Source organism: Microcaecilia unicolor, chromosome 7 (assembly GCF_901765095.1).
Source record: "Microcaecilia unicolor chromosome 7, aMicUni1.1, whole genome shotgun sequence".
In the NCBI taxonomy this organism is placed as follows: domain Eukaryota; kingdom Metazoa; phylum Chordata; class Amphibia; order Gymnophiona; family Siphonopidae; genus Microcaecilia; species Microcaecilia unicolor.
Window position 1 is genome coordinate 43529219 of NC_044037.1, and position 121896 is coordinate 43651114.

General features: G+C 41.9%; 2 protein-coding genes across 2 annotated transcripts; one reads left to right on the forward strand and one right to left on the reverse strand.

Moving 5' to 3' along the window:
* Window positions 1-26099: 26099 nt before the first annotated feature.
* SLC9A6 (solute carrier family 9 member A6) lies at window positions 26100-103829 on the reverse strand. Its single transcript, XM_030209137.1, is given in 18 exon segments — window positions 26100-30611; window positions 31180-31285; window positions 31648-31727; window positions 37108-37138; window positions 45331-45484; window positions 47101-47212; window positions 48530-48643; window positions 52548-52636; window positions 57442-57547; window positions 57716-57857; window positions 62736-62841; window positions 70245-70357; window positions 74878-74929; window positions 74932-74953; window positions 78473-78552; window positions 78857-78955; window positions 78958-79053; window positions 103499-103829. Coding segments are annotated over 18 exon segments (2058 nt in total). The 5' UTR covers window positions 103782-103829; the 3' UTR covers window positions 26100-30338.
* An 8024-nt stretch (window positions 103830-111853) lies between these two features.
* Window positions 111854-120840, forward strand: MMGT1 (membrane magnesium transporter 1). Its single transcript, XM_030209089.1, has 4 exons — window positions 111854-112110; window positions 118007-118059; window positions 118745-118848; window positions 120423-120840. Exons 1-4 carry the CDS (start codon window positions 112032-112034, stop codon window positions 120583-120585), a joined length of 399 nt encoding a protein of 132 aa, XP_030064949.1. The 5' UTR covers window positions 111854-112031; the 3' UTR covers window positions 120586-120840.
* The last annotated feature ends 1056 nt before the right edge of the window (window positions 120841-121896 follow it).

A 121896-nucleotide genomic window follows, 5' to 3' on the forward strand; every position in this document is an offset into this window, starting at 1 on the left:
GGCTCATTTTCAAAAGAGAAAAATGTTTAAATAGTGGCAGAAATCAGCATTTGGACGTTTTGCTTGCCAAAATGTTCAAATTGCTTTTTTCAATAACTAGTTTGCAGATGTTTTTCTATGCAGTTCATCTGTAATGTTTCCAAATCACAAGGGGGCATGTCGGGGGCGGGATTAGAGCATTCCTAACATTTTTCTGCCATAATGGAACAAAACCAAAATGTCCAGGACTAAAACTACGATGTTTTGAGCTAGACCTGTATGAATAATGACTAAGCCACAAAAAGTGCCCTAAATGACCACTGTAGGAATAAAGGAATGACCACCCTTTACTCCCCCTGTGATCACTGACCCCCTCCAATCCTCCAAATATGTGAAAGAAACAGTACCAACCTCTATGACAGCACTAGGGGTCAAACTACCAAACAAGAAAAGCACAAACGATTCTGATTGTATTTGTTGGTACTTGAGGATCTTCTTTTGCTCCACGCACTTAGTACAGATTACAGAATACTTGCGTGGTACTAATACTATTCTTGCGTTCTCCTTTACTATTATGTCTGATTTTCTTGCTTCAGGTGTAATATATCCAGCTGCAAGCTGTGCTAAAACATTTCACAGGACCCCACAGTCATTCACAAAGGAAAAATATTCAACATAAAGGAATTTTTCACATGCTCATCTTCCAATGTGGTATATATCATTCAGTGTAAAAAATGTAACGAAGGATGCTATATTGGAGAAACAGGCCAGATGCTTAAGACAAGATTTAATTTACTTAGACATAACATGAAGAAAGCTGGTGCCAGTCAGGTTCCCACCCCTGTGGGCCAGCACTTTACAAGACCAGAACACTGCACCAGTGATTTCACAGTAAGAATCCTGAAAGGTAACTTTAAAACAATACAGGAACGTAAGACCTTTGAAGTCAGAATGATTGAATATTTTGACACCCAACAGACAGGACTTAACAAGGATCTGGATTTTCTAGCCCATTATAAACCATAAAGTTGTATTTCTCTGTTTATCACCCTCCTTTCACCTACCCACACCCATCCTGTTAGACTATCAATGAAATGCTTTGATGTCCCCATGCATACCTCCTACTCACCCCCACCCTGCTAGACTGTCAATGAAATGCTTGGATGTTTCACTTATATATACTATCTGCTACCACATTTGCTTATTTCTGATCTGACGAAGAAGGGCAATCTTCGAAAGCTAATCAAGAAATGTATTAAGTTATGTCCAATAAAAAAGGTATCATCTTATTTTCTTTTCCATGTTTTATTTTGTTTGATTTCTATTGATAACCTTTAAGAGTGAACTAACACGGCTACCACACCTCTCTACTTGCTTCACGTGGAAACGGGAATGTCCTAGATGATGACGACTTCCTTATTTTTCCACAGTTCTCATAGGATCATATTCACAGTGTTTTTGTGGTACAGCAATAGTTTCCAGTAGATGAGCTAACTGCTTTACTGTGCCTGCTGACATCAGCACATATGTAGCCATACCCAGCTCCCCCTCTGTGATAGTGAGGTTGTTTTCACACAGATCAAGTTGTTGTAGGCCCCAACCTTTTTCTAAGGCAGCAGAGACTTTTCAACAATAGCAGACGGGCTAATGTACTGCAGCTGCTTTTGGGAGCAGAGCAGGGAAGGCTAGGAAGACACAAATAGGTGAGAAGCAAAGTCCCAGTTAGAAGGCTTTGAAACTGAGCTGTTGAAATCTATCTTGTTTGATGCATGTGGCTCCATCTGACAAGGAAGCTTTGAATGCTAACCAGGGCGAAGAGACTGTCTACAATAAGTCATAATGTATTGTAATATATTGTAAAGTCAATGAAGGTGAACCGAAGTGCTAGTTCTGTAATTAACTTGTGACATTTGCAGCCCTGCCTCTTCCTGTTAATATCAGCACTACCAACAATGCAATCTAAAACTCATTAGGAAATGGATCATGGGGGCAAGTTACAGAGAAAAGGAATTTGGTACAAATTCTAGTCTCTAACGGGGTGTAGAATAGTTTTTATGGGATGGGGATAATGACAGCAGGTTTAAGGTAGATGACAAAATGGCCAGTCTTCAAGAAGAATGATTTTATTATGGGGAAAATGGAAGAAGGGGAAGTAAAACATAATTCAGAAATGTGGGATCAGAAAAAGAGGGGTCAAGGGATATCCAAGTTAGAAAGAACAAAAACATGAGACAAGAGTCACATGAGAAGAGACTTGAAGATAATCATAGATGTCTTGTTGACCAAGCTCTGTAAGCCGCGTCATAAACCACTATTCCCAGAAACCCATTCTGTTCTATGTACTACCATGCAACCACTTTGAAACCATTATTCTAAGAAATCCTTTCTATTCTATTCTTTATGTAAGCCACTATATATCAATGTTTTGGCTGCCAATCTCGCAAGCCACTAAGTTAGCTATAATGTAAGCCACTATGGGGCTCATTTTCGAAAGAGAAAAACATCTAAAAAATGACATAAAGTAGTATTTGGATGTTTTTTCTCACAAAAACGTCCGAATCAGTATTTTCAAAACCTATTTTTCAGACATTTTTCTATGCTGTTCTTCTGAGGTGCATTGGGGGGGGGGGGGTGTTAAGGGTGGGATTTGGGCATTCCTAAGACTTAGACATTTTTCACCCATAATGTAACAAAACAAAACTGTCCAGGACTAAAACTAAGAAGTTTTGAGCACAAAAAAGCACTGTTTATAACAAATATAAAATACCTTATTAAGCTGTATTAATAAAATAAGTCTTCCTGTCCCTTCCTCTGGTTCTACTGCTTTCTCTCCCTGGAGTTCCTGTCAGTGTTCCTTCCACCCCCTTCTCCCTTACAAGAGGATTTGTGATATTGAATAAATAAATATATGTTTGTGTTCCTAGTCATGCATCCAAAGGTTATATAATCCTTTCAAGAAAGCCAGTTAATCGTTTAACTTATTAGTGGAACATAACCACAGAGGCATGGTATGGTCACATTTTCAATATGGCAATACTAGAGCCCAGCTAAGGAACAGCTTATTTTGAGTTAGTCTTCATGTAGCTTACATTTTAAAATACAGTGAAACAGAATAATATAATTCAATTATATCATTGGAGCAAGTAGATGAAACATTTAACAAAGTTGAGATTAGCATATATACCCAACTGGGCATTTAAAAGTTTGTCCTTTAATGATGCTGCATGTTCAGAAATCATAGCCATATGTATAGACATGCACATACCAGAACAGGCATCCATACACACATTGCAAAAGTAAACAACAATTTTTACAGAGTATATCCAAAACTTAATTTTATTTTCTCATTTCCATCTTCCAAAATTCTAGACAGCAAATGTACAGATCAGTAGGAGCCAAAGTAGTCCAAAACAAGTAAAGTCAGAGACAACACAGTTTATACCTAATTGTTCAACCAACCTTAGGATTCACCTTTGGGTTTAAAAAGCAAAACCACGTGCAAGTAAGGACTGGATAAACAAATTAAAACAAAGTTGGAGAAGTAGCCTAGTGGTTAGCGCAGTGGACTTTGATCCTGGGGAACTGAGTTCAATTCCCACTGCAGCTCCTTGTGACTCTGGGCAAGTCACTTAACCCTCCATTGCCCCTGGTACAAAATAAGTACCTGAATATAGGTAAACCGCTTTGAATGTAGTTGCAAAAACCTCAGAAAGGTAGTATATCAAGTCCCCTTTCCCTCAATATGTAATACTTGATAGCAGTAATGGAAATTTCATACAGCAAGTAGCCTGAGTCAACAGATTTATTTTCTACTGAACATAATTAACTTTGTATGAACTTGGCGGCTAATAGTGTGCTGAACTGGACAATGTTGGCGTGATTAAAATGACTCTGGACAGTGTTGCATGAAGAAAACCCTTCCCTCATTATTCACTACCTTCTCTATGAAATAGTAGTAATAAAAAAAGGCAAGTACATTTTTATTAATATACCACTGCAATCCACAAAACAAAAGGAGCAAGTTCTTACATGCCATCTTTTTCTTTTGATGTAGGCACAAGAAAAAAAAAATGAAATGCTCCCAGGTCTAAACCACAAGGCCTACAAAGAGAACCTATAGCCTTACAAAACTACCTAACCAATCCACACAGTTATTACATAGTAACATACATAGTAGATGACAGCAGAAAAAGACCTGCATGGTCCATCCAGTCTGCCCAACAAGATAAACTCATGTGTATACCTTACCTTGATTTGTACTTGCCTTTTTCAGGGCACAGACCGTACAAGTCTGCCCAGCAGTATTTCCCACCTCCCAACCACCAGTCCCGCCTCCCATCACCAGCTCTGGCACGGACCTTACAAGTCTGCCCTCCACTATCCTCACCTCCCAACCACCAACCTCTCTTCCCCCACCTGCTCCGCCACCCAATTTCGGCTAAGCTTCTGAGGATCCATTCCTGCTGCACAGGATTCCTTTATGCACATCCCACGCATGTTTGAATTCCGTTACCGTTTTCATCTCCACCACCTCCCGCGGGAGGGCATTCCAAGCATCCACCACCCTCTCCGTGAAGAAATACTTCCTGACATCTTTTTGAGTCTGCCCCCCTTCAATCTCATTTCATGTCCTCTCGTTCTACCGCCTTCCCATCTCCGGAAACATTTTTTTTGCGGATTAATACCTTTCAAGTATTTGAACATCTGTATCACATCACCCCTGTTCCTCCTTTCCTCCAGGGTATACATGTTCAGGTCAGCAAGTCTCTGCTCATACATCTTGGAACGCAAATCCCATACCATTCTCGTAGCTTTTCTTTGCACTGCTTCCATTTTTTTAACATCCTTCGCAAGGTACGGCCTCCAAAACTGAACACAATACTCCAGGTGGGGCCTCACCAAGGACTTGTACAGGGGCATCAACACTTCCTTTCTTCTGCTGATCACACCTCTCTCTATACAGCCTAGCAACCTTCTCGCTACGGCCACCGCCTTGTCACACTGTTTCGTCGCTTTCAGATCCTCGGATACTATCACCCCAAGATCCCTCTCCCCCTCAGTACCTATCAGACTCTCACCGCCTAACACATACGTCTCTCGTGGGTTTCTACTCCCTAAATGCATCACTTTGCATTTCTTCACATTGAATTTTAATTGCCAAACCTTAGACCATTCTTCTAGCTTCCTCAGATCCCTTTTCATGCTTTCCACTCCCTCCCGGGTTTCCACTCTGTTGCAAATCTTAGTATCATCCGCAAATAGGCAAACTTTACCTTCTAACCCTTCTGCAATGTCACTCACAAATATATTGAACAGAATCGGCCCCAGCAACGATCCCTGAGGCACTCCGCTACTCACCTTTCCCTCCTCCGAGCAAACTCCATTTACCACCACCCTCTGTCGTCTGTCCGTCAACCAGTTCCTAATCCAGTTCACCACTTCGGGACCTATCTTCAGCCCATCTAGTTTATTTAAGAGCCTCCTGTGAGGAACCGTGTCAAAAGCTTTGCTAAAATCTAAGTAGATTACGTCTATAGCACGTCGATGATTCAATTCTCCAGTTACCCAATCAAAGAATTCAATGAGATTCGTTTGGCACGATTTCCCTCTGGTAAAACCATGTTGTCTCGGATCTTGCAGCTTGTTGGCTTCTAGGAAATTCACTATCCTTTCCTTCAGCATGGCTTCCATTACTTTTCCAATAACCGAAGTGAGGCTTACCGGCCTGTAGTTTCCAGCTTCTTTCCTATCACCACTTTTGTGAAGAGGTACCACCTCCGCCATTCTCCAGTCCCTCGGAACCTCTCCCGTCTCCAAGGATTTATTAAACAAATCTTTAAGAGGACCCGCCAGGACCTCTCTGAGCTCCCTCAATATTCTGGGGTGGATCCCGTCCGGTCCCATGGCTTTGTCCACCTTTAGCTTTCCAAGTTGTTGATACACACTCTCTTCCGTGAACGGTGCTATATCCATTCCATTCTCAGGTGTACTTTTGCCAGTCCCTCGCGGTCCTTCTCCAGGATTTTCTTCAGTGAAAACCGAACAAAAGTATCTATTTAGCAAATTGGCTTTTTCTTCATCATTATCTACATAGCGGTTCACTGTATCTTTTAGTCTCACAATTCCCTTTTTAGTCATTCTTCTTTCACTAATATACCTGAAGAAATTTTTGTCGCCCCTCCTTATATTTCTAGCCATTTGTTCTTCCGCTTGCGCCTTCGCCAGACGTACCTCTCTCTTGGCTTCTTTCAGTTTCATCCGGTATTCCTCCCCGTGTTCTTCTAGTTGAGATTTTCTATATTTCTGGAACGCCAACTCTTTAGCCTTTATTTTCTCAGCTACTTGCTTGGAGAACCATATCGGTTTCCTTTTCCTCTTGCTTTTATTTACTCTCCTTACATAAAGGTCTGTGGCCCTATTTATTGTTTCTTTCAGCCTGGACCACAGACCTTCCACTTCATGTTCGTCCTCCCAGCCCATCATCTCCTTCCTCAGGTATTCCCCCATTTTACTAAAGTCAGCACGCTTGAAATCCAGGACTTTGAGTTTAGAGTGGCCGCCCTCCACTTCAGCCATCATATCAAACCAAACCGTTTGATGGTCACTGCTTCTCAGGTGTGCACACACTCGCACATTTGACACACTATCCCCATTTGTGAGCACCAGATCCAGCATCGCTCCCTCCCTCGTGGGTTCTGTTACCATCTGTCTGAGCAGAGCACTTTGGAAAGCATCCACGATCTCTCTACTTCTTTCCGATTTGGCAGACGGAACCTTCCAATCTACATCCGGCAGATTGAAATCTCCCATCAACAGAACCTCTTTTTTCTTTCCTAATTTTTGAATATCTGCAATCAGATCTTTATCTAGTTCCTCCAATTGTGTGGGGGGTCTGTAGACAACACCCACGTGGACAGAGGTTCTATCCTCTCTTTTTAAGGTGATCCATATCGCTTCTTCTTTTCCCCAGGTCCCTGTCATTTCAGTCGCCATGATATCATTCCTCACATACAGAGCTACTCCTCCACCTTTACGACCCTCTCTATCCTTCCTAAATAGATTATAGCCTGGTATGCTTGCATCCCATTCGTGGTAACTGTTGAGCCACGTCTCTGTGATTGCAACAACATCTAAGTCTGCCTCCAACATCAGGGCTTGAAGGTCATGAACTTTATTGCTTAGACTATGAGCATTTGTGGCCATCACTTTCCACCTATATTTCTTGGTCTGTGTTTCAACATTAGTGATTTGGGGGTGTCTTTTCACTTTGGGTACCTTCATGTCTTTTTGTTCCAACTTTATTGCTTTTTCCTCTGCTTCAGTTCTATTTTCAGGAGCATTACAGTGCTGTAATGGAGCAAAAGAATTCTTTAGTGGCAACACTTGTGCGAGTGGATGCTTCTGTGTCACCTGACGAAGTCTGCCTGAGCCTACTGTGAACCATCTGTTCTTATGTGGTTTTATTCTTTGAGGGAGTGGTGAGAAGCTATTTCTCTGTGCAGTCCTAGAAGCTGCTTTAATTGTATCCAATTCTTGCATTACTTTACTGAGCTCTTGTTTAAAACTAGATAGTTGAAGACAGATAGGGCAAGTCCCAAGTGCCAGCTAACTACTGTTAAGGCAATTCTCCGGATGGGACCAGAATTTTCAAATGATTTAACTTCCAAAATTGCCCTAGAAAATAAAAAATAAACTTTCCTTGTTGCAATATAAATCCAGATATTCCCAATAATTATATCAGTTTCAACAATGTAAAATGCACTTTAGAGCCCCAATACAATGCAGCCTCCCTCAGAGCTTATTACAGTCCACCGTCTACCCTGCCTAACACCTTCCTTCTCTCTTCCCTCACCTAATCTTTGAACATTACTATTTGTATCTGATATCATGGAATGATTATGTCATAACCAAACTCTGTAAGCCACATTGAGCCTGCAAATAGGTGGGAAAATGTGGGATACAAATGCAATAAATAAAAATAATAAAAATAAAATAAATAGTATGTCTGATTGCTAAGCACCTAATACTCATAATATCTGTTTTGATGGCCCTTTACTAGACAGTGGCGCAGCAAGGGGGGGCGGGAGGGGCGGTCTGCCCCGGGTGTCAGCTCGGGGGGGGGGTGCTCCCTGCCAGCTCCACCCCTCGTCGAATCGACACCCCCCGACCAGCTCCCGCACCCTACCTTTAAAAAGAATATCGGGAGGCGAGGCGCAGCGCCTCGCGCCTGCCCTGCACGTAAAAGAAATGTGGACCGTCGGGCCTTCTCTCGCTCTGTCTGTCCCGCCCTTGCGGAAATAGGAAGTTGCGTCAGTGGAGGTCGGGATAGATAGAGCGAGGGAAGACCCGACGGTCCACATTTCTTTTACGTGCAGGGCAGGCGCGAGGCACTGCGCCTCGCCTCCCGATATTCTTTTTAAAGGTAGGATGCGGGAGCTGGTCGGGGGGGGAGGAGGGTGTCATCGTGCTGCACCTGGGGGGGGGGGTGCAACGGCGAACCGCCCCGGGTGGCAGCCCCCCCTGCTACGCCACTGTTACTAGATGAAAACATCAGAATACAGTGAGTCCCTATAACCAGCCCCTCCTAATGGCAGAATGATTACGATTTAGAACTAATTACTACTCTAACCGATAAAACCAATAATACTTCTGTGAACATCCATATGCTGCACAAGCCAGCATGTTGACAAATATAAGTGAGATAAAATTAAAATGCCACCAACAATAAAGAGCGACAACGTGGATAGAGATGCTCTTAGATTTGCTTGCTTTGTTTGGGTAACGGGTTGACAGGCGCACGGAGGAGAGGGAAAGGGAGACTAACCTCATGGGCTTCAGCCATCTCATTCTTGACCTGCTCTCTCCTACTCGCTCCCTTAGTTCCGGCTCCCAGCACCACTGCCTTCTTCAGTTTTCCGGGCTGCCAGCAGCGTCAGTGAGGTATGCACACTGCCTTCGGCGACCCTGGAAGCTCTCCCTCTATTGCAGCGTCCCACCTTTGTGGAATAGGAAATTAAAGCAGAGGGAAAGCATCCAGGGCTGCCGAAGGCAGTGTGTTTACCTCACTGACACTGCCGGTGACTAGGAAAATAGAAGATGGCAGCACTGTAGGGAGTCGAAGCAGAGTAGGAGAGAGCTGACCAAGGCGGTTAGATTGAGAACAGGAAACGGCATGACGAAAGAAGTAGGGAGTGGGAGGGCAGCCAGTAGTGTCCAAAACCCAGGCACTTGACTGGCCACCAGGGTTGAGGGGCCTGGGTCCCCAAGGCCCCCCCCCCCCCCCCGTAGCTATGCCAATGCTCAGGGGACAAGATGTGGGAGAAAGGTGAGCTGTGTACCTGGGAGCATTTTTATGAAGTGCACAGAAGTGCCCTCTAGGATGTCTCATTGCTCTCCTGAGATATCTGGGGGACCAGTCTACTAAAAATGCTGGCTCCTACTACATACCAATGGCATGATTCTCTATGTTTTGCACTTATTCTTTTTTTTTTTTTTTTTTAATGGACCAAAAAAAAACGTCCAAAGCACAAAGCCTTGTTTGGAAAGTGTGTTTTTTAGAAAAAAGAAGAAAAAAAAAAGACATCTTTCCTTTTTGGATTTTGGACGTTTTGTGCAAACGTCCAAAGTCGGACTTAGATGTCATATCGAAAATGTCCCTCCCGTATCATTGTCGCCAGTTGTTAATCATGTAAGCTGCTATGTATCGATGTTTTCTGGTTGTAATTATGTAAGCCACCATTGAACCAATATGTTTTGGAAAATTGTGGGATATCAATCTAAAATAAAGGTATTGACCAACTGTATTTACACAAACAAGAGAAGACAAGGCCGGGGGACTTGATGGAGTACACCCCAAGGTACTGAAAGAAAGTACTGCTTGCATCCCTCACAACTCTGTTTAACTTGTCTGTAGAAAAGTGAGCAGCTAACTCTAGGCCTGTCAGTCTAATGTTAATAACTCATAAGCTATAGAAATATTACTAATGAAAAAAATACCAATAGTGCAAACTTTGAAATGATAGTTCCATGAGGGAACGCTCTTGTCGAATGATCTTGGTTGAGTGCTCTGATGAGGAAAGGTTAAAGCAGCTAGGGCTCTTCAGCTTGGAGAAAAGATGGCTGAGGGGAGATATGATAGAGGTCTATAAAATAATGAGTGGAGTGGAAAGGGTAGAAGTGAAGTGTCTGTTTACTCTTTCCAAAAATACTAGGACTAGGGGGCATTCAATGAAGCTACAAAGTAGTAAATTTAAAACAAATTGGCAAAATGTTTCTTCACTCAATGTGTAATTAAACTCAGTAATTCGTTGCCAGAAAATGTGGTAAAGGCAGTTAGCTTAGCGGGGGTTTAAAAAGGTTTGGCTGGCTTCCTAAAGCAAAAGTCCATAGCCCATTATTAAAATGGACTTGGGAAAAACCCACTGCTTATTTCTGGGATAAGCAGCATAAAATGTTTTGTACTTTTTTGGGATCTTGCCAGGTATTTGTGACCTGGATTGGTCACTGTTGGAAACAGAATGCTGGGCTTGATGGACCTTTGGTCTGTCCCAGTATGGCAATACTTATGTACTTATGAGGTGAACAAAATAATGAATATATTAGTAGTAGTAGCAATCATTTGTAATAAGATGCAGTAGAGGATGTGGATTTGAGACCTATATGGACTTTACTAAGGGCCCTGTTTACTAAGCCGTGCTATAGGCATGCTAGTGTTTTTAATGCATGCTAATGCTAGAGATGCCCATAGGAATATATGGGAGTCTCTAGGTTTAGCATACGCTAATTTTAGCACACACTAAAAACGCTAGTGCACCTTAGTAAACAGGGGCCTAAGGCTTTTGATATAGTGCCACATAAAGTTGTGAACTAGCCAGAACTAGGCAGAAGGTTAACTGGGTAAAGAACTGATTAAGCAAGTGAACTTGGAGAGTGATGCCCAACAGTATTCACTCTGATGAAAGGAAAGGGAAAAGTAGCATTCCCAGAGCTCAGTGCTAAGTTCAGGTCTCTGCAATAGCTTTATTAGTAACATTACAAAGGGACTTGAGAGAAAACCATACATGATTTCACATACAGGCACACACATCTGCTGAAAGTTAGACACTCTGGGAGGGATGGGAAAAATGAAAGAGGACTTCAAAAGAACTTGAAGAAGGTCAAGGGTTTGCTGCTTCATTGTAAAAATAAATTAAAAAAAATATCAGGTAACAGAGACACAAAAATCCACTAGTCATCTATCAAATGGTAGGGCAGGATCTGATTACTTCTACACCAGAAAGGAACTCGGTGTGCTTGTGTTAGTCTATTAAAACAGCTTGGAAAGTTAACAGTATGCTCAGGCGCATGATGAGAAATCACTCTGACAACAAATAGGAGGTGACACTGCCCTTGTTACAGAGTGCTTCCCCTTCTGGAGGTTGTTGTAAGAGCATTGAAAAGAATAAATCAGTTCAGAGAAGGGCAACCGAAATGGCACAAGGCTATGCGGAGAGACTAAAGGAATGCAAACTGTGCCTGCTGGAGGAAAGAAAAGATGGAGAGTTGTGACATAAACACCCAAATATTCAGCAACTTGAAAAAAAAAAGAAGTTAATTGTTTCCAAAGAAATAATACATATAAGGACAAGGAGATGTTCTACAGGATTCATGGAGCACTCAACTACTTCACACCCACACTAGAAAACAAAATCCCAACTGACCAACACATGGAAACCTTCTGGAAATAAGCAAGTCTACTGTTTGGGTAACTCTTCACCTAAACTCCACAGCAGGTGCTAACTACCATGCCTACCCATAGTAACATAGTAACATAGTAGATGACGGCAGAAAAAAGACCTGCATGGTCCATCCAGTCTGCCCAACAAGATAAACTCATATGTGCTACTTTTTGTGTATACCCTACTTTGATTTGTACCTGTCCTCTTCAGGGCACAGACTGTATAAGTCTGCCCAGCACTATCCCTACCTCCCAACCACCAGCCCCGCCTCCCACCACCGGCTCTGGCACAAACCGTATAAGTCTGCCCAGCACTATCCCCGCCTCTCAACCACCAGCCCCACCTCCCACCCCTGCGCCCTGCCCTGTCAGTTTCCTACTTGTAATAGATAGAAAAATCCCTTCTAAAAATTACACTGTTCAGTACACTGTGGACCTTGGCTCTGCTTACTCTTTATCTTAGCAATATCAGTAATATTTGCTTAAGGATTAAAGCATCTAATTTCTGTTTGCCTCTTTTGGTTTTATATACCTGTAACTGCATGTTCTCTTCTTACATGCTGCATATTTTGCATCATTTGTTGGCTTCAATTCTCAGTTACGCTTTTCATTCCTAATGTTATGTATCTATATTCTCTGCTTCAAAGTATGTACTATTTATTTCATCTGTAACCCGTTTTTTCCCCTTGGCCTAAGAAAAAGGCAGAACACCAAATGTATTTATTTATTGGGATTTATTAACTGCCTTTATGAAGAGATTCACCCAAGAAATAAGAAGTTGGAAAGGGTGAAGATGAAAGGAAATTGCATATCTAGAGTTTAAATATTTGATTTTCAGTTTTGTTTATCCGTAGTTATGTCCGGCTTTATGAATGTTGTTATGTAACTCATTTAGAAATATTATAACAGTCAAGACATGAATGAATGAAATATAAGGAAATATTTATTTGCTGAGAATATGGAAGATGCTTGGACAGCCGATCTGCACAGGGAGTAGCTACGGAAAACCAAACCAGATTTTCAATTTACTTGGCACAGATACAGAGGGCAGAGGATGGGGGAAGAAATAGGTGAAAAGAAGTGGAGAGGGTCTGGGTATTGGTATAAGTAGAGTACTGTAGAGACTCATCAACGGGAAGCCATAGACTACCATAAAGTTAACATCCCTAAAGTGATCTATATACATTGTGCTTCTATGCTTGTCAGGAAGCAGAGTATATCAAGTTGAATAAAACCATAAACCATGAGTGGTTACTTTGTGCTCCCTTTGTCAAACACCTGGGGAAAGCAGCATAGATGCCAACTTTTCAAAAATGACTGGGGGGTGCTAAACACAACACAGATTACCCCTGGGCGCAATGAAGGAGGTTGCTCAACACTTAGGGCGCCCTGTACCTACTGCATTCACAGAGCTGGCACCTATGATGTGCCAGATCAGAAAATAGGCTGTTTTCCAAAGAAGGAATTCAAATGCTTTCAGAAGTTTGTATACATCATCTCACACAACTTAGTAAAGGAGTATCAAATGTACAGCCTTTGGGCTGTTCCTTAATGCAGCCTTATTCCCCTGCCTCAGTAATACCCTGGCAGTGCGATGATGTCAGCCCATTGATTCCTCATAAAGATCCCAGTGATAAACTGTTTTGGATTCATAGGGAGCAGCACCATCTTATAGGGGAATGGGTCAGTGGCAAACCTCCACACAAAGTCATAGCAGTTGGCAAAGGAGGGGGCCTTGCTGGATTCTTTCTCCTAGCGGAGGGCTAAGCAATCTGGGTACTGAATCTGCAATGTCACCTCTCCCACATGAGCAGCCTCAACCTTACAGCTTTGAATGGCTGCTTCACAGTTATTCCCACTTCCAGGCATTAAAGAAAGGCAGCAGACCCCATACATCGAATGTAACCACTTCCAGGAGCCTGAATTTAAAGAAGCAGCCATCTTAAATTCTTTATCTATAGGCTTGCAAAGATAAGGTAAGACATATATTTTGCATGGTACTTTTTGTTGTTATTAACAACAAACCCCAACATTTTTTTTATTACATAGAGAAGTACTAGTGGTTAGAGCAGAAGCTGAGAACCAGAGTTCAAATCCTGCTTCACTCACTAAGACTCCTTGTGCTTTTGTACATCACTTCTCAATTGCCTGAGGTACCAACTTTGATTATAAACCCTCTAATACAAGGGATCACCTACGGTTTCCAAGCTCAGAATAAAATGAGCTACATATACTTGAATTCAAACCCACATTCTCTCCCCCCCTGCAGACCAACTTACATATGCACTTGGTGAGACTCCTAACCCTCAACCCTTCACTTAGTCACAACACCAGAAGGGGGATGAAACCAACAGGCCAGACCACTTCAAGTACATTTTTTACACTACCTACAGTAAGTGATTTAGATACTCCTGACCTAATGGTTAGAATAACAGACTGGCAACCAGAAGACATACTTTCAAGGCCTGTTTTTCCCACTGCCATAGATAAGAAACTTTCCATTGGCTCAGGTATAATTTACTTGTAAGTTCTCTTTGGGAGGGCTGTGCTGTAAGATGCTCTAATTCATCCATTAGTTTAAGTTCCATACTTATCTGCTACACAAGACTGGATGCATTTCTACTGAACACTGTTCCACTAGAAGTTTCTTTCCTGAATATCCCTTCGGATTTTAGGTTTAATTACTTGTCTTTCCAAACCTGAGTTCAAGGTGTTTTACATTCAAGTACAATACATACAAGTCATGGCGAAAAGGTTGCAACCAAGCCGTTTTCAGTTGTACCACACTGGGTTCTTATTACTAATATTGATTTGGGCTAAACATTTATTTATTTTTTAATAGTTCAGCCATATTTTTAATAAATCTCACTTAGAAGGTAAGAATTTGGTGTTTTTTTTCATAATTGAGCCCGCAAAAAGATGGGATAATGTGGGATACAAATGCAATAAATAAATTATTACATGTTGGATTTTGCATTCCTACATAAAAACTATATGTAACCTTATAATATTCCTATCCGTATAATTTTTTGTATAATCAAACTTTTGTTGTTTGTCAGTGTAAGAAGTAGCAGTCATAGCTGTGAATGATAACTGAGATTTCATGAACTCTTAGACCACTGTATTAGTGTTGTTTAACTTGACTGTAACAAACAATCAGATCCATTAAAATTTGATGCTGAGTTGAGTAAAAAAAATCTGCGGTGTTAAAGAAACAAACTGAATAGACTTTATTTATTTTTTTATAAGGTGCAACAAAATGAAAAACTAAGCATCTATAAAATGTCTACTTATAAGATACTGTGCATATTTGGCGTCTGTGATTTGATTTGCTTAAAGTTTTCACTTGGGTATAGCAGCAGCATGGTACATGGGAAAGTGCTTACCCCAGAGAAATGTACACAGATTGTAATTCTGTACATAAAGAAGATACCAATAAGAGCAATTGCAAAGAAGCTGAAAGTTGCTCATTCAACTGTCATATCAACAGTCAGATGAAATGAAGAGCAGAACAGTTTTCAGTCTCAGGCACGCTCAGGTCGACCAAGACCTATGGATGTACAAATGGACAATGCAATCATAAAGGCAGCTAAACGTATTATCAAGTGTTATCAGAGCCAGAATTGTAGAAAACTAGTCAGATCAATGCCAGAATACATACAGTTATTGAGAACAAAGGAGACACTGTAAATACTGATATCTAGCAGAAACGTTCTGCAGACAATAACTTTAGAAGCTAAATACAACATAGACAATTTGTAGTTTATAATCTGATTTGTTTCATGTGTATGTTGTTAAATATCAGTCCTAAATAATGAAAATGCTGATGGTTACAAACTTTTGGTCATGATTATTTCATTGCATCAGAGGGCTTACAATCTAAGCGGGTCTTTTACAAAGGCATGTTAAACGCTAGAGATGCCCATCAAACATATAAACGGCGAGTGACCGTACTCACTCGCAAATGCGCAGTAGAGACCTTCTCTGCCCCGCCCCCACATCAATACGTGATGACGGGGGGCAGAACACAGAGGGTCTGTACTGCGCATTGCTGAGGGAGGAACACCGCCGTCTAACGCTCCCCCCACCTGAATCGCCGCCACCACCCACCTTCTACCCGGTCGGGCCCTCGCTCCACTATTGAAACAGCGAGGGTCTGGGAACGCAGCACTGAGCTCTGCTGAGCTGCCGACATCGCCCTTCCTTCTTCTTCTCTGCCTCTGTCCCGCCCTCGACGACGTTACATCACACGAGGGCGGGACAGGCAGAGAAGAAGAAAGAAGGCCGACGTCGGCAGCTCAGCAGAGCTCAGTGCTGCGTTCCCGGACCCTCGCTGTTTCAATAGCGGAGCGAGGGCCCGGCCGGGTGGAAGGTGGGTGGGGGGGCGCAAACTCGGAGGGGGAGGGGCAGCGGCGAACTCGGCGGTGGGGGCGGGCCTTTCAACCCCCCCTTCCTATAATAACCCGTTTTTACGGGCTCAAAGTCTAGTAGGAATATATGTCACATATATTCTTATCTCAATGTCCTAGAGATAAGAATATATGTGACATAGGGTCCCCACACAAGAGAGTTATTGACAGTCCTAAGAACTGGATTCATAGGAATATATGGGCATCTCTAGCATTTAGCTTATGCTTATTTTTAGCATACACTAAAAATGCTAGCATGCCTTTATAAAAAGGGTCCTAAGTTAGTTCTTGAGGCAATGGACAGTGAAGTGACTTGTCCAAGGTCAATAGGCGCATTGGTGGGAGAGGTATGAACCTTGGATTCTCAAGTTCTTGGGGCACTGTTCTAACCATTAGTCTACCACCTCTCATCTCGTTTCCTGAGGTGCAACTAGGGCTGGTCCACCACACAGGAACCAGGACACAAGTGAGAGCCTCTATCTCCATCACAGATCCAGAACCTTCAGGCAGTGAGGCAAATCTCATCAGCGTTCAGAATGAATAAAGAACAGTAGCAAACACAGTTGCTGAGGTTCATACTTTCCAGGTTTAGGAAAGGAGTGGTTTCGTTTTAACGATTAATGAATTAAAAAAAAACTGTACACAATTGTTTGATTTTCCAGAAATGAACATTTTTATATAGTAGTCCCCATTCTCCATCTGTCACAGTACATTGCAATAGTAAAAGATCTAGTCAGTGCTTGAAAATAAACTCACTTTCAAGACCCTTTATTAATTAATTAACACTGGAAGGTTATAATGCAGTGCAAACCACTCCTCAGATCCTATCTCACTTCTCCCCGCTCCTTATCACCTAAGCTCTCTACCACTGTCATGCTCATGTTCCTCAGCATTTCAGCAAGGACAGCCAGTGAGGCCAATCTGCCAGCATTTCTCCTTTGCAGAAAACATTGCCTGGGCTCACCACCCATTATGGTGCTCACTGCTCTCAGTGCTGCTGTGTCTTGGGGTTGCGGAGTGCACTGAGCACTATATGATATAAAAGGATGCTGCATTCCTTGTGCAGTTCACTACACCAGCACCAAACCAGATCTGCACTCACAACTTGCTTTTATATATAGGAGCTGCACAAATACCAGAGCAATCAAGTCAATGAGGTCAGGAACAATGTCATTTTTGGCAAACAACTCATTTAAGTTCTGTTTTATGTCATGAAAGGCTCCCTGGGATTGGAGATGACAAAGAAATACCTTGGTGCATGTCAGGCTCTCTCTGCTATACAGCAGAAGCCTCCAGGATTTCCTATTTCCTTTTTTGGCCAAATAGTTTCCTTCTGGGCTTCCAGCTCAGGCCTCTACTGCGCGGTTTTCTCAATCTTTTAAAGTACCAAGTACTCCTATCCTCTGCCAAGCAGCACCTGACCCCTGCTTCCCCCTCCTCAGCTTTCTCTCCTCCCATCCTCTGCCCAGCATGCCCACATCTCTTGCTCCTACCCTGCAACTCCCCGTACCTTCCTCCACACCACACGCTGCTCTATATTCCCAATTCTTCCTTTTCTCTGTCTACCAGACTCCATACAGCTCCCCAGCAGAAGGCAGGTCTCGTCAGGCAAACAGGGGAAGGAGGAAGAAATACAGGAACCTTAGCTCCATTATATCAAGTCAGTGGATACAGGAGGCATTGGTAGTGTGCTGCAAGGTTCTCTTTCGATGGCTATGCCAGGAAAAATCAGAGAAGAGGCACATCCTCAGGAGAAGTGAAGCAGCAGCTGGGCGGACTCCAACTGAGTACAGCAACCCACAGGATGTTCTAATTCGCTCACTGATTTAAATCCCATGGTTGGGCCTTTATCCTCTACCACACGAGACTGGATGCATTTCTACTGAACACTATCCCTCTAGAAGTTTCCTTCCTGAATATGCTTTGGAATTTATTTTTAATTATTTGTTGAGTACCACAGATTGAGAAACCATATAAGTACATAAGTATTGCCATACTGGGACAGACCAAAGGTCCATCAAGCCCAGAATCCTGTTTCCAACAGTGGCCAAATCAGGTTACCTGGCAAGATCCCAAAACAGTACAATACATTTTATGCTGCTTATCCCAGAAATAAGCAGTGGATTTTCCCCAAGTCCATTTTAATAATGGCTTATGGACTTTTCCTTTAGGAAGCCATCCAAACCTTTTTTAAACCCCGCTAAGCTAACTGCTTTTACTACATTCTCTGGCAATGAATTCCAGAGTTTAATTACACATTGAGTGAAGAAAAACTTTCTCTGATTCGTTTTAAATGAACTACTTTATAGCATAATCGCGTGCCCCCTAGTCTTAGTATGTGTGGAGTGAACAAGCAATTCACGTCTACCTGTTCCACTCCACTAATTATTTTATAGACCTCTATCATGCTTTACTTGCTAGTCCACAGTGCCATTAGCCATTATCCACAGCTACCTGAGGAATTTGCCCTCATTTTATATCCTCTCCAAATTTACTTAGTCCATTTGTTGAAGTACTAGACCTCTGTCAGGGGCCATATATGAGTGATCTTTCAGTTCATGGAAATTATGGGCTCTAAATCCAACCAGTCAGTGCCAACATACATACATACATACATACATACATTTATTTATTTAAAAACTTATATTCCACACAATCCAAAAGTTCTAGGTGGATTACACATTATACATTCAACATGTATATATCATATAACACATACAACAGAAAACCTCTCCAATACTGCCAATACAATAAGGAACAGTTCCACCAGGGGATGTTAGTGCTGCTTCTGCACCATCCTCAGCCAACCCAAAGCAAATAAAAGACCAGTCTGGAAACTGAACCAACATCCTGTGCATGGCAGAGCACAACACTGATCTACCAGACTGGCAAATACCGTGATTTCCACTTCCAGTGACATACTTATTCCAGGTGCGTGTGTTGCATACGCCCCCCCCCCCCCCCCCCCCGTCAGACCTCTCCCCGCCCATGATTTAAAATCTCCCTCCAGTCTTCACCTAGGCCGTGGCAATCATAGGCTGCCTGCAGCGGGACTTTCTCTGTGAACCGTCCCACCCCTTCTGACATAATAACTTCCTGTTTTGTGAAGGGCAGGATGGTTCACAGAGAAAGCCCTGTTGCACGCTGCAGGTAGCCTTGGAGTGCTGCCTGGGCAAAGATTTGGGCAAAGCAGGTGATTTTAAGGTACCTGGTTTTGGGGGCGGGGGGAATGCACCCCCTCTTAAAAATTTCTGCCTACAATACTGCTTCCTGATGGGAACAAAACCAAGTATTTCGCTATTAAAACATATCAGCTTCTTCGCAAAACTCATCCAACAAGGAGAGCTGAAATGAATAAAGTTCACACAGGCATGTAAGTTGATTTACACTAGGAGCTTGAAAACATCTTAAAGTGATGTTTTTTGTACCAGGAAAACTTTTTTTCTACTTTCCTGTCAGTGCATGAGCCAATTCTTGTTCAGTTTACTGAAAAAATGGAAGGAAAAGACAAGTTCCTGACGTATAAAACCGCAGCATGTTCCTGCAGTGGTGTGCTCTGTTTTTTTTTATGTCAGTATAAAGTGGAGGAGTAGCCTAGTGGTTAGTGCAATGGACTTTGATCCTGGGGAACTGGGTTCGATTTGCATTGCAGCTCCTTGTGACTCTAGGCAAGTCACTTAACCCTCCATTGCCACAGGTACAAATAAGTACCTGCATATACGAAGTAAACTGCTTTGAATGTAGTTTATTTATTGCATTTGTACCCCACATTTCCCCACCTATTTTCAGGCTCAATGTGGCATACATAATACCGTCAAAGGCGTTTGCCCAGTCGGTTGATAACAAATACAGGTTGTATAGAGATCGAATGAGGTATATGTGGAGGATCGGAAGGGATGAAGATTGCGTGATGTCCGGTGCGATCATTAGTCATGTTATGTTCCTGGGTGAAGAGGTTTACATGGGGTCATTGGGGTAGGCCTTTTTGAAGAGGTTGGTTTTTAGTGATTTCCTGAAGTTCAGGTGGTCATGGATTGTTTTCACTGCTTTTGGGAGGCCATTCCATAGTTGTGCGCTTATGTAGGAGAAGCCGGATGCGTGAGTTGTTTTGTATTTCAGTCCTTTGCAATTTGGGTAGTGTAGGTTTAGGCATGATCTTGACAATCCGGCTCAGTTTCTTATTGGTAGATCTATAAGGTCTATCATGTATCCTGGGACTACACTGTATATAATTTTATGGACTAAAGTGCAGATTTTTAAGATGATCTGTTCTTTGATTGGGAGCCAGTGCAGCTTTTCTCAAAGGGGTTTTGCACTTTCGAATCATGTTTTGCTGAATATCAATCTGGCTGCTGTATTTTGGGCAGTCTAGAGTTTTTTTGCGAGTTGTTCTTTGCATCCCACGTAGATTCCGTTGCAATAATCTGCATGACTTAGGACCATTGATTGCATTAGGTTTTGAAAGGTTTCTCTTGGGAAGAAAGGTTTTAGTCGTTTGAGCTTCCACATTGAATAGTACATTTTCTTTATTACAGAGTTTACCTGGCTCTCGAGAGTAAGGTTGTGATCGAGTGTGATGCCGAGTAGTTTCAAGCTGTCTGAGGTAGGGAGGGTGTGTCCTGGGGTATTTATGGTTGTGGGTTTGTACTTGTTGTGTTGGGAGGATAGGATGAGGCAGTGTGTTTTTTCAGTGTTCAGTTTCAATTGGAATGAGTTTACCCAGGAGTCCATGATGTTCAGGCCATCATTGATTTTATTGGTTATTTCTGTCAAGTCATGTCTGAAGGGGATGTAGAATGTAACATCGTCTGTGTAAATGAATGGGTTAAGGCCTCGATTGGATAAGGACTGTGCCAGTGGAATCATCACCATGTTGAAGAGTATTGGTGATAGTGGTGATCCTTGAGGTACTCCGCAGACAGCTTTCCACAGTGGTGATATGTTTGAGTTTGATATTACTTGATAAGTTCTGGTGCTTAGAAAGCCTTTGATCCAGTTAAGTACATTTCCTTCAATCCCGAAGTGACCAAGTAGTCTTAGTAGTAGTATGTTGTGGTTTACCATGTGGAATGTGCTCGACATGTCAAACTGGAGAAGCAGTATGCTGTTACCTATGGCTATCTCCTGTTTGAATTTGGCCAAGAGGGTGACTAGGACAGTTTCTGTACTGTGGTGGGATCGGAATCCTGATTGTGAGTTATGTAGTACTGAGAACTTGTCCAGGTAATCCATAAGCAGTTTAGTCACCAAACTCTCCATCATTTTTACTACTAGTGGGATAGACGCAACTGGACGGTAGTTGGTGAGATTGTTTGTGCTTTTCTTGGCGTCTTTTGGTATTGGGGTGAGTAGGATGTTGCCATATTCCTCAGGGAAGAGACCTTTTTGTAGCATGAAGTTTAGGTGGGATGTGAGGTCTGCTATGAAGCAGTCGGGGGCGGATTTTAGTAGATGACTGGGACATGTGTCCAGTTTGCAATGGGTCTTGGCGAACCTGTGGGTCGCTTGTGTAACTGATTCGGTGTTGAGGAGATTAAATGTTGTCCATATGTGGTCAGCTGGGTATCCGTCGGAGGGTAGGTACAGATCGTTGAAGAAGTTTTCGATGTCGGTATTATGATGAGGAAGTGTGCTGCGAAGTTTTATTTTTTCATTAAAGTAGTTAGTGAGTTTGTCTGCGGTTGGGATGTCTGTGTTGGTTGTGGTGACAGAGGTGATGTCTAGTAACTTATTTACGAGTTAGTATAGTTTCTTCATATCTTTGTAATCCGGTCCTAGTTTGGTTTTGTAGTAGGATCTTTTGGTTTGTTTTATTGCATATTTGTATTTTCTGTGTAGTTGTTTCCATGCGTTGAGTGTATATTCATCTTTTCTCTTTCTCCATGCGTTTCCTGGATTGTGTTTTGAGTTTTTTTAATTCGTCGAACCATGGTATAGTGTTCTGTCTTTTTGATGTTCTTGTTTTTAAGGGTGCTATTTCGTTTAGTACGCTGCTGCATCTATCATCCCAGCATTTGAGATACAGTATGGAATTAGTTCGTGTAGTCCATTTGTTGTCGTATATCTTTTGCCAGAATGCATGTGGGTCGATTTGCCCTCTTGTGGTGTAAATTGTATATTCTGGTGTGCGATTTGAACCCTTCTTCCGCCAATTTAAAGTTAGGTTCAGTTTGTAATGGTCGGTCCAAGGTGTTGCTGTCCATTTGATGTCTGGTCTGATATTAGTATGTTATGATCTGTGGACAATTTATGTGATAAGAGGTCCAATGTGTTTCCCTTGATATGGGTAGTTTGTGTGTGAGGCCATTTGAGATCCCAGGACTGTAGGAAGTCTTTACATTCCCGTACGTTAGTGGAATTGGGATCTTCTAGGTGAAGGTTAATGTCGCCTAGTAATAGTATGTTGGAATTGTTTACACAGTGGTTTGATATGAAGTCTGTGAAGATGGGCTGGCTTTCGTTCCAGTTACCAGGTGGTCTGTAGAACAGGATGCAATTCAGGGATTTGTTGTGGATTCTAAATGAGGCAATTTCTAGTTGGGGTGTTATGGAGTCGGCAGTGGTTTCGGTGGTGAATTGTTCTCTGTAGATTAGTGCTATGCCTCTGCCTCTCTTTTCCGATCTGGTCCGATGAGTGATTTTGTAACCTGGAGGGCATAGTTCAAGGATTATGGGGTCATTTTGGTTGTGGATCCATGTTTCATTGATAAAGATAAGGTCGAGGTTTTCTGAGGTGATCCAGTCTGATATTGTTGTTGTTTTGTTAATTACAGACCTAGCATTGATGTAGCCCACCTGGATATTTTGGTATGGGGCTATTAGGTTTGGTGTTGTGTGGATTTTTGTTGTCGTTCCTTGGGTGGTGTGTGTTTGTTGTGGTCATTCCTCCCGTTTTGTTGGTGATGTCCATGTTTAAACAATCTTCCTTTAGTGTGGTGTCAGTTTGGTGGAGTGTGGAATGTTTGATCAGTCTTTGGTGATTTTGTAGGATGGGTATGGAATAATGTTCTGTGAGTGGGATGGATAGTACTAGGTGGATCAGTGAAAGTGAGTAGATTACCAGAAGTGTTTTGATTGTATTCATTTTGGTGTCAGTTTTCCTAACTCATCCCAAAATTGCAAAAAAAAAAAAAAAACCACATAAAGTCCCCTTTCCCTTTAAAGTCATGGTAATCCATTAATTTACTGCATCAGGAGTTAAACTGTGCATATATAGAAACCATGTACTGCAGCTCAGCAACACAGTTCTAATGCATGACTTATCATTCCCAGGGGTGATTCTAAACCTCTTAGCAAAACTACAGAAATTCTTAATTATGAAATATATAATACCCCACTTATCTGAGACAAACCTCGCTCAATGGCTAGCAACTCACGTAATACAAACACACAACAAAAATAAAATGGTAGCTTAAAACATAAAGCCCCTAACAATCTGGTTACACATTTCACCAAAGGCTACTGTAACAAAACACTCTGGTGAAATTTCAAATAGTCAGATTCAGTGGACGTCTAAAAGTTAACAGGTTCCACAGTCTCAAGGCTACCTAAGAAAAGGATCTAGATCTTATCACCAGGCTTGGGGGCCCTTTTAGTAAATTGCCAATAAACTCATTTGCATTAGTTTTGCCATTTGTGCACACTATCCATGCGGTATTTCCTTATTTTTTTTTGGAGAGGGCATCAGGGCACAGAATGGGCATGTAAACGTTATTCAGCTAGAGTGCTGATATTAGCGTACGTTAATAACGCTGACTTAACGTGGGAGTCCTTAGTGCCTCCTAAATAAGAGGCATTAAGTGCTCCAACATTAATGGCTGTGTGCTAATACGAACATTAGAGCACAGCCAGAAAAAGATATAATTGAAAAAAAAGGCCGAAATTAGAACCACACTTAGTAAAAGGCTCCTTAAACTTATGAGGGGCAAGTCTAGAAGCTCCAAAGACTCTGAACTCAACGTCTGCACTGTACTGGCAACCAACACAAATAAGTTCATCAGATAGAGGGTAATATGCTCTCTCCAACCACAACTTGTAACCAAATGGGCAGCTGTATTTTGAATCACTTGCCGTATATATTCATCTGGAAGACCCATATACAGATTTACTACAATGGCCCAACTCTGTAATAACTCAAGCTTGGATCACTAATATTATTGGTCTCTCCCAGGACCTCCCTTCCTGTATTATTCAACCAAGTAAGTGAACTTTCTCAATTCTCAGGGTATAATGTGAATCGGCAATGCCTATCACTAGGACAGCGGTGCAGCAAGATATAACATTATGGGTTAAAGTGCTCTGTGCAGGGACTAACATACCTGGGAGTTATGTTGCAAAGTGATTTAGAGCAAATGATATAGACTAGTAAGGTGAGTATTATCTTCTTGTTGGACACTTTTCAGCAATGGAACCATTAGTTTTAACATGGCAGGATAAAAAAAATATCTTCTATTAAAATGACTTTGACCTAACTTTTCATGCTGTAGGGCAGGGTTACATGTCAATTCATAAGGAAAGCTTGCCTTGTGGGCAACATTATTTGGGGGGTTTGGACAGTGCCAGATATCCATTCTTTTTGGGCCTGGCACAACAAATTCCATGCTCTGATGTTGGAACGTACAAGGGTTGTGTGCTCCTTCAAATGGAAAAAAAATGGATATCTTCCAGCAATCCCTATCCCCCAAGGCGTGAAGTGGAATTCTTAACACACTCTAAAGAAGTAGAATGACCAGTGCAGAGGTTTTTTTCAAAAAAATTATTTTTGAAGGGAGGGGGGAGGGCTGCATAGATTCTATTGGAATTGTCGGGAGGCCATCAGAGCCCAGGCCTCTTGTTACTAGTTGGACTACTATAGAGATGAACTGAAACCTGCGAAAGGGGGTTAAGGATACTAAAATGCTATTGACCACTTGATATTTAATTGTATGCTTTATTATTGCTGAATTGGTCTTAATAAACATGTTTAAATATAAAATGACTTTGGCCTGCAATCAATTATATTCATAGTTTGATGACAGTCCTGTATCCATCAGCTTTCTATAAGCAGATAAACCGCTTTCTCTTAAAATATGTTTGAAGGGGAAAACCACTGAGAATCTCCTTAACTACGTTAAGGACTGCTAAAGATAGAGGGGGAATAGGTTTGCCAAATTTTAAGTTGTACCATGAAGCTTTCTTACTTAAGTTTGGGGCAACATGATTCAGAAGTAGTATTGAGCCTGGGGTTGATAGTGGAGTGAGGCCTCCTGGCTCCCTTTCCTTTATCATTACTGGTAGGAATTCATCTCCCTAATATATACAAGGAGGTCCCAACAATTAGAGCAACACATGAACTTTTAATATCATTAGCTAAGGTACTGGAGGTCCCATGGAATGAAACATGTGCGGCTCCATATGGTGGAATTGTTTGAAACGTGTGTGTGTGCGGGGGGGGGGGGGGGGGGGGGGCAGTGTCATTGATTATTAGAGTTTTCATTTTAAGGAAGCTATATCATATGCAATAATTATTCTTTGATCAAGTACTTTTCTATCGGAGTTATTAGATTCTCACAAGTAGTCATTTAATATTTTCATAGCTATAGTGTTGCAAGCAGTCTTATCAACATGGAAGGATGGGTCTACGTTGAATTAAGTTTTCTGGTGGAATTCAGTATGTTTGACTAGTAAAAATGAAATGTTGCAGCAGACAATCAGAACAGGCAACAGATCCTGCAGATATGGAAACCACTGGGAAACTTCATAAATACTGATCATGTATGATGTGGTGGAGCCATCTTTCTTTTTCTGTGTTTATGTGTTTCTATCAGTTATATGTTTATGGACTTGACTATATGACCCGATGGGGCATGTCTGCAGATGTGCCTAGTTGGAATCTTTTATCTTCTGTTATAATGAAATAAAACTATAAAACGGCCCCCAGAGAAAGACAAACAAGAAGCACAAAGCACTGCACTTTCAAATGTCATAGGAAACTGGTTTCAATCAACACATATTTGCTTTTATTAATTTGTCACCCAATAGCACACAAGGAAAAAAGCACAATTTCTTTTAATTTATTTACTACACATATCCTTTAAAAAAAAACCAAACATAAAAAATAGTCAATGAAAATGTTTTAGTGAACCAAATCCAAAGAAAATCAGCACATAGAACAATGAATTACAGGTGTTATTTACAATGCACTCTCCAAGAGATTCCTGCATAGCAGGAAAAAAAAGCAGCTATTTAAACAAATGGCCGTGGCAAAAGCTAGAATCACTATTGCCAGGGTGCAAGGAACATTGCGCTGTGCCAGGGACCCCATCTTTTACTGGAAATGGGCACATAGCTGCTTGCATTTCCTAGACACATATATACTATAACCCACTCAGTAGTAAGAGGGGAGAAAATGGGTGGGGGGAGGGGGGACAGAAGGTTCATTGCATCAGACCTAAGAAAATGTGTTTTCTTTGAAAACGTAACTAGGATTCTTTTAATCATGGGTCTAAGCTATTGCAAAGGATTTGACCCAGAATGACCTTCTCACCAGAGAAAAGATTAAACACACAAGGAGATGTCTTACAAAGATAAAATCAAAATGCAAAACATGGTCTAGGATTAGTTTTTTTGTTTTGATCGTTAAGATTAAAAAAAAAATCTAGACGGTCTACTTAAAATGTTCATTGCACCAACAGCCATTCCCACCACTACTTAATAATGCACAATTCAACACATTTGACCGGGTCAACTGTTCTACGCTCTTTCTTCCAACGGGGAAACAGAAGGATGGTTCACGAGTAATGCATTTCTGATTTTAAAAGGTAGCAAATGTAAGAACAAAGTAATGAGATTTTGATCAAAACACACTGCATGCCAATGAGATTGTGAACATAAAGTGCAATGTCGTGAACTATTACCGTACAAACTCCAATTCAGTACCACTTAGGTTCGTTCCTACGTACTCTTATAGAACAGACTCAAGTCTACTACACATACACTGGGTACCAGGAGAGCAATAACTCTGTGCTGTAAAGTGGAACTGTTGCAGAATGCTGAAGTTGTCTTTTCCATGGTATCATGCAAACAAGGATCACCCAACATAATCAAAAAATTGTAGAGCAGAACATTTCCAGTAAGAAAGTAAAGGTTTCCTTCCATAGTCAAAAGATACATTGTCATACGCCAGATACATGCCAGCTGAAGGTACTATCAAAGCAAAATTTTGGATACTGGATTTGAAACAATGGAAGAGATTTTTTTTTCTTTAAGTTTAATCATATCTATTTCCTCATCAAAATCCTAACACTGTATCTTAAAGACTCCCCAAAAAGGTAGGATCCAAGGTCACAGTAGGCGAGTCAAAGGTCTAGGGGATATGCAGAGAAAACGTGCCATAAAAACAAAACAAAAGAATTCCGGGCCCTAATACATAGGTTTATATAGCCAGGCTGTTGGGAAAACTTCATTCAAACAAGTGGCCACTTCTATAATGCAGAACAACTTCTTAAACCACTGCTGAATGGGCCGGCTCTGTTGACTGAGGTATGAGTTTGGATTCTCCATCTATTGGGGCCAGTCAGGACTGGGTGTACTGTGGAACAGAGGAAGGAAAGACAGTGGCTAATACTGTGGTGGTCACTGATGGTTGCTGAGTGACTTTAAAGGAAGCACCCTTCAGGCTAGCGAGGGTTCACTAAATCACTAGACATACAGTCTGGGCAAGGAGAGGAGCAAAGATAGTGCAACTAAAAAGGAAGGAGAAAGAAAAAAATAGTTTTGGTGCATAGGTACTATTCAGAGGAACATCAAAGAGATAGATATGAGGAGAATGACACCAGGGAAAAACCTTATAGATGTCTACTGGATTCAACACAATCATTAGGCACTAGATTTTCAAGCCATCTTCTCCAGCAATTGATATTTTTCTCTAATTATAATTAACCAAAGTGATAGTAAACCAAGGATAATTCTGCCATTTTCTCCAAAGACTGAAAAGTTTAAAATAAATGCCATTAAAAGGGTCTGCCATGTAGGAGTCATAAGCTCTAAGGCCAAATAAAATTGTGATAGGCTAGAAAGGGTACGGTCACCTATACCCATTAGCTAAAGGACTGTCAACAATACTAGTGTGTGTGTGTGTGTGTGTGGGGGGGGGGGGGGGTTAGAAGGCAGGCCTGATTAGGGCAAAAGACACTGTTGACCTGTAAATGGCCCCTCACTCTCACCGCACACTGCCACACATGACAGCAAGCAGCCCAGAGGCATTCCCAGAAAAGTGTGGCCTGCTGCTCAAAAGACAGATTTTGACAGTTTTTGCAATTAAAAATAATAATTTGAAAATTACAGCTCCATTGCTCATAGCAAACTCCTGACTTCCCCTTTGTGGATTTCTTTCTGCTTACTGCATCAGTGACAGATGAAGAGATGAATGTCTCCTTTCATCTTAAGCAATAACCCGCAATCTGGCTCATTCATAGCCCAACAGACGTTACCAACATTTTAGCAAACAGTTTTTTAAAAAAGGATGGGTTGGGGAATGCTCTTTTTATTGTGTCTGGAGCTGGATATGTTGCTTTGTTATTGGGTATTTTCCCCCCTTTAATAAAGATATTAAAGAAAAAAAAAAAAGGATCAGGCCGATAATCTAGGCAGTCCTCCCCTGCCCAAACGTATCCCCCAGCAGCTTGACAAGACTGTGGAGGCAGCAAAAAGGCAGAGCACAGTGGGGCAGGTAATTCACATTCTCTCCCTCTCCCAGATGCCTTAGTTCAACACTTCCTCCACCAGCTTGGCTCCTGTGTTTGTTTCCTCTTCCACATGGGGCCAGGATCCCAAAATGAGCTGCGATATTATGAGATCTTATGGCTTTTATCGCAAGAATGAACCCCACGGTGCAGAGGAAATTGCATTACTAAATGTCCCTCTATCCGCACTGGGGACCGTGCTTGGGTTTGGCTTCTAGGGAAGGAAGGGAATTTAAACTAACCTGCTCCTCTGCCCACTACCCTTTTTGCCACCCTCAGAATCTTGGTGCACCAGGCAACTGCCTAGTTCACCTAACAAAAGTGCTGGCCCTGGAAAGGTTCAGGATTGCTTGGATATACAAAACAATGATAAGAAGTTAAAAAAAAAAAAAAAGATTTCCTTTTGGCATATGTCCCATTGTCTCTGCACATTACCATATGACAATTGCTCTGAACCCATTACTCCTCCATTTGTGTGGGAACCCAACCAAGGCCAAGCCTATGTGTCACATGGGGGCACCCAGCCCTTTGGCACTGCTCACCCATCCTCACAATACGACTACTAAGTACCTCCAAGCCACATCTAGCTCTTCATGAACAGATGTCAACTGAGGTCCCTGCAGTGGCATCGCACACATATTTACCCATCTGTAGGCCATGCACATAAATGACCCTCCCTCCCTCCTCTACAGCAGACAAGCATGGGATTAGCCCAGGAGTTCCATATTTGGACGATTTGTTCTTTAACTGTGGTGGCAGTATCATTGCTTTATTTGGTACTACAGTGAATCTTTCATCTGAAAATAAAAAAAAAACGTTGCTTATAATAAAAATAAATAAAGTGGGCCTGCGGAGCAATCCTATAAAAGGGTGCTTAGACGTAGGTGACCCGATGTAACACAGGGGGCACCTATTCTACAATGGCACCTGTGCACCCATATTCCGTTATAGAATACTAGTGTAAATCTACAGCAACACAGTGAAATATAGGTGTGCTTAATTACACCAGATCTACGGCAGGTACGTAAGCAGAACGTGCGCAAGTACGAAACACATCCATGTGTACGCTCCTCTTACAGTTACATGCTCTGCCACTTACGTGCGCCGTTACAGAATAGCACTTCGGGTGTTCACGTGCACAAGTGGCACTTTGGGCTGCATTTACATGTGCAAAGCACGCGTAGCTACAGGTGCACAGTTATAGAATTGCTCTTTTTATATACTCAGTTGAGGCTCTCCGCCATCTAAATACCGATTTCATCGCACGCATGCAACTTCTCATCTGAAACAGTTCCACTCTACTCTGAGAACTCAGCTTTACTTTCAAGGTGAGAAATGAGAGCTTGCCCTTTACCTCAAAATAAATAGGTACAGTCTTCCTATGCCATATAAATAATGATTTATATAGCTTAAATATTCGGAGACATGCATTAGATTTTAGGTAGCAGACACTTCTTCATGATCATAACACGCAAACATTACTGTGAACAGCCACAGCTGAGAAGACAAGCCTTACACATGGCCGCGCCTTGAATTATTTTGTACGTTTACAGGAGGTTCCGAGTCATCCATGGGAAGAACAAGACGTGTTCCTCGAATGACAAGTTCATGGTCTCCAAATGTGAGCTCCCGGTCCAGGGCGTCCTCTGTGCTGTTTCCACCAGCCCTTCTGGATATGCCTGAGGCCCCAGATTCTGTGTTCACAGTGGAATCTCCGTACGTCAGGCTAATATCGCCATCATTCAGGATAAGGTCAGAGTCATCATCCTTCAGTTGCTCTTGGTTCTAACACAAAAACAAACACCTAGGGTTATACAAATCTCTCTATGAACTAATGCAGTGCCAGTGTCACCATCCATGGCACAAGAGGTCTGTGGGCACTGGCTAAAGACTGTCCCTGCATTGCTTGCAAGACAGAAGAGGAAGGGTGGCAGATACCTTGTGGCTGCAAATTAACTCTCTTGTCATCAGAGCTCTGACAGAGGTTGGGCCCAACTAAAAGTGCAAAGGAGGACAACACTGCTGCATCAAAGAATATTCTGGTGAAACTGTACACAACGTTGTGCGTGTGTCCAGATACAACATTTTATTTTAGTAAAATAAGAAGAGGAAGGGAATAATTTAAGATTTAAAACTGTATAGAAAAACTCAGTTTAATCTTCACAAATTTATGGTTTCTTGATTTCTTGTGGTCGGATATTAAATGTATTGTGAGGAAAGGGATCTGCACTTCACTAATATAAAGCACAGATCTACCCCAATAGCCCCTGGCTCATACTTGCACAATACTGTATGGAAAGGAATTCTAGCAGATAAAAGGCAAAATGCAAAAACTCATTACAACTGAATTTACCTCATAGGCCTGGGGACTTGTCAGACATCTTGCAAGAGGTCCACAGCAGCTTGGAAGCGTAGTTGTGAGAGGTGGACCGCTGTGTGTCAGCAAAGGCTTCAGATAACTACAGATAGCTAAGGAAAGAGCCTTAAAAGACAATCGGGATACTGCCTGTATCTCTCCCCTTTATAAAGGTTTCCCATTCCTCCTTCCCCTACACACCCCCATGTGCCCAAATCTACTACCCTGATAAGCAAAGTCTCACTGCTGGCTTCCCCTGGGGTGTCCTCTCTTTTGCTATAACAGCTGATCCTTGATTTGAACAGCTGTCCTGCCTCTCCCAACCCTGCATCCTTTCCATCAGCAGGTTCAGAATGAAGACAGGTGTAAGAACTGAGCTGGAAGCTCTGCCAAAGTGCTGCCCTCCTGTGTTATTCATAAAGAGAAATTTTAATTAGTAGTCCATTTCACTTCCATTAAGGATACTTATGATCAAAGTTGTACCAGAGCCTGAAGAGCCAGGCACTGTCTGCCCTTGTACTCCGCCTTTCACTCTCAGGCAGGCCCTAAAACAAGACAAAAAATACGATAAAAATGCAAGCCTGCACTTCTCTATCTCACAAGGCCTGTGATCACCAGGCAACCACCAACTGCAGCAGAGGAGGCCACACTACCCGATATGCTTAAGTGAATTGCTCTTGTCCAGCACAGAAATCTCCTCAATGTGGCAGAAATGAACCAGTCCATACATTTCAAATGGAAAAGCAGAGGAGTGTCTCTGTTGATCACCCCACCCCTCACCTATCCACACCCATCCTGTTAGAATATCAATGATATGCTTTGATGTCCCCATGCATACCTCCTACCCACCCCTATCCTCCCACCCTGTCAGACTGTCATAGTAATGCTTGAATGTTTTCACTTATATACACTGTCAGCTAGCACATTTGCTTATTTCCGATCTGACGAAGAAGGGCAACCTTCGAAAGCTAATCAAGAAATGTATTAAGTTATGTCCAATAAAAAAGGTATCATCTTATTTTCTTTTTCATGTTTTATTTTGTTTGATTTCTATTGATAACCTAAATGGAAAAGCAGAAATAGTGAAGTTACTCACCTGTAGCAGGATGAATATTCTTATTGTTGGGTGGCTTCATTCTACAGAGCTCACTGCAGTAAGCACTCTTCAGCATTCCTTCTCCAAGCTTTTGGAGAGGCATCCCATGTATGTGCACATCTTCCCGCCTGCCATCATCATGTGGGACCAGCTCAGTCTAACACAATAGCTGAGAAAATTCAACTCCAAGGGGAGATGGGTGGGGCCGTAAGAATATTCATCCTGCTGTCCTAAGAGAACACCTGCTATGGGTGAGTAACTTTGCTTTCTCCAAGGACAAACAGGATGTCAATATTTGCACTGTTGGGAATCCCTAGCTACCAGGCTGCCTTAAATTTTATTGCATTTGTATCCGGAAAAGAAGCCTGCAACAGGCAAGACCTAACGTAACTAAAAAACCATCAATTTATTTTAAGATAGCCTAGGGGTGAACCTAGGGGTGGAGTTGGATTCTAGACCCTGAATAAATTCCAAAGGACTCTCTGACCAAACCAGCTGACATGTTCTTGTTCAAGACATTAATGAGAGGTGAATGTGTGGACAGAAGTCCAAGTTGCAGCTCTGCAAATCTCCTCTATGGAGGCTGATCTCAGGTGGGCAATTAACATAGCCATACTCCAGAGTCAGACCAGTTTGGGTATAAGTAAAGGAGATGCAGTCTGTGAGCCAACTGGAAAGACTGTGTTTATCGATAGCAGCTCTCATCTTGTTGGAATCAAAAGAAACAAAAAGCTGGGTTGACTTTTTATGGGCTTTAGCCTACTCCAGAAAGAAGGCCAAGGCTCTCTTGCAGTCCAGAGTGTGAAGTGCACTTTCACCCTCATAGAATGGGGCTTTGGTATAAAATTTGGCAGAAGAACTGATTGGTTAAGATGGAATTCTGACACTGTCTTAAGAAGGAACTTAGGATACGTGCACAAAACCACTCTGTTGTTGTAAAACTTCATATAAGTTGGATCATCTACTAAGGCCTGGAGCTCACTGACCTTGCGGAGTGAAATGATCATTACCAAAAACAAAAGACCTTCCACGTCAGGTACTTCAGATGACAGCTATGAAGTGGCTTGAAATGAGTTTTCACCAGCTAGATAAGGACAATGCTGAGATTCCATGACACTGTGGAGAGCCTGATGGGAAGTTATAGTAAAAGCAAGCCCCTCATGAAGGCTGAGCAGAGATGAGCTTACCCTCTATACGGGATTGATACACTCCAACTGCACCAAGGTGAACTCGTATGAAGTTGGTCATGAGAGCTGGCTCACTCAGGTGTAGAAGATATTCAAACAGCTTTTGTATAGGACAGGAGAAAGGATTTAGGGCCCTGCCCTCAAACCAGACAGAAAATCTCTTCCACTTGAAACCAGGAAAGTTTCTGCTATTAGAGGCTTTGGAGGATAAAGGTACAGAAAACCCCCTCCCCCAATTGAGGAGAAAGGCATCTGAGGCTATTCTGCCATATGACCCCAGCCTAGAGCAGAACTAAGGGATTTTGTTGTTGAAGTGGGTGGCAAAAAAATCCACCGAAGGGGTGCCCCACTTTTGGAATATCTTCCTGGCAATGCCCATGTTCAAAGACTACTTGTGCAGTTGCATGACCCAACTCAAGCCTGTCTGCCAGATAGCTGTTTTTCCCTTCCACAAAAGTGGCTCCAGGCACCATCCCATGGGGATGACCCATCACCACATCTTGACAGCTTCCTGACAGAGGAAGTATGAACCTGTGTTTCCCTGCTTGCTTGCTTGCTTGTTTCGATTTGAATAATTTGGTTCTCTAGCCAACCTTTGAAAGACTTTACAGCTTTTCAAACAGCTCTTAACTCTAGGAGACTGATCTGGTACTGCCTCTCATGAGCAGACCACTGACATTGGGTGCGGAGCCATCTACATTAGCTCCCTACCCTACGTTGGATGCATCTGTTGTCAGTGTCTTGAAGTGCTGGGTAATTTGGAATGGGAGTCCTTTGTCCAAATTACTGCAAATTAGCCACCAAGACAGAGACCTCAAGGGAAGGCATGACAGTGATTTCCTGAGACCACTGGGAAGACAGGGTCCACTGAGCTGTCCTCAATTTGAGGTATGCCATGGGAGTGACATGCATAGTAGGAGGAAAGAAAAACAAAAAAGGCAACAGTCTACTTGCTACATAAAAGTCTGTTATAAAAAGTAGACTGATACACATATATAAAAACAAAGAAATAATTTATTCAAACCAAGATAAAAGCAGTACCCGATGTGGCCACGTTTCGCCCTCAGGCTGCGTCAGGGGTAAAACTAAAAATCAGGGGTGATCAACATACCCCTTCAAAAAAAGCTGTGCTTGTTAACAGACACTGCTCTGGATCCAGAGCAGTGTCTGTTAACAAGCACAGCTTTTTTTGAAGGGGTATGTTGATCACCCCTGATTTTTAGTTTTACCCCTGACGCAGCCTGAGGGTGAAACGTGGCCACGTCGGGTACTGCTTTTATCTTGATTTGAATAAATTACTTCTTTGTTTTTATATATGTGTATCGGTCTACTTTTTATAACAGACTTTTATGCATAGTAGGAGGCCATGTGGCCTAGCAATCTCTACTGCTGAACCTACTCAACCACAGGAGATGAGAGCCTTTATTTGCAACACCAGGAGGAAAGCCCTGTCTCGAGTCATGTCTAGCAGGCCTCCTATGAATTCCAATTGCTGGTATGGGCTAAGGGACTTGGGGTAGCTGATCACAAGCCTTAGTAGCTCCAGCACCGAATGGTTCATTGCACTGATTCCTTTGCACCTTCCTTTGATCTTGTTCTTGACAAGCCAATTGTCCAGGTAGGGAAACACATGCATTCCCAGTCTGCATAGCGACTCTATAACTTCACTAGACATATTGTAAAGACCCTGGGTGCTGATGAGAGACCGAATGGAAGTACACATTACTGGAAGTTGCGCTTCCCTACTCGGAAGCATTGGGAGTAGGGTGCCTAGGAATGTCACCCTGAGCTTTGGTTTTACCAGATATTTGTTTAGGGTCCCTAAGATGGGATGAAATCTCTCTGTTTTCTTGGTGACCAAGGAGTACTTGGAATAAAATCCTTTCCCTTTTTCCCCTGGTGGAACGGGCTCAACTGCATTGGCCTGTAAAAGGGAAGAGAGTTCCTTTGTAAGCATGAGTCCAAAATCCATCTACCCCCCCCCCCCCCTAAACACAAGGTCCTGGAGGACTGCCCTCCCCCATTGCAAATGGTGATCAGTGAGACCTTTGCCAGGTCTGGCCTCCCACCCGGAAAGCTAGCCATGGTGGTCTAGCGACCCCCCCCCCCCCCCCCCCCGCTTTCCAAACAAAAGTGACTCCAGTCTCAAACAGGAGAAAGGACTAGGGCTCCCTCCTCCTCCTACAGGCGTCACCTCAAAATGGCGATGCCCTGCACATCCTTATCTACCATATAAGGGTGCTGCCATTTTGAGGCGGCGCCTGCAGGAGGAGGGAGGGAGCCCTAGTCCCTCCTCCTGTGTAAGAGTGCAGTCACTTTGTTTAAGGTACAAGGGGGCTTGGGGGGGGGGGGGGTACACTAGACAACCAGGGCTAGCTTTCAGGGGGGTGGCTGGGCCAGGCCTGAAAACCAGGATTCTGTATTCATGGTGGGGGGGTCTGGAGATCTGGTGGAACTCCAGGCCCTTGTGTTGGCGGGGGAGGGGGGGGGCCTTGGAGGTCTACCGGACCACTAGGGCTTTGGCTTGACAGGTTCGGGTTTTTTTTTTGACAGCCTGTACCTGTCAAACCTCTTCTGCGGGAGGATTGTGTCTTGAGCTCATGCCTGGGCACAATCCTTCTGCAGAAGTCCCCCTATGATCAACGCTAATAATACACATGAATTTGCATGTTATTAGCGTTGATCATTGGGGAGTTAATTCCCTGTGCTGTTCCAGCGGTATTCTCCCCCAAGCTGCGCTTCTTTAAACCAGTGGGAGTTTTCTGGGACATGTCTGGAAAAATAGCTGAAATGAAATCAAATGGCTTGATGGTGAAAAAGTACCTGACTGGGTGCTCAAGGTCTAAGGGGCCTAGGATAGCCACAGAACACAGCAAAACACTATGCAAAAATAACTTTCAGATGTGAACTGTGGAAAGAGATGATATGATGACAGCATCCTCACTCTTCTGTGGAAAAAACAGGACTAAGCTGGTCCTGCACAACAACAATGGGTGGGAAGACACGTGCATGTGTGGTAGGCTGCATCCAAAAACTTTGAGAGGGAATGCTTGGGAGCACTTACTGTGGAGGGCTCCATCGTATGAAATTCAATTTCAAATTCAATTTCACTCAATGACATTACATGGAAATACTTTTAAAAGAAATAGGAGGAAATATTTTTTCCACTCAAAGAACAGTTAAGCTCTGGAACTCGCTGCTGGAAGATGTGGTAACAGCGGTTAGTGTACCTGGGTTTAAAAAAGGTTTGGATGAGTTCCTGGAGTAAAAGTCCATATTCTGCCATTGAAATAGATATGGAGGAAGCCACTGCTTGCCCTGGGATTGGTAGCATGGAATGTTGCTACTAACTGGGTTTCTGTCGCGTACTTGTGATCTGAATTGGCCATTGTTGGAAGCAGGATACTAGGCTAGATGGACCATTGGTCTGTCTCAGTATGGCTGTTCTTATGTCACCCAACAGCAAAAATATTGTCAACCTACTTTTCCTCTAAGGAAAGAAAAAAAAAAAAAAACGTTCTGTCTCCATATGTCCATTTCTCCCACCTAGATGCACTTAAATGACATACTCATCACACAAAAATACAACCTGGCCACAATTTATACAAAAACCAGAAAGAAGGAGAAACAGTTGGCACTTACCAATTGATCCTGATCGGCATCAACACCAACCCTAATTGGACCAAATTTTTAAAAAATTGGCAGTGTTAGAACAATCTCCCAACAGAAAGCTCTATACCTACGGCTGTCTAACTTGTGCAGCCAATATGTACATTTTTCAAAATGAAATGTACTTTCCCTTTGAAAATTATTCTATTACAAAATATCCACATGCATTTAACTCTACTATTTAGAATATACAACATTTTCTAGCAGATTTGCATACATACTTTTGAAAATTCAAGTATACATGGAAATCGAAATTCTGGTACACTACTGGGGATAGTTCCAAAATCCTATTTTATGCATACAGGCATAAAAAAATATAGATGCATTTTCTGGAATTCTTTTTTTTTTTTTTTTTACATATCTTATTATAAAATTAGCCACATAAGGTCCAGAAATGTTATAAAAGCCACCTCTGTACTTAAATAACCGCTTAAATGTCTTTGAAAACTATTCCCACCTAAGCAGCATTCAATGAAAATGAAACTGGATTTCTTAACTTATACTCTGCAAAACAGCAAAAGTAGAGGCTAACAAATGCGCAAACCAATAGGGAGATAATATAAAAAAAACAGTTTATTCAGAATATTCATATCAAGGACCCGACATGGTCTGTTTTTCGGCGCCAAAGCACCTGCCTCAGGGGTCACAAACAACTTTCTCTGAGAAGAAGCTGATTGGCTTGATTAATTCCAACCGATCAGCAAACACCCGTCACATGGTGTTTGCTGATCGATTGGCTGGTCTTTTGTTCTCTCTGTGGATTAACTTGTTTTTATAACCACGTGCATACATAAAGGAATTATTCAAGCCAATCAGCTTCTTCTCAGAGAAAGTTGTTTGTGACCCCTGAGGCAGGTGCTTTGGCGCCCAAACACGGACCGTGTCGGGTCCTTGATATGAATATTCTGAATAAACTGTTTTTTTATATTATCTCCCTATTGGTTTGCGCATGTGTCAGCCTCTACTTTTGCTGTTTTGCTTTGACTCTCCGTGGAGGCTCCTCCTGTCTTCTTGGATTTGATTTTAACTTATACTTTGCCATTTAACGGTCACATCAAAAACTTCAGAGTAATAAATGGTTAATACCATGTTTCCCAAATCTATCCTAGGGGCTCCCAGCTGCAATGAATATTCATGAGAGAGATTTGCATGTAGTGGAGGCAGTATTCATTGTAGCTATCCTGAAAACGTGACTGGCTGGGGAGCCCCCACCCCAGGACAGATTTGGGAACCACTGGGTTTATAAATAAAAAAAGGCCAAATAAGGTGATAGTTTTCTTAACTAGCTCACAGGAGCTAACACTCCTTTTCTCAGGTCAGAACAGTTCCTGAAAGCTACTCAACAAAATGTTATTAAGTTAGTCCAATAAAACAGTATTACCCATATTTTAATTGATCTATTATTTTCTATTTCTGTGCATTCAAAGTGGACTAAAACAGCAACCTTACTAATGCATTCAACACATTCAGAGGGATCCTTCCTTAATAATTCTGCACTAGTCATACATATGAGAAAATCCCTCTTACTGAACCAGCTGACTCACCAAGCTATGAACTTTACACATAAAGGAGGTAATTTTATGAAGTTATTTCCATGTGTACGTGACGATACGTGAACACAAATGGTCTGTAATAAAATTGCGACCAGCGTAAAAGTATCTGCGTTGATATGATAATGCACACTTTGCCAATAGGTATGTTCGGGCAGTGTTAGAAAGTACAAATGTCAACACACATTTTATAAGATATGCACATTTACATGCATACTTAAAATTTAGATGCAGAGATTTACACTCACTCTCAAGCAGATGTAGATGTCCACACTTGCAATGTAAGAGCAATTTCTTCCACTTACACTGGCATCTTATAAAGACACATGGACACCTATGTGCCTTTATAAAATACTGCCCCAGTAGACCCCCCCCCCCCACTTGCTCTCTTAAACTAGGCACTCTCTCATAAAACTACCATCAAAGAGGATAATTTTATAATAGCTCAACTAGGTTGAGAAGGCAACTACTGTTGTTTAAGAAGGCACATACAGTGGTGGAAATAAGTATTTGATCCCTTGCTGATTTTGTAAGTTTGCCCACTGACAAAGACATGAGCAGCCCATAATTGAAGGGTAGGTTATTGGTAACAGTGAGAGATAGCACATCACAAATTAAATCCGGAAAATCACATTGTGGAAAGTATATGAATTTATTTGCATTCTGCAGAGGGAAATAAGTATTTAATCCCTCTGGCAAACAAGACCTAATACTTGGTGGCAAAACCCTTGTTGGCAAGCACAGCAGTCAGACGTCTTCTGTAGTTGATGATGAGGTTTGCACACATGTCAGGAGGAATTTTGGTCCACTCCTCTTTGCAGATCATCTCTAAATCTCAAAGAGTTCTGGGCTGTCGCAGCTTCAGCTCCCTCCATAAGTTTTCAATGGGATTAAGGTCTGGTGACTGGCTAGGCCACTCCATGACCCTAATGTGCTTCTTCCTGAGCCACTCCTTTGTTGCCTTGGCTGTATGTTTTGGGTCATTGTCGTGCTGGAAGACCCAGCCACGACCCATTTTTAAGGCCCTGGCGGAGGGAAGGAGGTTGTCACTCAGAATTGTACGGTACATGGCCCCATCCATTCTCCCATTGATGCGGTGAAGTAGTCCTGTGCCCTTAGCAGAGAAACACCCCCAAAACATAACATTTCCACCTCCATGCTTGACAGTGGGGACGGTGTTCTTTGGGTCATAGGCAGCATTTCTCTTCCTCCAAACACGGCGAGTTGAGTTCATGCCAAAGAGCTCAATTTTTGTCTCATCTGACCACAGCACCTTCTCCCAATCACTCTCGGCATCATCCAGGTGTTCACTGGCAAACTTCAGACGGGCCGTCACATGTGCCTTCCGGAGCAGGGGGACCTTGCGGGCACTGCAGGATTGCAATCCGTTATGTCGTAATGTGTTACCAATGGTTTTCGTGGTGACAGTGGTCCCAGCTGCCTTGAGATCATTGACAAGTTCCCCCCTTGTAGTTGTAGGCTGATTTCTAACCTTCCTCATGATCAAGGATACCCCACGAGGTGAGATTTTGCGTGGAGCCCCAGATCTTTGTCGATTGACAGTCATTTTGTACTTCTTCCATTTTCTTACTATGGCACCAACAGTTGTCTCCTTCTCGCCCAGCGTCTTACTGATGGTTTTGTAGCCCATTCCAGCCTTGTGCAGGTGTATGATCTTGTCCCTGACATCCTTAGACAGCTCCTTGCTCTTGGCCATTTTGTAGAGGTTAGAGTCTGACTGATTCACTGAGTCTGTGGACAGGTGTCTTTCATACAGGTGACCATTGCCGACAGCTGTCTGTCATGCAGGTAACGAGTTGATTTGGAGCATCTACCTGGTCTGTAGGGGCCAGATCTCTTACTGGTTGGTGGGGGATCAAATACTTATTTCCCTCTGCAGAATGCAAATAAATTCATATACTTTCCACAATGTGATTTTCCGGATTTAATTTGTGATGTGCTATCTCTCACTGTTACCAATAACCTACCCTTCAATTATGGGCTGCTCATGTCTTTGTCAGTGGGCAAACTTACAAAATCAGCAAGGGATCAAATACTTATTTCCACCACTGTAGGTACCTATGTGTTTTTGTAACATTTCCCCAGCAACGCTGCAGAAATTGTGGCTATAATGAAGCCATGGACAGTTATGCCTGCTCAAAGCACACATAAATGTCCGCATGTAGATCACAATTCTACCTGCACTCTACCCAAAACCCGTCCCCCTGAACGTGTTTACATCCAGGTCATGTAAAAGTGCGTGTCTTTTGGTCACTGTGCATACTTTTATGCGTGGGGTAACTTTATTAACGGCATTTTATGCATGTATACTATTCTCAAAGAAAATAGGGGCCCTTTTATTAAAGCTTAGTGCAAGCTAATGGAATTAGCATGCTCTAAGTAGCCGACAGGTATAAAATGGCTTATCATTTAGCGTGCACTAGCTTTAATAAAAGGGTCCCATAATTAGATATGCGTTACTTGGCTCCTTCTCAACTTTTCCTTATTATCAGGTCAGAAGTTTCAAACATTTTATTATTATTATTTTTTTTTTTTTACTTGCCACACTATGGACTATAGATGACACTTAGTGGTCAAACAGGTTCATTACAATAGTCAAATCTTGAAATCCACCTTCACTGTTTTCGTAATTTATTTTTATTTACAGACTTTTATACTTCTCTCAAAGAGGCTTTGAAGCAGCTTACAGCAAAAACAATCACAACATTAACACAGAACAAACCAAAAACATACACAAAACCTAAAAATTTGTAATACACTCACTATTTTGTAGCTCTTTTTAATTGGTCACCACTATTTAGGCGCCAGAATTAAGTAGGTGGTGCATCTGTTCTATAATGACACATCGCAATTGTTGATACAGAACAAGAAATTTGGGCTTACCTGTTAATCTCCTTTCCTTGAAATTTGCCCGACCAACCCAGATGAGTAGGATATGTCCGCTGCCAGCTAGAGAAAAACAGCTCAGAGCTGATTTCACTCCATTTATAGGAGGCTAATGCTGCCTTCAGTAGTCTTAGCTTTGATATTGGATACTGAAGAACTGAAGGCATTTCTCATGTTTTGGGTTTCCAAATCACTCCTAAAGCTAAACCTGGTGCAGTCATCAGTTTATTATCACTAACCCAGGAATGAGAATTCCATGCACCAAGGAAACAACTACAAAATACTCTTTGTGAGGTTTCTGAATTTGTCAAACCGAGAACCCTCGACTGTCATGGCTTCCATGGGTAGTTTCTGGGTTGCACTGGCAGGACTAAAGGAAAGGAAATTAACAGGTAAGTCCAAATTTTCCCTTATCATCCATGCCAGACCAAGCCAGATAAGTGGGATGTAACGAAACTCTATCCAGACTAGGCGGGAGGAAGCAATGATAGCTCTCAGAACTCCTATACCTAAGGTGTCAAAAACCTCCAGACCTGCATGCCCATGCTGAGGCATTTAGAGAAGGGGTGCAATAAAAGCAAGGGCACTGTCCTACCTCTGGAACACAGACTAACCCTGCCTACAAGGATTCCTGCACTTGGATTGTGTGGGCTAACAAGCCCTCTGGGACTTGATCACCTCAGATCACACGAACAAGAGTTGGGATGTCTTTCACTCTTCCTAGAATTAATGCCTTAAAAGACTACTGCACCTTATTAGGACACACCAATAAAAGACCCATACCAAAATTCAGAAGAACCTTGGCACTTACAAATATCTCAAAGGTGACCACAACTGACTTATTTTTTGCTATCACTGAAAACAGAAAGCTTGATTCTGTCAGAACAAAATACCACACTCAGAGGGGAACAGCATTAAGCACAGAGAAACGTTTACCTTTAAAATTACCCAAGGAGGTCAACCTCTGCCCCAAGACGAAAGAAATGCTACTCTGTGAGGCTTGACAGGAAGGGAGGACTGAGCCCTCAGGATTAAACCCAAATTCCAATAGCTGTCTTGCATGCTCAGATCCCTAGAGGAGAGTATCCCAATCTGTAAGAGTAGTGAGGGAGCTTCTGTGCCTGTGTCCCAGAGCCAGCTTCTGCCCTCTGTGAGAGCTGTAAGTTAATCTTCACCCCAATCTCTTGTGGAGGAAGAAGACAGAAGAAACAGATCCCTCAAGAGGGACAGTATCCCCCAAAAACTGAACATTCAGAGACTTGAAACTCAAACATAAGTCTCCTATGCAGGCCTCTTTTGTAACACCAAAGGCTGCATTACTTGACACTAGGTATCCTTGTTATGTTGCCCTATTCTCCCAACAGCCAAGGATGTAAAAAAGAATGGAAAGGATTTTCCAGGAAGAAATCATCTGACTGCCAAAAGGTGAAGCACCCCTCCTGATTGGCCCTCGAACCTATGCAGGAGACTGGATGCGAGTTCTGGATCCATCAGGATATTCAGCCCCCTGGTTCCTGCTTTTCTTTCTTTGGCTGAAGAACTTGCTTGTCTTGGAGTTTTGCCACAAGTACATGTAGACTCAAAGACCCCTTTTGAGCCCCAAACCCTGTGGCTCATCACCGGTTTAATGACTGCCCCTGAAGCCTTCAGTGAGGGTAAAAAAGTTCCCTGGACAGTGCCCAACCACCCAGTAAGAAGAATCTATGTGTTTCCCTGAAGAAGCACAACCAGAACACAGCAATTTGGAACAAGACACCCCCCCACCCATCGTTAAATCTTCTGTTCAGAGCTACCTTATGTTATAAACAGGAACTCAGCTCTATTTGGAATCTCACAAGCAGATTTTTGAGGACACCAGGAAAACGAATTATGATACTCTAAGAGAGGGCTGATCAAAGCATGGACTCCCATATGCAGATCAGGGTCTGTCCCTGCTTCTGTAAGTTCACAACAGAAGGGAGAGACAGACCTATATTCATAAAAGCTCCATGTTTCATTATTAAATCAACTGGATTACTGCAATGCCCTGCTAAATGGTTTACTGACCACCGATCTGAAAAGATTACAAATCATATATAATATGGCTGTTAAACTAATTACAAACTAAGAAATTTGAGCAAGTGACCCCACTTTGCAAGAGGAACACTGTTTACCACTTAATCATAGAATTTTTTTTAAAATCCATAACCCACAACTGAGGTTCCCCATTTTGATTCTATATGCCCCCGCACCAGCGAACTTTGCGATCCTTGCAGCAGAATTTACTTGTTCCCTCCTTTTCAATTATTGGCCTTGATACCATTAGATCAAGAACTTTTAGCATCACTGCTCCATCTTTTTGGAATGCCCTAATCTTAGCACTTAGCAGCAGCGTTCACTGGAGAGATTCAAGACTGCCTTAACGGCATTCTTGTTTAACGATGCCTTTGGTATCGATCGATGTCATTTTTGTTTTTTGGCCTGCTAGTCTTGTGTCCTGCTGTCCCCTGGGTTGGTGGTCCAGGGAGTATGCTGCCTCTAACATAGTAACATAGTAACATAGTAGATGACGGCAGAAAAAGACCTGCACGGTCCATCTAGTCTGCCCACGATAAACTCATGTGTATACCTTACCTTGATTTGTACCTGTCTTTTTCAGGGCACAGACCATATAAGTCTGTGCAGCAGTATTTCCCGCCTCCCATCACCGGCTCCGGCACAGACCCCGTATAAGTCTGCCCTCCCCCATCCTAGCCTCTCAACCACCAACCCCTCTTCCCCCCGCCACCCAATTTCAGCTAACCTTTTCTGTCCTTCATGATATTGTAAGTTCTGTTTCTTTCTCTTAGTGTACTGTAAACCATCCAGAGAGTCTACTGATTGGGCGATCTCAAAGCTGAAATAAACTTGTAAAACTTGGAACACTTCTCAGATAGCACTCAGGCCCCGATGCTCAGAAGCAAATGCGGGTGCTAGAGGCCATCAGCACCGGACTGCCGCCTGCATTTACCAGCACACAATGCTGAAAGACCCCTACCGTGGAAAATGAGTTCACCCACGTTCAGCGCAAACAGCATGCTAATGCGATGTAAATGAGGTCATTTGCTATTCCCTCTGATGGTCAGAGAACAGTGTACTGGACAAGGGCGCCCTTAGCGCTGGAAACCCTACGCCAGCTCCCAGCTGGCGTTAGGGTATCTACACAGGCTCTGCAGTGAGGCTCTAGAGCTCGGAAGAGGTAGCGACTCCCCATGCCATTGCTGTGACCTGGGCTGTTTCACAGAGCAGCAGAAATTGCCAGAGAGGACTGCTGGATGCTGCCCACAGCAAGAGGAGCAGAGTCAAAGTGGGATGTGAACACGGAAGAACTCGCGGAGGTTCGGAGTTGGACATGCAAAAAGCCCAGACTGTAGAAACAAGGAGGTTTATGGAGCGGTTCTGTACTGGAGCGCCTGGTGATTGACAGCTCTTCTGCGCATGCCCCAGGCACAATCCTCTCTAATTCCCTAATGCTTAATGCTAACAGCGCACCTATATTTGCATATCATTAGCATTGAGCATTAGAGAGTTATTCTGCTGTGCTGTTCCACAGCTATTTTTCCAGCACCAGAGGTTTGAGAATCGGAGCGTCAGTTAATAAGGTCCTTATGCGTGGACAGACAATAGGGCTGCCCTTTAGAGAGCATGCAGGAGGCCCATTAAGAAGTAATTAACCATGATTAATAAATAGCTCAAGAGGAATGCTATATTCACAACTCACCTGATATGCAAGCAGGACAACATTGCTGTGGTGCCCCCACCAAAAACCCAGACAGTAAAAAACACAATCAGAAGTGTCGTGGTGAACATCATCTGTCTTGCATATGTGGCTGTGTCACGAATGGCCAGGGCAAATGCCATGGCTCCTCGGAGCCCTGAAAAACAAACAAACAAAAAAACAGAACCACTGTGTGTCTTACTGGCACCATCTTCAAGTCTTGCAGGAGGCAAACAGCTAATCAGAATCCAGGCCGTGTACTACTACAGGACAGCATCAATGGCTGCAAATCTAAAATGCACATTTCCTCCTTCTCCTGCATCCAGCATGCTGTTTTCTGATCTGGTTGCTCTCACTGCTGGAAGGGAGATATTCATGATTTCTATACTGCCTTTTAGGGCTAATCAGCCATTCCAAAGCAGATTCAAAGATTAGAGAGCAATTTACAGCAGACTGCTTGCAAAGTACGCACGAACGTCACAGCTAATTTTGAAAAAAAAAAACACCTAGATAACTTTATCTTTGAAAAATCTGCTAGTAGATAAATATGCACATCCAAAAGATGAATGTACTTGGCAGCTGCTCTCTGGGAAGAGAGCCAAACTAGGGTTAAATAGCACATGCATATGTGAAAATTAAATTAATGTGCACTGTTTTTCTCCACTGACCCAGATACACTGCTGGAGTCAGACTCTCTTACAGAAGTCCCAGCCCACTTCTGGCTTTGAAAGTCCCTAACTATAATGCAAATAAAAATGACAGGCCCTGAAGAAACAAAAAGAAGGCATCAAAAAAGCAATTCTACAATCCAGGTGCCCACAATTATATGTGTGTACTAGCATTTACGTGTATGTTAAATGTACATGTACCCATGAAAATGCCAGCAGGGCGCCTAAGCGTTATTCTGTCTTGGCACATGTACGTGACAGTGCATAAAGGCAGGGGTGGAGCATGGGTGGGGCTCCCAGCTGTGCATTTACATGTCCCCAGTTACACCATCTATGGCTGATATAACAGAACCTGGGCATTCATTATAGAACAGGGTCTTACTGCAAGTGCTCAGGGCAACTAAATGGAGGTGCCCAGTTCTACATTTGAAGCCCCTTTTGAATGAGACCCAGGCCAATCGTCCCCCTCCCCAATCGGCCCTGCCGTGAAAGCCTCTCAAATCCAAATAAATTGAACACTCTAAGAAAGGCTGTGTGGGTGGGGGAAGGGCCGACAGTTTCCACCTGCTGTTTTGGGTTGTCCGCTCAACTGGAACCAACCTCTTTTGTGCTGCAGCATGATAAGCTGCCTTTCATTTGCAGCTATCTGGGAATTTTCCACTGATTTTGCATTCCCTCTCAATTCAGCTCAGTCATCAACTGGAGGACATAAGCTGGGGCTCTCTCTGCAACCTGGCAAAATGCACCCTAGATTTGGCACTAGGTTCCGCTATTTAGCAACAACTGAGGCTTCCTCTCCCCAGGGGCTGTAAACGCTCCCTCTCCATAGCACTCCCGGCCCAAGCCAACATGCAGAGGTGCAACCTGGCTCAAGTTATCAAACCCAATTCTTCTGCATAGCAGCACCTGCCACTGAGTCAGGCCACAAGCCTGAATGTTTGACCTCAAAGCTAAATGCTCAAAGATCCAAGAACTCCCAGCGTTGCAACCTCTAGAGCAAGTGGTACCTCTCATCCTGGCCCTGCACAATCTATAGTCCCTGAAAAAATATTGCACATCACTAGGCAGAAAATGGACAGATAAACACGTGCTTAGATCTACATACCTGCAAACATCATCATGTGCTGGAAGTTTGACCCAATCTTGTTTCTTCGACCCAAATTCAGTAAAAAGGAGAGTGGGTAAATGTTGGCGGCTCTCCCCAAGAACACAGCCAGCTGTATTCAACAGGCATTAAGGTCCAACAATAACAACTACCGGACTATGGTGTGATCTGAGAACACACACCTAGAGCAGGCTTGTCCAAGTTCAGTCCTTGAGGGCTGCAAACAGGCCAGGTTTTCAGGATATCCCTAATAAATATGAATCTTGCATCCAGTAACAGTTTCAAAATTTTTTTTTATATATATTTTAAACCTTTTTATTAATCTTGTTAATCTATACAAAACCAATATTACTTCACTGCATATTAACCTTGCATACTACCAATCATACCTCCATTCATTCTCCTACTAGCAACGGATTCCCCTATTAACCATTAGATGTTACATTATTGTTTACTAGTAAAAGAGGCCCGTTTCCAACAGAAAGGAAACGGGCGCTAGCAAGGTTCCAGGGCCCCCTCCCTAACTCCCTCCCTCCGTCCTCCGAGTTCTAGGCCTCTCCCCTCCGAGTTCCATGCCCCTTACCTGCCTCCCTCCCTCCGAGTTCCAGGCCCCCCCTACCTGCTTCCCTCCCTCTCCTCCGAGTTCCAGGCACCCCTTCCCTTTGTGTTCCAGGACCCGCCTCTCCCCCCTTCAGGGACGGAGGCTTAGCAAAGGATGTCCTTCACACATACTCTAAAAAAAAAAAAAAAAAAAAGACGAAAGCTTTTAAAGTTGTTTTTTTTTGGGGGTGGGAGGTGGTTAGTGACTACTGGGGGAGGTCATCCCCGATTCCCTCAGGTGGTCATCTGGTCATATAGGGCACAAAAAGGACGAAGTAAAGTCGGCCAAGTGTTCGTCAGGGGCGCCCTTCTTTTTTCCATTATCGCTTGAGGACGCCCATCTGTTAGGCACGCCCCAGTCCCGCCTTCGCTACGCCTCTGACACGTCCCCGGGAACTTTGGCTGTCCCCGCGATGGGAAGCAGTTGGGGACGTCCAAAATCGGCTTTCGATTATGCAGATTTGGGCGACACTGAGAGAAGAACGACCATTTCCCGATTTGTGTCGAAAGATGGGCGCCCTTCTCTTTCGAAAATAAGCCTGTTGGTTTTGCCTCATACAATGTTTAGAGATTGGCCAAAAACAGTTCAGTTCTCTTTACACTGATAGTGACACTTGGCTTAATAAAAGCTCTGAATTTGTTTTTAAAGACACATTCTCTTGATTTCCCACACATTTGTTAGCAGGCAGTTACTAGGTTTTGCCTTTGGAGGGTTAGCCCTGCCTTAACACATTATAGAGCACTTAAGCAATGCGATGGCTGTATTTAACGTGCGCCCTCATTGCCCACCATGCAGGTCATCCTCATCATGGATGCCACAAAAGGATACAAAGCTTCCCACTATAAAGGTTGGGTTAAAGACGTGATTCTGGAATGTGAAGAGTGCGAGTCCCATATAGGAAAAGATGAAGTTTTCAGCCAAGAAATTTAGGAGTTCAAACAACTGAAGAATAAGAGCAGAAGTATAAGTCACATGACTGGCACCATAACTGGTTTGAAAGGAAGAAAGCTTTTCAGGTACAGTTTTTTAAAAAGATGCTACATGCAAAGACACTCAAGCAGGGTACAAAAAAAAGACATCCTTACATTCCCATTGCTCAAGAACACTTTCTTTTATCCTTCTCTGCCTTCTGTTGCCCCTGTAGAATTCTCTCCCCTAGTGACATGCCTACATTAGTGAGAAGCCTTCACTGGCCCTTCTCAGAGAGAAGATGGATCTCTGTAAGCAGAGATTTTCAAAGGCTAGGTATAGCACATGAGAAGGCATCACCATAGTAGCAGCAACTGCCATCCTGCCTCCCTCCTCCTAGGCCCAGGCCTGATCAGCCCCAAAGGACAGGACAGCTGAACCTCCACACTGCAGCAACATGACTCATGGGACCAGATCTACTGAACACTTCTTTGGCATAAGTGCAGACACACAGATTCTATTCTTCACAACTCAGGACTAAAGGTGACCTGCATAAAATTTTTTGAGGGCTGCAAGTTCTGAGGCCCCGATGCTCAGAAGCAAATGTGGGCACTAGAGGCCTATTAGTGCTGGACTAGCATCTGCATTTGCTAGCGCCGAATGCTCAGAGCCGATAAGCGAGCAAAACTAGCTCACTGGCTCTGAGCGCAATAAGCATGCAAAAGCATGTTAAAGAGGTCATTCTGTATTCCTCTCCAGTGCTCAGTGCGCTGAACAAGGGAGCTCCTCCTCCGCAAACCATATGCCAGCTCAGAGCTGGCGTTAGGATTGTGTCGAGCAGTGGGGAGGAATGGGGTAACCGGTGCTCCTAGCAGCCTTGCAGTGATTGGTGGAAGAAACCCATGCTGGGGGAAGCAAGAAGGAACAGTTTTTCATGGCGAAAACACAAAGAAGCTCTGAAGTCATAACGAATCAACATCTGGCTGCTGGAGTGACTTAAGGAAAGAAGCTGCGATGCAGAGTCCGGGCTTCAGTGTGAAAACCTGAGCCTTGCAAATTTGGAGACAGCACTTCTTCCTCCTCCTTCCCTCCTCCTCCACACTGGCCATACGCGCAACTCTTGCGCGCATGCTCAATCCTCCTGCAGAAGTCCCTAATGCTCAATGCTATAAGCGCTCCTAAATTTGCATGTCATTACCACTGAGCATTAGGGAGTTCCTTTGATGCGCTGTTTAGGTGTTGTTTTTCCGGAACTGTTCCATACAGCGCTGGAGTTTTGATCGTCAGGGCCCGAGTTCCTCACATTAATTCTAATCCCATCCATTCTAGTGTTATTTTCAAGGCCCCAGCGATACCTTATAAAGTGCCACACGGACTTCCAAATCTTCACAGCTATTTAAAATAATATATTGCAACATGAAGCCTTAGACCAGTTAAAGGAAGACTTAACCATTAGACAGTCCAGACGATGTTTAAAACTATTTAACTGGCCAGGAACAGCTCCTGGCTGGTTAAATAGCGTTAAGCCAGCTAAGCGCTAATACTGCGGCAGAGTATTACTGCTTAGCAGCTAGTGCTTAGCGACATAGCTAGTTAGCGCCAATACTCATTGGCTGAGCGGCTAAGTTTAGCGGCCAGATACACCCTGCTATTTATGCAGGTCTATCTTTGGCTGCAACAACTTAGCCGGTCAGCCAATAAATATTTTAGGTATGGATTAGAACTGGGTCAATATTCCTGATTAGAGTTGATTTTAAATGTTTTCTTTTTTTTTTTTTTTTAATTTTAATCTTTTTATTGATATAAAATCAGTATAACAAACATAGTACTTCAACTTCCTTAAATACAAATATAGACAACTAGCCAATTGTTTCCTCCATCTGTAAATTTTTCAACCCTTATTCCCCCCCTAGCCCCCCCTCCCTCCATCCCTTGTACTTCTTAAACCCCATACTGTTAATCTTTATAAATTCCCCCCCTCCCCGTTCCCCTCAACTATATGTGTGCCAACCATCCTTTTAACCGTGACCACCCCCTCTTCCTTCTCAATTCCCCATCTCTACGGTATGCCGTGAGTCTTTCCATGTGTACAAATTGCTCCACTTTCTCCCTCCACTCGCCCATGGAGGGAGGATTCTTATCTTTCCACTTTCGGGCAATAAGGCACTTAGCTGCCGCCATACCCCAGCGTAGCAGCTTACTGCGCTCCCAGGAGTCACTTTCATTATGTGTTCCCAATAAACACACCTGCGGGCTGCACACCATCGAAACCCCTGTCATTTTAACCATTGTTTTGGTAACTTCTATCCAAAATGGCAGTATCCGGGCACAGGCCCACCATATATGTAGAAAGGAGCCTCTCTCCTGTTCACATCTCCAGCACCTATCAGAAGCAGTCGGATACATTTTCCTAAGCCGCTCAGGGGTATAGTACCACCTAGACAGTACCTTGTATGCATTTTCCTGTACTAGTGCACAAGTGGAAGCCCGCCGGACCTCCCCACAAATCCGTTCCCACTCCTGGTCCGAGAAATTACATTTCAAATCCAACTCCCATGCTCCCTTGAAGCGGAATGGGGTTGGGTCACTCCCCCTTATAAACTTATAGATTACTGAGATAGTCCTTGGAACCCTCTGTAACATACCCCACAGGTTCTCCAAGCTCTCTTGCTCCTGTACTTTGTTCCCCCTCCACCCCATGGACCCCATAAAGTGCTTGACCTGTATATACGAGAGCTGATCACTTTCTGGCAGCCCATATTGAGCCTTAAGGTCCTCAAAGGTTTTCATCTGTTGTCCCTGTAATAAGTCCCGAAATTTTATGATACCCAAACGTTCCCATCTCAGAAATACCCGATTCTCCTTTCCCGCCCCAAATTTTGGTTCCCAACAGATCTCCGCCCTAGAAGACACCCTCTCTCCCTGCCCCCACTTCCTCCGAAACTGCTCCCACACTTGTAAGAGATGTCTACAAAACGGGTTATCCACCCCTGTTAGCCGAGCTTCCAATCCCTCAGAGGTCCATAAAAGGGATCTCAGGCTCCTCAAAGGGAAATACTCCTGTTCTGACATACCAACTTGGTCTGTCTCCTCTCCCATTCGAGCACCATTTTCACCTGCGCTGCATAAAAGTACCATTCCAGGCATGGTAGTGACCTTCCTCCTCTTTCCACCTCCCCCCATAGTACTCTCCTTGCCAATCTCGGATGCTTACCCTCCCAAACAAACTGTATTATCAGACGTTGTAGCTTTTGCAACGTCCCCCTCGCCATCGCAACCGGCAAACACTGGAACAAAAATAACCATCTGGGGAGAATATTCATTTGAATGACTGCCATCCGTCCCCACCAGGATACCCACATTCCTTTCCACCGTGACAGATCCTGTCGGATGCGCTCCACAATTTTCCCATAATTCAAATCATAATTAAATGTTTTCTTTTATGTTTTGGATGTAGTTTGTTGATGTAGGACAGGTCTGGTGGTTTTCATGTTTATTATTATGTGATTTATCTATTTCTTTATTAGGATTCATCGCCATTTTGAAGAAACCCACACAAGGTTGTGATCAACAAGAATAAGTCGGACACAGGAAATAGAAAATTACAGCAGTAAAAATACTGAAACAACAACACACATTATGGCACAGTCTGCTACTGACTATGTCAATGCAATACATATTAAAACATCTTAACAGACAGCACAAGGTGTTAGTGGAGGTCGAACACATAGACAGATAAGATAGAGTAACCACGAGTTAGACAGATAAATAAAGGTGAATAACTTAAGGAAAAGTTACATGTGGAATTAGAAAAGGTGCAGGAAAATGAACTGAGCTGGTGTAGGAGATGCAATGGAAAGTAAGTAAAAAAAAAAAAAAAAAAAAGGCATTTTCACTAGATCTCCCATGTCTGTGAACATGCCTACTATGTACTTACTTGTTTAGTTCGATGTTGTGATTCTTGAGACAGATTGTTGTATGTATAATGAGCCTGTGTTATACCACAAAACAAAACTGCCACCACACCTGCAACCAGAAAAAAAGGTTCCCCTTAGAACACATTTTACCAAATAGGAAATGAGGGATACCAACTTCAACCCTACAAAAGATTTTGTACAGGCACGGTTCCACACCTTTTACAGCACTCTGGGATTAGAACTCTAAATCTCAAGAGAGCTAAACTGCATCCCAAAATACTTCAGTAACAAATGAATCTGGTGGGCTGGGGGAAGGAAAGCCTAGTTATCAACTGCAGAGCCCAAAGTGTAAGGCAGGGTCCTAAGGAGAAGGAGAAAAAGCTTAGTACAAAATATCTGGCACCAAAGGCAAACCTTCAGCCTTATGCACTCCCCCCTCAATTATCTTTCATGTCCTGAGGCATTTCTCCCACCCCACCCCACCCCCTCCCAGAGGTTTTCATAATTAAACTCAACTATCATGAACCCAGCATCAATCATCCCAAAGCAATCCTGTAGAAATGCACAGATAAGGCATCACACTTTCAAACATTAAATATTGTTTTGCATGTATATATGCAATGAGGGCAATTTTCAAAAGCCATTTCTCAAGGTAAATTAGCTATTCCAAAATTATCCCTATATGCAAAAGTATATGCTGATAGCTCTTTGAGAATTGTTTGGCTGTTAGGATCTATTGTTTTGATCTGACAGCAGCTGCTCTTTGCCACCACTCCCCCCCCCCCCCAAAAAAAAAAAAAGAAGTTGCGGCCCTAGGCAACTGCCTAATTCGCTTGATTGTTGATCCAGTCCTGGAAGAAAGATTATTAACATTATCAAAATACCAGGAATCCCAACTCTTATTTGTCCTGTTTGTCTGTCCTAATTAGATTGTAAGGTCTGTCGAGCAGGGAATGTCTCTTCATGTTCAAGTGTACAGCGCTGCGTACGTCTAGTAGCGCTATAGAAATAAGTAGTAGTAGTAGCATGACTGTTAGACTGTTGCAAGTGAAAACATTGCGCTGGGCTCTGCCTCAGCAGCACAGGCTGCCCTCTGTAAGGCTACCGTCTCCTCACTTTAGAGCAACTTAGATATGACAGGATGGCAGGTGCACCCTGGGGCTAAGTCCAAGAAGTAGAGGATGAAGAGGCATGGCATTTCCAGAGACTGAATACCAGCCTATCTCAGAGCCTCCTCTAAAAAGCTTTTAGTAGCACCCAGAAATAAGAAAAGAAGGTGGGGGGAGAGAGGCAGGAAGTGCGAAATCAGGAGCTGTGTGAGACAGCAGGAGAGAACTTAATCCACTCCTCACCATCCCCCTTTCCCATCATTTTGTTGGTCTCACACTCCAATATCTTATAAACAGATACATGTTTTTGAGGGGCCCTGTGACAAGGTTTATAGGACTTTGCCCCTCACCCTTAAAGTCCCTCTTTAAAAAGCCTGGGCCACCTTAAAAGCGCAGGTCCCACCCCAGGAGGGAGTAAGACGGGAGGGGCGGAGTCATGACCAGGAAGTTCAAAAGGCAGGGCCAGGCAGAAGTTAAGGGGGCCCAGGGAAGGAAGACAGGAGCCCCAGCATACTCCCTTACTGAATACATCTAACTGCTGTGATTTGGTTGAGGTACGAAAATCATGTGTTTTGTGAGTTTTGCTTTGCGGTCTGGCAGGAGCCAGACCTAATCCTTGTCAGAGACCTGAGAACCTGCGGCTGTGTTTGGGGTTTAATAACTATGTTCCTGAACCGCAGAGGTCTACTCACGCTATGACTCGGATCCTGTGAAGGAACAGACCTGGGGATTCCCGTAAATACATACTTATTTTGTGTGCCTCCCTGTTGTCCAGCTGCGTTATTCCACTGGTCCACTCCCCACATTCACACGGGGGTCCTGTCACAGGCACACTATCCAAAAGCACTGCGAATCCTGCACTAGTTTCTTAGGGCTACGAAAGGCACAGAGATACATTCAGGAGATTTGCCAAAAGACATGAACAATGAGCTTGAATCCTGCTTTTCCATAGATAAATGTCGCAGAACCCCTTCTAACACCTAGCTTATTGCTTTCATTACCAAACTCCCATAAAACACGAATAAGATGATTTATTTCACTTACACATAATCACCCCAGGCTCAACTGCGGAGCTTGGAGTCCAGTGTACTCTCTACTCTTTAGAAGAGCCTGGAAGTTCTTGGTATACCATTTCCTTTTCTTTGGCCTCCTTTGGGTTTCCAGATCAATTTACACCAAACCTCCATCAACAACCACCTAGGGTAGGGGTGGGCAACCTATGGCCTGCCACTAAATTTTATGTGGCTTGCAAAACTTTGGGAAGTATACACAGATAACTACTACTACTACTTAACATTTCTAGAGCGCTACTAGGGTTACGCAGCGCTGTACAAATTAAACAAAGAAGGACGGTCCCTGCTCAAAGGAGCTTACAATCTAAAGAATGAAATGTCAAGTGGGGTCAGTCTAGATTTCTGAATAGAGGTATGGTGGTTAGGTGCTGAAGGCGACATTGAAGAGGTGGGCTTTAAGCAGTGATTTGAAGATGGGCAGGGAGGGGGCCTGGCGTATGGGCTTGGGGAGTTTGTTCCACGCGTGGGGTGAGGCGAGGCAGAAAGGGCGGAGCCTGGAGTTGGCGGTGGTGGAGAAGGGTACTGACAGGAGGGATTTGTCTTGAGAGCGGAGGTTACGGGTAGGAACGTAAGGGGAGATGAGGGTTGAGAGGTAAGGAGGGGCTGCAGATCGAGTACATTTGTAGGTTAGTAGCAGAAGCTTGAACTGAATGCGGTACCTGATCGGAAGCCAATGAAGTGACTTGAGGAGAAGGGTGATATGAGTGTATCGGTTCAGGTGGAAGATAAGACGTGCAGCAGAGTTCTGAACGGACTGAAGGGGGGATAGGTGGCTAAGTGGGAGACCAGTGAGGAGTAGGTTGCAGTAGTCAAGGCGAGAGGTAACGAGAGAGTGGATGAGAGTTCGGGTGATGTGCTCAGAGAGGAAAGGGCGGATTTTGCTAATGTTATAGAGGAAGAAGCGACAGGTCTTGGCTATCTGCTGGATATGCGCAGAGGTTTGTCAATTTTAAATGCTGAATTTCACAAATATTTTCAGAATAGCCACTCTAGCAGTTTTTTCTGCCATTTTTTGTTAAATTTTTACTATTTTTATGTAATGTTGTGGCCCACTAGGGAGAGTACTCACATGCGTGTGACCCTCTGTGTATAAAGACTGCCCATCCCTGGCTTAGGGTTTCCCCACCACCATTTCTTAACACCATACCCCCTTACCTAGCTCCGCCTTGCTGTGACGGTCCTCAACCAAAAGCCACAGACCATGGTTTCCTCTGGATCCTGCATACTAAGTGTGTCCACTAGGTGTCCCTGTTGAGCAATGATGGAGTCTCCCTCCCTCCTGGGGGCTGTGAATGCTGCCGCAGCTGTATCCCCACCTCATCAGCTCGGGAAACAGAAATCTACCTCAAGAACTAAATCCTGGTCTCCTGGATTGCAGTGTGCAATGCTATCAATCAGTGGGATTTCATTGTCATGGATTTCCCAAGTTTGCTGTTCCTGGCTGCACGCATCCTGTGCTGGGACTCAGTAGAGAGCAGCACAGAATTCTGAGAGAATGCCATCACCTAACACAGGGGTAGGCAACTCCGGTCCTCGAGAGCCGCAGGCAGGTCAGGTTTTCAGGATGTTCACAATGAATATGCAGGAGATAGATTTGCATACCATGGAGGCAGTGCTTGCAAATCTATCTCCTGCATATTCATTGTGGATATCCTGAAAACCTGACCTGCCTGCGGCTCTCGAGGACCGGAGTTGCCTACTCCTGACCTAACACAACAGAACAGAAAGCTTTCTGCATCTCTGCAAATCACACTATGGTGCAACACTCCAACAGGGCAGAATTACTATATGGTCGGCTGTGCAAAGAGCAAATAGGTGGGAAAATGTGGGGTACAAATGCCATAAATAATAATCCTATATAATAAAACTCACCCTCAATGTTCTGAGGACACTGACGTCACTGTCAGGTCCTCCGGGCACTTCCTTCCGGTTCGAAGCATTTGTGGTGGTGAAGCCACCGAAAACACTGTGTTGGGGCCCCGCCCTTGCGTCAAACGTGATGACGTCGAGGGCGGAGCAATGGTGTCAGTGGCTTCACAACCAACGAATCAGCAGATTGAAGGTGGCGTGCCGAGGTCCGCAACAATGGCGGTCAATGCCTTCAGAACGCCGAAGGGGTGAGAGTAGGGAGGGGGGGAGGTTTGGAAGGAAACCGTGCTAGCGCCCGTTTCATTTGCGCAAGAAACGGGCATGTTTTACTAGTAATAAATAACTAGCATTTCTTTACCATCCAGACACAGTCCCATGCAGCTGTAAAATTACAAATCTGAAGATATTAATCAAACTTTGCAGCTAAAGCCCACTTTCACATTAAAGGAATGTTAGATAACCTTATTAGAGGATGAACAGAGGAAAACCTAATTTATAAAAAATTAGCTAGTATGTCAGTAGCTAAGTAACTTTTGCTTTCATTGGGTGGCTGTATATAATATTTCACCCTGCAGCCGGATACTAGAGTGGAGGAGTAAGCTAATGGTTAATGCAATGGGCTGAAAATCTGGGGAACTGGGTTCATTCCCATTGCGGCTCCTTCTGACCCTCCCCTGTCCCAAGTACAAAAACTTAAGAATGTGAGCCCACTAGGGACAGAGAAAGTATCTGAATATAATATTTAACTGTTTTGGTTCTACAACAGAAAGGCGGTATATCAAATGCATTACCCTTACCCATAATAGGAGGCAAAGCATGAAGCCTGGCTCCCTCTAAACTGAGCCTGCTGGACTGTGACCTACCTGTAAAACCATAAGCTTCAGCCAAAAGAAAGGTGCTCCAGGACATCAAGAAAAACAAACCGGTCTCCAGAAGATTGAACTCCCGCAACTTGGTGAACTTGGTGACGTAATAGTCATGGTTAAGGATAAATAACATGGCATCAAATGTGCCTGTTCTTCAAATCATCCTACTGTTTTCTTTCAGTAAAATGAAAAGCAGGTGTTTTATAAACTCACATTGAACCAGAATGTAATACATGAGCTGTGAAACACCACTCTGAAACATAAAGGATATTAAAGCAGTGACTATGCCGGTCACAGCTCCCATTGCAAAGGATCCACTGAATATCCCAAGGAAATTCCCGATGGACTTAAACATGGCAGTCACATCAAACGTGTGACTGTTGTCACCTGCCGGCTGATAAGCTACGATTGATCTATAGTAAAAATAAGGACATTAATCAAAAAAACAAGTAATTTTAAAAAGCTACACATGCATTTTAAGATGTTTAATTTATTCAACCCGTTTCCAAGTCATGTATATTTGGGTTTCTTCTAATCAACCTTGTCTTACAAAACAAATAATAGATTATTTAATCTAGCAGCAGAACAAACAAGAGAAAGATTTAGGTACCTACTGTACCCGAATGTTATTTGTCTTTAAAGTGTTTTTTGCTCATAGCCCAATCAGCTACTAGTGACAGAATAAAAGCATTTACTATTTAGTACATTGTCCATAATTCTTTCACGTCTTCAACACATCTTTCCCACAGTCTCATAACCCTGGCAAACGCGGACTGCAAGCGAGAATTGGCCTTTTCCTTGAGGCGGCCTAAGCACCACAGGCAATTTCCCCAACTTTTTGTTTCCTTTCGTTCCAATAGGATGTGGGTCACCATCGGGGAATGCACAATATCTAACTGGCTACCTGATTATTTTATTTTCCTTATGCCCAGGCTGGGCTGCCCAGGAGGATCCTATTAGGCTCGCAGTGTCAGAGCCATGGCTGTGTCGTAAGTCTCCATTGGGGAAATTTACTAAGCTGCTGTGTGGTCTTCATTTCACACATTCAGATCTCGTTCCTGCTTTAGGTGGCATGCCCAAAGTAAAAGTAAATTTGGATAGATAGTAATGCAGAATTAGTTTAGAATCTAGAATCCAACTCCACACTCCTAGGCCTATTTTTATTCCATCCCAGGCTACACTTTCAACGATTTGCATGAGATTTCAGGTTTATCTATGTTCTGACTTTGCCATTCCAAGGTGCAATTCATCATTGGTTATTGTTTCCAGTCAGCTTGGTAGCTAGGGATTCCCCATAGAATATTACCTGCTTGTCCTCAGGGATCTTGGCACTGCCGCCCTCAGGACCGAAGCCCCAAAACTGGATTCCAAGTGTGCTATAGCGTCCACCCTTTAGCACTTGGCAAAGGTATGCAGCATCAACCATGCCACTGCCTTGCAGATATCCACTGGAAAGAGTAAGATACACCTGATGTCTCTGTAGAACTGAGAAGCCTGCTTCCCCACTAGCAAATAAGCTGACATGATAGTCTCCTTCAGTTATCTAGCAATTGTGGGTTGGAAACCATGAGGCCAAGCCTATGTTTACCAAAAAGCACAATCTGTCTGATTTGCGAAACTCATTCATGACTTCCAGATATCTAATGAGGACTCTAGCTTCAAGGAATACTGAACCTCATCATCCCTCTGCAAAAGGACAGAAGTTCCACAGATTGCTTGAGATGAAATGCTGATACCACTTTCAGAAGAAAGGAAGGAACTGTGTGCAGAGAGACCCCCCCACCTCCGAAAAGTGGAGAAAGAAAACCTGACGAGAGAGCCTGAAGCTCTGAAACCTTACGTGCTGATGCAACAGTTACTAGGAACGTTGTCTTTAGTGGAAGATCTTTCTGGAGTTAACTCAAAAGGAGGCTTCTGAAGAGCCCGAAGGACTAAATTAAGGTTCCACTCTGGACATGGCGTACAAAAGGGAGGCTGCAAGCAGCTGGTTGCCTGCAAGAATCGAACGATATCTGGAAGAACTCAAGAGACATCTTCTGTAGTCGGCCCCTGAAACAGGTCAAAGCTGAAACCTGAACTTTTAGAGAATCCAATGCTAATCCTTCCTGAAGACCAGCCTGGAGAAGTGCTAGGATGTTTGTGTTCTGAGCAGAGAAGGGAAAAAGTCCATACTAAGAACACCAGCCCTTGAGCCTCCTCCAAACTCTTGCATACACCATGTACTACTTTATGTTTTCCCCACTCGTCTTTATGGATTATATTAATTGTTAGATCCAGTGTACAATTGTTTTATTTTATGTATCTCCCCATTTGATGTAAACCACCTTGACATCTATACAAAACGTGGTATACACCAAGATAATAAACCATAAATCATAGTTGGTGTAACCTGTACAGCGTGGAAGGTAAAAAATCTAGCCACCTTACTCAGCAGGCGAGATGGACTACACTTTTCTTTATCTGCTGTCATTTACCATGTTACTATGTTCTGTTTTGCTTGAGGCTTAAATGGCACTTTTGGTAAGCTCACACAAAAGACAAGTGGACACTCATGAAATTACATGGAAATACTTTTAAAACAAATAGGAGGAAATATTTTTTTCACTCACAGAATAGTTAAGCTCTGGAACTCGATGTGGTAACAGCGGTTAGCATATCTGGGTTTAAAAAAGGTTTGGACAACTTCCTGGAGGAAAAGTCCATAGTTGGTTATTGAGATGGAAATGGGGGAAGCCACTGCTTGACCTGGGATTGGTAGCATGGAATGTTGCTACTAACAGGGCTTCTGCCAGCAACTTGTGACCTGGATCGGCCACTATTGGAAGCAGGATACTGAGCTAGATGAACCATTGGTCTGACCCAGTATGGCTATTCTTATGTTCTAATAATCCCCACTGATGTTATGTCCTATCACTACTAACCTCTCTGTTCTTAAATAGGTACTCTTAGGGTTTAGGAAATGGGAATATAAGACTGGCTGGCATTTGTTCACAACTGCTGTGCGCAAGAAATGCTTTCAAGTCTCAGAAGCCAGTACCTGCTGAGTGTATACTGCTTTAATTTGCATATTTTTGTTGCTACACCACATCTACAAAAAACATTAGCTGCTGCCATGCAACAAATTGTGGATGTAAAACATTCACACATCCAGTGATCTCAGCCTCTTTTCCTCTATTCATGAACCACTCCCAACACAAATAAATACAGTCAAACAGCAGCGAAATAACAAAGGACTTTTTTTTTTTTATATCGTTCTTAATTTTATAAGTTTTAATGACTCAGGCAGGAAAGGGTGCAGATAGTTTGTAAGAGCGCTTCTCACCATAAGAGGGCATTCCACTTCAAACAGCCATCAGCACACCCTGATCTACAGGTTTCTGTAGTGTCCTGGTTACACAACCGCACCACAGCAAATTAGCAATTACTCACTTCAGTATGCATAAACAGTAAATGAGCTTAAACAGGTGATTGTTACTGGCTTTACAGCAGAGTATGAAGCAGGTAATCTAGATATTTGTTGTAGTTCCCTGTGGCTTGCTGACTAGAGAACTGACAAAAGAAAACATCAACAGGACCTCGTCCCAATGAAGCAAAGCTTTAACAGTATTCAAAGACACTTCATTTTATGGGTCCACACAATCACTCAGAACAGAGGGAAGGACTGAACTACCAGTACAAATGTCTTACCTTTCACCCCAATATTCAATCGGCGGTGATGAGCATTTTTTTTAAACGTTTACCGTTGCTGGCTGAACTAGCCCCTAATATTCAGTGTCAGGCCATGTCTGGGCACCGGAATTGAATATTGGGGGCTAACTGTGGGCGGGCAGGCTGCTAGAGCTTCTCGCGGCAGCCTTGTGGTACTGTAAGTACTGTGAGAGGCTGCGGCAGCCATTTTGAAGAAGCTGCAGCTAGGGGCAGGATCAAGAGGGGTTTGCTCCTGCTTCCGACGCCCACTGGACCACCAGGGAGGTCACGTAGGCCCTGGGGGGTCCTATCCTGACTGGGGGTGGGGATGCCACCTGGTGGGGGGGGGGGGGGGGGGCACTGTTGTTGGGGTGGCCACACACTGGAAGGCAGGGAGGGGGAAATTTTTTTTTAATGCAGGTCCCGGTCTGATATTCAGCCAGGGCCCGCATAAGATATGTGAGTGAATTTAGGACAGCTTTTGAGCTGTTCTAAATTCACCCACTTAACTTATGTGGGCCTCGGGTGAGTATTGCTGGCGCCTGCATAAGCCCCGGCTCCTCCCCACCACCAGCCCTGACCAACCCAAATTTTTTTGGGCCAGTCAGAAGCAATATTCAGTAGCACTCCCTGCTTTAGTGCCACTGAATATCGGCAGCTGGGAGGTGACAGGCAATTTAAATTGCTTTGAATATCAACCCATTAATATTCAAGCCATGAGCTATCAGGTTACACCACAGGAATGAGTTCCGTTGTGGCTCATTTCAGAACCTTCTCCTGGCTGACAGCATTGCTCCCATGCTGGCTAGCCAACTAGAAAGCAAGCGCATGGAGGGAGAAAGAGGGAGGATTCAATGCATCTACTCCTGGCCTTATCGCTTAAATTTCAGTAGTTTATAACGGTATTTTTATTCTTAAATGAAACCTGAATAAATGAAAATGTTCTCCCACAGCTGCCTGACAAACTCCTGAGCTAGTCTCCCTTTCTTGGGGTGGATTTTGAAATGCAAACGTCATCGATTTCAAAACAGTCCATGGGAAAGCTGCTGAAAATGCTGTGGTGCCTCCCCTTGTTGGTAGGTGGAAACAAATATTTAACAAATGGAAATTCAGAAATGTTTTCAAAGTCAAACAGGTTGATAAATCAGCCCATTTACCAGACAGTATGATTAAACAATTACAATCTGTGTTTCTATTGCTTTAGTCACCCACTTATCAAATAAAACACGTATTAATATAGCTCTTGGGATATAAGATATGAGATAATGAGCTGTTCTCACAGGTAAAACACAGGCAAATTCCATCTTGCTTTTCTGACACATTTTTTCAACAGCTGAGAGAGTGGAAGGAGCAAAAAGTAATCCACATGTGCTTACACAGATGTGAAATCACTAGACCTTTTTCTCTCCATGTTTGATTAGGACATCAGGGGTATGAATGTGTAAGACTGTCACCAGCTGTGTGAAGGAATCTTCCAACTGGCTGCACTTTTTACCACATATGAGATTTTTCAGGAATACAACCAGGTCTTATCTACTAGTGTTACTTTACAAATTAAAGAACATGTTAAAAAAAAAAGAGACAGAAAGGAATATGCCACTTACGAGGACAGCACTATGGCAACAGCATCGTTGAGAACGCTTTCACCAAAGAGCAGAGCATATAGTTCCACGTCTACCTGAAGCTCATGGAATATGGCGAGGACGGTCACTGACAAATAAACAAGCAGAACCAACTTTACTCTACTTTCAAATACATTTCATTCTTTTAAGCTTCCAGTTAGCACAATGCATCCAATAAAGTCCATATACATTGATTTTGCCATTCCCAGGTACCACGTCACCCCCAGCTAGTAGTAGTAGTAGTACTACTACTACTTATTTCTAAAGCGCTACTAGACGTATGCAGCGCTGTACACTTGAACATGAAGAGACAGTCCCTGCTCGACAGAGCTTACAATCTAATTAGGACAGACAAACAGGACAAACAAGAGATAAGGGAATATTAAAATGAGGATGATAAAATAAGGGTTCTGAACAAGTGAACAAGGGTTAGGAGTTAAAAGCAGAATCAAAAAGGTGGGCTTTTAGCTTAGATTTGAAGACGGCCAGAGATGGAGCTTGACGTACGGCTCAGGAAGTCTATTCCAGGCATAAGGTGCAGCAAGATACAAGGAACAGAGTCTGGAGTTAGCAGTGGAGGAGAAGGGTGCAGATAAGAGAGATTTACCCAGTGAACGGAGTTCCCGGGGAGGAATGTAGGGAGAGATGAGAGTGGAGAGGTACTGAGGAGCTGCAGAATGAATGCACTTATAGGTCAACAAGAGGAGTTTGAACTGTATGCGGAAACGGATAGGAAGCCAGTGAAGTGACTTGAGGAGAGGGCTAATATGAGCATAACGATACTGGTGGAATATTAGTCATGCAGCAGAATTTTGAACAGATTGAAGAGGAAAGAGATGGCTAAGTGGGAAACCTGTGAGAAGCAAGTTGCAATAGTCTAAGCGAGAGGTGATAAGAGTGTGGATGAGGGTTCTGGTAGTGTGCTCAGAAAGGAAAGGGCGAATTTTGCTGATATTATAGAGAAAGAAACGACAGGTTTTAGCAGTCTGTTGAATATGTGCAGAGAAGGAGAGGGAGGAGTCAAAGATGACCCCAAGGTTACGAGTAGGCAGAAATAGGTTTGATTCCTCATCCACCATTCACTGTGCAATTCTGACAGAGGTGCTTAACCTCCCTGTATAAGGATCAGAAAGTGTAATCATAAGATTTGTCTTGTGAGTTGATGTCTGCGCAATCATCCTGTAGTCCCCCCCAAGAGACAGCAATAACTTAAGAAGAAAAACAGCATATCAAGGAGTTAGGTTAAGTTGCAACAGTGATGGTAATAAAAGGCAATGCACTTCAGCGACTGAAAATCAGACTTCATTCCCTATGAGTAAGTGTTCCCCAGTAAGGCTTCCGGATGACTCTAAAAGGTTTTCACTCTAGGGTGCCCCATACTCGGCATCTCACCTCTCCAATAACATTTCAAACAACATTTCTACTACTTTTAGCCTCCAGCTAAGCAATACACCTTTCTTAGCTTGTATTGATGCGCAAAATTTCTATCCCTATGAAATAAGCAGCAACCAGGTTGTAAAAGGAGAGCATAATAGAACAGTATACAGATGGGTCTACACTGTTCCCCACAATAACTGGATCTTAGGATGACACCAAAACATGTGTCCCAAGGTAGCTCTTGTAGTTCTACACTTGGGGCAGCTACCATCTGTGTTTAGCTGGACTTTAAGATGGCTGTGGTGGCATCTGGGGTTTCAATGTGTAGATTGAAATCTCCCATGATCACCAGCCTAGGGTAACTCAGGGTCACTTGTGTAATCAGATCAAGGAGTTCTCGCACAGATGTGCTGTTACGAAGTGCTCAGTATACCATGAGCAGTCAGATTGGTTTCTCCTCTTCTAGCTTGATTAAAAGCAATTCTGATTCATTTAGCTGGGAGATGGCGATTCTGCGCAGTTTGATTGTATCGCAAATCAAGACTGCTACCCCTCCACCCCGCCTTCCTGGTCTTGGTTGATGTTGGATGTTGAAACCTGTTGACTGGTACACTAAAATGTCCAGTCCTATCCCCAGCCTGTTCACGCTTAGGTAAAGTGCTTCACCTTGGTCTCTGCACACGAACCCACCCACAGATGACCCTCCCACTCTCACTGTTGCCCTTCTCACTTAACGAATCGGGATACGGTCGTCTCTCCTGTCTTATGAAATTCTGCCTAGTGAATTCATTTCTTATCTCAACCTCCCAGTCTATCGAATAAGTCCTAACACTTTCCAGGCTTTCTCAGTGTGCACAGTAAAGAGAGAGTGGAAATATTGTAGGGCTAAAATTAAACCATGGTCTGAAAGAGACCAATCAGGCAGCTGGTAATAGCTAAATCTAAGCACTACTCTTGTGAGCCACGAACCAACATTTCACCTACAAACAGCAGGGAAGAGCAGGACTTTTTGAGGGTTTCCCCATTCTGAATCTCTGGAATGAAAACGCTTAATAAATCTTCAGTCACACCAGAAAAGCATGGGATGAATTAACTTCCAGTCCTATTCCATTCTAATTAACTTTTGTCATTGTCAAACCAACTCAAATCAAACAGATCACACAGAAACTCCCAAACAGGCCACAGTTAACAACCTGATAGTACGGAGCAGGAACACTGAAGCACTCAAGGGTCAGGATCAACAGTTTGGATATGGCACAAAATTTGACAGACAGTATACATAAGAATGGTAAGAAAGACAGTACAGAAGGAAAGTCCTGGAAGAAGTGCTGTGACAGAACCTGTGGCTGCAGGGAGGAAAGTGAAGGAAATCATGCTATTATGAAATGCACAGTCAGGTCAGGGAAGGAATGTTGGGGAGAATGGTAGCAAGTATTCAGTGATGCACACTGAAGGTCATGTAAGGAGGGGGACTGCACAGAAATGAAATTAGCTGGTCACGTAGAAGTTATGTAAATAACAGGGGTTGTCTCTAATGTAAAATACCTGGCACATAATATAGCATATCATACAGGTAAAACTGGTTTTTGGCAGAATTTGTTTTCCTCAAAAGTGTGTGGAGAGGTCTCCAAGCTACCTCTTGACTGACTTTTGCTAAACACGCATGTCTGGACTGTATCATTTTATGCACCTTCTGCCAAAATAGAAAGTGCTGAAGGGCATCACTCATTAGTGAAGAGCAATTATCAGGATTAGCAAGTGTTATGTTATAATCAGTATTATATGTATGCACTACCATTACTTATCATTTTTATAGCGCTACTAGACATACGTAGTGCTGTAACAAGTCATGCACATATTATCCTGGGTTGTACTTATTTATTTATTGTTGCTTATATCCCACATAATCCAAATGTTAATTATTCAGTTCTATGTGGCTCATGATAATTAAGACTAGAAATGCATACAATATATTTTTACAAGTATGAGGGAAACATTATGGAAATCACAATATTTTGTAATTCAGACAGAGAGACTGATTGCTGAGTCTCGGTCTCTCAGGGCTGATACAATACAACACTTTCTTATAATTATTATTATTTGTAGCATTTGTATCCCACATTTTCCCACCGATTTGCAGGCTCAATGTGGCTTACCATTTGCCGTAATGGCGTTTGCCATTTCCGGGTAACAGAATTACAAAAGGCATTGCATTAAGGTGCATACATACATGGTAAAGAATAAGTTATGGTATTGCATATTAGTTCCTGAGTGATAGATTGGATTGTAACAAACATTAGGTCATCGACTACAGAGAGACCATAATCGACATAAGGATTAAAGTGGTAGTGCTTGATCATTATTAACAAAGAGGTTATTCATTCAAGAGATAAAGAGTTCGGTTTTTCTAGTTCATGTGCAGTCTTATTATTTAGTGTTGAGGATGGATGTTATCGGTATGCCTTCTTGAACAGTTCAGTTTTCAGTAGCCTTCGGAAGATAGTTAGGTCTTGCGTTGTTTTTATGCTATGGGAACTGGTTATTTAATTCTCTACAAGTGTTGGTGGATGGGAATCTGGAGACTTTGAACCGGACTGTTTCGGACTGCCCAGGGATACCAGTTACCCCTTGGCGCCAGGTAAGAAATGTTCTTTTTACAGCACAGTGATGTGTGCGGCTGGGTTTCTCTGGGGCCACTTGATATCTCTCTTTTATTTTGTTCTGTTAGTTGCAAAGCCAATACAGGAATATAAAAATTTTGAAGGTGGTTTATTTCACTGAATAGTTTGGCCAAACACTTCTCACTTGCACTTTTGTTACTTCCATCTCACAGCTGAGCTGCTGTTGGTGGTGACAGGTTCTTCTGTTAACTTCCCTTCTGAAATTGTGTTATCTGATATTGTACTCCCTATAGCCCATGTTGTGAAGTATTTGGGGGTGTTGTTTGATTCAGCTTTATCTTTTAGGTCACAAATTCAATAGGTTGTGAAAAAGTCCTATGTTAAGCTGAGGTTTTTGAGTAAATTATGACCATTGATCCCTAGGGCTGACTTTCAAAAAGTATTGCAGAGTTTAGTATTGTCTGGCCTAGATTACTGCAACATTGGGTATGTTGGTTTTCCACCCGTTTGTATTCATTTCTTACAGATTGTTCAAAATTGTTCAAAATTCTATAATTTGTCTGTTAGATGGGTTATCTAAGAACAATCATATCACTCCTTTCCGCAAGAAATTGATATGATTGCTTTTGGCAGAGAGGATTAAGTTTAAGCTAGTTCATCAGAGCTTATACCATGAATCAGCTCAGTATTTGACCAACTGTTTGCATCGACATGAGTGCTTCACTCCAAAACTTTCTGCGCACTGGAAGAGCCAGATTTCTGGCCTTTTCAGATTATACAAGAAGAAAGATTTATTCAGTGGCTGGACCTGATGAATGAAATAAGTTGCCGGCCTTTATTAGGCAGCAGCACAACATTGCAATGTTTAAAAGACACAGGCAGTTCAATAGGAAGCGGAAAATTGTTGTAATGTCTAAACTATTACTGAAGCAGCAGCATTTGCTAACACAGACAGTTCAATAGGTTGTAGTGATTGTAAGATCTTTGTATGTTTTCTTTGACTGAAAGTAGTGACTAATGCGAGTGTGTTGTTTTGTTGTTCCATCTGGTACGTACAGTTGGTTATTGTTTAATTTAGTATACATTTTTATTATTATATTATTATATATGTTTGTACTCAGCTCTGGATAAGAGCGGAATATAAATTATAATAAAATGAAAATGAAATGAAACTGATCTGGGATTTGCATATGAGGATTCTGATTAGGTGGCAATTGAAACCTTGTTATTGAATATCAGTCTCTGCTAATATTCAGAAAAATCATGTAAAAATAACCTACAGATGGTATCTTACACCTGATAGGATAAGTCATGGGTTTCCTGGAGCTTCCCGATCTTTTGGCGGGGCTGTGGTAATCATGGCACCATGTTACATTATCTGGTGGACTTTTCCAATAGGCCTTAGCCTTAGGACAAGTGTCCACTTTCAAATCAGTAGACTGACAGGCATCATGGTTCCCTGGGATCTGGGTATTTTTCTACTGAATAAAGGTATCCTAGGGTTTACCGTTGCTAGAATGATACTGGTCCATCAATGTCTAAGTGCTGCTGGGCAGTTAGCTCTGGCAGCCAGTTGGAAGAAGCCTGGTATACCCTCAGTATGTAAATGGTTACAGAAACTTAGATATATTAATGAGATGGAGCATTTGACAGCTGTCATAAATCTGAAGTCAAATGGAAGGTTTGGGGCCTATTGGAAGATAAATAGTTCTGTACTATTGGAATGTGCCATCCTGTTCACGTGCACTTACATTTTGAAGAGATGGGGATTATGTTAACTATAAAACCAAACTTTGTAAAGTTGAGATACGATGAACAGGGTTGTTGTTTCTTTATATTTTCAATACATATAGATAACATGTATGCTTGACTGTGTGCAGTTTGCTTTTGTTCATTTGTATTGTGATTGCTTTTATGGTTCTAATAAAGCACCTCCTTGAAATAAAAATAAATAAATAAATAAAAACAGCGAAAAGAGGAAGGACACCAGGGAGAGAAAGCAAAGACAGAAGAGGAAGAAGAAGAAAAATAAACCCACCCAGACATGTTGACCTAGAAAAGCAAGCCTGGCATCCTAAAGGTTGGAAACTTTAATTGCCAGAAAGCAAAATATTCACAATTCCTCAGTGTAAAATATCCTGGGATCCAGTTCAAAGTCTCTCTGATCTAGCTAGAATTTACATGTTAGAAACAGCTGGCCTTTACTGGCTAATGTGACTTTTTTGCTACATAATTATTTCTCTCGTTTGTTTCTCTTGTATGTGGGACAAACCAGCCAGCACCGAGTTGGTATTTGGCCCAAAATTATTTTATGAACTAAAACTTTAAGAATTGCTTTTGGATATATTTTCAGAACAGATTACTACAATTTTCCATGGGAACTGTCCATCAGACTCCCTCGTTCCCACCAAAATCAACTGTTCACTCACTAAGTATGTGCGCTACAGTGAAGTAGTGTATCAGATTCAGCCACCATAGGTCCGGTCATTTACCCTCCTCCTTTCCCACTGACAGGTGGAGACCAGCCTTTAACCTGTGCGCGCGCCTCTTCTGCTGGCTTCAATCTGACTTCTCCATTGGCAGAGATCCATCATCTCATAGGACCCCCGGCGCTGAATGCTCAGATGTCAGACTGAAGTTGGAAGAATATGACACACATGTTAAAAAACAAAAATGCTGCTCTACTCTTGCCGCGGGGGAGGGGGGAAGGATTGTGCAAAATTTGGTTCAAAGTGCCTTGAAGATTGAGAAAACGTGAAAGTGCTCTATGACTATAGACTAAAAACTACTGCTAGGGAGACAGGGGCCAAACTGCAGTAATTGGCGTTCAAGAGACGACCTAGAACTAAACAACTCCATTATGTGCTCTATTTTTGTTCGTTTTACATGAATTATCTGTATTGTGCTGTTTATTTTTTTTTAACCCCTCTTTGAGTTGTTTATTTAAAGTGGTTAATCAAATTCAATGTTAGACTAAATATCTAGGTCAGTTTGGCAATTTATACATCCACTGAGAAATTGCTTGTCTATGCCAACCTTAAAATCACTGCAGGTTAGTGCAGCGGACTTTGATCCTGGGGAACTGGGTTTGATTCCCAGTGTAGGCTTGCTAAAAACACTAACGCACCTTAGTAAACAGGGCCCTTAACCCTCCATTGTCCCAGGTACAAATAAGTACCTTGTATATACTAAGTAAACCACTTTGAATGTAGTTGCAAAAAACAAAACAAAACAGAGAAAGGCGGTATATCAAGTAGCCTAGTGGTTAGTGCAGTGGACTTTGATCTTGGGGAACTGAGTTCGATTCCCACTGCAGCTCCTTGTGACTCTGGGCAAGTTACTTAACCCTCCATTGCCCCTGGTACAAAAGAAGTACCTGAATATATGTAAACCGCTTTGAATGTAGTTGCAAAAACCTCAGAAAGGCGATATATCAAGTCCCATTTCCCTTTCCCCTTTCTCTGTCTGAATAGGAACTTATGGCCAAACATACCTGGATCAGTAGCAGATATGATGGCACCATAGAACAAACAGTCTGTAAAGAAGAAATCCCCACCGAGTGTGCCTGTCGCTTTCATCATCTTTACAATGCCATACAAGACTGATCTATAATAAGAGAAAGAAACAAAATGATAACAAAATTGACTACCAGAAACTGGTAACTTCACCCAGCAGGCTGATTTCAAGCCCACTTCTAGGCAAGAGATTACATGTTCATTCTAATAAAAGGCTGGTTTCTAAGTACTACTACTACTTAACATTTCTAGAGCGCTACTAGGGTTACGCAGCGCTGTACAGTTTAACAAAGGACAGTCCCTGCTCAAAAGAGCTTACAATCTAAAATGCAAAATGTCAAGTGCCAAGTTAGGTCAGTCTAGATTTCTGAATAGAGGTATGGTGGTTAGGTGCCGAAGGCGACATTGAAGAGGTGGGCTTTGAAGATGGGCAGGGAGGGGGCCTGACGTATGGGCTCAGGGAGTTTATTCCAGGCATGGGGTGAGGCGAGGCAGAAAGGGCGGAGCCTGGAGTTGGCAGTGGTGGAGAAGGGTACTGAAAGGAGGGATTTGTCTTGAGAGCGGAGGTTACGGGTAGGAACGTAGGGGGAGATGAGGGTAAGGATAGGTAAGGAGGGGCTGCAGATCGAGTAAAGCTGTATCTTCAACATGGCAGATTTACTCATAGTTAACCAGTTCCAAAAGCAGAATTCTGCTCCAAGGGATGAAGGAGTTCACCTCCGGAGCTGGGAGCTCATGAGAAGGACCAGCTACTCTGCAGCTGGCATGAGCTGTCTTAGCTCTTGGTCTGAGAGAGGAGGGAGCTTCCTTTCCAGGCCACACTATACTAAACTGTCAAGACAAACATCTCCAGTGTCCATGCTCAAACTCTTACAATAATTAGTAATACTATTAATGCTAACACTCATTTACTTATCACCTTTTTGAAGAAATTCACCCAAGGCAGTGTATAGCAAGAATAAACCAGACATAGGCAAGGTCATCATATCAAATATAATATCAAAGAAATTATTGTTAGGACTGAGCATGAAATACCAAGAACAGTGATTGGTAAATCTTCACACCCTTTTTATATGCTAGAATGTTAAAAAAAAAAAAAAAGTAAAGTACAAATCAAAATACATTAATTAGGAGCTAGTTTCACTTATCTAAATCAATTCTATACTTTAAACATGAAACAATTATAGATATATTCAAAAAGTAAGGGATAAGAAATCAAAAAGGTTTGATTCCAGGTTTATGCACATACTGACTCTGTACTTGGTGGAAGCTTCCTTTACAACAGCAGCCATGAGTCTGTTTGAGTATAGTTGCTTTCTTTTCTATATTTTAGTTTATAATTATGGATTGCATCATCATAGTTTTTAATGTACATTTAACTTTGTACTTATTATTATAGTTCTTAGCAAAAGATGTGCTATTGTTTATATAAATTAATTTTTATGAATACTATTGACTACTTGTATTATCATGATATTTCTGTTCCGTTTTTAAATATTTATCTAATGCTGCACGTTTTTAAAAATGTGTTCCTAATTTTTACATATAATTCACATATATCTTAAATTTTTGTACTGATGTTATATTATATATTGCAGCTACTGTCCTCTAGAATATTCCATTGTGGAATTATCATAGGAAGCTGTGTCCTTGAGACTAACACTTGGTATCTGTGTTATTATACATTTTTTAGTTATCATTAATTTTATTTGCAATTTCTGTATTTTGAAGTTTTCTTATAAGTACATAACATAAGTAATGCCATACTGGGAAAAGACCAAGGGTCCATCGAGCCCAGCACCCTGTCCACGACAGCAACCAATCCAGGCCAAGGGCACCTGGCAAGCTTCCCAAACGTACAAACATTCTATACATGTTATTCCTGGAATTTTGGATTTTTCCAAGTCCGTTTAGTAGCAGTTTATGGACTTGTCCTTTAGGAATCCGTCCAACCCCTTTTTAAACTCTGCTAAGCTAACCGCCTTCACCACTTTCTCCGGCAACGAATTCCAGAGTTTAATTACACGTTGGGTGAAGAAAAATTTTCTCCGATTTGTTTTAAATTTACTACACTGTAGTTTCATCGCATGCCCCCTAGTCCTAGTATTTTTGGAAAGCGTGAACAGACGCTTCACATCCACCTATTCCACTCCACTCATTATTTTATATACCTCAATCATCGTGTTTTATTTTTATGTGCATAGACCTCTGATGCAGGCACCACACCAAAACACAGGCTGTGTCAGGTCCTTCAATAAAATTTGCTTCCTCCATTCCTGGGCTCCGCCTTTTCATTTCATCTGTGGCCCACTTCACTTCTTTTTGCTTTTACTTGTTCTATAATTTTCTTTCCCTTGTTCTATATTTTTCTTTCCCTCTGGTCTGCTTTGTTCCACCAGAAGTCTCCTTGGATCCTTGTATCAGAGTCTCCTCAGCCAATCCGGAGCTATGAGCATTACTAGTCCCACGTCTTTGAATTCTCTGAATTACCCTGCCTATCAAAGGCCGAGGTGGTAATACATAAGACGACGAGACTGTAGCCAAGGTTAAAGCAGGGCATCTATACCCACCAACTTGAAATCCCTTCTGTGAGAGAAGAGGAGGGGAACTTTTGCATTTAGTGATGTTGCCATTAGGTTCCTCACAGGATAACCCCAACACTGCACCTCTGTCTAGAAGGATAATAGAGAGATTCTCCATTCTCCCAGATCTATGAGATTCCTGCTTGGATAATCCACCTGTACATTTTCTACCTCTGCAACATGTGATGCTAAGATATTTTCCAGAGTCTCCTCTGCCCAAGTCATCATCATGGTATTCCCTCCGCAACTTTTCAACTTCTTTTTCCTCCTTGTTTCCACCTTGTTCTGCACTAGAGTCTGAAACTGGAGAAGTGCAAGATGAATTCCACGTCTCCAGTCAATTGATTGACTATTTGGACTCCTCTGAAAACTAGTGCTCTTCAGCAAATCTGCTCCACAACCAGAAAGACTGGCATTGGTGGTCAATAAAGTTCAGTTTGGTGCCTCTAGGGCCTTTCCTTCTTTTCAGCAGGTTGTCTGCCTGTACCCACCATTCCAGAGACTGTCTCACTTGTAGTGGAAGGGTAAAATCAAGTCCAGATCTTGATACTGAGGTGAGTGGATGTTATTCAAAAACACCATCCTGGAAGCTCAGACCAGATATATTCCACCTATTAAAAAAGGTGGAAGGAAGACCAAACGACAACCGGCACGGTTAAAAAGTGAGGTGAAGGAAGCTATTACAGCTTAAAAGAACATCCTTCAGAAAATGGAAGAAGGATCTGATTGAAGATAACAGGAAACAGCTTAAGGAATGGCAAGTGAAATGCAAAGTGTTGATAAGGAAAGCAAAGAAAAACTATGAAAAGATGATTGTGCTGGAGGCAAAAAACAGACAATGAAAACTTTTTTATGTATATTAGAAGCAAGAAACTGGTAAAAGATCAGTTGGACCGCTAGATGACAGAGGGGTTAAAAGGGGCACTTAGGAAAGTCAAGGCCATAGTGGAGAGACTAAATAAATTATTTGCTTTGGTCTTCACCGAGGAAGATGTTGGGAAAATACCAGTATTATTTTATTCAATGGTGATGAATCAGAGGTACTGAAACAAATCTCTGTAAACCTGGACGATGTAATGGTGCAATTTGATAAACTAAAGAGTAGCAAACTGTCAGGATGGATGGTATACATCCCAGAGTACTGATAGAACTAAAAAATGAACTTGCACAGCTATTGTTAGTAATATGTAATTTATCTTTAAAATCAAGCAGGATACTGGACATCATTGTGTGGTCTGAGGACATACCAACCAATGTAAAGTGTGATGTCATCAACCTGCAACACATAGCTCCATTAAGAGTATATAAGTTTTCAGTTTTAAGACACTGGCAGTACTGGGGGGTGATACACTAGAGAAAGGTGATAATCTATGCCTTGCAACATACAGTGCACATCCTTTGGGGGTCAATATTTAGGCTCCTGGCTAGTTAAATTGCTTGTCTGGAGATAACCATTAATTTTCAGCAACACTTAACCAATTAATGCCACTAAAAATTACTTGTTAGGGCCTAAAGCAAAACTGGCTATTTGGGGGGCGTTCCAGGTGCAGAGTCAGCAGTTGGCTGGTTAAGTGACGATATTCAGCACTTAACCAACAAAATCATCACATAAAAATCAGTCCTATCTTTATGCGGTGCCCTATAGCCAGTTAAGTGCTGAATACTGCACTTAACTGGCTATGGTTTAAACCGGCTCTGGAAACCCAGAAATTCAATTCCAGAGCCCACACATGGCCTGGCATTAAATTTCTGGGCAAAAAGCTGGCGGTGATCAGCAAAACGTTGACTCCTTTATTTTTAGCCAGAGTCCTTTGCTATAAACATTATGTTCTATATTTTTCCCCCTCTCTTTCTCAGTAGGGGGAGGGGAAGACTTCGTAAAGTGGAACTTAGTGAGTAAATATTGAACTACTACTGTTGGATTTTGGCTCAATAACAATTCAATAATGAATGTGACTACTGGGCAAACTGGAAGGACCATGCAGGTCTTTATTTACAATGCTACTCATCCTATCATCCATTTACTCACCCTATCACAAAACACGAGATAACTGTTCCAAGAAAAGCATATGCTAAGATAGACCGAGGTTTCTGAAGAAATGTCTCTAAAAGAGAGAAAGCACAGTGCATTACAGCTAGCTAATCTGAAATGGATCAATTTGAACACACTCACCATCCAATTATATGTGTATGGGATATACACTAAATGTATAGCTTACATAAAACTCTATTACGTTTACATTTACAAAGAAAAGCATAAGAGTGTCTCCATATATAAAAAACTAATTTTGTGCAGGACATCTAGGTTAGAAAAGAGGCATCTGAAATTTCTCAGGTATTTTACAAAGGCTAGCTGAATGTGGATCCTTTTATAAAATAGCAAAGGACATGCTGGAATATAGGTTTACTTTGTAGCATGACCAGAGGGAATATCCATTTTAACAAAAACACATCTTACTGTACCTGAATCTAACTCACCTTGAGGTACTACCAAAGGCATGTGGGCCAAATCCTAACAACAACTAAACATGAAATGACTTGGTTTTTTGTACATCTATGTGCCAATTCTGCCAACCTATACATATAAATTTTTAGCACTTATACATGCTAGTGGTGGATTTTAGAAACCTTGAGCTAATTAAAAAGCAAGATGAATAACTATATTTTCAAAATTTTGACACTATTTTACACACCAGGAGATTAACATCAATTAGTTCTCTCCATTGGTGTGAACCCCATGTCCGAATGAGCACTTAGTTGACTGCTATATCAGCTTCGGAGCACGTTCAAATGCTCATGTCCACATTTTTCAATGTATAGATGTATTCCCTTTTAAAACTGGAAATATGCAAATACTTTTAGATCCCACCCAAAACAGTCCCAAAATATGCCTCTTCCAAGGTACACAGCTCATGGATTTTATATGTTTAAATGGCAGCTTTATAAACAGTCAAAGTACTAGGGTCAAAGTACTTAAGTAAAAAATAAATGTATATTTTATTAAAGTACAGTGAAGAACACATTAAAACATTTACAGGGGTGAAAGTAAAAAGTTATTGCCAAATATCATACTTTTTGAGTGAAAAGTAAAGTACTGCAGCTATAATTAACATTTTTATCCCAATAACTTTACTGCTCTACAATTCAATCCACTTTGCTTTTAGTAAAACTACATTTTGAAAATGACTGTCACTCATGCGAGTGCGCTTGTGAGTCATTAATGCAGCACAGCTAAAAAGGTGTTAAACAACTGTACTGGCAAGAAGCAGAGGGTTCAGTCTGATAAGAAGTTCCTTCAAATCAGACCAGGCTGAAAAACTACTGATGTCTTCTGACACGGTCTGCAGGTGTTGATCAAAAGGAATCTGTCTGAAACACTTGACTTCCGTATAGCAAAGGATACTTTACCATCATCACTGTCATTATCTGCATTAGAAGGAGTGCTGTATAACTCATTTGCATCTTCATCTTCGTTTTCATTGTCATACTGTCCAATTACAGAGAAGGCTTTCACAAAGTTGGAATCATGTCTGCTGTTCTAACAGTTTTCGTCTGATGGCACTCTGTTTGAATATGTTAGAACATTAAATGTGTGGGAATCTTTCAGTCTTAAGGTCAGACAAGCAGACTTCCTCTCTAAAGACTAACAGTGTAGTGGACCATCACCCCAATGTAAAATTTTCCATGGGATTACCAGCAGTCTGTTGTGGTTGAGAGTTCTCTGTTCACCAAGAACTGCAGCTTCAGCTCTGCTTCAAAGTGACTCAACTCATCACTCAGGGCCAGATGCACTAACCTTAACGACCCTCTAACAACCCTTTAACGAAGGAATTCCTAACTGTTGCATGCATTAAAGGCCTTTTTCCTACGAAGCAAGCAGCTAACGAAACGGAATACAAAAGAGTAACTACCATTGTAATGTGGACGATTCGGGATTCACTAACAATACCGAGGATTACACCGAAACATTTACCGGGACATATTAAACGTATAGTCAGAGCAGTCATAAAGGCCTGAGCTGTCATCTCCCCGCTTCCCCCTGCACCTTAAATTCCAAGCTGGCATGTTTAAAAACAAAAGTGAGATAAACAACACCTCCCCGCTTCTCTGCTCTCCTCTGAAGCCAATTTCCCCGGTTCTGAAAACAACTTTAAGCTGCTCATGTCAGGTCCCCCCCCTCCCTTCTGTTTCCCCCAGCAGGGGGCAGGGCCCAGGTCTCTCTGCTGAGCTAAAGGGAATCACAGTGAAAGAGATCTTTTGTTAGAAGGGGGATTTATGAAGGACGTCCTTTTGGAGTCTTGAGGAGGACCTCTTCAACTGCACTCTCCTGCTAGGATCACAGAGCTAAATGCTCGCATGTCCCGATCCCCCCTCGCACGCCCCAATCTGACGTAAGCAACCTACGTAGGTTAATACATTTGTGTTGAGTTGTGGCTCTGCGCATGCTTTAGGAGCCGATACCAACGGGGATACAAATCTGTAATGCATTGTACTTTACAATACTGCACCGACACATGTGTGACTTGTTTTTTTGGTGCATTCTTCGTTTTTTCAAATTCGGTAAGCACTTTATGTTTTAGATTTTTTTACGTTTGGTTGATGCATCTGGGCCTCAGTTGGGCTGTAGTCCAGTAACAAATTCAACAAACACAGGAAACTCCCTGAACAGCAAAACTTAAGATGAGATGATCCACTGTTGTGTGATGAGGTTTGCAACAGCAAATCCTGTTCCAGGTTTTGCTGTTTCATTTGGTTTACCAAGGAAGCATCATCAAGTCTTGCTTCCGCTTTTACTTTTTACTTTTAACTGCAAGCATCAGATGTAACTGAGGTAAAAGTAGTAAAAATTGGTGAACTTATTACTTTGGTAAAAGTAAAAATGTTATCCTGTATTTTTTTTTTTAACAAGAAAAAAGTGACAAACTTTTACTTAAGTACAGTAACTAATCACATTTACCCCCGTTACTAAGTCATGCTAGCGGCTGCCGTGTGCTAATGCCGACACAACCCATTCACTTTGAGTGGGCTGTGTTGGCACTGCCGCGTGGCTTAGTAAACAGAGGGGTTACTTAGTAACTATACAAATACTGTTTATAAAGCTGATCTTCAGTGTTGGCCATTTATAAACTCTGCTATTTATATTACAAAAGTGGCACAAGGCTTCTAAAATGACCTTCATAATCTATAATCTGTTGTTGAAACAGAACCCAGCTGGGAGAGTCAGGGTCTTATTTGAATGCTATTGAGGACCTACAGGTATTAATTGCTCACAATGTGTAAAATAAAATCCACATAGAACATAACCTCAAAAGTGATATTACAAGCTAAGAGTGGGAGGAGCCCAGGTGACAAAGCCTGGCAGCAGAAAGAATGTATTCATTTGAAATTGGTGCATCCTTTCCATCGCTACAGAAATATGTATATACTTTGCTGAAATGCAGGAATATGAATCAGGGGTACACCTTCCATAGGTGAAATAAGATGTACTGTAAATACATGCCTCCAATGGATAAGTCTCACCTATTTTAGATTGAAAAGAATTTTTCGTGCATAGGATAGGGTACCTACAAAACCCTTAAGAGCCAGAAAAGTGAAAAGAAGAAAAATAAATCTGCGTGACATACCCGTTTCAGGCTGTACCCAGCATAAAAGATAATAGGAGGCAGCAGAATGTTGAAAAACACTTCCGGGTCAAACGTCACCTAGAAATAAAGGACCACATTTGAAAATAGTTCAACTGACACCAGGAGCCAATCGAACCAATCTTTAGATTGTTTCTTCCAAACAGGCCGTCAGGCAGTGAAGAGACCAGAGAGCCACCAAGTAAGATTTGGTCCTTAATTAAAACACTTCTTGGTAATAAGTATCACTTTGTTACTATGTTACCTCTTACCAAGAAGTGTTTATGATTCAAAGCTAGCCCACAAATACATTAAAACACAACACTTTCTAGTTATCATTACAATATTTTTGAACATGCTGATATTCAAAAAGAAATTTGTCTTACCTTCGCAGCATATCATTATCCTGGACATTATAGGCCGCCTGTGGACGGATTTCCCCCTTCAAAGAATATTCATATAATTTATCACTGACATTTACTAAAGCGTGGCAGGACTTGTCTGCAGTTTGCAAGTCAAGGTCGCATTGTTGATATCACTGGGAACGTGAATGCCATACCGAAGAACAACACCAACCAAAAGACCTGAAAAGACAGAAAAATAAAAATCACCAAGGATATTCTGCCTCTTTTCACACATTACAAGCTTCAGTTCCTACTTGCTCCTGAAGGTGGTGACCGTATACTACTACTATTTAGCATTTATATAGCGCTACAAAGCGTACACAGCGCTGCACAAACATAGAAGAAAGACAGTCCCTGCTCAAACAGCTTACAATCTAATAGACAAAAAATAATAATAAAGCAAAGCAATACATTAATATGTAGAGGAAAGAGGAGAGGAGGGTAGGTAGAAGCGAGAGGTTACAAGTGGTTACAAGTCAAAAGCAATGTTAAAGAGGTGGGCTTTCAATCTAGATTTAAAGATGATCAAGGATGGGGCAAGACGCAGGGGCTCAGGAAGTTTATTCCAGGCGAAGGGTGCAGCGAGACAAAAGGAGCGAAATCTGGAGGTGGCAGTAGTGGGAAGGGAACAGATAAGAAGGATTTATCCATGGATCGAAGCGCAAGGGGAGTAGGGAAGGACGAGTGTGGAGAGACACTGGGGAGCAGCAGAGTGGGGGAGCAGCAGAGTGGATACATTTATAGGTTAGTAGAAGTTTAAACAGAATACGAAAACAGATAGGGAGCCAGTGAAGCGACCTGAGGAGAGGGGTAGTATGAGTTAAAGCGACCCTGGCGGAAGACGAGACGGGCAGCAGAGTTTTGAACACGACTGGAGAGGGGAGAGGTGACTAAGTGGAGGCCAGCAAGAAGCAGATTGCAGGGTCTAAACGAGAGTGACAAGGTGTGGTGAGAGGGTTCTGGTAGAGTGTTCAGAAAGAAAGGAGCTGATTTTACGGATGTTGTAAGAACGAAACGACAGTGCTTGGCAATCTGCTGGATAGGAGCAGAGAAGGAGAGAGAAGAGTCAAAGATGACCCCAAGGTTACGAGCTGAAGAGACAGGGAGAATGAGAGAGACATCAACAGAAATAGAAAACGAGGGGAACGGGGAGGTGGGTTTGGGGGGAAAAATGAGAAGCTCGGTATATCCAACAGCTCACAATGGCAGCAGAGTACAGTCCCCCTCTCTCACCACAGCCTGTACTATAGAAATGTCCAGACCATGTTTAACCTCATCTGCTTTAGTTTCATGAATTCTTTTTTTATGTCTAGTTGCTTATTTGGAGGTTCTGTTTATTTATTTATCCTTTTCTACTCAGCTTTGCGTTCACATCTTAATATCTCCTTTTCTGTGCATCCGTGAAGGGACCCTGACTTTTCAAAACATATCATATTTCACTTTTACAGTGCTGGTTACATCATCACAGTTCATTTTCTGCACTTTAGCTATCCACTCCTTGTAAATCAGGAATACAGGAGATTTCGATATCTGGCCAACACAAACTTGGCAGCCAATACTAGTTGCTGAACCAGTTCCTTTTTACTACTCAAAACCCTATTCAACCTTGGAAGCTAGTTTTTTGATCTAGCTCAAAAGGCATAATCACAAAACTTTTCAACTGCCTTTTTTTTTTTTTTTTTTTTGAGGCAGTTGCACTCCCACCACATATGGATAAAGTTCCCATCACTTTGTGGCCTCTCTAATAGACCTCTTCATATTCACTCATTCATTTATGTATTTATATACCGTTTACACCTAAGTGGTTTACAGTGTCATTTTACAAGTGGGCTCACAATCTAAGTAGTACATTGTACTACTGTTGTACCTGGGGCAACGGAGGGTTAAGTGACTTGCCCAGGGTCTCAAGGACCATCAGGCAAGCAGGAGGAATCAAACCAGTTCCCCAGGTCCGCAACCACTACACTAATCATTAGGCCACTCCTCCGTGCCAGATCATTTCAGGAGGGGTGAGACAAATTGGAATTTATAGAAGAAATGCTTTTTGCATATGACAGAAAAATCTCCAAGAGCAGACAAGTCAGTAGGAATAAAATAAATAAACCAATAAATAAATGGGAATCTGAGAGACCCTATGAATCATGCATTTGGGATGCACAAGTCCTTAATCACATATCAGTTAGAAAGTTAAGAAACAAAACCGTTAAACAAGAAAGATGTAAGAGTAATAATGTCAGACGATTTCAAGATAGCTAGTCAATTAAATAAAGCATCCTGGAAGGCTAATGGTATGCTCAGTGGCATAAGTATCATTAGCGAGGAAAAAGGGGATTTTTGTCTCTTTGTAGATCTTTAGCAAGACCTTACTTTGAGAACTGTTTGCAAGGACAATGAGAGGCTAGAAGCAGTTCAGAACACATTACTAAAATGTCTATAGCCTACAATACCCACAAAAAAAGGTTTCAGACAATCAAAATGTCTTTGCTTATGAAAAGGAAAATAAAGGATATGAAAAAAATCTATACTGTAAAGCAGAGGAAGGTGAAATTTGCCATATTCCCTCACTCAGATTAGGCAATGTTTTCTGTTTCACTTTTATTATAGATCACTTGGCTTATCTTTTCCAAGGTCTACCTGGATCTTTTTTCCAGTACATCAATACTGAAGAGCTCTCTTGGGAATCCATACCTATCGTGGCCACATTCTGAGATGTTCCACAAAAAAAAAAATTCAGCATGATGTGGAGATGCAGGGAGGGAAATGCAAATAAACATGAGAAAACACAGTAAAGGTAGCGGTAACAAAAAAAAGTAACAGAAGTTAATCATGCTTGGGGCAAACACAGTGTGCCATGGTAAAGGCAGAAGTGGGGGGGGGGGGGGGGAGAATAGAAGAAATGAGGGAGGGAGTGTCAGTGCTAATCACTCAGATGAAACAAAGAGCCAAAAAAGAGAGAATAAGCAACAGGCTTCCAAGAAAGCTGGGGTAACCTGTACAAAGCAGCATCCATAAGCACAAGGCAACAATTGTTTGAACAGCCTTACTCAGTTTTGGATTAACCTATCACTATGCTGACATTATTAATTCATTTGGATTTGGATCACAGTTTTTTCAGCAGCAGCTCAAGGTGCGTTATATTTAGGCACAGTAGATATTTCCCATTTCCTGGAAGGCTTACAATCTAAGTTTGTACCTAAGGAAATGAAGGGTTAAGTGACTTCTCCACGGTCATGAGGAGCCACAGTGGGATTGAACCTCGTTCTCAGTCTACTGCTCTCCAGTCAAGACATAAACTCCATGAAATCAATGCTAGCTATGGTCAACAAAGCACATAAAACATACATGGTCTGATAAAATTCTTCTCTTTGGTAGCTGCTGTATGGATTACTACAAAGCTTGGTGGTATAAGGGCTTATGTATTGTAAAAGCCATAGAGGAAGACAGTGGAGGCTACCACAGTCAGAGAATTTAAACATGCTTGAAGTCAAAGGAGGACTGAACTTAGGTAAAACCATAGAAAAAGGATGGAATTTATATGTTCTTTTACCCAAAACAATAGAGAATCAAAAGACGGACAACTAGGGAGACTGGGGGGTTAAACTGGTCCTCGTCCACCATCATACATTATAGTTCAAATAGTGGCCCTTTGACTGAGACTGAAAACCTGCATATATAGAAGTTTAACACACTTCCACTCAACCCAACTGGGACGTGAAACTATTTAATCTAGCCAAATGGGAATTAAACTTCCTTAAAAAAAATAGCATCAAATCCCTCCCTCCCACAAAGAATATATGCTGAAGTCAGTCCCAGTTTTCAGCCAGAAAAACAGATAAGACACAGAGGTCACTGGGATGAGTCTTAGAAAACAAGACTGACTAATATGGAGTCAGGAGGGAATCAACGAGAGGGATTCTCGTATAATATTCTTTCTTCCTAATTTGCAGCAGGGTCCAGTTCAATCCATGATCTCAAACTTTTCCTATATCAAAATGGCTGCCTCCATGGATCTACAGAGCCCTAAGCCCCCCCTGCTGCTGACTTCTCTGGCATCAAGCATGCGACATCATAAAATGAACTGCATTCTGAAAGTTCAGGGTACCAGTGAACTGTCACACCATCTTCAGAGCTCATTTTTTGACAAATATATGCTATAAATTGGATTTTTAAAAGATAAGAACATAGTATGACGTGAAATGAGCATTTGGAAGCTGGATGATGGTTTGTTGTCACCTACTGGGAGGAGGGGAGCCATCAGTATATGAAAAGGATATTGAATGACCAAATAAGACAGAAGGAGTTTTTATTTTTATGCCTTTTTCTTTCAGAGGCCTTCACTTAATGCAGGTTATGTCAAACTCACAACTAATGATGGGCTGTTACAGCAGCTGCATTCATGGATAGGCGCACTAAAACATTTATCTTCCTTCTCTCCGTTATAATTACTTAGGAGCCGATGGGCCACACTACACATATTGTCCTCCTTATTCTCCCCATTAACCATTTAGGAGCCAAATTTACATTACGTAATTAAGATGTTAAATTTAGAAGGCGCATTTGATACTTTAGGCGAGGAAGTTCTGTGTGGCCCACATCCCTCTGTCTTCTGGGGTCTGCCTTGATACTCTGTTCTTTTTTAGGGGAGGAAACATCTCTGAAGCTGTTCGTCTGCAGATGTGGAACCAACATGCTGGCAGTAAAGAAGAAACACATTAGCTGCACTTTGCTAAAAGAACATAAATATATATTTTTCTGGGCGACCTCCTAATGGAAGCATTGAGAAATCTTGGCACATCTTACTTCCACTGAACACCTGAAAATGAATCTGAAGAAGGTTCAAGTAATAGCCTTGCTCTACTGCATCCTCAAAGAGGTGTCACACCAGTGGATTAAATGTCATAAATGTCACTCAAGTCACAGAACTGTGTGCTGTGATACAGGGATTCCAGGTTTGGATCTCTTCTGCTGGGGACAGTCATGCTAGGGTCCTCTGCAGAGACACTGTGCTCAGGCCTGGGGAGGAAGGATAGCTGGCAGGAGTTCTCAGGATGCACCTTAGCCAAGGTGCCCCTCAGGCTGTCAAGGGTTCCCGTAGCCTCCTCTGAACATGCTATCCAAAGAAAGCGTAAAGAGCCTGTATTTATTGACACTTGCAAAAGAAATAAAAAAACGCTGAAAACATCAGAATTGAAAAAAGAATGCAAGTTCAACAACTGGAAAGACAAATGGCCAATACATAAAAGATATCAATAAGAAATGTGACAACACCTATCAAGGCAATCACTGAAAACTAAAGCACTTGAACTCTGAAGAAATGATCTTAGCAGCCCAAGGCAGGCATTACAAACAAATTAAGCTAAACCTGAAAAATTTTCAAATGACAGAAATGTCCATTACGGCATAGCCAAAGATAAAAAAAACATCTAATCAGTGCCTGTAACAAAATAGCTCAACTGAATACAAACAGTGCCCATGATGACGTGGCTAAATTAATCCATGGGAATCTCTACAAAAAGTATGGTTTTACTATAGCAAACAACTATTGGGATCATTATCACTATTGACAAGGTTACAGAAAATAAGAAGGTCAATATCTTGCAGGAATTTAATGAAACAAACAGGCACTTGGTTCCCAACACTACTAGAATCACGGCCCTAGAAAACAGTTGTGGCAATACCCAGTGATGGCAGAATGATGTAAACAGCTATAAAAAAAATAATATACCATGATTTGCAAATGGACAGACTTTGGAGGGGAAAAAAAACTCAAATGTAACACCAATTGTGGACTGGAGCACTTGGAGCAATACCATTTGAACTCGTACAATACTGGAAATTTTAAATTTAAAAGACACAACCCCTTCAATTTTACCAAAAATACCCTACTCGGAACAGCATACATTCTTTTTTGTACTGTTTGAGCATAATATATAAAAAGAAACAACCGTTAGCATACAGTGATTCATTCTTGTATGCTAGCGTATAACCATAAGAATAACCAAACATAAAAGGGGCAATCTATAATCTGTATGCCATTTACACACCCCTTGCATGTGTACACACATCTAAGTGTACGCTTACCCACGAAAGTGACAGCAGGATGCATAAAAGTAACTCTTTAACAGCACACAAAACTTAAATAGTGAGTAAATGAAAGGGGTATCGCTTGGGTGGGGCTCCCAGTACTCATATTCTTGATGCATTTATTATTTTTATTGGATTTTTGTTCACACCTTTTCAGTAGTAGCTCAAGATGAGTTACATTCAGGTACTTTGGATATTTCTCTGTCCCAGGAGGGCTCACAATCTAAGTTTGTACCTGAGGCAAAAGAGGGTTAAGTGACTTGCCCAATGTCAGGCTTCTCACGGAAGCACAGGGTTTGTGAGCCCTTGGACCACTGCTGTGGCGCGGCAAAACCACCCCCAAACCAGAGGCAGGCAGAACAGGACTGGAACCCCGGACTGGAATTGCAGCAGAGGCAACAAGCTGGGACAGGCAGAGCAGGAACAGCTAGACTTCACCTGCGCTTGACCGCCGTTCCCCAGGAGTTGAGCACCTGGTGCAGGCGGCTGGCAGGACTTACAGGCCAGGGCAGGAACTGGATACCAACAGGAAACACACAACAGAGTCAGGACTAAAAGCTCCCAGGCAGCCACTAAGACAGAAACACAGACAGGTGAGAGTCAGGACTGAAAGCTGCCAAGCAGCCATTAAAAAGGAACACAGACACAAGACAAGGAAATGCAGACCAGAAACAAGACTAGGAACTAAGCAATAAAACCAAAGCTAACTACCACACAAACAAACTAGAACCAGGCAAGAAACTCAAACTAGAACGGACTAGGCAGAAGTGCACAGAGCACACCCACATACCAGGGACCTTAGACGATGCAAAGGCAAACACAGAAGTTTCCAGGTGGCTAATAAAGCCCATCAGCAGCTTAAGTTCAAGCTGCAGGAATCACAAGGCAGCTATGGGTGCTGCTCAGGCACAAACAAGAACAGTAAGTCTGGCTGCCTGGAAGATCCGGACCGGACTGGGCTGAAGTCTGGAACGTATGACAGTTCATAGCAGCCCCGGTTCAGGCCACCAGAGGGCGAGGTTAGCACAGACAAGGAAACAGTCACCACCGTGACCAGTACCTCTCCATCATGGCCCCCCCGACTCCACGGGGAATTCAGGTCTCCATGGGTAACAATGGTGAAACCTACGGAGGAGCTTCAAAACATGACCAGGGGTAGCTTGCCTGGAGCTTGAACAGGAGTCAAGACTGGACCTTGGACTGCATCAGGATTGCATCTAGCCTCTTGGCTGGAGCTGGAACGCAGGAATGGGTTCAACATCTTGGCTGGAACTGGAACTTGGACTTAGACCTCAGCATCTTGGCTGGAACTGGCACTCGGAGTGGACTCAGCATCTTGGCTGGAACTAGAATTCGGAAGTGGACTCAGCATCAGGGCTGGAACTCGGCTCAAACTCAGCATCTCGGCTGAAACCGGAACTCGGCGTGGACTCAGCAGCTTGGCTGGAAACTCGGCATGGACTCAGCATCTCGGCTGAAAATGGAACTCGGCGTGGACTCAGCTTGGCTGGAACTGGAACTCGGCCTGGACCCCAGCATCTCGGCTGGAGCTGGAACTCGGCTTGGACTCAGCAGCTTGGCTGGAACTGGAACTCGGCCTGACCCAGCATCTCAGCTGGAACCGGAACTCAGCCTGAGTCAGAAGCTTGGCTGGCAGCGCCACTCGGGCTGAATCAGAGGCTTGGGCTAGAAGCGGAACTTCTGAACCGGAGCTGGACTGGGACCCGAAGGCTCCACAAAACCTGCATACGAGCCCTGAACTCGGGGCTACCACAACGCCTTCTTTCAGCGTCCGCTTCAGGAGTATCCCAAAGGGTTGGATCCAAGGAAAGTTTGCAGCGATACTAGAAGAGTGTGATAAAAGGATCAAGAGCAGAAACTGGGTTTATAAAGAACCCAAGCCTCTAGAGACGCTTTCTCTCAGGCTGCAGCTTCAGGATCTTCAAGGCTAGATCAGAACAAAGTTTATAGCGGTAATTGTGAGGTCATCCAACAATCAAGATCAGAAACTGGGTTGGGACTGGAATCCACACTGGAACTAGGAGCGGAACCCGGCATGAGCCCCGGATTGCCAACAGAGAAAAAAGTCACGGGCAGAAAACCCAGCTGGAAGGATGATCTTGCCGAGCTCATGGCCTTTGCATTCTGTCAGGCTTCTCACGGAGGCACAGGGTTGTGAGCCTTGGACCACTGCCGTGGATCGGCAGTGGCAGGCAAAACCACCCCCAAACCAGAGGCAAGGCAGAACAGGACTGAACCCCAGACTGGAGTTGCAGCAGAGGCAAACAAGCTGAGACAGGCAGAGCAGGAACGCTAGACTTCACCTGCGCTTGACCGCCGTTCCCCAGGAGTTGAGCCTCTGGGTGCAGGCGGCCGGCAGGACTTACAGGACAGGGCAGGAACTGGATACCAACAGGAAACACACAACAGAGTCAGGACTAAAAGCTGCCAGGGCAGCCACTAAGACAGAAACACAGGACAGGTGAGAGTCAGGACTGAAAGCTGCCAAGCAGCCACTAAAGAGGAACACAGGACACAAGACAAGGAAATGCCTGACCAGAAACAAGACTAGGAGCTAAGCAATAAAACCAAGCTAACTACACACAAATAGAACCAGGCAAGAAACTCAGACTAGAACTGGATAGGCAGAAGTGCACAGAGCACACCCACATACCAGGGACCTTAGACAATGCAAAGGCAAACACAGAAGTTTCAGGTGGCTAATAAAGCCCATCAGCAGCTGAAGTTCAGCTGCAGGAATCACAAGGCAGCTACGGGTGCTGTTCAGGCACAAACAAGAAAAGCAAGTCTGGCAGCCTGGAAGATCCGGGACCGGACTCAAGTCTGGAATGTGTGACAGTTCATAGCAGCTACCGGTTGATGTCACAGAGGGCGAGGTGAGCACAGACAAGGAAACAGTCACCACCGTGACACCCAAGATCATAAGGAGCAGCAGTGGGATTTGAACCAGCCACCTCTGGATTTCAAGATCGGTGCTCTAGCCACTAGGCCACTCCTCCACTCCATTTAGGGGCCTGACGTTATGCAAAGTCTGTGGCTGGTTGTAAGTGTGGGCACGGAATGTTAGGCATGCTGATATCAGGTACATAACATTCTATAACACAACCTGGGCGCCCAGGTGCCACTATAGAGTAAGTTCTTACTACACATCCTCAGGGTGCCTAAATGGAGGTGCCCAGTTGTAGAATTGCCCTCAAATTGCATTAAAATTGCTAAACAATCGTAGTAACTGCAACGTAGTGTCTGCTGTTTGAATTTTTCCTTTATGAAGTGACCTACTGCAAACCCCCCCCCCCCTAACAATACTCCAACCTCCCTACCGCTCTCAAGTCCCTACTCATAAGAACAACATACATTTTATGGCAATATCTCTATGATTCCCAGGTCCTTGGGTAGGACCTGAATTAATAGAGTTAAAACCAGTCAACACTGGGCAGTCACATCCCACCACACGTGAAAGGGGACAGATATGTATAAGAAACAAAAACAAAATTTCCATGAGGAAGCCACTGACAGCTAGATCAACCTTCTGTTAAACAAAACAGGACTGCACTCCTTCAGAAGTGTAAGTTTTCAATTGTTTTTCCCTATATCAGTATAAGGAGCCATGCTGACTCAGACCAATATCTAATTCATCCAGTATCCTGTCTCCCAACAGCAACTAGTCTGGGTCACAAGGATCTGGCGATTCTCAAAGAAGTAGACCAAATTTCTCATTTCAATGTACCTGAATGTACATGACTTCGATAGTATTCAGGCGATATATAAGAAATTAAATTAAAAATAAATAAATGGATAAGCAATGGCCTAACTCGGTCGACACTAGGGAATCCATTTTGGGGCTTTTCCTCCAGTAACTTGTCTGAACCTCTTTTGAGCCACCCTATGTTAGCTGCCTTGACCACAGATTTCACAGCTTAAATTATGCATGCGTGAAAAAATTACTTTCAATGATTTGCTTTCAATCTGCTGGTTAATCTGTTTTATACTACCATATTTAATTGTTGAATATCTGGTCCCTCAGAATATTTGATTATACTGGCATAACACTATTCAATGCTGTGTCTTAACTGAAGCAAACAATAATGTTTAGGGTGACGCAACTCATGTCATGTCTGTAGATTCGAAAAAATAATAGTTGATCTCTTATGCCTTGTAGCGCTATAGAAATGCTAAATAGTAGTAGTAGTAGTAGTAATATAAACCAATGTCCAAATTCCTCTTTGCTGCCACAAAAGCTGTAATATTGTTCAATGTCCATTTTTTATGCTGGAATTATAACATAACAGGGTTTGTATTAATTTAAACCATTGTCTAGAATCGTGAAAGCTTGTTAAGTTGCATTTAATGGAACAAAAATCAATGATCCATTTAATGTTAGATATAATGGCTAGTTGGTCAATAGGGACTGGGTGAATAAAATCTTGTTCCACTTGCTACTAGGAAGGCTTAAGATCTGGAATATCATCAGCCATCACCCAATATACTACATAATGTGACAATTTTGTGTTTGGAAAGTTCTCCTCTTTGTTTTGATGCTTTAAGAGTACGCAAAGCTATTTAGGGCTGGCCCTTCTATAAGAATTTAACATTTCCATTTATTCTACAACAGTGATTCCAAAACATTGTCCTGGAGGCACCCCAGCCAGTCAGGTTTTCAGGTTATCCACAATGAATATTCATGAGAGAGATCTGAATGCAGTTGGAGGCAGTGCATGTGAATGTGTCTCTTATGAATATTCATTGTGGATAGCCTCAAAACTTGACTGGGTGGGATTTATTTATTTATGGCATTTATATCCCACATTATTCCCACCCACGGGCAGGCTCAATGTGGCGTACAATAGTCTATTAAGGAACAATAATACAAAATACAGTAATTAGTGTCGTAGGAGGGAAAGAGGAACAACAGGAGGGAGAGGGAGAGAGGAGAAGGTGACAATTAGTTGCTATGGCAGCCATGGTTCAGAAGGATGCGACACCAGGAGGGCTCACGGCATATGTTCTACCGAAAAGGAAGGTCTTGAGCCGCTTCTTAAAGGTCGGGTGATCTGGGGTGAATTTGACCACTTGGGGATGCCTCTAGGACTAGGTTTGGGAACCACTGTTTTAGAATACAATAATTTAGGGCATATGCCTAGTAGAGTGCTCAGAATGTAGTCAATTTATGTAATTGCTTCCAAGCATCTCCACCATGATAGAGAAAGTAGTGTCTTTGTATAATCTCCAAAATTCTATTCCTATTGAGTTGCATTGTGGATTCTATAAAATCTCTCATTTTCCCCAATTAATTTTGTATCCAGATTGTTGAGAATTTACTAAATCTAACAGTGGCTGTCATAGACTCTTGGGGATTTTCCAAAAATAACAGGAAGTCATCTGCTTAAGCTACTACTGTATTTCTTTGGAACTGTATATGTATTCCTTGTATGGAGCTTTTCCTTATGCTCGAACTGCTGCATATGTCATACACAAAGAACATTTTTACTATGGCACTGTTACTTTCCCTACTCAATCAGAAAAATACACTGAATCCACTACTTTGTAAGGTGTTCTTAGCTGAGGAAGACTGAAAATAAAAGATGCTCCAGGTAAAAATGAAAAATTGAAAATTTATTGATGAACACGACTCAGGTAAAAATGAAAAATTGAAAATGTATTGATTTTTTTAATTTTTCATTTTGAGTCGTGTTCATTAATCAATACATTTTCAATTTTTTCATTTTTACCTGGAGTCGTGTTCAATCAATAAATTTTCAATTTTTCATTTTTAACTGGAGCATCTTTTATTTTCAGTCCTCTTCGCTGTTTATTCTACATTCTATACCCTTGCGAAGATTTGTTTCTTCTGTTTTTGTATCATTCTTAGCTGAGGGGCATAATTGAACGGGCAAAGTTTTCCTGAGGGCGTCCTCGCAGGACGTCCCAATGAAGGGGCGGGGAAACCTATATTATGGGTGGCCATCTTTCGTTTTGATAATACGGTGGGGACGCCCAAATCTCAACATTTAGGTCAACCTTAGAGATGGTCGTCCTTAGAGATGGTCGTCCCCAGTTTTCAGCGATAATGGAAACCAAGGACGCCCATCTCAGAAACGACCAAGCCCTTTGGTCGTGGGAGGAGCCAGCATTTGTAGTGCACTGGTCCCCCTGACATGCCAGGACAGCAACTGGGCACCCTAGGGGGGCACTGCAGTGGACTTCACAAATTGCTCCCAGATGCACAGCTCCCTTACCTTGGGTGCTGAGCCCCCCCAAACCCTCTCCCCACAACTGTACAACACTACCATGGCACTAAGGGGTGAAGGGGGGCACCTACACATGGGTACAGTGGGTTTGTGGTGGGTTTTGAAGGGCTCACATTTACCACCACAAGTGGAACAGGTAGGGGGGGATACGCCTGGGTCCACCTGCATGAAGTGAACTGCACCCACTAAACCTGCTCCAGGGACCTGCATATGGCTGTCAGGAAGCTGGGTATGACATTTGAGGCTGGCATAGAGCCTGGCAAAAAATATTTAAATATTTTTTTAGGGTGGGAGGGTGTTAGTGACCACTGGGGAAGTAAGGGGAGGTCATCCCTGATTCCCTCCGGTGGTCATCTGGTCAGTTCGGGCACCTTTTTGAGGCTTGGTTGCAAAACAAAATGGACCAAGTAAAGTCAGCCCTTCTTTTTTCCATTATCGGCCGAAGATGCCCATGTGTTAAGCACGCCCCAGTCCCGCCTTCGCTATACTTCCGACGCCCCCGTGAACTTCAAAAGTTTGGAAGACGTTTCGCTTAAGGATGGAATTATTCCCACTGTTAAATTTAATTGGCATCTGTTTTGGACAAAAGTGAATTGTCCAATACAATCTGCTAATTTGTTACAATCCCTTTACTTTCTCTCACATAAAGCTATTTGGATATGTGGAGAGGGGGGTTTAAATAACTCAAATGTTAGCATTGTGGTTTACAGACTGGAACTTTGATTCACATGATTTATGAATGTTTCTGAGTCAATCTTTTTGGACTCTGATACGGAAAGGAATCCAAGGAATCTTTAAAACAAATTTACTATCAAAACCCAATATTGTCATTTTTCATTCCTTAAGATTAGACAAGGTTTTTACAGATGACCAGCTGAGTCTACTCGAGTTAATAATTACAGCGGCATTACGGATGATCTGCGTGCCAACTGGAAAAATGTTTTTCTATTCTCTAATCAGTTTTGATGGAATGCTGCTGGCCAAATTTCTAAAATTCAAGAAACCTCCTTTTGGAGGCAATTTTATTACGTATTTAAAAAATTTATATCCCACCTAACACTAAGCAGATAACAATAAAAACATAAATAAAAGAAGACAAAATAAAAAACTAACCTAAAAGTCTAAAAATCCGCACCTCAATAAACCCTGAATCACCGATTCTTTTCTGGGTTGTTGTTTTTTTTAAGTCTTAGTTTATTTAAATGTTTCAAAAATGATACAAACAAACAGAAAATACAGACTATGGGCTAGATTCTATATATGGCAATTGAAAAATCTGAATGGTAAAAAAGAATACACCTACTCATATTCTCTAAAGTTAATAGAATTGGCTTAAATTTCCACGCAGTACTATATAGAACACAGTACACCGAGCAGCTCTCAACGTGACCAAATCCCGACACCTAAATTAGGCGCAGAGCTGGTGTATTCTAATAATGTGCATAGATTTTTGAAACGCCCATGACCCTCCCATTCCACACCCACCACACCCCCTTTTCAACTATGTGGCTTGAAATTTACATATATCACATTACAAAATACAGTTAGAGAGTGTGCATAAATGTTAATGCCAATTAGTGATGATAATTGCTTAACATCCTATTAACAGTGCCAATTAGCTACAGTAGTTAACCAATTAAGTTACATGCACTGTTGTACAATATGTTTCAATTTCCGTGTGGAAATTAAAGTGCATATATAGAATTTGGGGGTATATAAACATCATAACCAGCAAACAATTAAAATAAGCATGGATCATTTCACTTCAGTGTCTCATTAATAAAATAAATCAAAATTTGTTATTGAATTTGCATAACAAATTTCTTTTCTTAGCTAAATAAGCTTCATATCTAAGTCTGAAGGACTATATTCCACCATGTAATCATATACCATTGTGATAAATCTTTCCAGTGTGGTAAGATCGATATCCTAATATCTCTTGCAACAAAGACGAACAGAAAAACAATCTTCTGAGGATATTATATCAGTAATGGTAGTAGATTTTAGGATAAGGAGAGTAGTTTTCATGTGAGCATGCTAAACAGTGGGACTCATTCTCAAAGCAATTTAGACTTACAAAGTTCCATAGGTTACTATGGAGTTCATTTTCACTAGAGAAAAATACCAAAAAGTGGCATAAATCTGCATTTGGATGTTTTTCTCACAAAACGTCCAAATTGGTATTTTCAAACCAATTTTTACACGTTTTTTCTATGAAGTCCATCAGAAGTGCGTTCAAATCACAAGAGGGCGTGTTTAAAGGTAGAATCTGGGCGTTCCTAACATTTGGACGTTTTTCAGCCATAATGGAATAAAAGAAAACCATCCAGGACCTAAAACTAAGACTTTTTGAGCTAGACCTATTTTTATAACGAATAAGACACAAAAGGGTGCCCTAAATGACCAGATGACCACTGGAGGGAATCAGGGATGACCCAACCCCAATACCATCCCAGTGGTCACTGTACCTCCTCCCACCCCCCCACAAATGTGAATACAAATATGATTTAGCAACCTCTATGATAGCCTCAGATGTTAGAGCTAGGTCTATTAGAGCAGCATGCAGGTCCCTGGAGCAGTGTAGTGGTCAGTGCAGTGCAGGCACCATGGAATGGGGGACTCTGGACCCTGTCTCCCTCTACCTGTCACATTTGTGGTGGAAACTGTGAGCCCTCCAAAACTCACCCAGAAACCACTGTACCCACACATAGGTGCCCCCTTCCCCATAAGGGCTATTGTGTACAGTTGTGGGCAGTGGGTTTTGGGGGGGCTCAGCAAACAAGAGCAACGGTGAGATGTGTACCTGGGAGCATGTTTTTAAGTCCACTAAGGTGCCCCATTTATCTTCTGGGACATTTAAAATGCTGGCCCCCCTCCTACATCCCAATGCTTGATTTTCTACGTTTTTCACTTGGACGTTTTTTTTTTTTTTTTGGGGGGGGGGGGGGGGGGGGTTCTGAAAATGGACCAAAAACAAACGTCCAAAGCACAAAACCTTGTTAGAAACAGTATTTTTTTAAACAAAAGACAGATGTTTTTCTTTTTGGAAAATTAACTTCTTTCTTATTCAGATTTTGGATGTTTTTTTACAAAATGTCTAAAGTTGGACTTAGACGTCATATCGAAAATGCCCCGCCACGGAACTTAGATTTACAAAGAGCTTTGAAAATACGCCTCTATTGTAACTTTGTAAGTCCAGGTGCTTTGAAAATGCACCTCAGTGTATTCCAAACTGACACTGAGTATACTTGAACAAATTTAAACTAAATTAAACTAAAAAAATATTTATATACTGCAATGATTTTGTTCTAAGTGGGTTACAATTAATAAGAATCAGCACAGTGGAGAATTACAATTAATGGCAAAACAATTAAAATCTCATACAGTCAAAATATTAATATAAAAGCTTCTCAATAACCATGTTTTAAGGATCTTTCTAAACAAATAAGACTGACAAAAGTCTAACAGATATAGGAAGATCATTCCAAAATTTGGCACCTATAAAGAGAACAAGGATTGAAACATTCTTTTATATCTGACTGCTTTTAAAAGAAGGCAGATGCAAAACTAATCTATTTTTTTCAGTTTTATAAGACGCAGAAGTTGGAACGGATGTCAGTGACAACATATACTTCACGGTCTTCCACCAGGATATCTTAAATATCATAGTGCAAGCTTTAAATAACTCCTGACATGAATCAGGAGCCAATGTTGCTTTAATTACAAACTAAGTAACACTGTCAATTTTCTTTGCTACATAGATCAGACGAACTGATACATTTTGTAACGTTTGCAGGTTTCTTCAGAATAATTGTGAACAATCACCAGAAGCACATTTAGAATAATGTAGTTGACAAACTAGACTGATGAGAATCAAACAAACAGTAGATGTTTTACATTACCTAACTCTGAATCACAAGACCGACAATTTTTTTTTTTAACTCAGTACTGATGTAATATGATCTTAAAGGAGCCCAATTTCTATGGTGTAAGAAAAAAGTGACTGAGGAAGAACGGGAGGCATGAAAAGTAATGTGCCAAAAGGACTTCCATTCTGAGTCTTGAATAGCACAATTTAATTCATCTTCCCAGGTCTTTTATAACGACGTTAGTTTATCTGGGGTCAATTGTTTGAGAAGAATATAAAATTTTGAAGCTGTGTGTCCTGAAATAAAAAAAATTTGTTACACACAAACAAAATAGTTGGAGTCTGACAGCGATATCAACTTAATACATGTATGTAATGCTGACTTGAGTTGTAGCCACTTATAAAATTGTGAATTAAGTTGTGCCTATAATCTAAAGGAGGCATGGGGTATGTTAAAAGCTGATTCCAGTTGCATACATTTTGGTAAATCTTCAGAATTTGCGTTATGGAACCAGATAGATGCCTGTCTTGAAATAAATGCTTTATGATAAAAGAAGATTAGGCCCAGAAAAGATTAACTCCACCACCCAGTTTGGGAGCTTTTAATTTGCTAACTGCAATTCTAGAAGGTTATTAGACCAAGAAATTTCACAACAAACCTTCTACTGACTGATAAAGTTTTGTGGAAAAGATAAGGGAAAAATGTTTAGTGAGTCAAGTCTCACTCACAAGGACAAATGTAAAGGTGACCAACAGGCTCATTTTCAAAGCACTTAGCCTCCCAAAGTTCCATAGAAACCTATGGAACTTAGCCTCCCAAAGTGCTTTGAAACTATGCCTCCAAGGGGCTCATTTTCGAAAGAGGAAAAATGTCTAAAAAGCAAAACATCCAAATCAGTATTTTCAAAACCCACTTTCCAGAGTTTTTCTATGCAGTTTGTCTGCTGTGCATCCAAAATCACAAGGCGTAGTGTGTCAGGGGTGGGAATTGGGTATTTCCTAAGCCCTGAAAGTCATAATGGAACAAACCAAAAACGTCCAGGGCTAAAAATAAGATGTTTTGAGCTAGACCTGTTTTAACGGCTAAGCCACAAAAAAATGCCCTAACTGACCAAATGACCCACTGGAGGAATAAAGGAATGACCCCCTTACTCCCACAGTGGTCACTGACCCCCCTCCCACCCCCACCAAAGATGTAAAAGAAACAGTACATACCAGCCTCTATGACAGCTTCAGATGTTATAGCCAGTCCTATTAGAGTAGCAAGCAGGTCCTTGGTATACCCTAGTGGTTAGTGCAGTGCACTGTACAGAAGGTGACCCATGCACTTAATCCACTCTAACTATTATACTTGTGGTGGAAAGTGTGAGCCCTCCAAAAACCCGCCAAACACCTACTGTATCTACATATAGGTGACACCTAAAGACATAAGGGCTTGTGACGAGGTGTACGTCCCATCACTGGGAAATAGATCCCCCAGACAAGGGGCACATAAATCATTTAAGGGCATTAGCTCTGCCTTCTCCCAATTTACTTGATACTGTGAAAAAGTGGGGAAATGTAGATAACGTAATTAATTCTATGACTGAATTGAAGGAATCAGATAAGTACAACAAACATCATCCGCACATGATGAAAGTTAAGAGCGTGATGCCCGAGACATCAATAACTTTAATCATATCATTCTTGTGGATAGCTGCAAGCAGAGGCTCTAAAGCCAAATAAATAGTAATGGAGACATAGGACAACCTTGGCGGCATGTACCTCTATATAGTCTAAAAGGTAAAGAAAAATCATCATTGCTGCAATTCTGGCAGTATGAGAAAAGAATAACAAGCAAACTATGTTAAGATAATACTCTGGAAAACCAAAATGTTGTAAAATATGGAATAGATATTTCCACTCCACCCGATCGAAGGCCTTCTCCGCATCTAAAGAAACTAATAAAATAGGGGAATAATTCAACCAGGCAGAATGGAGAATACGACAAAACAGCCTGGTACTGTCAGAACTATATCAGCCTTTGAGAAATCCAGCTTGACCTCTTTGATTAAATAGGGAGCAACTTTTTCTAGACGGGAAGTCATAAGTTTAGTAAATATCTTATTATCAAGATTCTGTAATGATTGGCAATAATTTTGAACAAATTGAGCATCTCTATTAGGCTTAGGTAAGATTATATCAGCTTCTGAAAGACAACCTTGAGATTGGTGATTAGATAGGATATCTTGGTAAAAAAGAAAGTTTGGGTGTAAGAAGATCAGTACAAGTTTTATAAAACTCTGATGGTAAACCATCTGGTCCAGGTGCCTTCTCAGAAGCCACAGATTTGGTAGCAAGGACAATCTCATGTTTGGAAACTGGTTGTGATAGGAGTTCAAATTGTTGTACAGAAACCTTTGGTGGGTTAACAGATTTTAAAAGTTCATTGGTTGAGGTCAAATTTTCAGATGTATAAAGGTTTTTGCAGAACTCCTGAAACTCAGATAGAATGGCTTTGGTTGATGTAAGAACCTTTGAATTAAGATGATTTTTAAGAAGCAATTCTTTGCTTGATACGATGACCTTTGAGGTAAATGGCCAGCAAGCAACCAGATCTATTAGCATCTGAATAGTAGGTAGCAGCTTGACAAAAACATATTGCAGTAGCCATGTTGCTTGAAGACTCATTATATTGAAATTTAAGTTGTTTTAAATTGTTGAAGAACAGTATCATCAGCCTTCCTGAAAAATAAAATAGACTCAAGTTCGCCGAAAGAAATGCTAAATCTGTATTTAAAGCAAATTCTTCAGATAAATGAACAAAATATGCCTCCTTTTACACAAGTATTTTATATTCCTTCTTTGAAATTACAACAGCAAGAGAGTCAACCCCTAGATGTTTCTGCTCTTTTGGAAAGCTCAGATTCAGAGCTAGTGCAACCAGCTACACTGGTGGCAACTGTAGCTCTATTACCAGACAAACAATGGATACTGAGGCTTTTCTATAAAAATCGAGTTAAAATGTTTAAGGGGCTAAAAATCAATATAGTACCGGATGTATCAAGGGAAACACAGCTGCGCCGGAGAAAATTCTTACAAAAGAAGCAAGAAGTGATGAACCTCGGGGCTACTTTTTTCCTTAAATTTCCCTGCAAGTGTCAAATTTCATACCGCAATGAGAAATTTACCTTTTTTGATCCATCCCAATTGGAGTTGTTTATAACATCTAGGAAGACAGATGGAGCAGTGGCCCCACCTGTTGTTAATGTTTGATATAAATGTTAAGTGTCCAGAATTCGTCTGGCCTACAAGTTGCACTGTAATATTTCCATAATTTTTTCACTTCAACAATGTTTGTAAATTTCTGAACTCCCCATAGTGGACTTATATCAGACTGGAAGAAATATGCTTTAAAAATTATATTTTTCTTTAAAAAAAAAAATTCTCTCTGTTTACCCCGATTTTTCCTGTTGCAAGATATTATGCTTGCAAAATATTAAAACTTAATAAATAAAAATTGAAAAAAAAAAGACTCAAGTTGTTTAATTTCTTTTCTTTTTGTTCCAGTTTTAAGCATTTAGATTTATGTTGATAAGCTACAAAGTTAATAACCTCTCCTCTAATCCATACTTTTTAAGCCTCCCAGATGACGGGAAAAGATATAGATGAAGAAGATGAACGATTTCTCTTTTAAAAATTCTGTACATTCTTGATGGATATGTTGAACAGAAGAGGCATCACTAAGCAATAAAGGATTTAGTCTCTAAGCTTTATGCGAAGAATCAGATGATGACCATTGAAAGGAACATGAAATAGCTGCATGATCTGAAATAGAAATATCATGAATTTTAGCATCACCTACTTTTGATACTAGATCCTTCGAACCCCCAAAATAGTCTATTCTGGAATAGATGCAATGAGTATTGGACTAGAAAATATAGTCTTTGCCTTTAGGGTTGAGCAGTCCTCAGAGATCAGTCCATCCATAGGATTGTATTATGGTGCTCAGCATTTAGATGTGTGGTCAAGAAAAGGATCAAGAGAAAATTTAAAATCACTTCCTATTAATGTGACCATCAGGATCAAATTTATGAGATGCTATCAATTGGAAATGTACTGATTTACTTATTAAGGTAATGACTCCATTTTTCTTTCTTTTGGCTGGGGCAGCAAAGCATTGATTGTAGCATTCCCCCAATTAATGTGTGTCCCTCCATCAAATTCAAGTGTGACTCTTGTAGAAAGCAGATATCCACCCCTAAGTTTTTAAAATAGAGTAGTACGTTTTTTTATGGGATGAGAGATACCCTGAACATTTAGAAATGAAAAAAAAATTGGATGCCATGATGTAAACATATCAGCACAGACTTTAGGTGGAATTCAAGAATATGTGGAAATATGAGCCTGCTGTGTGTAGGAAATGGACAAATAACAATCCATGCCACAAGTCAAAAATTTAACATGAAACAGTGAAGAACCTTAATAAAATGGGGTCACTCCAGCACGCAAACAGCTTGAAGTTGCAAGCCAAAGAAACAGCCTACATAATTTGAAGGAAGCCAGTCCTAAAAGGACCAATCAAGTTAAACGAGTAGTCTGGGCTTTAATAAATGTTTACAGAGCAGTTGGGTCAGTAAATTCTTTGTCACATTGCACTATGTAACATGCAGTACTGTTGGATATAAAATATTGTATTGAGCGCCCATGGTTTTCAGGTTGGGGTGCATAGCTAAAAAAGCTTTGCGTTCGTGGGCTGAGGTTTTTGAAAAGATCCAGATCGAGTAAAATCTTCTTACATTCAAAGAATATAGCTAGTTTGCTCCTTGCCACTTGTAACATTTGAAATACGTGTGAAACCGTAATATTTTCATAACAATAGTTCAAGGGAATTGTTTTATAGAGTCAGCCTCAGATGGAACACAGTGTGCTCTATTTCTAGAGGTGGTTGAAATTGAATTCCCGGTAATTCAGGCAAAAAAAAAAAATAAAAAAAGAGAATAAAAGATATCATATCCTGACCTTCGGTAGATTTGGGTAAACCAAGAATACAAATATTATCTCTACACATTCTATTTGCCATATATTAAACATCAGTTTGAAGGCCTTTAAGTTTATTTAAGCTATGCTGCATTTCCTGATGAAGAATATCATGAGCAATGATCTACAAGTTCTAAGCAAGCATTATACTGTTTTAGTTGTAGCAATGTATTATTGATTTATTTTATTTTTGTTTTTGTTACATTTGTACCCCGCGCTTTCCCACTCATGGCAGGCTCAATGCAGCTTACATGGGGCAATGGAGGGTTAAGTGACTTGCCCAGAGTCACAAGGAGCTGCCTGTGCCTGAAGTGGGAATCGAACTAGTTCCTCAGTTCCCAAGGACCAAAGTCCACCACCCTAACCACTAGGCCATTTTTAATATCATTAGTTGCTTCCATGTTTTTTTGCATCAAGTTGTGATGCAACATTGACAACCGAGATTCTAAACTCAAGGAAAGTGTGATCTTCTCGGGTGTCGGTGGGTCTTGTTTTAGCTGCTTGATGGAGGCGAGTCACTTCAGATTTGAACCACCAATTATTAGCTGATGGTCATATTTATCCAAATTTATAGCAGTTCTACATGTAATGAATACATTTTCTTCCATGTAATGTTTCTCTCGTTTACTATACTTGTTCTCTCTGTAATTTTGAAGTAATAACCAACATAAAGAACAGATGCATCTACAGTAGCTTTTCCCTTTGTAAGAAAGCCTACCTGTCTGACATTGCTGCCTGGATGTTTCACCACAATCTGAAACTAAATATGGCCAAGACTGAGCTTCTTTATCTTTCCCTCTAAACCCACCTCTCCTTTTCCACCATTCTCTATCTCTGTGAATAACACTCTCATCCTCCCTGTCTCATCAGCTCATAATCTTGGGGTCATCTTTGACTATTCTCTCTCTGCACACATCCAACAGACTACTAAAACCTGTCATTTATTTCTCTATATCACCAAAATTTGTCCCTTCCTTTTTAAGCACACTACCAAAACCATTATCCACACTCTTAACACCTGTTGCTTGGACTACTGCAACTTACTGCTCACAGGTCTCCCACTAAACCATCCTTTTCCCCTTCAATCTGTTCAAAATTCTGCTGCACAACTTATATTGTGCCAGTGTTGCTATTAGCCCTCTCCTCAAGTCACTTCATTGGTTCTCCATCCGTTTCTGCATACAATTCAAACTCCTCTTATTGACTTACAAGCAGGTGCATAGCTACGGGTGGGCCTGCCCACCCAATTTCGTCTCAGGCCCGCCCACCGAAGCGCACACACTGCAGTAGCCTACCTAGCGTACCACGGCAGAGTCAGACGGCACCCGCTCAGCTGATCTCTGAGGTTTGATCGGTTTGCAGGGCTGCTGCTAAAGCTAAGTACCTAGTTATTGCACTAAAAGATTGAAATGTTTGGTAACTCGGAAAAAATATATACATATATAAAAAAATATTCGGGTGGATCTATGAAGATGTACACAGCACCATAGTGGATGGGACGCTGTGCCCAAATGGGAATTGCTGATGAAATAATCTGATGATCCCTGTGAAAAAATTGAATAAATAGAGCACAATGAGTAAGAGAGACTGAACTGTGCTAGATACAGTTGGATGTTTGGGACATAAGATTTGTACATTTCCATCTTTTATAACATTTGCTGTATTTTATGCCTGCTGCAGAAAGCCCTTCCTCATATTTCATACTGGTACATAGTTATCGGTTCCCAGTGCTGGATTTAAGATGATGGTGACTATAGACAGAACTGGACAGTGGTGAAAAGCGGAGGTTTCTCCCTCAGAGATAATACAGCAGGCTCCTAAAGCAAACACAATCGGACTTGGAAATAGGTAAAAGCTGGATCTGATGCACTCCATCTTAAAAGATCTGGTTTAGTAGGGTAGCCCAGCAGATTCCGGGAGATTTGGAAGATATGGCTTCTACCATTACCCATCTTAGTACAGCTGGATCCTTCAGATCCGATACATTCCACATCACTGGAGCTGCCAGATCTCCTGCTTTTTTTTTTTTTTTTTTGGGGGGGGGGGGGGGGGGGGGAGGGTCATAATGCAGCTCCTTTCATCTACTAAGATAGGTAAAAGCCTGATCCTCCGGATCTCCAGATGCTACAGATTCTGGCAACTCCACTGGCTCTGCTAACATGGGTAAAGCTGGCTATGCCAGCTCTTTTAAGCTGGAATGCACTGGATCCAGCTTTTACTTATTTCCATGATGTATTAGATGCCTTCAAAATTTGGTATGTCCCTATGTCTAACTCCTGGCCTGTTTGCTGCTCCTAACACTGCTGCTGGGATTTGTTTCTACTACTACTTATCATTTCTATTTCATTAGTCCAAAGTTCTACACCCTAACAGAAAAAAAAAAAATAGGTCTCAGCAGTTGGCAGCAGCAATGCTCAAAGATACTGCTGCACACAATAACCTGATTGGGGAGCCTCAGGATGAAAAAAAAAATCAGAAAGCAAAGAGTTAAGAAAGCCAAAACTCCTGGCCTGTCTGCTGCTCCTAACACTGCTACTGTGATTTGTTTCTACTACTACTTATCATTTTTTATTTATTTATTTTTTTGTTACATTTGTACCCCGCGCTTTCCCACTCATGGCAGGCTCAATGCGACTTACATGGGGCAATGGCGGGTTAAGTGACTTGCCCAGAGTCACAAGGAGATGCCTGTGCCTGAAGTGGAAATCGAACTCAGTTCCCCAGGACCAAAGTCCACCACCCTAACCACTAGGCCAATTTCTATTTCATTAGCCCAAAGTTCTACACCCTAACAGAAAAAAAAAAAAATAGGTCTCAGCAGTTGGCAGCCGCAATGCTCAAAGATACTGCTGCACACAATAACCTGATTGGGTAGCCTCAGGATGAAAAAAAAAAATCAGAAAGCAAACAAAGAGTTAAGAAAGCCAAAACATGTTCGAATTAAATAGATGCTAAACCTATGGTTTCTCTCAACTCATGCCCATAAAATATCTTTAGAAGTTAGAGCCTTTCATTTGAAAGGCCACGGAAAGCACACATTTTAAACTGACAGCGTTGGTCGGTGCTTTTATCTCATCCCTTCCTGTCTGATCTATTCAATCATCCTTCCCGCCCCCATCATGATTTCCTGTTGCATCTTCCGAAAAGTCGCAAGATGTCAAAAAAAAGGGGGGGGGGGGGGGGTGTTGTTGGAACAAGGCCTGCGTAACGAACTCAGCAGCAAGATGCAGTAGAGAGGGGTTTTGGCCCTCCTCAGACTACACTAGCAGCAGCATCACTGAACAACCTGTTTACTGCAAAGTCACTGCGCTTTTTGCAACCTTTCACACTAGATCGCACATCGGAAACTGGACAACTCCAAGCTCGCCTGTCGGCCACCACTGACCGTAGATCATGGCCAGGCCGGTCTCGTGCAGGAAGCGGAACCGGCGGTGTTTGAAGAGCCAGATGGTGAGGATGGTGAGCGTGAGCAGCAGAATGAAGATCAGTAGGTTGGCGCTGTCCTGCCTGTGGCTGGCCTCCGCCCGCTTCTCCGTCACGATCTCCTCCATTGCGCTGTCCTCGGCCCGACATACGTGCAGGAGCGGCACCAGCGGCAACAGGAACATAGCGTAGTAGAAGATAGATAACCGGCGACCAGCCCTCACCAGCCTCCTGCTCGGCGCCATCGCTCCAGCGCCTCTTCCTGTTCCCGCGAGGAATGCTGGGAAGAACAGCAAAAGGTACGCGAAAAAACCCTCCTCCTCCTCCTAAGCGCAGATCGCACTAGCCTCTTCCTCCCTTTAGCTTTGATTGCCAAACTGAGTGGTGGGGGGTTTTTTTCTAAAAGGTTTTGAAGAGGTGAAGTTGGGGGAAAAGCCATGAATACAGATGTGGGAGAAAAGAGAAACAGTGAATGAGACTCCTTGGGGGTAATAAAAGGGGGCGGGGTTGGGTAGGAAAAGAAGTAAATAGGAGGTGATTGCCTAGGGTCTAATACAGTGTTAATTCAACCCCTGAGGGGGGGGGATGGGGATGGGAGTCTCTCATGAGGGACTTTGTCAAAAGCTTTCTGAAAACCTAGATACACTATATCAAACTGCGCACCTTAATTCACAGGTTTATTCATGCCTTCAAAGAAATGAAGCAAGTTTATTTATTTGTTACATTTGTACCCCACATTTTCTCACCTCTTTGTAGGTTCAATGTGGCTTACATAGTGCCCAAGAGCAGTTGCAGACTCCGGTGTATACAAATACAAGGTGAAGTTGTGATAGGGTAAGCTTCATGTGGTACGACCACATAGAGGAATCGTTCGACAGGAGAGTTCGGTGATGGCCATTACGAACTTTTGCGTTGTTGTGTCGCAGAGATCAGGCATTTACAACAGGTGGGTCTTGAGTGTCGTTCTGAAGTGTAGATGGTCGTATATGGTTTTCAAGTCTTTTGGTAGTGCGTTCCATAGTTGTGTGCTGATGTAGGAAAAACTGGATGCGTAAGTTGATTTGTATACGAGTCCTTTGCAGCTTGGGTAGTGTAGATTTAGGTGCGTTCGTGTTGATATGGATGAGTTTCTGGCTGGTAGGTTGATTAGGTCACCGTATATGATTTTATGAACCGTAGTACAGATTTTGAAGGCAATGCGTTTTTTGATTGGGAGCCAGTGTAGTTTTTCGCAAAGGGGTTTTGCGCTTTCAAATCGTGTTTTTCTGAAAATTAGGCTTGCAGCCGTGTTTTGTGCGGTCTGACGTTTCTTTAGGATTTGTTCTTTACATCCTGCGTAGATTCCTTGCAGTAGTCAGCATGGCTCAGTACCATTGATTGTATCAGGTTGTGGAATGTTTCCCTCGAATTATAGCTATGTCATACAAGGTTCCACATTAGGAGTTACGGACCAAGAAAGGGTTCTGGGAGTCGTCGTTGATAATACACTGAAACCTTCTACTCAGTGTGTTGCTATGGCTAGGAAAGTGAATAGAATGTTGGGTATTATTAGGAAAGGTATGGAGAACAGATATGAGGGTGTTATAATGCCGTTGTATCGCTCCATGGTGCGACCGCACCTTGAGTATTGTGTTCAATTCTGGTCGCCACATCTCAAGAAAGATATAGTAGAACTGGAAAAGGTGTAGCGAAGGGCGTCAAAAATGATAGCGGGGATGGGACAACTTCCCTATGAAGAAAGACTAAGGAGGCTAGGGCTTTTCGGCTTGGAGAAGAGACGGCTGAGGGGAGATATGATAGAGGTATATAAAATAATGAGTGGAGTGGAACAGGTGGATGTGAAGCGTCTGTTCATGCTTTCCAAAAATACTAGGACTAGGGGCATGCGATGAAACTACAGTGTAGTAAATTTGAAACAAATAGGAGAAAAAGTTTCTTCACCTAATGTGTAACTAAACTCTGGAATTCGTTGCCAGAGAACGTAGTGAAGGCGGTTAGCTCGGCAGAGTTTAAAAAGGGGTTGGACGGTTTCCTAAAGGACAAGTCCATAGACTGCTACTAAATGGACTTGGGGAAAAATCCACAATTTCGGGAATAACTTGTATAAATGTTTGTACGTTTGGGTAGCTTGCCAGGTGCCCTTGACCTGGATTGGCCGCTGTCGGGGACAGGATGCTGGGCTTGATGGACCTTTGGTCTTTTCCCAGTGTGGCATTATTTATGTACTTATGTTTTCTATAATCCTGTACAGCGCCAAAATTTTCTTGAAGGTAGAGGAGTAAAGGAGCTGTGATAGATAAAAGTGGGGTTTCTTTTCCTCATTTTAAGTTTGTTCATATTTGTTATAGAGGGGCGTCAACTGTGCATCTTATTTAGGGGTATGTTTACTAAGGTGCGTTAGCATTTTTAACTCGCCTGTAAATTTAAAGTGCGTTAAACTCTAATGCGCCTATACATTTCTATGGGCACGTTAGCGTTTAATGCGTGTACACCATTTACGTGCATTAAAAACACTAACATGCCCATAGCGCCGCTTAGTAAACCTAGCCTTTATTTACCTTTTCTTTTTTTTATTGAGATATTCCTTCGAATATGTGATTTGTGATCTCCCTCCCATATGTGGTCTAGCAGATTTGTTTTTCAGATTTACTTTATTTCCTATAGATTGATTGTGGATATATATTGTAATACCTACTGAATGTCTATTTCTTTATTCATATTTCTTTGAATGTTTATTGAAATTGATAATAAATAAACCAAAAGGTGGTGTTTCTGACTTGTTTGGACTGCTTTGGGTCCTACTGATCTGTACATCTGCTGTCTAGAATTTTGGAAGATGGAAATGAGTAAATAAAAATTAAGTTTTGCATGTACTCTGTAGAAGTTGTTTACTTTTGCAATGTGTGTATAGATGCCTGTTCTGGTGTGTGCATGTGATAATGTTTGAATAACTGTCTCATGGCTATGATTTCTGAACATTTGGCATCATTAAAGGACAGACTTTTAAATGTCCAGTTGGGTATATATGCTAAACTCAACTTTGTTAAATGTTTCAGATATATCCATCTACTTGCTTACATGATATAACTGAATTCTATTATTCTGTCTCACTGTATTTTCAAATGTAAGCCATATTGAACCCAAGTTTGCTTGGGATAATGTGGGATATAAATGTAAAAAAAAACAAACAAACCAACAACAACAACTTTAACCTCCAACTTTTAAGGCACTACCTATCTAACTGGATGGTGATGGTGCAAGGAAAGCAAGTTTGGTCCAGTGAAGACTAACTCGAAATAACCTTTTTCTTGGCTGGGCTCTAGCATTACCATATTGAAAATGTGACCATGCCTCTGTGGTTGTGTTCCACTAATAAATTAAGAGATTAACTGGCTTTCTTGAAAGCATTATATAACCTTTGGATACATGACTAGGAACAAAATCATATACTTATTTATTCAATATTACAATTCCTCATGTATAGCCACAAAACAACCTTTTAGGATGGATAGTGTTCCCAATGAGCTCCTTTTATTATCAACCAGATGGAAGAGAGAAGAATTTTCAGTTCTGGCACAATATAAGTCATCACAAGAACAAAATATAAGAAAACCACTGGACTGCATTAGGGGTGTATAGCCCATTTAGTTATGTTTAAACAAAAGAGATCTGCATAAAACAAAATATTTATTTTTATTTTGAATGATAAAACCACTTGTCCCTGAAACATGCTCAAAACAGAATAATCCCATGTGTGTATCTATCATAGGGCCAGATGCACAAATCTTGCCTTGCTATTAACGTTTGCTTTAGACTGGTTCTAGCCAGTCTAAAGCAAACGTTTAGGTAGCGCTAATTTAACGAGGAAATTTTACGGCTGCTCTGGAGCTGTCGGACAGGAGAGAAGCACAAGCAGGAAGTTATAAAGGCTGCCTGCTTGTGCTTCCTACCTCTCACCTCCCTGCACCCCCCACCCTTGAACTTTTTTTTTTTTAATTTCCCTGGTGGTCCGATGGACCACAACACCCCCCTCCCCGCATCTTGTTATTTCATGGACCTCGTTACTGTGGTGGGGTTGGGTCTTTTATGGTACAAGCAGACAGAGCTCTGACCGGGCTTCAGACTGCAGCTTTACGACTAGGAAAAACTTGCTGCACTATCCTACTTCTAACTGGAGCCTTTGTTGCTTGTACTGATTTATTTCTAAGTTTATACTATGTTAGAGACTTCTTTTGGGGATAGAGGGGGAGAATCGGAAGGGGGGATGGACTGTTATCTGCATGACTGAGGGAGCTTTGTGGTTGCCCTAAGACTCAAATTGTTTTTTTTTTTTTTTTTTGGGGGGGGGGGAGAACTGGGGCAGTAACAGGATGAATGAATGTGAGTGGATGGATGCTTGGATGTTGAAGGGGTTCTATAGGGATGGGAGGGCTTCGGTAGAGAATCGGCAATCAAGTCTGGGGGTGGGGGGTGGCACTGACTCTGTTCAGGAGGTGCATGTTTTCTCTGGAACTATCTTGGCCCCTGTGGGGGGGGGGGGGTCCAGCTGGGGGATGCTTAGGGTAGCATACATCTCATAATGTATCTGATTTTAAAATGTTTCATTATTGCTACCACGTATTACATATTATGGTCATTTGCTTTAAACTTTGGTTGTTTTAATTTGTTTATCCAGACTTTACATGCACTTGGTTTTGCTTTTTAAACCCAAAGGTGAATCCTAAGGGTAGTTGAACAATTAGATATAAACTATGTTGTTTCTGACTTGTTTTGGAGTGCTTTGGGTCCTGCTGATCTGTACATCAGCTGTCTAGAATGTAGGAAGATGGAAATAAGGAAATAAAAATTAAAGTTTGGATGTACTCTGTAGAAGTTGTTTACTTTGCAATTTGATGGATGCCTGATCTGGTGTGTGCATGTGATAATCTTATTGAATAACTGCCTATGCTTATGGCTATGATTTCTGAATATGTGGTATCATTAAAGGACAAACCTTTAATGCCCAGTTGGGTATATATGTGCTAATCTCAACTTTCTTAAACGTTTCAGACATATTCACCTATTTGTTCCCATGATATAACTGAATTTTATTATTCTCTCACTGTATTTTTAATTGTAAGCCACATTGAACCCGACTTTGCTTGGGATAATGTGTGATATAAATGTAAAAAAAAAAATCCTTTAGCCTCCACCTTTTAAGACACTCCCTACCCATTGGATAGTGATGGCACAAAAGCAAGTTTTTTTTTCCAGTGAAGACTAACTCAAAATAACCTGTTCCATAGCAGGGCCCTAATATTACCATATTGAAAATGCGACTATACCATGCCTCTGTGGTTATGTGCCACTAATGAGTTAAACAATTAACTGGCTTTCTTGAAAGGATTATATAAACTTTGGATGCATGACAAGGGACACAAACATACACTTATTTATTCAATATCACAATTCCTCATTTACAGCCACGAAACAACCTTTTGGAGTGGACAATGTTCACAGTGAGCTCCTTTTATTACTGACCAGATAGAGATAAGTTTTTAGTTTTGGCACAATATAAGTCATCACAAGAACAAAATATAACAAAACCACTGGACTGCATTAAGGGCCTCTAGCGATATGCATAAAACAAAATATTTATTTTTATTTTGACTTATACAACCACTTGCCCCTGAAACGTTAAAAACAGAAAAATCCATTTGTGTATCTAAAAGGTAAACGTCTACAAAACAGATTATGTGATTCCATGTGCCCGTGCCCCAATGAAATGGGATTTTGATTCTACTTCCTTTCAGTATATTCCATCATCTTTATAACACCAGGCTTCTCATGGCAGATTACAACAGTTAAGATGAGCTCATCAGGAAACAGGATATCCTCACTGAAATCTGGCCATCAGTATTACAGTGAAGAAAAATGAGCACAAACTTCAGAGTTTATAATTGCTGTTTCTACCAGTTACAACAATTTTTGAATCTGTTTTAGTGATACTGAATAGTTTCTTTACTCCTCCACCTTTTAAGGCACTGCCTATCAGGGGCGTAGCCTCGGGTGGGCACAGGCCCATCCACTTTTGCACAAGGCCCACCCTAACTACCCCCCAACATCCCTTGCTGCCTTTTCTCCCGTGGCTCTGAGTCTGGCTGTGCTGTCTGCCTCTTTCTGCTCCTCCCCGTGCCTCTTCAGTGCCTGCAACTTTCTTTTTTGGGCCATCGCTGGCAGCGCTGCAATTCACACAGGCATTTCCCCCTGCTGCATCCAGCCGGCCCTCTCTGATACACTTCATGTTTATGCAGGGCTGGTTCTTTCTGGCTAGGGGGCCAAACGCAGTTGCCCTAGTTGTTCTCCCCTAACACCATCTCTTGAATGTGCTATCATTATATTTTGCACAGTATAGGAGAAAATGCATCTCTTTTTATTTCTCTGTGCTGTGCTACATGCAAGATCTGGCCCCTTGTGATTTCGATTTAATTTGTTTGTGGTCACTTATTCTGTATTTGGCATTTGTGTTCTCTGTGTGTGACCAAGTATTCTGTTAGCATCAATTTTCTATGTAGTATTCTATAGTACTTTGGCTTGTTCAGTTTTCTTGATAGATCCTCTTCAACCTAATGATGACCCCACTAGCCAAGTCCTTATCCAACCAAGGCCTTAACCCTTTCATCTATGCAGACGATGTTACAATATTCATTCCTTACAAATCTAAACTGACAAATCACAAACGAAATCAAGATCAGCTTGAACATCATGGACTCTTGGGCAAATGCATTTCAACTAAAACTAAACAAAGAAAAAATACACTGTCTCATCCTCTCATCCCTACACAGCACGGATAACCCCACAATTATCAACACCCCAGATTACACCCTCCCTATCTCAGACAGCCTGAAAATCCTCGGTGTTACAATGGACTGCAACTTAAAACTGGAGAGCCAAGAGACATCCACAACAAAGAAAATGTTCCACTCAATGTGGAAACTCAAACGCGTGAAACAATTCTTCCCAAGGGGAACATTTCGCAACCTGATAAAATCAATGGTACTAAGCAATGTAGACTACTGCAATGGAATTTATGCGGGATGCAAAGAACAAACCTTAAAGAAACTTCAGACCGCTCAAAACAGGGCAGCTAGGCTCATCTTCAGAAAAACGCGATTTGAAAGTGCAAAACCCCTTCGCGAAAAACTACACTGAGACATATTTTCAAAGCACTTTGGGAGGCTAAGTTCCATATGTTTCTATGGAACTTTGGGAGGCTAAGTGCTTTGAAAATAAGCCTCACTGGCTCCCAGTCAATGCATTGCTTTCAAAATCTGCACTCTGGTTCACAAAATTATCTACGGTGAAGCTCCAGAATACATGACAGACTTGATCAACCTACCAACTAGAAACACATCCGAATCAACACAAACGTACCTAAATCTGCACTACCCAAGCTGCAAAGGACTCAAATACAAATCAACTTGCGTGTCTAGTTTTTCCTACATAAGCACACAATTGTGGAACGCATTACCAAAAGCCTTGAAAACTACGAATGACCACCTAAATTTCCGGAAAACACTAAAAACGAACCTGTTTAAAAAGGCATACCCTACTGATCCAACATAAATGCCTGATCTCAGCAACACAACAAAACTAAATAACGTAATGGACATAACACAACTCTTCCGTTGTACGATTCCCTAGTGTGGCTGTGCCACATGAACTTTATCTTACCACAACATCACTTTGTATTTGTTTACACCGGAGTCTGTAATGCCTCTCCGGTACTATGTAAGCCACATTGAGCCTACAAATAGGTGGGAAAATGTGGGATATAAATGTAACAAATAAAATGTATTGATATTTTAGGGCCCCACTGTAATATTTAGGGCAAGCATATGTGTGTTGGGAGGACCGTGGCTCAGTGAAGGATGAAGAGTGCACCCTCTTGTATTTCCCCTAGCTCTCAATGTGGCCTGCAGCACTATTCCCGTTGAAGTTTTTGGGAGTGGGGTAGGTGTGCTGTAGGGGCTTGGGTGCATCAGGTGGCAAGTGTTTCTCTAGTGCCCAACTGGCCACCCAGAAATTGCCTTCTGGCTATGCTACTGCTTCCTATCCAATTTAAACAGCTTTAGACTTGTTACAGATGGACCAACAATAAAGAACGAAGTGAATGCAGCAGCTCAAAGGTTTGCTTGCTGTGTTTTGAGTGTACGGCAATGAGGGCTGTGCGGGAGAGTGGAAACAGAGATCAACCAAATTGGCTTCTTTGATTACAGTGGACTAGATAGGCTCACTTCCACGCCTATTAAACCTGCTTGGTCAGGGTGCTACTGTTGTTCATATCTAACAAGGTGAACAAAGGACAGGTTGACAAGTTTGGCGACGTCTGGCACAAACATGTTTAAAGCCTTAGACATCCTGTAATGCTGGAAAGTGTGCCACCACAGCCGTATGGGTTGTGACGTCATCAAAGTGCGCTGACGGTTCGCGTTCAGGCGAAAGTGTTTCTTGTCATGGCGTCTTCGGTCTGGAAAGGGATAGTCGGACTTGGTTTGTTCGCTTTGGCACATGCGGCTTTCTCAGCGGCCCAGCGTGAGTATAACAGCTAGTGTGTTTTTAAGCATGTGCCGCGTGTCTTTCCCGCAGCTTTAGCCAAGGATTGCCTCGAATGACGGATTCACCGAGGCCTAGCAGGACGCGGGTCAGGCCCGGGAACCCCATGCATATGAGCGTTAAATGACATGAAAGAATCTATGACAAAACTTGTATTCTACCGTTCTCGAATTACTGTCCTCTGTAAGTTGCATTCCCCACCCCGAAGCTCCTATGGGATGGAGCACGTCTACTTCACATGTACGGTACATTTATAATCTGAACGGCGGTAGATTGCTGTTATATTCTGTTAACCCTAGCTTTTACGAATCAGGATCGGTACAGAGAATTAAATTTAAAAGTTCTTAAGGGTTTTGGGAAGACGTCGGTGAAGGTCTGTGCAGTTTCTTTCTGTTGTAGACCTACTGTAAGATAACACGAATCGACTAATCTAGGTTTTGTTGCTACCCAGTTTCATGTGCCCAGTGGGGCAGAGTGACTGATACCTTTTTTCAGTTTACAGCGATTTTCATCCACCAGTTAGTAGATTTTTGAAGGCGAGAATCGTTTTAAGCGATTTTCATTCTAATTTTTTAATTTGCCGTTTAAACTCATGAAATGATTGCACTCTCAGACCTATTGAATAGAGGACCCATGCGGTATTTTGTAGCAAGACAGAGCTCATAGCTTTAGACACTTGGGGCCACGCAGTACCCAGCTAGGAGTAAGAGTGCACATTGGGCTCTGTGGATGGTAGGGATTGCCCATGGCACCGTCTTTAACTGTCGTGCCAGTATTTGCCTACCTTTGATTCTCAGTTTAGCTGCCTTCCTGCCCTCAAATATTTGTTAAACAATACACAATATTAGTAGAGTAATACAGGAGAGACAACTGGGTGGAGGTTACAGGCAAAGTCTCATATCAGATCGCAGTTAATTCAAATTATTGAACTGCTTACATTGTAATCATAGACTTATGCCTGCCTTCCTACCCTCAATGTCAAGATATCCAGAGTGATGCTAGTTGACATTGAGGGTAGGAAGGCAGGCATAAGTCTATGATTACAATGTAAGCAGTTCAATAATTTGAATTAACTGCGATCTGATATGAGACTTTGCCTGTAACCTCCACCCAGTTGTCTCTCCTGTATTACTCGACTAATATTTTGTATTATCAGTGATAAAAAGTAGAGTTAGAGCTGCATGCTTTGGCAGTAACTCAAATATTTGTTAGCAGATTTCCACTCAGTATTTTAAAGGGCACAATACTTTCTTTGAGCCACTGTATTTTAAAAGGACAATCAGATATCTCCCCCCCAACACCACCCCCATTTAAGAAGAAGAAGACTAGTCAATACATGACTTTTTTTTTTTTTTTTGGGGGGGGGGGGTTTAGTTTCTGTGCGTCAACTCTTCCCCTCTCTGACCATCATTTGATAACTTTCACACTTAAAACACCCTCCTCCCCAGTCCCGTTCAATCTTAACCAATACATTTAGGAATCTTCAGTCTATTGACCCTTCTACTCTGTCCTCCAGTGTTTCAAATCTCTTCTCTACCACTATGTTATCCAAGTCTGTCAATGAGGCTGTCTTTTCCTATAATACTATTCTCTCCTCTGCTCTGGATACTCTCGCTCCTCCCATTCCTCGTTCTGTAAAACATACCAAACCCCAGCCTTGGCTGACCTCTAGAATCCACTACCTACGTTCCTGTGCCCACTCTGCCAAATGCCTTTGGCTGAAATCCCGTGCCCATGCTGACTTCATACATTTCAAATTCTTGCTGACCTCCTTTCAGTCTGCTCTTTTACTTGCCAAACAGGACTATTACATCCAGTTGACCAATTCTCGTGGCTGAAACCCTCAACGTCTCTTTGCCGCACTGAACTCTCTCCTCAAAGTGCCTTCACCTCCATCCTCCCCCCCCCTTCACTTCCCCCCCCCCCGGACTCTGGCTGAATTCTTTATGATAAGGTTCACAAGATTAAACTTGAATTCTCAACCAGGTCACTTCCACCTCTCCTTCCCTTAGTCCATTCTCTCAACCCTCCAACCCCTGCTTCCTTTTCTGAAATTACTGAAGAGGAAACTACACATCTTATTTCCTCCTCGAAACTAACTACCTGTTTCTCTGATCCTATTCCCACTCATCTACTTAACACTATCTCTCCTACTGTCGTCCCTTTTATCTGTCATATCCTCAATCTTTCACTGTCCACTGCGACTGTCCCTGATGCCTTCAAACATGCTGTAGTCACACCACTCCTTAAAAAACCTTCATTGGACCCTACCTGTCCTTCCAACTATCGTCCCATCTCCCTCCTCCCTTTCCTATCCAAGATACTTGAACGTGCTGTTCACCGCCGTTGCCTTGACTTTCTTTCATCTCAAGCTATTCTTGATCCACTTCAATCTGGCTTTCGCCCCCTTCATTCAACTGAAACAGCACTTGCTAAAGTCTCCAATGATCTGTTCCTGGCCAGATCCAAAGGTCTCTATTCCATCCTCATCCTTCTCGAGCTATCTGCTGCTTTTGACACTGTTGATCACAAGCCTACTCCTTGATACGCTGTCCTCATTTGGATTTCAGGGCTCTGTTTTTTCCTGGTTTTCTTCTTTATCTCTCCCAGCGTACCTTTAGTGTATACTCTAGTGGATCCTCCTTTACTTCTACTTCACTGTCAGTTGGTGTACCTCAGGGATCTGTCTTGAACCTCATCTTTTCTCCATCTATACCCTTAAAGCTGGTCAAGAATATCCTCTTTGAGGACATGGCTGGAGCAGCTTTGCAATAGTTTTATAAAAAAAAATAAATGGAAAGCAGGGTAGCAAAAACCAAGGTCTTTGTGCTCCTTGAAGAGTTGTGATTGTCTACCGGGCCAATGAGAGCTCCAACTCAGTTCCTAAAATATGTGGGAACAGTATGCAGTACTCAACAGCCACGGTATGTTTGTTGAATGCGAGATTAGACAGGCTTCATGCATAAATATGGTAGTTCTTGGACATATTAGTTTAGTTCTCCTTGGATTACTGATTGATTTTGATCTGTGGCAACAATGTAGCAGATTGTCCCTTGGGAAAGGGCCCATATCCATCTGTTAGATATGACTCTTCTGACCAGTTGTTTCTGATGGACAGGGTTATTACAAGAGGCTTACTCTTTGCCTAGAGAGAGATGGTGAGCATGGACACTCCTAGGGATAGGAGGCACACTGTCTGGGGAAGGTGGTTAAGCAGAGAATCCAAGAAACTGATAAACAGGCTGGAGATCAGAGCCATCAGGTTGGCTATCCTAAGATTCCAAATCCTCCTGAAATGCAAAGTGATACAAGTCTTCTTGGACAATGCAACAGCTGCAGCATGCATAAATGAATGAGGAGGAGCCAGAAGCCCCCAAGGGCACCAAAACAGCCATGCTGTCTCAAATGAGCGCATATGCAGTAGCAATTGAAGTGCATATGTGCTTGTTTTGAGACAGCATGGCTTTTTTGGGTCCTTTTTCCCTGAGGTAGCTTGAAAGCAAAATGCTGGTCATTGTTGGTTGGACTGGAACATTACACATGCAGATAAGTCTCTCCAGTTATTTTGCTTCACTCATTTTGAATTAAACAGAGCATTTTATTTTTGATAAGAAGGAAGGATTTTATGCTGCTGAAGTAATTACCTTATATTTCCTGATGCACGGTTACACGGCTGAGGTATGGTTCTGAGGCTTTTTCCTGCCTCATCTAGTATTCTGCCATTTATGTTTCTGTGCTATTTTGTCTTGCCACATTTTGAGAGAGTGGTGATTTTGGTTATTTTCTGGTTCTCTTCCTTTTCTGTACTGTGATAAGGTTACTTGTTTATGGTAGCTGTTAACATCGGCTGTCTGTAGAGAGCCATATTTGAGGGTAAAACATGAGCACATCAGGTATACCAATAAAGAGTAATTTCTATGATTATGGTGGTCGTATATGGTTTATCCTGTATCTATTGCTCTTTAATCGAGCCTCTGTGCTTTGCTGAGAGCCATATCTAATGCTGGCAAAGTATAGTGTGACTTTGCATATAGTATCATTCTTCTTGTAGAAGGTAGTTTCACCCTTTCAACTACTTGTTGCCTAGTTGTGTGAGGCACAAATATGAGCAAGCTGCTAGACTGCTGCATCTCCTGGAAAGACTGAACCTTTCCAGAAGACCAATGTGGCTTTGTCTTTTTTTTTTTTTTTTTTTTTGGAGGTCCTCAAAGAGGTAAGGTGAATTTGAAAGCCATTTTGGCCAGATGGAGAGAGACTATCAAAGTGATATGACCCATACAAATGCAAAGCTCCAGAATATTCGAAAGCATACTTAATCAGTGCAAATGCAGCCTCCTAGGAGGAGGTCAATTGGGCAGTGACGTGACCTGGAGGCCAGAAAGCAAGTCGCCTTTAGAGAAGCAGTCCTGACAACTACAATGGATTCCTCCTGCCCCAGATGAAGAGGGATTTTGTATGTCTTGTTGATCTGGTATGAATGAAAAGGAAAGTACTGTTTTGTCTTACCTGATGTCATTCCTTGAGTCTTGTCAGTCCAGTCCAGGGGCCCCCCACTAAATGTAGATAATCTAGGAGCAAGAGAGAGCGTGGGAGATACCATGGATTGAATGTTTGGATATATGAGTGTAAACGTGGGACACTGTAAACTGCTGAGAGAAGGATGCCCTGGATGAGACGGATTTTATATTTTCCACAAATAAATTGATAATAAATTTTTTTAACCAAGTTAATACCTTTATAAAAGTGATCCTGTAATGACTTATGCCAAAATTAGCATCAGCCACCGTATATGTATATAGGGATACTACAGAACTCATGTGTGTATATATGTGTGTGTGTATGTATATAAAGACAATTACATAAAAATACATTGAGTACAAAATGTCCCAAATTAATAAATAAACAAAGTGGTCATCTTTTACACATTCCAGTTAATAAATGAAATTCATTCCCCACTGCTAATGTTTTGGCTGATACCTGTTTTTGTTAAGGAGATGCCGTGACTTGCTGAAAGTCAAACAAATAAAATTACTAACAGAACTGCTGTGTCCATGAAAATGTTGCCTGGGAAACAGAAAACAACTCAAAAAAAATTTTTTTTTTAATGAATGTAAATTATTCATATAACAAAACTTTTTTGTTTAAAAGCTTACCAAATCAGTTTTAACTCTGGCTGTTAAAAATTTCAGTTGATACCCAAGTTTTACAAAGAATTGGATCATGTAATAAGGGATGTGTGTGTATGCGGAGTTGGGGGGGGGGGGGAGAGAGACAAACATCCATAAGCTAGCAAATATGTTTTAGAATAATTTGAGGATCAGTTTTCGTACAGATAGGTTTTCCCAGCCATTTGTGGCCAGTCTTTTTTACATTGTGGACTGAGTTTACTATTGGCTAAAGTACAGTTATTCCTTACCCAATAACTGTTGTTCCTTCAGTCCTACAAGACCAGTGAAATATACCATCTCTTCAGCAGATACTACAGAGCAAGCTCTGTTATATTCATCTGTGTAGCAGGTAGCTTATTGTTAGGTTTTTTTTTTTTTTATGTCTTCTTAACACTGCTTTCCCCATGGGACTTAACAGTGGAATCCATTGGTCAGTGTCTGGATTTTTCAGAGCATCTAAAAGCATTTTGGTTTAGCGCATGCCCCTAGATGTCAATTGAGTTGAAATGTTTGTTGAAGCAAATCCTTGTCTCTTTTAATAGTTCAGCTCTTCTGCCCACCAAGGGGCAGCTTGTCCATTGCTTGGGCCAGCTCTTCTCTCGGGTGCTAAAATTTAGCTGTCTGTCTAGCTGTGGTAATGAGGTATGTACTGAATGATTTTGAAGTAGAAACGCCATGTTTTTTTTTTTTGTTTTAATATTTTGCAGATCGTTCTTATATGAGATTAACAGAAAAAGAAGATGAAACATTACCCATAGATGTAGGTATTGGTTAATTTATTTATAAAAATGTTTCTGTTTTTAAAAATTGTTATAAAATATGCTTTCAAATGTCAATTCACTTTTTATTTCAAGTTCTTTTCTACAGTTTTTGTCGTTAGACCTTTTCAAGAGATTTTTCTCAATAACACTAAGCTGTGATATTTTCTACCTGTGTCTGTCCACCACCAAAACTGGACTACTTCTGTTCAGAAATCTGTGCTTATAGATCATGGGTTGTTGACTTTCCTAAAGCATCTGTAAAGAAGTTTTATCATTACATTAATATTGGACTTCAGTGCCGTCCCCAGAAATTTTTGCCAGCCAGGTGGCATGAAGGAGTAACTATGTAGGAGGGAAGTATAATGTAGTAATATAAAATTTTCTAAGTTAGCCAGGTGGTTTGTAAATTCAGCTGGCTGGTAAAATCAGCTGGCATAGTGCACCCATTCAAGAGGTCCTGGTGAGAACACTGTACTATTTCAAGACAGTGAACATAATCCCCCTTATAATTTGGGTTATTCTATGGCAGGAACGGGAACCGTTATAAATAATGGCAGTTTTCTCTGGATAGAGCTTGGAAACAACTTGCTATGTGTCTAACAGCTCCTATCAGATGACATTTAGCTTACAAGTATTTTCCTGTATTTCCTTTGTAACCAGTTACTGTTTTTATTGCTCTTACAGATAGTGCTTCAGACACTTTTGGCTTTTGTAATTACCTGTTATGGAATTGTTCATATCGCAGGAGAATTTAAAGACATGGATGCTACTTCAGAACTAAAAAATAAGTATGTGTTCTATTTCTCACCAGTATATTAGTTTGAATAACAGTGCAAGTGGAAGGGCGCCAAAGCTTTGGTTTTATTTTTAAGGGTATCTAGTTTATGTGAAATTAATATTTTTCAGATAGTGATGCAAAACTTTTTTTTGTTGTTGTTCAAATCCAACATACTTGACACATGCTATATATGTAAATGCAGAAAGAACAATGTACAGTTAATTACTTATTGGATCTTAATAGTCCATTTATCCCTTCTGATGAAGATTCTGGTCAGAACAACTGTTAGAATTTTATGCGCTGCATTGTGTATATAGGTTAAGCACTTTCTCTACTATGTATATAACTTGGGGGTCCTTTTACAAAGGTGTGTTGAAAAATGGCTTGCAGTAGTGTAGGCGCGGGTTTTGAGCACATGCCAATCCATTTATTAGGACGCCTGTAAAAAAGGCCTTTTTCAAACTTTTTGCAGAAAATGGACGTGTGGCAAAATGAAAATTGCCACACATCCATTTTGGGTCTGAGACCTTACCGCCAGCCATTGACCTAGCGGTAAAGACTCACGGAAACCGGGCGGTAATGACCTTCGTGCGCCAAAAATGAAATTACCACAAGAGCCACGCAGTAGTCGGGCAGTACCGCCAATTTGGCGCACATTGACGCTTACGCGGCTTAGTAAAAGGGCCCCTTATTTTCCAAATTCTTTGTTGTCCACAGTTCCTATATATTGGGATCACTTCATCTCTTTAAGATTTTTTTTTGTTTGTTTAAATGTGGTGTCACCCCATGTAAAGTTTTGCAGACTTGTTAATGCAGAGAGGCTTTTATTCATCTGAAGCTTTCTAGGCTTGAGTCGCAAACTTTTCTCTCCTATACCAGACACTAGTGCTGAAAAGTCTAGTTGTTTATATACCTCTCTATTAGTCACCCTCTCACAACCCATGGTTTACCAGGAACTGTTTGAGCATTAGCCTTTTGCTCTTTAAAAGGACTGCAAAGGTCCTTTCTTTATCTTCGCGTTGACAGTTTTCAGGTTGGAAATAGCTTAGGAGCAAATTAGTGGATTCATCACATGAGTGCTGTAAGATTGGCCCAGTTTCTGTGCTCTAAAAATAACTTTTTCTTAACTTGGAATGTTGGACAGTATTACTGGGTCCAGGTCAGAAAGTAGCACAGGTTTGCATATATACCAAACACACATCACTGAAAAAGAGAACAAGTAATACTCATCCCGAAAATGGCTCCAGAGAAAAATCATTCCACTTTGGGGACCTGAGCTAATTAGCTCTCCACTATATTTGGTGTGTTGATTTGCAACACTATTAGGAACATAGTCACGTGGGACTACTTCACTATCTCAGGAGAAGTGGTCTGTTTAATCAGTGCATTACAGGTGTAAAGGCTTTGAATTTTCTGAGGCTACATGATATGTGTTGAACACAGTGTTCCAAAATTAAGCTTTGTTAATAATCATTTGCAAGGAGTAGAAGGGTAATCTGTATCAGCTGAAGTTCTGCTTTGTGATTTTTTTTTTTTGTTTGTTTGTTTTTAATCCGTATATTACATTTATTTACTTTTTCAAAGGACATTTGACACACTAAGGAACCATCCATCGTTTTATGTATTTAATCATCGTGGTAGGGCGTTGTTCCAATCCTTAAATACAGAGGATTCCTCGCCAAGTCACCCTACACCCACGTCCAACGCATCTCTGAAGTTAAGAAAACTTGAATCTCTGCGCCGCTAAGATTTTTACAGATGCTAATGGAACAGGACACTGAGATGTAATATTGCAGTTTGAGATGTAAACTTTTTTTTATTTCTGGAGCAGTATTTATATTGATCTTCCAGACTTTCTAAAGTAAATAAAACTAAGGACATTCTTTGTACACTGTTAAATGAAAATGAATGAATTGTGAATTAGTAACGCAACATAACTTATTGCCATAATTATGCTGTGAAAATGTTGGATCTTTCATACATTAAACAATGTTACGGTTGATTCAGTTTAGCAGTTTTGTTTAAGAAAGTAAAAGTTGAAATGGGATTGTTTTAAGCTGAGTTTCTCTTTTGGGTTTGAAGGTTCCTGTTTTAATATTATGTTTTTTGTGTTTTGCTGTCTTGCAGTAAAGCAGCTTTGGTACAAGAAGCACTGCATGCAAAGGTTGTCGCAGCTTCTGGCCAACATAGCTAAACAAAGCTTTTAAACTGTTAAAGACCAACGTAATTTATATAGCATGGCATACAGTGCGGTGGAAACTTCATATACAGTAGCCATAATATCGCTCAGCTATGCTATATCCTATCCACACAAAGCTTCATAGGAAGTCTCTCCCTCGAGCATAAAGCTCATAATACATATGCAGTGAATTACCATGTTGGGTTGCCATTGTAAAAAAAGCTTTGTCTTATGTTAGTAGTAGTACACCCGTCATATATTTAACTTCCACCCTAGAAAGAGACCTTGGTTTTAATATAGAAAAATGAATTATGTTTCAGAAGGTTGGTTATTACTTCAGTTTTCGCTTTTTGTGTGAAAATGCTTTTTCTCTCCTGTTGAATAATTTTAATGAATGCTCTGCTTCTCAGCACAGTTTGGGAATTGGTGTACAAGTTTGATTGCTTGGTTGAGCATGTGTGAGAGAAAGGTGAATAATTTTTATTATGGTAATTACTTTAACTTATTTAACAGTTTTGTTGGTATTGCCATCAAATTTACTTTTCTCTACAGCAGCCTGCTTTTAGTGACAGTACTGGTCAACTAAAGTAGTATCTGGTTAGAGCATTTACGTTAGTTCTATTGCAGTATTTAGGAAACTAATGTTGAGCCAAAGTAAACTTGTTATGTAACTACTGTGTAGCAAGAATGCTATCTGTATATAGCTGAAGTGATGAGAGAATATACCAACTTCTCCCCTCCTTCAGTCTTTTGCCAGTGGTGAAGTTTCTTCCTGCTCCTTTTAGACTTCCAAGTTGCCAGACAACAGCCCGTAGTGGGGCTATGCAACCATGAGCTTCATTAGTGGAAACTTCTTTTTTTCCTTGTAAAGAGCATTCA

Excerpts from the sequence above, each read along its gene's own strand:
- MMGT1 (XM_030209089.1), top strand. The coding sequence starts at position 112,032 with ATGGCGTCTTCGGTCTGGAAAGGGATAGTCGGACTTGGTTTGTTCGCT. Across the intron at positions 118,060-118,744 it reads ATGAAACATTACCCATAGAT|ATAGTGCTTCAGACACTTTT; the intron begins GTAGGTATTGGT and ends TTGCTCTTACAG. Across the intron at positions 118,849-120,422 it reads ACTTCAGAACTAAAAAATAA|GACATTTGACACACTAAGGA; the intron begins GTATGTGTTCTA and ends ACTTTTTCAAAG.